This window comes from Carassius auratus, unplaced genomic scaffold (assembly GCF_003368295.1).
Source record: "Carassius auratus strain Wakin unplaced genomic scaffold, ASM336829v1 scaf_tig00215130, whole genome shotgun sequence".
NCBI classification, from domain to species: domain Eukaryota; kingdom Metazoa; phylum Chordata; class Actinopteri; order Cypriniformes; family Cyprinidae; genus Carassius; species Carassius auratus.
The window spans coordinates 12,607-156,785 of record NW_020527946.1 but is presented as its reverse complement, the minus strand read 5'-3'; the positions used below and the strand labels follow the sequence as shown (position 1 = coordinate 156,785).

Below are 144,179 nucleotides of genomic sequence, written 5' to 3'. Positions count from 1 at the left end.
TCAGTGGAGGTTCCATCTTTGCCTGCTAATGTAAAAGCTGAGAAAAAGTTAAGAGCTTTTGGTGACAAGAGTGATCAGTGTGCTTATTGCTTAAATAAGGGACATTGGAAAAAAGATTGTCCAGCCCTTAAGGCAAAAATGAACCGTACTAAATCTGATCTAAAACCTGCTCTTGCTGCTTCCTCGGTTACTAAGGTAGTTGAGGGGGTTGATGTAAATACTGCTCAAGGTAATTTGGTGTTGTGTAGTGATGAAAAGTTGAGTTATGCTCCTTTTATTACTGATGGTTCTGTGTCTCTGGTTGGGAGTGATGAGAAAATTCCAGTTAAAATCCTTAGGGATACTGGTGCTTCAGAGACCTTTATTTTGGAGTCCGTATTACCATTTTCAGAGAGTTCCAGTACTGGGAGTGAGGTATTGATAAAAGGAATTGGTTTACAAGTGTTGTCTGTACCTTTGCACACTATGGTACTTGAATCTGAATTGATTACTGGTCAAGTTGTAGTAGGTGTGCGACCCTCTTTACCAGTGGAGGGCATTGCTGTAATCTTGGGAAATAATTTGGCTGGAGGTCGAGTATGGAGGGATGTACCACCCCCACCTATTGTAACAGATTCTCCTTCACTTGAACAGGTGGATGTTGATAAACAGTTTCCTGATGTCTTCGTAACGTGTGCTGTTACTCGGGCAATGAGTAAAATTGTTGTTGAAAATCAGGATAAGGAACCTAGACAGATTAGGGATAGAAGGAAAGTGTTTCCTAATCTTTCTCTTCTTTTCCCTACAGTCTCTCGTCAGGAGTTGGTGGTGGCACAAAGGGAGGACCCCAGTCTGAAAGAAATGTTTTCTGAAGTGCTAGCTCCGGAAGAGGTAGAGAGTGCAATGAGTGGTTGTTTTGTTGAGGATGGTCTTCTGTTAAGAAAATGGCTATCTGGTAGGGAAGTACCCATAGGTGAGCCTTATGAACAGGTTGTTGTGCCAATGTCTCTTCGAGATACTGTGTTGCGTTGGGCACATGGAGATGTTGTGGGGCATCTTGGGGTTAATAAAACGTACAATCATTTGTTGCGTTATTTTTATTGGCCACAGTTAAAGAAAGATGTAAGGAGGTTTATTAAAACCTGTTCAACCTGTCAGCTTACGGGGAAGCCAAATCAGTGCCTTAAACCGGCACCGTTATATCCCATACCTGTAATTGATACACCGTTTCAACATCTGATTATAGACTGTGTGGGTCCATTATCTCCATCTAAGTCAGGAAGTGTATATCTTCTTACTGTAATGTGCCAGAACACTAGATATCCAGCTGCCTATCCGCTTCGTTCAATCACTACCCGTGCTATTGTTAAAGCTATGACACAGTTTATTTCTGTGTTTGGGATTCCAAGAGTTATTCAAAGTGACCAGGGATCCAATTTTACTTCGCATATGTTTAAGGAAGTGTTGCAGCAACTTGGTGTGAAGCAAAATCAGTCTAGTGCTTACCATCCACAAAGTCAAGGGGCTTTGGAACGCTTCCACCAAACTTTGAAGTCGTTGCTGCGGGCTTATTGTGTGGAGTTAAAAGGTGATTGGGAGGAGGGGTTGCCCTGGTTAATGTTGGCAGCTCGTGAGGTGGTTCAGGATAGTTTGGGTTTTAGTCCCAACCAGTTAGTCTTTGGTCATAAAGTGCGTGGACCATTGGCTTTACTTCATGATGGATTAAAGGAAGTATCTGACCCACCTCAGGGTTTGCTACAATATGTAGAGGGTTTCAGGCGTCGGTTATTTTTGGCTGGTCAAATGGCTAAAGAAAATTTGCTGAATAAGCAAAAGAAGATGAAGCGGTTGTTTGATAGGAACACAGAGTCTCGTGTGTTTTGTCCAGGTGACCAGGTGTTAGCTCTGTTGCCTCTTCCTACCTCTCCATTTTGTGCAAAGTTTTTGGGTCCCTATACAGTTGTACGTCAAGTTTCAGAGCAGAATTATTTGATTTCAACTCCTGAGCGGAAGCGACATTCACAGCTGTGCCATGTAAATTTGTTAAAACCTTTTTACTCTCGTTTTAGTGAGTCCGAGAGGGCTCCAGCTGCTGTGGCCATAGCATCTTCTGTGACTGAAATGGCTGAGGATGTTAAGGTACCCGAGGATGGTATTTTACAGCCTCGGCTTAACAATTCTGAAACCTTAAAGAAACTGGATGAGTTTGTTAAACACTTGCCTTTTAAGCAGAGAGATGAATTGTCTTCTTTAATTTCAGATTTTCCTATGTTATTTTCAGATTCTCCTTCGCGTACTAATGTGATAGAACATGATATAGATGTTGGTGACGCCAAGCCAATACGCCAGCATTTTTATCGGGTTTCTTTGGAAAAACAATGCCATCTTGAGTCTGAAATAAAATACATGATTGAGAATAACATCGCTAAACCTTCCTTTTCAAGTTGGGCATCACCTTGTTTATTGGTGGGAAAGCCAGATGGTACGTACCGATTCTGTACTGACTATCGGAAGCTTAACAATATTACAAAACCAGATTCGTTCCCTTTGCCCAGGATGGAAGATTGTGTAGATGCGGTTGGCTCTGCTCTGTATGTTAGTAAATTTGATTTACTCAAAGGATATTGGCAAGTGCCTTTAACCACTCGTGCACAGGAGATTGCTTCATTTATTACTCCTTCTGGACTATATTCTTATTCAGTAATGAGTTTTGGCCTTCGAAATGCACCAGCTACTTTCCAACGCTTAATGAACCGTGTAACTTCTGGTTTGGATGGATGTGCTGTTTACTTAGATGATGTGGTTGTGTATAGTGATTCATGGGAACAACACATTGTACGTATTCGAGCACTTTTTGAGCGATTAGCTGAAGCTAAGCTCACAGTCAACTTGGCCAAGTGTGAGTTGGCCAAGGCGACTGTGACTTATTTGGGGAAAGTAGTTGGGCAGGGAAATGTACGTCCTGTGCGAGCTAAGGTACTGGCAATAGATAATTTTCCACCACCAAATACAAAACGAGAGCTTATGCGGTTTTTGGGAATGGTGGGCTATTACAGGAGTTTTTGTTCAAATTTTTCTTCAGTGGTAGCCCCCCTGACCGATTTATTGAAGAAGAGTGTGAAATTTGAGTGGTCCTTGCAATGTAAACAAGCATTTGACAATGTCAAACTGTTGCTTAGTACGGCACCTGTTTTGGCTGCGCCTCGGATTGGATACCCATTCCAGATTCAGGTTGATGCCAGTCAAGTTGGGGCCGGAGCGGTCTTATTACAAACTGATGATCATGGAATAGAAAGACCAGTTTGTTATTTCTCCAGGAAGTTTAAGGCTCACTAGTTGCATTATTCTACTATTGAAAAGGAGGCATTGGCATTGATCTGGGCTTTGCAGTTTTTTGAAGTTTATTTGACAAGTGGTACTTTTCCGATTGTGGTGTTTTCAGACCACAATCCACTTACCTTTTTACATTCTTTGCAGAGCCCAAATCAGCGCCTTATACGCTGGTCTCTTTTTCTGCAGCCTTATCCATTAGAGATTCGACACATAAGGGGTGTCGAGAATTTGTTGGCTGATGCCTTGTCTCGGGCTCCATGTGAGAATCTGGATACCCTGATTTAAAAACTTGTATGACTGTGACTGACTTGTTTTTGTAGGTGTCGAGAGTTGCCGTGGTTCCAGTTACAAGTGAGGCCATTTTGAGAACATCTGGTGCATTGTAACCCTTATTTTTTCTGATTTAATATAGGTCCTTTACAAGGATCCTCTATCTTAAAGGGGGAGGTGTTATGGTGTAAGGGTGTGTGGGTTTTTTGTTTTCTCTTGTGATTTCTCCTAGGTGATGGCGTAATGAACAACACCTGTTATAGATCGGGACGTATGAATAAAAGTGCCTCTGAGACGTGGGTCGAGGCACGTGGGAAGTGACATCATCCCATGCTGCCGCTTGATCGCGCGTTGTTTGTGGATCTGTCGTCAGAAATTAAATTGTGTTAGTTTTAAATGTAAACCCCTAGAATTATGTAATAAAAAATATTCTTCATTATACGTTTTTGGTTTGGTTTTCGTCATTTTTGTTGCAGTTTTGAGCTGACCGTAACAATATAAAGCAGTTATTTGAAATTGTACTAATATTTCACAACATTACCATTTTTATTTATGATCAAATAAATGCAGTTTTCTTAGTGTACATGAGACTTATTTCAGAAACATAAAAAAATCTCTATCTCCAAGCTACACACTCTCACACCAAAGTGACTGTTAAAAATCATTCAAACTTTGTGTCAGTACATCATAAATAGGAAAAGGCATCAGATCACCGTCTGTGATTTGTTGTTTCGTGCCGCATCCAGTGTAGAGAGCATCACTGATTATAAAAGGCTCTGTTGTATTTTGTTGTGCTGTCCAGTGACGACACAGTGTTAGAACTCTTGTTAAATATCATTACATAATGTATGTATGATCCCATTCAGCACTGATAGATCTTTTTCTATTTCATAGACTGAAAATCATTGATAAAGCACAAGGTTACTGTAACATATTTAAACAATATTAATAAGAATTAATAAAAATGCATCTGTGACTTAATATTGCTGCTTATTCTTCAGTGGAAAGTTCTCATTAAACACATAGCTTTCTTCTCATCTTTGTGCATTTTCAAACGTTGTGCATATTTCTGAATCATGTTTTTTTTTTTTTACTTCATAATATTGGTTGTCTTCTCTTGTTTCAGAGTTTAGCTCCAACCCCAGTTAAGCAGACCTGAGCAGCTGATCAAGGATCAGCAGAAACTCTGTAGAACGGTGGTCCTCCAGCCCAGGACTGGACACCAGTGTTGTAAGTCATTCTGTCTCTTTATAGTGCATGCTCAGAACATATAGCAGGAGATCTCAACATTGTCTCTCAAGGTCCACTTACATGCAGAGTTTTGCTCCAACCTGCAGTGCACCTGAACACATTAATCGAGGTCTAACTATTAGTGTTGTCACAGTACCAATTTCAGTACCAAAGCAAAACACAAAAACATGCTAATAATTTTTTTTTTTTTATTATTAGCCGCACTTATGCTAACAATTAACTACTCTAATAACAGTGTTCATTTCAATCCGACATTCAAATTACAGTTATATATATATATCCTAATAAATACAGGTGCTGGTCATATAATTAAAATATCTGAAACTTGTATGTTATATTCATTCATTACACACAGACTGATATATTCCAAATCTTTATTTCTTTTAATTTTGATGTTTATAACTGACAACTAAGGAAAATCCCAAATTCAGTATCCCAGAAAATTTGAATATTGTGAAAAGGTTCAATATTGAAGAGACCTGGTGCCACACTCTAATCAGCTAATTAACTCAAAACAACTGCAAATCCTTTAAATGGTCTCTCAGTCTCGTTCTGTAGGCTACACAATCATGGGGAAGACTGCTGACTTGACCGTTGTCCAAAAGACGACCATTGACACTTTGCACAAGGAGGGGAAGACACAAAAGGTCATTGCTAAAGAGGCTGGCTGTTCACAGAGCTCTGCGTCCAAGCACATTAATAGAGAGGAGAAGGGAAGGAAAAGATGTAGTAGAAAATAAGGTAACACTTTAGAATAAGGTTCCATTAGTTAATGTTAGTTAATGTATTAATTAACATGAACAAACAATGAATAATACATTTATTACTGTATTTATTCATCTTCGTTAATGTTAGTTAATGAAAATACAGTTATTCATTGTTAGTTCATGGTAATTCACAGTGCATTAACTAATGTTAACAAGCACAACTTTTGATTTAAATAATGCATTAGTAAATGTTGAAATTAACATGAACTAAGACTTATAAATGCTGTAGAAGGATTGTTCTTGCTTAGTTCATGTTAACGAAAGTAGTTAACTAACATTAACTAATGGAACCTTATTCTAAAGTGTTACCGAAAATAAGTGTAGAAGCAATAGGGATAACTGCACCCTGGAGAGGATTGTGAAACAAAACCCATTCAAAAATGTGGGGGAGATTCACAAAGAGTGGACTGCAGCTGGAGTCAGTGCTTCAAGAAACACTACACACAGACGTATGCAAGACATGGGTTTCAGCTTCACATTCCTTGTGTCAAGCCACTCTTTAACAACAGACAGAACCAGAAGTGTCTCGCCTCAAAAAGGACTGTACTGCTGCTGAGTAGTGATATATCAGACCCAAGAATGCAGAAGAGCTGAAGGCCACTATCAGAGACACCTGGGCTCTCATAACACCTGAGCAGTGCCACAGACTGATCGACTCCATGCCATGCCGCACTGCTGCAGTCATTCAGGGGAAAGGAGCCTCAACTAAGTATTGAGTGCTGTACATGCTCATACTTTACATGCTCATACTTTTCAGTTGGCCAAGATTTCTAAAAATCCTTTCTTTGTATCGGTTTTAAGTTATACCCTAATTTTCTAAGATAATGAATTTGGGATTTTCCTTAGTTGTCAGATATAAATAAATATATCAGTCTGTGTGTAATGAATGAATATAATATACAAGTTTCACTTTTTGAATTGAAATTATGATATTCTAATTATATGACGAGCACCTGTATACACAGAATGACTAATTTAACTGCTTTTATAGTTTTAATAATTCATTTATTTGTAATGAATAAAGGGATTTTACATTTGATTATTAGTTTTTCTTACTTGAATGCTTTTGTTCGGATGTAAAATAAAAAAAGTGAATTATTATTAAGAAAAGAACTGCAGGAAAAGATGCAATGTTGCTCAGTGATTTTGCTTTGGAACCTTTAGAAAATAGAAAAGAGTTGACTTTGCCAACTCTTTCAACTTCAAACGGGTGTAGCTAAGTATTTTTTATATATATATATAATATATATATATATATATATATATATATATATATATATATATATATATACTTTTTAATGAGAAAAAAAAAACCTCAACTGATTTTTGCTCATTGTGACTAACTTTGCCAGCACAGGTCACATATGCTACTTAATTTCCACTTGAGAGTGGTCAGATTTAAAGTCTGAGATTAGTCCATCAGTTCTTGAATTTCAATTTTTGTTTATGTGTGTGCGTGTGTGTGTGTGTGTGTGTGTGCGTGTGTATGTGTGTGTGTGTGTTCAAAACAAGAGTGTCAGTCTCAGAAGCTGAAGAAAAAAGGCCACACCTTATAGGAAATAAACGCCTCCTAAGTGTATGGAAATACCTGGCTGAGGAGATCAGAGACATAAACCAGATAAAACTGTCAGTGGTAAGTGTTTACATATCCATATCCGAATGGAATTGCTACAGCCTCTTATCTAATATGACTCGAAGTGAATAGAGACTATGTACCATAAAAAGTAGATAATGTAATTATTCAAGCCTATTTGTGAAACTGGACCACAAAACCAGTTACAAGGGTAATTGTTTTTATTTTATTTTTTAGATTTTTATTTCAATAATAATACTAAATAAGTTTTCAATTGATGTATGGTTTGTTAGGAGGACAATATTTGTCTGAGATACAACTATTTGAAAATCTGGAATCTGATGGTGCTAAAAAATCTAAATATTGTGAAAAATATTTCAAATCCAGAGCAAAGCATTTTATTAATAAAAAATTAAGTTGATACATTTATGGTAGGGAATTTACAAAATATATTCATGGAACATTTTCTTTTTTTAAATCCTAATGATTTTAGGCATGAAAGAAAAATCAATAACTTTTTTGAGACTGCCATATAAATATATGTATGGATAATCTCACATACTGGTAATGTGGTACATTGTCCTAATGAATTGTCCCTTTTTTTTCTTTTTTTTTTGCAGGTCTGAGACAGCTACAAGCCACAAAAACAGTTCATAGTTCCTGCATTTCTATAATGCATTAATGAATAACAATAATTAAAATAAAATGTAATGTCAAGGTGTGTTTGTGTTAATTCCAGCTATGTTGAGTATTCTGTGAATAATTTTGATTTTAGGTGCATATTCTTAATTCTTTGCAAAACAACCTGAACTGTTTGCTATTGAAAGGTTGGTATGACGTTTAAATAAATAAAAACATTATATTCTTGACAAAACCTGTGTACAGTTTGTATTAATAATTTAAATTATTTACTTATATTAATTAATGGCCTAATTACCAGCTATCAATTAAACATTCAAATCAGAACCAATATAAAACTGCAACGAAAACTATTAAATATATGCAAATAAAGACCAGTACAAACTTGCAATGGAACCATCAGAACCATTACAAAACCAACGGAAACCATTAAATTTGTTTTAATAAAGACCAATACAAACTTGTAATGGAACCATTACAAAACCAACAGATACCATTAAATTTGTTTTAATAAAGACCAATACAAACTTGTAATGGAACCATTACAAAACCAACAGAAACCATTAAATTTGTTTTAATAAAGACCAATACAAACTTGTAATGGAACCATCAGAACCATTACAAAACCAACAGAAACCATTAAATTTGTTTTAATAAAGACCAATACGAACTTGTAATGGAACCATCAGAACCATTACAAAACCAACAGAAACCATTAAATTTGTTTGAATAAAGACCAATACAAACTTGTAATGGAACCATCAGAACCATTACAAAACCAACAGAAACCATTAAATTTGTTTTAATAAAGACCAATACAAACTTGTAATGGAACCATTACAAAACCAACAGAAACCATTAAATTTGTTTTAATAAAGACCAATACAAACTTGTAATGGAACCATTACAAAACCAACAGAAACCATTAAATTTGTTTTAATAAAGACCAATACAAACTTGTAATGGAACCATTACAAAACCAACAGAAACCATTAAATTTGTTTTAATAAAGACCAATACAAACTTGTAATGGAACCATTACAAAACCAACAGAAACCATTAAATTTGTTTTAATAAAGACCAATACAAACTTGTAATGGAACCATTACAAAACCAACAGAAACCATTAAATTTGTTTTAATAAAGACCAATACAAACTTGTAATGGAACCATTACAAAACCAACAGAAACCATTAAATTTGTTTTAATAAAGACCAATACAAACTTGTAATGGAACCATTACAAAACCAACAGAAACCATTAAATTTGTTTTAATAAAGACCAATACAAACTTGTAATGGAACCATTACAAAACCAACAGAAACCATTAAATTTGTTTTAATAAAGACCAATACAAACTTGTAATGGAACCATTACAAAACCAACAGAAACCATTAAATTTGTTTTAATAAAGACCAATACAAACTTGTAATGGAACCATTACAAAACCAACAGAAACCATTAAATTTTTTTAATAAAGACCAATACAAACGTGTAATGGAACCATCAGAACCAATACAAAACTGTGATGGAAACCATTATGTGCAAATCGTGACCAATACAAACTTGTAATGGAAACCAATACTAACCAATAAATCCTAATGGAATATGCCCAAAACACACTACGTAATGGAAACCATTTGGTAATGGTTTTAATGGTTAATTGCTGATGGTTTGTAATGGTTTTGTAATGGAAACCATTAGAATTTCTGTAATGGTTTCTATTGTTTTTTTCAGCAGGGTGGGTATACCTTTGGCGTTATTTTTCAACGAGCAGGTTAGTCCGATAGACTTCTATAGAACTCAGCAGCGTTTAAATTTGACGTCTTGGTTCAGCACACCGCAACGACACTAAATAAATAAAAATAAGTAATAGGCTACAAAAAAATTATATATGACAGAGATAGTTTTTATCTGGCCCTCCAACTTGTTTTTGAGGTTTAAATATTCTCGCAATCTGATATCAAAGTGATCTCTGTGCCAAAGCTTAGCGTGTTCATCAGTGGTGAGTTTAACAACACTCAACTGCAGGTAAAACAGCATTCAGCGGTGAGTTTGACCAAAGCAACACTCAACTGCAGGGAAAACGGCATAAAAAGGTGAGTTTAACAACGCTCCAAGGCGCGTGCAAGTAAGCAGTTTAACCGTTTTCTTACAACCCATTCTCGCTTATCGCTTATTCATAGTTCATCATCTCTATGAAATCACGTTCAAGAAGTCTCATTCAGCACACATCGCGATACTTGCCATCAGTTTCCATGTGCCACGGTGAGTAGATATAATTACGCTCTTTTAATGCCTGTTATAAAATGTATTCTGTCTTTATTAATCAGATTAGCGCCATATTGTTTACTCGCTGTATTATATCAGTCACCCTAGGCTTTCTTTGAGTTTCATTGCGTTTAACTAAATGAACACACCTGCTAACTAGTGTGATTAAACCCTGTCGGTCACGTGACATGCCATAGACTTTCAATATATTCATTTCATGTCAAAGATGTACATTTGTAGTAAAATCATGGTAACCACGACACGTACAATAGTAACAAATTAAATTTGAAGTTAAAACCCAGGAACGGGACATTTACCATGTTTTTACCACAGTAACTGTAGTTCTACTATGGTATATTAATAACCAATACAACAATACAATAATCATCAAACTAACTTTGGTTGTACAACTGTAATTGTCGTTTTTGATGTGCTTTTATATTACAGATATCACACATTTACTGTACCATGCTTTTGATACATTTTTATGTAAATCCAAAAAAAGTAAATAAATAAAAGGACACATTTTTCCCTTCCTGCAGTTCATATCAGTTTATATTTTAAATATTTTGCTCACAAAACATTATTAAAATTCTGTTTATAATTCTATTTTATTCTACCCCCTCCCCCTTTCTTATTTTTATTATTATGTATTTTTTTTAGCTGAAAAGATGTAAAGGAAGCAGTCATCCCTGTGGTGTTTGTGGAGAGGCATTCCTTCAGAAATGGAGAAGACTGAAAGCTGTGGAGGCAGACATTTGCAGCAGTAAGTCTGTGTTAGTTTTACCTTTTTATCAAACTGCTGTTATAAATTGCACAGCATTTGTTGTTTCTTAAACTTTTGCATTGTCCAAATACCCACACTTGCCATCTTTGCACTTGACCAATCGATTATTTATTTGACGTATTTCCTAAGTTTAGGCCAAGTGTTCGAGTGAGCATGGTGACCACAAGTGTGTGTCGAACTTTTCATGACCTGATGACAGTGTTTCCCAATCCTGATCCTGGAGAACCCCAGTACTGCATGGTTTTGGTGTCTCTCTTATCTGACACACACACTTTTGAGGTCTTGGAGTCTTCACTGATGAGCTGATGAGTTGAATCAGGTGTGTTTGATCAGGGAGACATCTTAAATGTGCAGTGTTGGGCTTCTCCAGGACCAGGATTGGGAAACACTGCCTTACGGGACACACTTAAGTGTTTACAGAGATTTTTAGTTTGATTATTCAACTTTGCATTTTAAAATAAATTAATTGAAAAATTATTTTCAATATCTAATTATTATTATTATTATTATTATTATTATTATTATTATTATTATTATTATAAACAGCTCAAAAACACCTGAATTCCGCTCTTGTTGTGTTCTAATGGGTGGATTAGTGCATTCGCTGTGATATTATTTTTGGAAGCTCTTAAAAAATGCTGATGAAGCGCTCATTTCTCTCTCATCTTTCTCTCTGTTCTTTGGCCAGAGACATAATTTATTAATGAGATCTGACCCGGTAATAATAACATATGTTGGTTTAGCTTGTCAGTGTGAATGAAATGTGTAGCCTATTTATTTGTCCGATCTCGCCCCGAAACGCGGCTGTCATTTTGCACACATATACGACTCAAAAACCCCTGGATTTTGCTCTTGTTGTGTTATATTTGGTGGATTGTGTGCATTCAGAGTAATATTGTATTTTAAGAAGCTCTTAAAAAAATATATAAATGACTTATATAAACATATAGGCTATATTTCACACTCTAAAAATTACTGTTTAGATGAAACAAAAGAAAAAACAGTGGCATCTTGCTCAAATTTTTTCTTAACCTGTTAACTGTCACTCACGTTTTTGAAGATAGACTTAAATGTGCATGATTTTTATAATTCATGACTGAAAACATTTTGTAACATGATTTTGATGTACCATTTACATGGTAATGCAATGTCTGATTTTAAAATGGGTTTTGAAGGATGAATTTTGAGATTTTATGTTTTCAAGTGATATATAACTTCTGATGATTTCTAAGATGTGATAAAGAAAAAGGCAACGAGGAAGTCTTTTTTTTAAACAAAGGTCAAAGCTCCTTTTGTAATGTAGATTTCTGAGGGTGCACTCTTGTCATGAATTGATCTATTACTTTTCCTACATAATTTTTTAACAAAAAATATTGGTATAATATATATTTGGGAGTCTTAGACCTTTCCAACGATATATAGTTTGTCAAGATTAGATTAAATTTGATTGTAATATAGTATAGTCAACGTAGGCGTCCCGTATATGGGACGGGGTGACATTAAGCAGATTACAGTAACCAAAAAAAAAGGGAAACAATTTGGTTTCAGCATGATACAATGCTATATTATAATGTCATTGTTGTTTCACTTCATCATTTCATCTCCATTTACAAACCAACATTTTAAAATTACATTCCGTTCCCATTGCATTCCTTTTTGCGCCACCTGGCGGTAGTTTTGCTAATGATTTTAATGCGACTGATTTGCAGTTAACGCCGCGGCCCTGTGGCGGCGGAACTTGTGGTGGTATTAATCATTTTGGTTGTCTACCTACTTTACTTTTTTCTCCATTAAATTGATGAAATCCCACCAAAGAGCGCTGCATTCATTAATCTCTAAAAGACATCTCAGTTAATCGCAATCTCTCATATATCAGTTATCATCAACAAAAATATGTTTAATTAATCTTCATTTTCCCCTTACTTCAAACGAATGCTTAGTTTGTGGTTCATTATTATCCTATTATTATTAACAACAAAACAGGCTAAAACAGTGGGATGACATTCTCTTATATTAAACTTTGAACTTTTATTAACAGTATGAATAAGGAACATGTTTTATCTGTATTGTAATAGAAAACTTAAAAGACTTTGGATTTCCCCTTTCTTTAAAATTATAGTAATTTGTGGTTCATTATTAGACTATTAATTAAAACATAATTTGATCACAAGTGCAGTATGGAGTACCTCAAGGCTCAGTTCTAGGGCCGCAACTCTTCACGCTTTTTATGTTACCCTTGGGAGATATCATCAGGAAACATGGTGTTAGCTTTCACTGTTATGCTGATGATACTCAGCTCTATATTTCTTCACGGCCCGGTGAAACACACCAAATTGAAAAACTAATGGAATGCATAGTCGATATAAAAAACTGGATGATGAGTAATTTCTTAGTGCTAAATTCAGAAAAAAAACAGGTGTTAATTATAGGACCTAAAAACTCTTGCATGTATTAACATAGAACACTGTCTAAGACTTGATGGCTGCTCTATCAATTCTTCGTCATTAGTTAGGAACCTAGGTGTGCTATTTGACAGAAATCTTTCCTTAGAAAGCCACGTTTCTAGCATTTGTAAAACTGCATTTTTCCATCACAAAAATATATCTAAATTATGGCTTATGCTCTCAATGTTAATCCATGCATTTATCACCTCATTATTGTAATTCTTTATTGCATCTTCACGCTTTGTAAACAAAAAGTCCAAAATGTAGCAGTAAGAGTTTTTACTAGAATCAGGAAGTATGACCATATTAGCCCGGTCCTGTCAATACTGCACTGGTTCCCTATCAAACATCGTATAGATTTTAAAATATTGCTTATTACTTATAAAGCCCTGAATGGTTTAGCACCTCAGTATTCAGAGTTTTTGCAGGGTTTTTCAGTCGAATTTAAGACTTTTTAAGACCTTTTTATGACCATTAGCATTTTAATTTATGACCTACACGAATTACGATTAATAACTTCAGTCATTAAAATTCCTTTCAAAATTCTTTTTTTTATTATTGACTTTCATTCTAAGTAACAAGTTTTATTATTTAAAGAGTTATTCTATTATTTCTTAAGATTAAGAAACTGAAGCCTTCGCCTTCTTTTTCTTGAGGATCAAGAACACAGAAACACTTAACAATTGTAACATTGTAAAGTAACATAGTAAATTAACAATTATTTTATGGCATTACTTTCTGTTTGGTCACAGTATTCAACACCCACAGGCAGGGCCGTAGCTGGGGTTTGCGGGGCCCCGCTGAAGGTTGTACAGTGGGCCCTGTTTGAAATTGTTTAATTTGTTTGTTCGTTCATTTTTTTATTTTTGCTATTTACACAATGTTTAAGTTTTTTTTAAGTTTGTAGGTGTCAAGGTACAGAAACTGAATAATTAAATGTAAAATAGCACTGGATAGTCTTCAATGTAAAAATTAAATATACAATCAAACCAAAATGTATTCCGACACCTTCACATTATTACAGTTTATTTGCTATTGCTTCTAAAATGGTTATAAAATATGACAAGAATTTAGAGTTAAACTCTGTAAGAACAAATTCATCTGGATAATGTCATAACTTTGATAGAAATGTACGTAATGGATTACAATCAACCAAAACTACAGACAACTGTTATTATGACGATATTTACACAACTATCAATACTTTGTTGACCAATTACCAAGCAATGCTTCATTTTGTTCAGACTGTGGTGTGAAAAGGTTGCATTAGCAATTCAGAAAAAAAAAACACACATAAGCAATACATGGTGCTTTTTAAGGTGCTAAATAATTTTTGTTCCCAATTTTATATATAGTTAGATTTTATCTATCTATTTCACTAGTAGTTCACTGTATGAAGATTCTTTGGGTATAATATGTCACAGTTTCCTTATACTCACTTACATACATGTATTAGTGTCCAGTACCTACTAGTAAAATATGTATTTAAAAAATTATATCTGGAGTCTGGATAATTTTTGGTGTCTGAATATAGTAGAGATGTGGGGTGATGACATCATTGTTTCACAAAATATATGGATTGGCAGAACACAAAACCCCAAAGGTGTAATTTTCAGATTTATCCACTCTGGGACCTGGTTTAAAAAAAAAATTGCCTTTTCACTGCCCCGAATGCCGGATCCGTCTGGACAAAACGCATATACCATACAAAATATTTACATATACAACTAAATGTGTCTCCGCATGTACAGGGCCTTACTTTGATTGTTTTTTTTGTATAACAGATGACTTAATGAAACGCTTCCCAGGTACGTTGCGGTGATGTATTTTCTCTCCATTGTGAATCCTCTCATGTTTTTTCAGACCTCTTGTCTGACTGAATCTCTTGTCACAGTGTGAACACTTGTAAGGTTTCTCTCCAGTGTGGATCCTCTCATGTGTTTTCAGATTTGATGAACTACTGAATCTCTTGACACAGTGTGAACACTTGTGAGGTTTCTCTCCAGTGTGAATCCGCTCATGTATTTTCAGAGTTGATGAATCACTGCATTTCTTGTCACAGTGTGAACACTTGTAAGGTTTCTCTCCAGTGTGAATCCTCTCATGTGTTTTCAGATGTGATAAATTATTGAATCTCTTGTCACAGTGTGAACACTTACAAGGTTTCTCTCCAGTGTGAATCCTCTCATGTTTTTTCAGATCTCTTGTCTGACAGAATCTCTTGTCACAGTGTGAACACTTGTAAGGTTTATCTCCAGTGTGGATCCTCTCATGTGTTTTCAGATATGATAACTTATTGAATCTCTTGTCACATTGTGAACACTTATACATTTTCTCTTCAGTGTGGAACCTCTCATGTGTTTTCAGACTTGATAAATGATTTAATCTCATGTCACAATGTGAACACTTGTAAGGTTTATCTCCAGTGTGAATCCTCTCATGTGTTTTCAGATGTGATAAATCACTGAATCTCTTGTCACAGTGTGAACACTTGTAAGGTTTATCTCCAGTGTGACTCCTCTCATGTGTTTTAAGACTTGATAAATGATTGAATCTCTTGTCACAATGTGAACACTTGTAAGGTTTCTCTCCAGTGTGGATCCTCTTGTGTGTTTTCAGATGTGATAATTGATTGAATCTCTTGTCACAGTGTGAACACTTGTAAGGTTTCTCTCCAGTGTGAATCCTCTCATGTGTTTTCAGATTTGATAAATTATTCAATCTCTTGTCACAGTGTGAACACTTGTAAGGTTTCTCTCCAGTGTGAATTCTCTCATGTGTTTTCAGATATGCTGATTGACTGAATCTCTTGTCACAGTGTGAACACTTGTAAGGTTTCTCTCCAGTGTGAATCCTCTCGTGCAGTTTTAATTTGCTTAATGAAATAAAAGTCTTTTCACACCCAAAGCACATGTACTCTCTCACACCAGTATGTATTTTCTGATGTTCTTTCAAACTTTGTAGATGCAAAAAACTCTTACCACACAAATTACATGAATGTGGCTTCTTCTTTGCATGAACTTTCAAGTGTTTCTTCAGAAGTGAAGCCCATAAAAACATTTTACCGCATTGATCACATGCGTGCTGCTTCTCTCCAGTGTGGATATTCATGTGATCCTTGAGGTTTGATGATTGTGTGAAACTCTTACCGCACTGGGAAAGTTTTCCACCAATTTTGACATGATTTTTCTCCTCAACTTCACTTGATTCTTCTTTTTCCTCTTTTTCTTCAATGAATTCTGAAATAAAAGTAAAAATTATTTATTTTTGGTATATTGTTAAAAGCTGAGAGAACATCTGTAAATACACAATTTACTTTTCTTGCATTAGATTTATTGTCTTGTCTGCTGTAATGTTACTGTAATGTGTTTTACTAATTTAATAGGGAGACCCGTAAAACATTTTTAAGCATCATTTTTCTTTTCGGTCAGTTTGACCCCAGGGTCTTTAAGCTGTATAAAACAAGAAATATATACATTTTACTAGGGTTGTGATGGTGGCAGATTTTTACCACTTTACCACCATATACATATACATAGAACAAAATTATAAATGCAACACTTTAGTTTTTGCCCCCATTTTTCTTGAGCTGATCTCAATGATATAAGACTTTACCTGTGTACACAAAAGGCCTATTTCTCTTAAACATTGTCTAAATCTGTGTTAGTGAGCACTTCTCTGCCGAGATAATCCATCCACCCCACCGCCACCAACACTTACATCAGCAAACCGCTCAACCACACAATGTCATACACACTGTCTGCCATCTGCCCTGTACAGTGAAAACCTGGATTTATGTGTAAAGAAAACAACTCTCCAAAGTTCCAGATGCCATCGAATGTGAGCATTTTTCCACTTAAGACTGTTACGATGGTGAACTGCAGTCAGGTTGAGACCCCGACAAGGACGACGAGCATGCAGATGAGCTTCCCTGAGACGGTTTCTGACAGTTTGTGCAGAAGTTCTTTGGTTGTGCAACGCGTCTGTTGCAAGCAGCTGTATGGGTGGCTGGCCTCAGACGATCTTGGAGGTGAAGATACTGGATGTGGAGGTCCTGGGCTGGTGTGGTTACATGTAATCTGCGTTTGTGAGGCCAGCTGGATGTACTGCCAAATTCTCTGAAACACCTTTGGAGACGGCTTATGGTAGAGAAATGAACATTCAATTCATGGGCAACAGCTCTGGTGGACATTCCTGTAGTCAGCATGCCAATTGCCTGCTCCCTTAAAACTTGCAACATCTGTGGCATTGTGCTGTGTGATAAAACTGCACATTTTAGAGTGGCCTTTTATTGTGGCCAGCCTAAGGTCTGTGCAGTAATCATGCTGTCTAATCAGTATCTTGATATGCCACACCTGTGAGGTGGATGGATTATCTCGGCAGAGGAGATGGGCTTTGGGAACAATATTTGAGAGAAATAGGCCTTTTGTGTACATGGAAAAAGTATTAGATCTTTGAGATCAGCTCAAAAAAACTGGGGGAGTGTATACAGTAGGTGGACAACCTAAATGGGACAACAGGGCTGTAGCGTTAACCCCAAGTCAGTCGCGTGTTAAAATAATTCGCAAAACTACCGCCAGGTGGTGCAATGGGATGGATTTCTAAATGGATGTAATTGTAAAATGAGATAAGAGGAGGAAGTAAAACAACAATAACATTATGATATAACATTGTAACATCTTTAAAAAAAACATTAAAAAATTTACAGTGAGTTAATTTCAAAACGTAGGATAGTCTTAGGCTACAGTTTACTCATCAAAAATTAAAAGAAGACCTTTACACAAAGGATCATATGCATGATATTGTTATTAAACAGTATATATATATATATATATATATATATATATATATATATTAGGAGTGTAACGATACGCGTATTCGTATTGAACCGTTCGGTACGACGCTTTCGGTTCGGTACGCGGTACGCATTATGTATACCGAACGGTTCGTTGGAGTAATTAATTATATTTGAAAAAAAAAAAGAGAGAGAGAGAAATATAATGATATGCGTTCAACAAGGTAGCCCAATAACCCAAACAACGTAACAGGCAACGCCCCTGACACTCCCGAAGAAGAAAAAAACACCATCTTATATGTTTATGTTAGGCTACTCAGCAGGCGCTCGCTCACTCAGTACGCGCTGAAGGCTCGTTGCAAAATAGCCAATGCGTTTAACAGACTAGAAATGAGAAGATCCTCCAATAACCAACAGGTCTGGTGTTTGGGTGCACTTTGGATTCCCTTTAAGCTATAATGGTGATGGCAAGAGAGTGGTGGATAAAAAAACAACGGTATGTCGCATCTGCAACATGACAGGGTACACCAGCGGGAATAAAAAAAAAAAAAAAGAAACACCAGCGGGAATATCTGGGATATATGCGTCAGTACTATCTGGGAAAAGACGAAAAAAAGGAGAAACATGCACGCAGCAAACTATCCCTGCAGCATTTAGAAACTATAGCTTACAGGGAATCCAACCCAAACACCAGACCTGTTGGTTATTTTAGGATCTTATATTTCTGGTCTGTTAAAGGCATTCGACATTTTGCAACGAGCCTTCAGCGCGTGCTGAGTGAGCGAGCGCCTTAGGGGCCGTTCACATATCGTGCCTAAAAACGCATGGAAAACGCTAAGCGCGTCTTTCTCCTCCTTTCCAAAGCGCTTGGGCAGAAGCGCTCATGAGGCATCTGTCTTTGCTAAGCAACAATGACGTGCTCTCTCCATGAGACGCGGAAATTTCAGCGAAGGATAAATGGATTTGCAGCTCTAAAAATCGCTTGCAGCTCTGCTACTAAATTTATTTCAAAATTGCAATCCATATACAACTATGATCAGCTGATCCTTCATCTTGGCTGAGCTCTCAACGTTGTTACGGGAAAGGATGAAGCTGATTGGTTAGTTCTTGTCACATGACCCGCGGTGCGCTTGCGGCATTCTGAAAAGTTGAGATGTTTTTACATTTTGCTGTATCTAAAACGTATCGAACCGAACCGAACCGAACCGTGACATCAGTGTATCGTATCGAACCGAACCGTGAATTTTGTGAACCGTTACACCCCTAATATATATATATATATATATATATATATATACAGTATTGTTCAAAATAATAGCAGTACAATGTGACTAAACAGAATAATCAAGGTTTTTAGTATATTTTTTATTGCTACGTGGCAAACAAGTTACCAGTAGGTTCAGTAGATTCTCAGAAAACAAATGAGACGCAGCATTCATGATATGCACGCTCTTAAGGCTGTGCAATTGGGCAATTAGTTGAAAGGGGTGTGTTCAAAAAAATAGCAGTGTCTACCTTTGACTGTACAAACTCAAAACTATTTTGTACAAACATTTTTTTTTCTGGGATTTAGCAATCCTGTGAATCACTAAACTAATATTTAGTTGTATGACCACAGTTTTTTAAAACTGCTTGACATCTGGGTGGCATGGAGTCAACCAACTTGTGGCACCTCTCAGCTGTTATTCCACTCCATGATTCTTTAACAACATTCCACAATTAATTCACGTTTCTTGGTTTTGCTTCAGAAACAGCATTTTTGATATCACCCCACAAGTTCTCAATTGGATTAAGGTCTGGAGATTGGGCTGGCCACTCCATAACATTAATTTTGTTGGTTTGGAACCAAGACTTTGCCCGTTTACTAGTGTGTTTTGGGTCATTGTCTTGTTGAAACAACCATTTCAAGGGCATGTCCTCTTCAGCATAGGGCAACATGACCTCTTCAAGTATTTTAACATATGCAAACTGATCCATGATCCCTGGTATGCGATAAATAGGCCCAACACCATAGTAGGAGAAACATGCCCATATCATGCTTGCACCTCCATGCTTCACTGTCTTCACTGTGTACTGTGGCTTGAATTCAGAGTTTGGGGGTCGTCTCACAAACTGCCTGTGGCCCTTGGACCCAAAAAGAACAATTTTACTCTCATCAGTCCACAAAATGTTCCTCCATTTCTCTTTAGGCCAGTTGATGTGTTCTTTGGCAAATTGTAACCTCTTCTGCACATGCCTTTTCTTTAACAGAGGGACTTTGCGGGGGATTCTTGAAAATAGATTAGCTTCACACAGACGTCTTCTAACTGTCACATTACTTACAGGTAACTCCAGACTGTCTTTGATCATCCTGGAGGTGATCATTGGCTGAGCCTTTGCCATTCTGGTTATTCTTCTATCCATTTTGATGGTTGTCTTCCGTTTTCTTCCACGTCTCTCTGGTTTTGCTCTCCAATTTAAGGCATTGGAGATCATTTTAGCTGAACAGCCTATCATTTTTTGCACCTCTTTATAGGTTTTCCCCTATCTAATCAACTTTTTAATCAAAGTACGCTGTTCTTCTGAACAATGTCTTGAACGACCCATTTTCCTCAGCTTTCAAATGCATGTTCAACAAGTGTTGGCTTCATCCTTAAATAGGGGCCACCTGATTCACACCTGTTTCTTCACAAAATTGATGACCTCAGTGATTGAATGCCACACTGCTATTTTTTTGAACACACCCCTTTCAACTAATTCAACTAATTGCCCAATTGCACAGCCTTAAGAGCGTGCATATCATGAATGCTGGGTCTCATTTGTTTTCTGAGAATCTACTGAACCTACTGGTAACTTGTTTGCCACGTAGCAATAAAAAAATATACGAAAAACCTTGATTATTCTGGTTAGTCACATTGTACTGCTATTATTTTGAACAATACTGTATGTATATATATATATATATATATATATATATATATATATATGTAGATAGATAGATAGATAGATAGATAAATAGAACAGACCAAAAGTTTGGACACGCCTTCTCATTCAAAGAGTTTTCTTGATTTTCATGACTATGAAAACTGTAGAGTCACACTGAAGGCATCAATGCCTATTTGACCAAGAAGGAGAGTGATTGGGTGCTGCGCCAGATGACCTGGCCTCCACAGTCACCAGACTTGAACCCAATCGAGATGGTTTAGTGGTGAGCTGGACCAGGACAGAAGGCAAAAGGGGCAACGAGTGCTAAGCATCTCTCGGGAACTCCTTCAAGACTGTTGGAAGACCATTTCAGGTCACTACCTCTTGAAGCTCATCAAGAGAATGCCAAGAGTGTGCAAAGCAGTAATCAAAGCAAAAGGTGGCTACTTTGAAGAACTTAGAATATGACATATTTTCAGTTGTTTCACACTTTTTTGTTATGTATATAATTCCATATTTAATTCCACATGTGTTAATTGATAGTTTTGATGCCTTCAGTGTGAATCTATAATTTTCATAGTCATGCCGATAACGGCCCACAACTTATTTATATACATATATGTCGTGAAAATATAGAAAACTCTTTGAATGAGAAGGTGTGTCCAAACTTTTGGTCTGTACTGTGTATATATTACATAATTATATATTTCATGACTATGAAAATTAAATTGTAGATTCACACTGTCTTTGGTACTTTTAATTGTGATGATTTTGGCTCACATTGAACAAAAACCCACCAATTCAACATTCATTCATCAACAAATTTAAAAAACAATTTTAGTGACTTGTTTGCCTTCTGGAAAGTACGTTCATTCATGTACATGTACTCAATACTTGGTAGGGGCTCCTTTTGCTTTAATTACTGCCTCAATTCGGCGTGGCATGAAAGTAATAAGTTTGTGGCACTGCCGAGGTGGTATGGAAGCCCAGGTTTCTTTGACAGTGGCCTTCAGCTCGTCTGCATTAGTGTTGTCACAATACCAAAATTGTTTCGATATCGATACCTAGTCAAGAATTGCGATTTCGATACTTTTTTGACACTTTTCCTGAAAAGGGAAAATACACTTAAATATCATTGCTGTGATTTATTTTAAAACAGGGACAACATTCTAATCATATAACACACTTATAAATGAACATATGAACAGCAGATCTCACAACACAAACTTTTAGCACTTTACGCTAAACTTCCCTGCCAGACACAGAGGGTAGCAAAATATTAGCATGTGATGGTAATCTTCCCTGCCTATCAGAGGATTATTTTAATCTCTAAAATATCCTTTTTAGAGGGTAACTTAGTTAACCAAACCCTACAGCTGTCTGTTAACTCTCCTCTGATGGCGGAGAGGCTAACAAATTTGTTCTGGTCTTAAATGTTCTTTTGGATAGAGGTACACTCACCAACCATTGGTTGTAAAGAAAGATTCAGTCTGGAATTAAGTCAGATCTTTGTTGAGATTGCAGTTTCAATCTGGATTCATATGAGAAGCTATATCCGGGTCACGGTACCAAAACTGTTGGGAACTCAGAAACGAAGACCAGGAGACTCTTGGGTAATCTTCAGCAGGATTCTTTATTGAGAATGCTCTGCGTGGCGCTGCAATCATCAACAGTCTAACTTGTCCTTAAGACATCGTAGTTTTTATATACATTCAAATGGGAGGGATCCATACAGTAGAGGTGGAGACCATTTTAACAAAGCATGCAAATGCAAACCAGACACTGGCATCTTCCCAGCCTTGATCTTATCAGCATAACAGTGTCATTTAAGTACAGAGGTGCCTGACAGTATCACTGATACCTTCACATTATCATAGAGACAAAAGGCACAGCTGTGCCTTGAGCTTCAAGTAAAAACACAAAGACAAAAGGTTAATGTCTCAGACACTTGATTTTCCTGATTTGAGCTTCTTAGATGTCAGCTTTATTACCCCAAAACGTCTACTATTATATTGGAACCTAAATTTAACATTTTATAAATTTGTAATCCCACAGTACGAAAAACATACTTTTTCAAACACGTCCTAGACGGTAAGTTGATTTTCACGAAAATTGTCTCAGATCAACTTCAGACCATTCTGGCAAAAAGTTATGGAATTCAAGTTGATTCATCCAACCGTTCTCAAATGACACATGAACAAATTTGATGAAAAGCACACAAAAATGCATGTGAGGCTATATCTCGTATTGAGACCAAACTTGATGCGTGTTAGAACAACCTGAGACTACCTGCAGTGCTTCGATGCAGCGCCACCTAGAGGTCCGGAAATATTAAAAATGTATATCTTTGCATTTAACTTCTGAATGGTTTGGCCAATAATCACAAAACTGGTATCTTTAGATTCAGTGCGTCATGTCAAGTCGAACGATATCCAAGCCATCGGCCATTTTAAATTATGTTTTAAAGTGCTGTATTTTTTTCTCTTTTTTTTTTACGCATTATCGTATTGTTACAAACATAATTACAAAAACATTTGGCTCCCTGCCCTGATATAGTACTTAAAAAGTTTGGTGGCAGCGCCACCTTGTTGTCAAAAGTTATAATCAAATATCTAAAAAATGCGAATAATTTTTGGATAATTTAGACAAAATTGGCCATACTTCCTGTCCTCTATAATAGTGTCAATATAATAAAGAGTTTTTGTTTAGCGCAACAATAAATTTGATGGAAAGATGCTAAAATTGCATCTGAGGCTGTATCTCTGGATCCATTTGAAAATATTTGCCAATATGTGCCATTATCACCTTACACTGACCATGCCACATTAATTCGGTAACAGTGCCGCCTATTGGTCAAAAGTAATAAACCATTAATCATTAACCATTAATAATTAATTATATTTATAAAAATGTTAGTAACTTTTTATTGCATAAGCCTATTACTCCTCATCAACTATTGGTCCGATTTTCACCAAATTTAAATAGGATGATCTTCAGGCTGTCCTGACAAAATGTTATGGATTTTGTGTCGATAGGCAAAAACGTTTTCGCATACCACAGCGAGGAATTTGAGGCATGATGCCAAAAATGAGACTTCAGGTTGTATATCTGCAATGCTGTAGCATATTGTCATCTCAAACAGAACACACCAAAATGATTTGATTACAGCACCACCTGTTCAAAAGTGATAAGCCATTTAATCATTATTAGTGGTAGCATTTAAGATTTTCCAGCCATTTCAATTACAATCATCCTAAAATTGCTTTAATTGATCATTCTTGCATTTGGTGTAGGGTTGCCACCTTCAATACAGAAAAATAAGGGACACCTTGGGGGGGGGGTGAGTGAGCGGGGGGACACCCCTGAGGGCCACGATGCCCACAGGTCCGATGACGTGCGAGTGGTGGTAAATCACAACCTAAATTATGTTTTCATAAAAATATTAAAGCTAATGAACTTTAGTAATTAAGGCAGCGTGAACACAGTTTTTGGATAAAATATTTGTCATTGTTTGCAGACAGTTACACCATCCAAACAGTGAAACCACATAATAAATAACCGATCTACAAACATTTTCTAAATTTTCACATTTCACTTTTTTTTTGTTTATTATTGGCAAGTTAAGGCCAACCAGTGTTGCCAAGTCTGCGGTTGTTTATCATGCCCTCGGGTCGAAGCAACCCCAATCACAATAATTTGTGATGTTAAGCCCCTAAAACTGGAATTTTACCAAGGTAACCCCACCAAAAAGTGTGTTGCCCTGAACCAAATGCGATTGGGCTAGTTTTGAGAAGCAATTGACCATTTTTTGCACAGCCCTATTGAGTTCTGTTTCGCGGCAGATTCTGTTTCAGTTCGGTCCCTTTTTTTTTTTTTTACATTTACACTTTTTTTTCTGCTGTTCAAACAACAATTTTTTTCGCTATTACTACAAACTAACAAACTACATTGCAGCTTGAGTTTATCAGCTCTATGTTACCATAGACAAGTCAGTAGTTTGCTGTCGTGACTCTCGCCAACAGCACTGAATGCATACTGAAAATGCACACTGGCGTTAGGGGTGTGCAATATAACGATTTTTGATCATGGACGATAAAAATGTCTCCACGATCTGCTTTTGAAGAAATATCGTATGGTGCTACAGCCCACATTTCATCAGCTGCTGTTCTGATGCATCTGTCATATCCTGTACAACACCACATGCCTTCACAGCAGTGTTAACTCAGTGCTAGAGTTACTCTCTCGTTATCTGTGTGTGAATTTAAATGTTTAATTCGCATGCTGGTCTGACCTGTGCTTTTTCTGAGCATATACACCCGAAGCGTGTGCGCTAAAGCCTGTCAAACAGCGCCTGATTATTGAACCAAGTTATCTTTTCCACTAATACTGTCAAAACACACAAGGTTTACATGTAGACCCAGTTGGTCATATCTAATATGAAAATAAACAGTTTAGAGAAAATACGTGCCTTTATATTAGATGGTTGCAGGTCTTAAAGGGACAGTAGGCCTATTAAACGTGACTGTCATTAAAGGGACAGATCACCCCACAATTTCATTTGTCATTATTTACTCACTGTCACATTGTCCCAAACCTGTATTAATTTATTTCTTGGCTGAACACAAAAAAATATATTTTGAAGAATGTGGGTGACCAGTTGCTGGTCCACACTGAATTTGATAGTAGCAAAAAAAACTATGGAAGTCATTCTGGACCAGCAACTGTTTGGTTTTCTATGTTCCTCAAAATAGCATTTATGTTCAGAAGAAGAAACTCATTCAGGTTTAAAACCACCAAGTTTAAAGTTGATAAAATAACAAAATACAAAGATAAAAAATCATTCACTGCTCTTGACTGAAGAAATGTAATAAAGTTGCTTTAGGAATCAGTTCATATAGTGTTTTATTTTTATATTTGTTCATTAAATTTCTTGAATCCTCCTGCTAAATACACCTATTGTACCAGAAAATAAAGCACTGTTTGTATTTGTATATTTAAAAAAAAAAAAAACTCACTACTCTTTGTATATTATGTGTAGTTGTAATGTGTATCTTTGTCATTCCTTTATCTTTGTCCTTAAAAAACAAATATTTTATCTTCACTCTATTTGAACTAAATGTTTACAAAAAAAATGACTTTTTGATACCTTGAAAGGCTTTGTCTTTTGTTATGGAAATGTTTTGTTTTGTTAATTTGGCATTGATTGCATTAATCTCATTTAGGTAGTATATATAGTCCATAGGGACACGGAGTTCTTTGTATAACCTGTGCACGTAAATGCTTTAGGCTGAAAAACAACTTCTAAAGAGGAACCATGTACCAGGAACAATTAGTTACCCCATACTACCCAATACTAGGGTTGTCACTTTTAGTTCGAAAATCGATTGCACAAAAAAAAGTTTGGAGAAGTAAAATAGGGAATCGGTTTTAACCAAATATGTTCAGTATTCATTTTAAAATAATTAAACAATTAAAAAATATACATGTAACAAATTTCACAAACAAGCAGAAAAAGAAAATAAAGAATTACAAAAGTGCAGTATGCGTTGCGAAAGCTAGACAGAAAATACCAGCTATTTTACGCGCCTATAAGACCCAGTGACGTCGAAAGCGACCTCTTATGCTGCGTTCACACCAAATGTGAATAAAGCGTCTGGCACAAATGATTTCAATGGAAAGTCAATATAAAGACGCATTTACGCGCGTCTGGAGGTCTCGCGGTGAGTTAGACGCGAATTCGCCTCATTCGCACATCTAGTTACTGGAGATTCTGAGTCATGAAAAGGACCATTGCAAGCTGACACTGACCGGCTTTTGTGATGGAAAATTGGCAGTAATACCCCCACCTTGCGCAGCTGTACCTGAGTGTCCCTGGGACATCAGTGCGGTCGGAACGCGTCTTCTCAACAGCTGGACATATAGGGAATAAAAAAACCCTCTGCTCTGGACCCCGAAAATGTTGAGCGACTTGTTTTCCTGTCCAATAAATTTGTAATGGCCCTAGCCTTTTTGCGCATTTCATTATGCCTGCCTAGTGCCGCCTAGCCTAAGTGCCGGTTACGTTCAATAAAAAAAAACACACAAGGCCTGTTCTCATATTGTTTAAAATGGATTGAATCATTATTTAAAACAATCTTGCAGATTTTTGAATTGCCTAAATCATAAATGCAGCCAAGTTGAAGCCTCCAGCCTTCCCCTCTGCACATATATTTTTTCGAGAATGTTTCACTCCTGTTGCTGTTTGTACTTCATTCCAATATATAAAAAATATTGCTGACTTGTGCATTTCCAGCACTCTCTTTACGTTTGTCCGTTATTTGACGTTGAAAAAGGAAACGTCTTTTTTTTAGACATGGGAAAATCTTTTTTTTCAATCGATTCAATGAACACTTATGTTTTAAAAATCGAAAATCGAAATTTTAAAAATCGAAAAGTGACAGCCCTAGTCCATACCAGGGAGAGGTGTATGAGATGTACATGAATTATGAAGTGATGTGCACTGAGCAACATAATTGGCTCAGAGGTCCTACCTGTCCTTCAATGTATCTTTTTACATACTTAAAAAAGTGGACTGTGAGTCTGTGTGTTATCTCTTGCACACAGACTCAAGCTGTGTGTAAACCAGATCATTCTCTGCAGAGAATTAAAGCAATACAAAAACAAAATTGTTACTGAATTAGAATTTCCACTAAAAACTTGGCGACGAGTGACGGGATTCCACAGCTGATCATCCGGGACCTGAGGATGTTAGTTGGCTGATCACCCTAAACCCACAAAGGGTTTAGCCCTAAACCCCAAAAAGGTTTAAGGGAAGGGGGGACTGACGTCTGAGGGCTTGTGGACCTTCACTGCTGGTTTCTCAACGGATTAGAAAACGCGTGCTACAAACGGTGAGACTGATTTTGAAATTCCATTCATATTGAAAAAACTACTAAATTGGGTTTCTAATTTGGTAAACTGTGGTCTGGACACGATATTTTCTTTTTTAAATTTTTACTTATATGTCTCATGTCATGATGATGGGTTAGTCTGGAGTGCAGCCTGTGGACAGCCCTCGGTAGAAAACATCTCCGATGGCACAGATGTCCCGGGAATAAAGAGATAACGTCTCGCTAGAGTGACCAGCTTTGGGAAGCTCCTTTCATTTGCTTGTGGATGTTTGCGTCACAAGTGATATTGCATTGTACTCACACAAAAAAATTTAGGCACTTAAAATAGTGCCCTGCCATTGGCAAGCCTCGGCCTCCTCTTTGTTTTTTGTTGTGAATGATAACCTGGTCCCACAGTCTTTTGTTTTTTAAATGTTGTGCTTTTAAGATTGTTGCTCAAATACCGAAATGAAGCTTTTTTGTATGATTTGTATCCACGTCTCCAGCTCTCCTTCGAAAACCACGCTCCTGTGTTGCTAAAATCCTTAGCATTTCCTTGGTTAACAGGGTGGCGTAGTCTTGCATATGTACAGGTAGCTTTCTCCTCTCAGCGTCCCCGCTACGCTAAGCATCCATCAGCTGCGATCTCCACTACAACAAGGGAATTTCAGTAATGGATTTCCACCACCGAAAAACACTTGCTGTAACGGGGCGTTCACATATCGCGTGTTTCGCGCTTGGAAAGAAGCGACAAGTTGGAAGTGACACGCACGCAGTGCGACGGGCTCGTTTTTTCCCCGTCATGGTTGCTTCGCAACGGCAGACACCTCAGGTGCGCAAGTGCTCAAAGGATTTTGGAAAAAATTAGAAAGCGGCGCGCCTTAGGTGCGATATGTGAACGGCCCCTCTGCTACAAGATTTATTTGCGAAGCAAAGTAAAAAACTCTGCAAAGTTTGGGTGCACACCATTTTACAAAAACAACAGGGAATTTCTGGAATTTCACCCCGAGGGAAGCTGATTGAGTTGTTTCATGTCACATGACCTGGTGTTCTTAATTCATTCTGAAAAGCTGAGATGTTTTTAACTGGATGCGGTGCGGACACGCCTGGAAAAAAACGAGCGCATCACTTCCATTATGAGCGTGCATACTGCGCGTCAACTTTGAAATATACAAACTTGAGCACCCAAAAAATGGGATATGTGAACGGCCCACTGATCAATAATGTATAGATCAGTGGAACGGCCCCTTAACGGCATAACTGGCATATAAACATAATATAAAATACAAAATTATTTAATTTTAAGCCACACAAAGTCAACATGTTGGTATTTCTTGCTCCGAATCTGTCATAAAACAAAATAAAAGTTTATTGCTCAATGAAAAGATGTACCTGCATTATTATGCCATTATCATTATATTAGTTGAAACTGGTCTTAGAACGATAATATTATTGTTTATCGCAATAATTTCTAGGTCAATTTATCGTCCTGAAAAAATTGTTATCGTGACAGGCCCAGGTACGCGTACATTTTGCCTGTACGTGAAACTGCTTTTCGCCAGTACATGAAAGAGGATAGTTTCGCAGGTACGCAAGACTGATTTTTCACGGGTACGGGAAACGGGCCTGCAGGTAAGCAGGACGGGGATGATAAGACTGTGCGAGTAAGTGCGAAGCCACACGGTGGTGACGACCAAGTGTGAGGTAAAGAGGACGATTGCAATCTCAATCTCAAATCTAAGATCCATCTAGATCATACTGTTCAGAATTCTTCTCTTTATCCCATTAGAGAACTGCGGTGTGCCAAAGTGGACTTTGATCTGGACTCCTGGCTTCACCTAGGGCTGGATGATTAATCGAAAAGTAATCGAAACAGAAATTCAGAACCTCTAACTGACTTAATTTGACCATGTCGATTATTTTGTTTTTTTAATCCTAATACTTCTCCCTTAAAAGCATACTACCGCGTGTGTAGCCACATTAATCTGCTCTCCAGTCAGTGGCATAAGATCGCACACACAGAGGAATGCAGAAACTACTTGTCAGAGCTGTCCTGTGATTTATTACTAAAGTAGCTTATAGCTTATAGCTATTATAGCATATTTTTCTACTTTTGAAGTAACTAGGCTATTTCCAACCCACATCTTCACAATAATATAGAGACAGTATGACTAATTCACACACGCAATCACTTGTACTGGTACTGTGCTAATTTATCTTTATCTGATCTTTATCTATCTCTTACACCGAGGAATAATCTATAAGAAATGTTATGAACATAGATAAAATAACTGCTGATAGTGAGCTATGATCGCTCTTTCAATAGGAAAAAATATCCCACCTTTACTAGTCGATCTCAACCGTCTGGCTGAGGCCTGTCTAAAAAGACACTCAGGACAGTTGACAGAATGCTGCTGCGTGTCGTCATGAAAGCGTAACATTTTCACGTGTTATTAAGCCTTAACACTTGCCAATTTGACCATTCAAAAAACTTTAAAGCATTCAAACACAAGACAAGGAAAAGCTGAACTGAGCAGCTGGTTACTCGCACACGGTGTTCGATGCGCAGGTGAAGAGAGAGCCGCGTCTGACAGAAAACAACACTGAACTGAGCTCTCCTTTGCGGAATTGCTAATGCAACCTTTTCACACCAGACTGAACACAATTAATCATTGATTGGTAATTGGCCAACAAAGTATTGACTGTTGTCTGAAGTTTTGTTTGATTGTAATCCATTACATATCTTTCTATCACAGTTATCTGATATTATCAAGATGAATTTGTCCACACAGTCAGCACCAGATCTAAAACAAAACATCTGCTCTGCCACCAGCAATGTCATCGAAATGATGAAATACTCCATGGCTGGAGTCAGCACTAGATCTAAAGATTACGCCATCGTTAAAAATATTCTTGTTTGCCGTAACCCGACCAACTTGCTGATTGTAAATTTGCATTAAGACCGACCAATTTTTTTTTACTCTTCAAACAACTAATACAAAAGCAATAAAATAATATTAATTATATTTAAATAAGTACTGTAAATATATAAATTTCCTAGGCCTACATACAAACGAAGGCTATCTTCCTTAATTAAAAAAAACCTTGTGACTTCATCTATTCTTACACTATTGGTTAACGGATGTCACACTATGGGCTGTGCGTTCTAGAGCCCGACCGATATATCGGCCGGCCGATATTATCGGCCGATATGAGCTTATTGCATTTAAATCGGCATCTGTGTTTATAACGGCCGATGAATGATGAGAAACAGTCTCATGCTTTACTCATGTTATGAGTGTTGCATAGTTTACCCACCAGAGGGAGCTCTGCAGCTCCAGAGTTGACAACGGCGCCAGAAATCCACTAGCGAAGAAAGCGATCAGCCAAGCCAGCCACAGAGATTTTTTTTTCTGTTTTGACGGTGAGTCTGTCGTTCTTCATGTGAAATGATTTAGTTCATACACTGTATATACAATGATGTGGTAGTTCTAGCTAACGGTCCTATCATTATCACTTATAAATATTCTGTAACATCACTTACAGCCGCTAATGCATTGCTATATTAGATTAGCCACAGAGCTAATACCATGTTTATCAGTGGAAGAGTGCGAACGTTAATAAGAGGTCAAACTATAACGTTATCGTTTAACTTATTCTAAATATATCTGCAGTGTTTCCCACATAATGACCGGGTAACTGTGGCAGGGGGGCAATGACTAGAAGTTATGTTCAGCGTGCCTCGAAAAAACAACAGCTGTTATGTTATTGAATGAATTCATTAAAAATAGGTCATTGCACTTACATCAAATCACGATATGGACGAATATCTGTAAGTATTAAGCCGGAATAGTCTTTTTAAATATGAATCCTGCATGTTCTGCGTGTCTCTGTTAATGAATGGCGCAGAAGCGCCTCTTCATTCATTAAACACACGTAAGCGCATTAAGCTCGCGGTGAATTCAGCGTCTGCTGTCTCACTAAATAATCACGTGAACACATGAACAACATCTCCAGAACTGCTCTGACAGTCACTTCATGAGCATTTGACCGTTTGATTTAAGTAAAAGCAGCATCACATCACATACACAGAACTGTAAATGTACGCCAACCCGTCAAAATAAAAGTCCAGTTAAAGGCTGTTGTTCAGCAGAATGTACAAAAGCCTATCATAGACTCGATTACTAAAATATTCGATAGCTACAGCCTTATGTTATTCTAACGCTAATATAGCTTCCTTTTTAGCAGGCCCCTTAAATGCTTGCTATTAACTTGATTGAAGGTGGTTCTTCTCAAAATTGACAGCGGTGTGTTCATGACACTAACGTTAACCATTCAACTTCGACTAGATGCGTCAGAAATGATTAACCAGATAGGACATGTAAATAAATGTGAGCTGAACAAGCGCTTTTTTTATTTTATTTATTTTTATTTTTTACAGATTGTTTCAAAGCAGCTTTAAAGACATAACAGGAAAATGTTGTAATATTGTTAAATAGAAGTAGGTAATAGGTAATACCTATTGGTTGACAAATAAAATATATATATATTTCTCATTTTTGCCTATGTAGGAGATCCCTGTTTATTATAATTCTAATTCTAATGATGACACGAGTAATGATACATGGTGATATTATTAATACACATGCTTATTCTTTCTCTGTCTCTTTCTGCCCTACAGATGGCTGAAAAAGGGCATGCTGTAGCAGCAAAGTGTGGGACTACTTCTGCAAATACTTTAACTTTAGTATTATAATTTATTTACAGAACACACACAGACTGTTAAAACCAGCTTCAACTGGAAGAAAGTAAAAGTGTTAAATGTTTAAAATCAGGCTGTTTTTTTATCATTAAAAAATATATAATTTTGATGTGCAATTGTTTAGTCATTGATACTATAATCTAAGGCTTTTTTTTTTTTTTACATAATCTCTTCTGGAAAATGGTTTATACAGCCCACATACATAGAACAGGCAGATATTTTGCTATTGAATGTTGTGTAAGTGCAGTATATAGGAAATGGGTCTAATATCCAGTTTATTTTCAAAATCAAAATATCGGCTTATAAATCGGCTCTTTTCGAGTTAATATCGGCATCGGCCCCCAAAAAACCATATCGGTCGGGCTCTAGTGCGTTCGCTTCGTCTCATTCACTGTCTGAGTCAACGGTTCGTGCTTGATAATGATGGCTGCGGCTGCAGTAAACAAAATGTTCGGGCACCATAATACATATAAAAAATGCATTAAAACAGTTCGACACCGCTTTAACTTGGCACAAAGTTCTGGAAAAACAGGCCAGATCTTTTCCCATCCCTTCTCCCGTCTAGTCTAAAACCGTGTCCGTGTCGACTGTCACTTTATGTTCGCAAAATCTATTGCACAAATCGATTTGACCAACCAACACAAATTTTAAATATCAAGTTGCTTAAAGAACTATAAAGCAAAACAGCGTCATGTATGCAAGCATTGTTAAATAAATAAAAAGGGCGGAAAACCAGTCACACAGAATTTTTTTTTTCATTTAAAAAAATGAGATGCAGAGGGATGGGGAACAAAAACCCAACATAAAGTCTCGAGATATTTTTAGAAAATTAAATACATACATTTTACATGTCTTTCTAAACATCCGGCTCTCTTGGGCGAGACGCGAGTCCAAACGGTGTCCCTCTAGAAAATGTGCGAAATATGCTTTCTGTGTGAACGGTTTGGTTTCGGTTTTGATGTAAACAAGATCTTCTCCACTTTGATGTTCTCGCTTTTTTTTTTTTTTTACATAACCTTATAATGCAATGCCACATACTTTTTCATCGCATCTCGTCCGCCACTGATAAAGATCAAGTATACTTCAGCCGTCCGCACACTGTCTGCATTATGTCCTTTTCATCATCCGCGTGTGAGCATTTTTTGAGACCGCGCGGACAGTGTGCGTACACGAGGTGAAAGATAAGACGGCTGCTACTGCGTGTCGAGCTCGTCCGCCTTTGAAAGTTGTGTAAACACGGCTGTGCGCGCAGCGAGATGGCATGGAACACGGACTGTGAAGTACCGGGGCTCATAAGGCAGCTTCCTTAATGCACACATAAAATTTTAATGCAACGTTTTTGCATTCGAATATGGATTTTTATTTTAAATTCAACAATTATTTTTTTTAACAGCCCTAGAATTGCCTATGCGATTTTTTATTGTCGTTGACATTTCTAATCGTAAACACAGCCATGTTGAAGCCTGCAGTAAATGTTTTGCATTATGGCGGTCCACTTTGCTTATTGTTTTTCGAAAAAGTTGCATTCCTGTTTGTCATTGTGCACGTAACTACACGCCAGTTAATAATCAGAAATATTGGTCTTTACATTTGTCCTGCCTGTTGTCCGTGGATTTACCTATATTTGGTCTTATTTGCCGTATAAAACTTATTTAGACATGCAAAATCGATTTTACAATCGGTTCAATGAACACTTGTCACTCAAATCAAACAGGATTTTTTCACAAAAGTGACAACCCAAGAAAGCAAAGTAAACGGTCTCTCATTTGTAGGTTGCATTGATACCTAGTGGTGGATGCAAGTAAAACAGTATAACAGTACCTATTTTTTTTTCTCACCTGAAATTCATGCAATAAACATGTTTTTGACAAAGATTTTATTTTGTTTGTGGTCTTTATAGCCTGCATCAAAATGAGGTTTGCAATGATGGGCCCGAAGGCCAGGTTGAAGACCCAGTCAGTGACGTCACGATATGCTAATTTGTTTAAATTCATACCTACGTCATCACCATCACCAACATTCTTCTTTCTTTTTTTTACATTGAAAACTTGAAAAGAAAAAAATAGACTGACCTACCGACCCGTCTTTTTTTTTTTTTAAATACTGTTAATGAAAACCAAAATATTTTTAAGGATGGCCTCATGAGAGAGTGAATCTGCAGCCGGACAGCCTGAACAAGAAGAAACTGGAGGAAAAAGGAGAGCATGTCAGAGATTTCCCCATGATTCAAGTGGCTGGGCTGAATAGAACGGTGATGATCTCTCAACCATGGAGCGAGAAAGACTTGATAGAGACACAACGAAGCATATCATCAAGCAGTGGAAAAACTGTCAACGGATCAGTCAGAGTGAACACAACCAGAATCACGCAGAAGAGCAGAAGACAAAGACTGTCTCAGACTGATCCAGATGTTTGCTTTTACACTGGTGGAGAGGGGACATTCACTGTGCACATTTGATACACCAAACGGCGGCTGGACCAGAGAAAGCTGAGGCAGACTGACAACAGAGACTTTCACAGCAGAAGTTGGAGAAGAAAGGGGGAGTCGGGAGCAAACAGATAAGTCTGAAACGCACATAAAGTGCATTTCTCTAAAGCTCACTGCAATGAAGAAAGTATGCTTGTTCATATTTCCGCTCTTAGCAATGAAGAAAAGTGGAGTGGCATTTAATAGACAGAGCCGTAGATCGCTGACAAGCTACGCCATATCGCGTTCATTATCGAAGGCGATTCATCTGCGATAATGAACGCGATATTGCGTAGCTTATCAACGATCTACGGCTCTGTCTATTAAATGCCACTCCAATTATAAGCAGGTGATGGCGATTTTAGCGGTGGTCACGGAAGCAGCTTTACTGATTAGATGCGCATGATCATATCGTTAGATATATCGCCCAGCCCTATTTGAAACTTTAATATTAATTTATGCAATTGCAATGGCGTAGTTTCTTAAGCTCTATTGAACAAAAACTACTCCAATTCTAATGCTTGGAAGAGCCAGGATAATTATTTATATAAATCAGATTGGATTAATCTGGAATAAATCAGTAATATACACCTAAAGAGTTCTTGAGAGTGAGTAAAACATGTCCTCATTTTCATTTTTGGGTGAACTAAACCATTAATATATTTCTTGCGGTGAACACAAAAGAAAAAAGATATTTTGAAGAATGTGGGTAACCAAACAGTAGCTGGTGCACATTTGATAGTAGAAAAAATACTGTTCAACTGTCTGGTAATACTCATTATTCAAAATAACATTTATAATGTTTTGTGAACAAAAGTTCTGTTTGTGTATCATGGCCTTATTTCAGTGACTTAAAAAAAAAATTCAGTAACCATAAATAAACGTTTTTTTTTTCTTCAAAAACACAAACATGTAACAGTCAACATCCATGCAGCACAGCATATTATAATTGCACAGACTGTGCTGATTATAGTGTTATCAGACTTAATTTGCTTAAACACACACGGGCGCGTCTACACAGAAATTATCCAGGGCTAAGAAAAAAAGAAAAAGAAGCTTTTTTTAAGCCTAATGTACCACAAACAGTCATTAAAGGTGAATGAAGAATTAACACCAACCTCCTTGTTCCTCTTGTTTTATTTTAAAAGTTTCTGGTTCCTCGTGTTTTATTTCTGGTTCCTCTTGTTTTATTCTCCAGGTTTCTGGTTCCTCTTGTTTTATTCTCCAGGTTTCTGGTTCCTCGTGTTTCATTTCTGTTTCCTCGTGTTTTATTCTCGAGGTTTCTGGTTCCTCGTGTTTTATTCTCCAGGTTTCTGGTTCCTCGTGTTTTATTTCTGTTTCCTCGTGTTTTATTGTGCTGGTTTCTGGTTCACTCGTGTTCTCTTCTCTCTCTTCTTTTACAAACTCCATCTTCACAGCAGCAGATCTCAGTTCAGATGATAAACTCCTCCAGATATTCCTGCTCGCTTCAAAACTCAGTCACGACTGTGAGGACGAGATTATTACAGGTATTTACTGAACTGATTCAAAAACTGTATTTTGTTTTTAGAAAAATAAGTTTGTATTAAAGCAGCACACCGACAATAACAACAACAGAGAGCGCGGTGAAACTGAACTTCTTCCTCTGAGGTTTAATTGTGTTTGTCAAACAAACTTGTGTGTCTAGCGCCTCCCGCTGGACTGGAGCGAAGCGACGAGAGGAAGAAAGACCTGCACTGCGTCCGAAATCGTATACTGCGTACTGGGTACATTTGAATTTGAATGTTCTACTCGACCTTAGAATGTGGGTAGTATGAATGGAACTCGGGCGTACTCGTCACGTGACGTGCGTCTTCACAACAGCGCGAAAATGTAAAGAGCCCACTCGACTGCGCACTCGATCAGCAATTGTTTAATTAATTAATATTAATTATTGTAGTTGTTACTGCTTTCATCTGCGTTTTAACGTTGATAGGATCAACAGCTCAGAGGAGGAATAGGTCAGCTGCTTGTAGATCACGCCTTCGTCGACAGCTTATACAATGTTTATAAAATAGCATATAGTATAATCACCTATTTAGCTTGCAAATTTTACCTCAGAATAAGAAGAGATGTCTATGAACACCGTGACAGAGGTTGATTTAGATCAACGAAATTAAGTAGTTTGTTATGAATAATTAAAAATACACAGGACAAACAAGACACATGGAAAAATGAATAAACCTGAATTAATGCATGCATATATATATATATATATATATATATATATATATTAGTGCTGTCAAAATTAGCGCGTTAACGCATTCGATTAATTTGAAATATTTAACGCGTTAAAAAAAAATAACGCAATTAACGCGGTTACAGTTTTTTTTTATTTCCAGTTGTGGCCTATGTGTGTTCAACGTGCAAAGAAATATGGATAAGACCAAGGAAGGACTTTTAGACGGAAAGTTTCAGTATAAAACTCTGCCGGATTACTCTTCAATCTGCCACAAGAAACAGCAACATTAAAATCATGAACTCAAATGTCATTGTTTAAAAAAAAAAAAAAAAAAAACAATGACTGTAACAGTGCGTAAATCAGACCTTTCTGTAACGCTAACGTTAATAAGCTTAAACGAAAATAAGGAAATAATTGTGTAGCGGAGTATTTTTTGTACACAGTGCCGCGAACTGTCAATCACTCCTGTGCGCGTGCATCACTGTCCTCCTCAGCTGCAGCAACTTGCGCTCTCTCTCTCTTCATCAAGCTTTAAAACAAAAAGGGGACAAAAAGATCATATTGTCTTTGTGCATGGGCTATAGATTAATTAGATAAATTAATATCTAAATTTGTGCCTTGCCGTCTACGGTATTTTTTTAGAACTTAGAAAAAAGATGCTGCAGCCAATGAACAGCCAGCGGGGGCTGCAGGACGACTCAGCCTCCGCAGACAGTTTTTAATGTTTATCAGACAATAAACACTCAAGATTTTGCTTTAGTATAACTCACAACGAGTTTCACACACCTTCTCCGGCCACGTTGAGTTGTTGACACTTAACAGTGGGAAAAGCGACACATGCGCTATTCACTTGTATAATTTAAGGGTGAATGGGTAATGTAGTTTCTGCTCTGGGTGGGATGAATTAGGAAGCTTGCATTGTGAAGGGCGCTCTGAAAATCGGCAGTGCAGGTAAAAGATTAAAACCTCTATTAAAACAGATGTCCAGATGAACGTACCGGTACGCTACAAGCACGTTCTGGGCGCACGGAGAGGTGGCGGTACGCTATATTTGGAAGTGGCGGTACTGAGTGCATACCGGCCCACTTAAAGCACTGGCAATGACTATACTTTGGAATTTTTTTGCAGTCCACTTAGAATTCAACATAACAGAAATCATTTTTGTTTTTTATTGGCATTGATTGTTTTGAAATTCAAATGGTACTTACATGCCTGTGTTTTTATTTCTGTAATAAATATGGCTTTCAAGCCAACAGTTAATTTGGAGGATATTGATGGTTTATTGCAGGTATGTTGTTTACATGAGAAAATCTGTGTTACAAGTTAAACAAAAATTCCAATAAACAATCATATTTTGAATTTAAATAGTTTCTTTGTCTTGAGTTTACATTAATTATTTACATTTTACATTTACATATCCAAAAAGTTTCAGTCTTTTAATTGCGATTAATCGCGATTAATCGCGATTAATTTTAAAAAATTGTGCGATTAATTAGTTAATTTTTTTTAATCGATTGACAGCACTAATATATATATATATATATATATATATATATATATATATATATATATATATATATATATATATATTGAGAGAGAGAGAGAGCGCGCGAAAGAGAAGAGAATGAATACAATATATACATAGGTCTGTGCTAAATAAATATTACATATAGATGAAATATATACATAATATATACAAAATAAATAATATATACATAATATTCTAAAAAATAAATGTATACACATTTACAGACTGTGAGCCCTACAACCTACTGCCACCTGAATGCTACTGTGCCAATGCTTCGACTATACTTTGAAGATGGATCTGACCATCGCCTCAGCCTCCGGCTTTCACGACAGTCCATCATGTCCATCATCGCTGCTTTGAAGTCAGACTCTGACCATGGCTGGGAAAAGGATATTGAGGTGCTGGTGTTCCTGTACTGGCTGGCTCATGCAGCATCATATCGGGTTGTATCTCTGGCCTTCGACATCCCAAAGGCCACAGTGCATGACATTGTGCACAGAATCAGCATGGAAGTCGTCAGTATTTTGTATTCCCGACCCTGGACGACCTGGAGGAAGTGGGGGCAGGTTTTTGCTCAACTGGCTGGGTCTTCAGCTTTTTGCATGGTGGCTGGTGCAATAGACGGATTCCACATCCGGATCAAGCCACCAGCAAGTGAAGCCCCATGCTACTTCAACTGAAAGCTGTTCCACTCAGTCCAGCTGCAGTTCTTCACTGACCACAAGGGGAAGTTCATCGACATCTTTGTCAGGTATCCTGGGTCTGTGCACGATGCCAGGGTGCTGAAGAACAGCCCCATTTACACTGGCTGCCTTTATCCACCTGCAGAAAAATGCCTCCTTGGAGATGGTGGTTATCCCTGTTTGAGCACAGAATCCTGTACAGGCTCGCTTCAACTCAAAGCATGCTCGTGCACGTAACATTGTGGAGAGAGCCTTTGGGATGATGTAGACACACTATAAATAGTAATGTGTGTGTGGATGGGCATAGCCCAAAGGGTGTTGTGATGCGAAAAAAGTGCAGTAGCAGTATCTAGAGAGAGGTGGAGGTGCATAGCTACTGCTCACTGCCACTGGCAGCAGTTTTTCAGGGTTTCTGCAGGTTATATTTCTTCACGGCCCGGTGAAACACACCAATTTGAAAAACTAAATGGAATGCATAGTCGATATAAAAAACTGGTTGACGAGTAATTTCTTACTGCTAAATTCTGAAAAAAAAAACAGGTGTTAATTATGGGACCTAAAAACTCTGCATGTATTAACATAGAACACTGTCTAAGACTTGATGGCTGCTCTATCAATTCTTCGTCATTAGTTAGGAACCTCTGTGTGCTATTTGACAGAAATCTTTCCTTAGAAAGCCACGTTTCTAGCATTTGTAAAACTGTATTTTTCCATCACAAAAATATATCTAAATTATGGCCTATGCTCTCAATGTCAAATGCAGACATGTTAATCCATGCATTCATCACCTCAAGGTTCGATTATTGTAATTCTTTATTGAGTGGTTGTTCTTCACGCTTCGTAAACAAAAAGTCCAAAATGTAGCAGTAAGAGTTCTGACTAGAACCAGGAAGTATGACCATATTAGCCCGGTCCTGTCAACACTGCACTGGCTCCCTATCAAACATCATATAGATTTTAAAATATTGCTTATTACTTATAAATAAGCAATTGGTGAGATTATACGTCACTTCCTGTTTGTTGTTGGCGTCTGTACTGCGTTTGAGCTCCGTCACTATATTATTTTCATCGACATTTTTTAACTTAAAAATACATTTTATACACCATAGTTTACGTTTATATAACGTGTGAATATATCCTCTATTGTATTCTACAACAAAAACAATCAGAGTGCCTCGCTATCACTATTTTCATTTTGATCTCCCAGGTCCGCTATTGGCTTATAGCCCGTTAGCATCAGCAAGCATGGCGGATGAATGTCTCCACTCTGTGCAGCTCGAGCTCGAGGCCGTGGGGAAGCAGATTCGCGACCTGGAGGTAAGGCAGGCCCAGCTGAGAGAGTGGAGAGCCTCGCTGGAATCATCCCAGGCTGACGCTCACAAGTCCAGGGTAAGTATACAGCATGCTGTTAACAGTCAAACCACGTCTACTCCATGTGTTTCTCTGCACAGGCCCGGTGCACCCAGGACGCGATCTTCCCAGATGTCCTTCACTGCGACGCCGGGACACCACGGACCCTGGGTGCATCCACAGCGGAGGACGTGAGTCGGGCCCCGGGCGACGACTTCTCCGCCTCCTGCCTTTGAGATCTCCATCCGGAACCGCTTCGCTCCCCTCCACGAGACAGGACGCGACGCTGTGATCATCGGAGACTCCATCGTCCGACACGTACGTGCTAGGTTAGCCGAAAGTAAAGTGCACACTCCTTTTTTGCCTGGTGCTCGTGTTCTCAATGTTTCTGCGCAGATACCCGTGATCCTGAAGGCCGGCGAGAGCCCCAGAGCGGTCGTGCTTCACGCCGGGGTTAACGACACCACGCTGCGGCAGACGGAGATGCTGAAGAGGGACTTCAGCAGCCTGATCGAGACGGTTCGCAGCACGACGCCCGCGGCGACGAACAACGTCAGGACCACTGCCCACGTATCGACGAGGACACGAAAGGTTCAGTAGACTTTTTGCTTTAAATGAATGGTTGTTGTCATGGTGTAAAGAACAGAAACTGCTATTTGTTAATAACTGGAATCTTTTCTGGGAGCGTCCTAGACTGTTTCGCGCTGATGGTCTGCACCCCAGCAGAGGCGGAGCGGAGCTGCTCTCGGACAACATCTCCAGGACATTTCACTCCATGTGACTAGTAAGTCAATTCTCAAATAACTATTATGATGAGTTTTGTTCCACCCACTTAAATGATAAAAGTACTTGCACTGTAAAACCTATTAAGACTGTGTCTGTTCCCCGAATAGTGAGGTCAAAATATAAATATAAAAAAAAAAATCTTATCGCAATTAAACCAGAAAAATGTTAAGTAAATGAACAAAAAACAATGTTTTAAGTTTGGGCTCATAAATATTAACTACACACCCAAAGCAGTTAATGTAAATGAAATGATCACAGATTATAGTTTTGATGTACTCTGCTTGACTGAAACCTGGCAAAAACCAAATGATTATTTTGGTCTAAATGAGTCTACTCCACCAAACTAACTGTTATAAACATGAGCCCCGTCAGACTGGTCGTGGCGGAGGTGTTGCAACAATATATAGTGATATTCTCAATGTTACCCAGAAAACAGGATACAGGTTTAACTCTTTTGAAATATTTCTGCTAAATGTTACTCTGTCTGATATGCAAAAGAAATCTAATGTATCTCTTGCTCTGGCTACTGTGTATAGACCACCAGGGCCGTATACAGAATCCTAAAAGAATTTGCAGATTTCCTCTCAGACCTTCTAGTTACAGTCGATAAGGCGCTAATCATGGGAGATTTTAATATTCACGTTGATAATACAAATGATACATTAGGACTTGCGAGATTTAATTATATCTCATGGAATCGATCTTACTGCTATAGATATTGTACCTCAAAGTGATGATATTACAGACCATTTCCTTTTATCGTGCATGCTGCGTATAACTGATAGTAACTATGTCTCAGCGTTACCGTCTGTGCAGAACTATTGTTCCAGCCACCAAAGAAAGATTCGCAAATAACCTGCCTGATCTATCTCAACTGCTGTTTGTACCCAAAAATACGCATGAATTAGACGAAATGACTGACAACATGGGCACAATTTTCTCTAAACATTCGAAACTGTTGCCCCCATCAAATTGAAAAAGGTTACAGAAAAACATACTGTGCCATGGTATAACAGTAATACTCACTCTCTCAAGAAAGAAACTCGTAGTCTTGAACGCAAATGGAGAAAAACTAACTTGGAAGTTTTTAGAATTGCATGGAAAAACAGTATGTCCAGCTATAGACAGGCTCTAAAAACTGCTAGGGCAGAGCATATACACAAACTCATTGAAAATAACCAAAACAATCCAAGGTTTTTATTTAGCACAGTGGCTAAATTAACAAATTACCAGACGCCACCAGATTCAAATATTCCACCAACGTTAAATAGTAATGACTTTATGAATTTCTTCACTGATAAAATATTTAACATTAGAAATACAATAGTGATTCTACAGCGTCTAACACTTCAGTTTCATCCATCGCACCCAAAAATAAACTGCAATGGTTTACAACCATAGGACAACCATAGGACAGGAAGAGCTAAATAATCTTTATAATAAAAAAACTTATCACTGTATCTAAACCAACAACATGTTTATTAGATCCTGTACCCACTAAATTACTGAAAGAGTTGTTACCTGTAGCTTAAGAACCGCTTCTCAATATCATTAACTCGTCGTTATCTTTAGTTCACATCTTAAAACCATTCAAGCTGGCGGTTATCAAGCCTTTTATTAAGAAACCAAAACTAGATCCTAGTGTACTGGCAAATTATAGGCCTATTTCAAATCTTCCATTTATGTCAAAAATGAAAAAGTTGTGTCTGCTCAATTGAGCACCTTCCTGCATAAAAATGATCTGTATGAAGAATTTCAGTCAGGTTTCAGGCCCCACCATAGCACAGAAACTGCACTTGTTAAAATTACAAATGACCTGCTCCTTGCGTCAGATCAAGGCTGCATCTCATTTCTAGTCTTACTTGATCTTAGTGCTGCGTTCGACACCATTGATCATGACATACTCATAGATCGATTACAAAACTATACAGGTATTCAAGGGCAGGCTCTGAGATGGTTTAGATCCTACCTGTCTGATCGCTAGCATTTTGTTTACTCAAATGGGGAGTCATCTCATTTATCATCAGTAAAATATGGAGTGCCACAAGGATCCGTCCTAGGTCCCCTTCTATTTTCAATATACATGTTGCCCCTTGGTAATATTATTAGAAAATACGGAATTAGCTTCCACTGTTATTCTGATGATACTCAGCTATATATCTCAACGAGACCAGATGAAACTTCTCAATTATCTAAGCTAACAGAGTGTGTTAAAATTGTAAAAGATTTGATGACAAATAATTTTCTCCAATTAAATTCGGATATGACATTAATTAAGATATTAATTATTGGACCAAAAAACACTACACAGAATCTTGTAGATTACAATTTGCAACTAGACGGATGTACTGTTACTTACTCTACAGTCAGAAATCTGGGTGTCATATTAGACAGCAATTTGTCTTTTGAAAATCATATTTCCAATGTTACAAAAACTGCATTCTTCCATCTTCCAACATTGCCAAGCTACGAAAAATGTTATCTGTTTCTGATGCAGAAAAGCTAGTTCATGCATTCATGACCTCTAGACTGGACTATTGTAATGCACTTTTAGGTGGTTGTCCTGCTTCTTCAATCCTTACCAGGTCAAGAAAATATGATCATATTACCTCAATTTTACAGTCTCTGCACTGGCTACCTATTAAAGGGGGGGTGAAATGCTTGTTTTCACTCAATATCCTGTTAATCTTGAGTACCTATAGAGTAGTACTGCATCCTTCATAACTCCAAAAAGTCTTTAGTTTTATTATATTCATAAGAGAAAAATAGTCTGTACCGATTTTTCCCGGATAAACACGACCGGCTGGAGTTGTGACGTGTGGGCGGAGCTAAAGAATCACGAGCGCGAGTAGGCTTTTGCGTTGAGAGCATGTGGAAGCTGTGACATTACCGTGAGTAGGGATGCACCGAATATTCGGCCACCGAAAATTTTCGGCCGAAAATGGCCTTTTCGGTTTTCGGCCGATATACTTTTATCACCATCAAGCGCAGGAGACAGATCAGAGCGCAGAAAAAAAGACTCGTCTCTGCACCAGATGAGTGGCATGAACCCTTGTTGTCTGATATGTTCAGCTCAGCAAGAAAGTGCCTCAAATAATAATAATTCGTTGGCTATTTTGTTCTTAGGCTACATTATGTGACATATATATATATATATATATATATATATATATATATATATATATATACATAATATCAGATTGTAGCCATATTTCTGCTAGATTTCTGCTTTAATTTGATAAAAATGTTTATTTATGCCCTGGCCCTGTATTTAAATACACTCTCTCAAATATTTCTCAAATGTCAGGCAGATGACAAGCTCAACTGCTCAACAGCTAGATGGTTATCTGTCTGAAGTCCCCATCCCCAGAAGTGATAACAGTCTTGCCAACTGGAGAAGTAATGCACTTTCTAGTCCTACAGAGAAAAATTTCAAACGCACTTCACCTAAATGCACTTTGTTTTTATGAGAGAACAGTTCATTTTAAAACCTTTCTGCAGGCCAGTAGGCCTGTATATAATTATTTAATATACACATGAGTGGGATACATTTTTAGTTAGAATTTTATTTTATACTGTGCATTGTTGCAATGTGCTTAATAAATATTTGCATAATTTGTAATTATGTATTTTTTTTTTTTTTCATAAGTTATGTAATTGTAATTATCTTTGAAACTTTAATATTAATTTATGCAATTGCAATGTCTTAATTTTAGTAAAGTTAGTACACGGTCATAGCAAAAAATGCAATGGTACTAATAATTGGCATAATTTCTTTCGGTGTTTCGGTTTCGGTTTTCGGCCTTGGTTTTCTCTTTTTCGGTTTTCGGTTTCGGCCAAGAATTTTCATTTCGGTGCATCCCTAACCGTGAGGGAAAAAAACCATCATCCAAAACAAACCATGGCTAACAGTCAGATTCAGCCGTTTATTTATGATCCAGAATCAGATCCCGAGGCTGAAACTGAACGAGAGCAGCAGCAGCAACGACTCGCTCCGAGCGGGGCTCGAATCCGATATGCAAATCCGGCGTCAAACTGGGCCTTGTTTGTAAAACAAGCATCTTCGAAATGCAGGGAACAAACAAAAACACTTGCACTCCGTTGATGCTATGTAAAAACAAACTCCATCCACTGGTCCCTTGATGCTGTTTTTTTTTTTTTGGTAATCTGTGCAGGGTTGTCTTGCCCTGGCAACCAAAAACACACTTCTTTTGTGACAATTCGCGACGCTCTCGTTCTGATCAGTGAATGTCTGTTGTGCTCTCAGTGCTCTGCTCTACGGGAGTGCGCGCTCTTCCGGCAGAAGTGCCCTTAGGACCCATATAAGGAAATTCCGCTCCATCTAACGTCACACAGAGCCATACTCGAAAAAAGCTTTCTGAAACTTGTGACAAACCAGGAGGAGTATTTTTGGAACAAAAATACTCCTTCAAACGTACAACTTAATTTTTTAAACTTTGTCCATGTTTAGCATGGGAATACAACTCTTTAACATTGTAAAAAAACTCAGTATGCATGAAATAGCATTTCACCCCCCCTTTAAGTTCCGTATCAGTTACAAATGATCATTACTTACCTATAAGGCCCTAAATGGTTTAGCTCCTGCGTGCCTAACTAGCCTTCTACCACGTTACAACCCATCACGCACCCTAAGGTCACAAAACGCTGGACTTTTGGTAGTTCCTAGGATAGCAAAGTCCACTAAAGGAGGTAGAGCTTTTTCACATTTGGCTCCCAAACTCTGGAATAGCCTTCCTGATAATGTTCAGGGTTCAGACACACTCTCTCTGTTTAAATCTAGATTAAAAACACATATCTTTCGCCAAGCATTCGAATAATGTATCTCTTAAATTGTGAGTGTAGTTGCATCTGATCAAATGTGCATTTTTTATTCATTAGCTTGGGTTAAACTAATTTTACTTTGATGGATCAGCAGCTATGCTAATGATGTCTCTATTTTGTTTCTATGTTTTGCCACGGGATTTACATCCCGTGTTAACTAGGATTTACACAAGCTCCAGATATATTATATATTTATATATATATATAAAACATAAATGCTGTTCTTATGAACTTTGTATTCATTTAAGAAACTGAAAAGATTGTACTCGGCTGTTTTCAACATAACATAACAACAACAATAGTAATAATAATAATAATAACAAATTTTTCTTGAGCAGTAAATCATCATATTATTCTGATTTCTGAAGATCAAGTGACACTGAAGACTGGAGGAATGATGCTGACCATTCAGCTGCACATCACAGCAATAAAATACAGTATATATTCAAATCTATAGCCTTCCTGATAATGTTCGGGGTTCAGACACACTCTCTCTGTTTAAATCTAGATTAAAAACACATCTCTTTCGCCAAGCATACGAATAATGTATCTCTTAAATTGCGAGTGCATTATTATTCTTTATCTTTGGTTAAACTAATTAATTTTGCTTTGTTGGATCAGCAGCTATGCTAATGATGTCTCTATTTGTTTCTATGTTTTGCCACGGGATTTACAGAAGCTCCAGTCTGGATCCAGAACACCTGAGAAGAGATGATGCTGACCCTCAGAGGACCCCAGATGATGCTAACCCTGAATCAACAAACAGAACTAACAAATATTGCTACAAGTGTGACTGCATCATATAACAATTATTATTTAATAATATTAATAATGTTCATCGTCTAGCTGACTACGTCTTGTATTAATTTTTTCTAAAAATCCTGTCAAACGTGCACAAACTGACAGTCACCATCATAAGCTACTACTAAATATTGTAGAAACATAATTTTCTGTAAAGTTGCTTTATAACGATTCGTATTGTAAAAAGCGCTATACAAATAAACTTGAATTGAATTGAATTGAATTATAAAGCCCTGAATGGTTTAGCACCTCAGTATTCAGGGTTTCTGCAGGGTTTAATCAGTCAAATGTAAGACTTTTTAAGACCTTTTTATGACCATTAGCATTTTAATTAATGACCTACACGAATTACGATAAATAACTTCAGTCATTAAAATTCCTTTCAAAAGTATTTTTTTTTTATTTTTGACTTTCATTGAAAGTAACAAGTTTTATTATTTAAAGAGTTATTCTATTATTTCTTAAGATTAAGAAACTGAAGCCTTCGCCTTCTTTTTCTTGAGGATCAAGAACACAGAAACACTTAACAATTGTAACATTGTAAAGTAACATTGTAAATTAACAATTATTTTATGGCATTACTTTCTGTTTGGTCACAGTATTCAACACCCACAGGCAGGGGCGTGACTCTAAGCAGTATGATACAGTATGTTCGGAGTTCGCGTGGGTTTCTGTGAAAGTCCTTCTGACAAGTCTGTATGCTGCCGCATGGACCTTGTAGTTCTGGAACGATGTGATACCAGTGTGATACCACCCAGATTCCTCATTCAGAACTACAACAGGTGAAACAAATTAATGCCATTGCCGCTGCGAGCGCATTTTGATGGAAGAACAAATTAATGGACTAACATATCAATTTAAGACATGGCCAAATGTCTTTTATGACCTTGTATGGAAAATCTGACGTTTTTATGACTTTATATAGCCTTAAATTCTTATTGTTAAATTTATGATTTTTGTATGGCCCCGCGGAAACCCTGAGTATTTGAATGAGCTCCTGTTACATTATAATCCTCCATGTCCACGGTGTTCTCAAAACTCAGGCAATTTGATAATACCTAGAATATCAAAATCAACTGCGGGTGGCAGAACCTTTTCCTATTTGGCGACTAAACTCTGGAATAATCTACCTAACACTGTTCGGGTGGCAGACCCATCTCTTTAACCTGGCTTACACATAACATACTAATATGCTTTTAATATCCAAATCCGTAAAAGGATTTTTAGGCTGCATTAATTAGGTAAACCGGAACCGGGAACACTTCCCATAAAACCCGATGTACTTGCTACATTATTAGAAGAATGGCATCTACGCTAATATTAGTCTGTTTCTCTCTTGTTCCGAGGTCACCCTGGCCACCAGATCCAGTCTGTATCCAGATCAGAGGGTCACTGCAGTCACCCGGATACAGTACGTATTCAGACCAGATGGTGGATCAGCACCTAGAAAAGACCTCTACAGCCCTGAAAGACAGCGGAGACCAGGACAACTAGAGCCCCAGATACAGATCCCCTGTAAAGACCTTGTCTCAGAGGATCACCAGGACAAGACCACAGGAAACAGATGATTCTTCTGCACAATCTGACTTTGCTGCAGCCTGGAATTGAACTACTGGTTTCATCTGGTCAGAGGAGAACTGGCCCCCCAACTGAGCCTGGTTTCTCCCAAGGTTTTTCTCTCCAATCTGACATCGATGGAGTTTTGGTTCCTTGCCGCTGTCGCCTCTGGCTTGCATAGTTGGGGTCACTTCATCTACAGCGATATTGTTGACTTGATTGCAAATAAATGCACAGTCACTAAAAGTAAGTAAGAAAGTAGCCCTTTATTGTCTCTAGTCACAAGTACCAGCGAAATTAGCCATCAACCTGTCCATACATACAGAACATACATACAATGGGCTAGACAGAACAGGAAGACAGGGAATTGAGGAAGAAATACAGCATAACATTAGGAAAGTGAGGAGAACCAACACCCATACTATGCTCCTTTTGGAGTACAGTATGGGAACATGAAAAAACACCTCAGCAACAAAAGCACATAATCACCATAAACACACGACTTTGCAACTGGGGACAGAAATTGGGGGGGGGTCGAGGTAATCCAGTGCAGGCAGCAGCCATCCTAACCTGCAGCTAAAAAGCGCTGGTCACAGACCCGCTTGACAGACTGGCGGTATGAAGCAGCGAAGGCGAGGGATGGGGGTGGGGAGGTGAGTGCATATCTGTATATGTGTAAGAGTTTGTGTATTAGTAGGCCTGGAGAGTTGCGATTGTCTTGTTGGGGATAACAGTTCAAAACCCAAGGACCAGGTGTTGTCGTAATGAAGACCAGGAGTCAGAGATGAGTTCAATTAATAATAATAATTTTACTTAAAGGAAATAGTTTGCAGTTTAATCGGCAGAAGTCAGCGTCAATACTCTCGCAGGAGTCCGCAAGCTGCTCTGCCGTACAATACAAAATCAGTCATAGTTATACTCCAGACAAAGACTTTAGTTGCATCAAACCGCTGGTCAGCAGCAATCTGATTGGTTCCAAAACCTAGATAAACTTAGACAATCTTCACATATGGGCATACACATCTTCAGCATATCTCCAGTGATTATAGCAGGCGTCAGCACGGTTGAAGAAGACACCTCATCCTAGGTCTGGAATCCAGCAATGTCAGCCGCATCACTTTATGGGCGCACACACACACAAACCTTATCTGCTATTTCCAAGGTTCTCTAGCACTGGCAAGTCTTTTTATCACTACGGTTGGTTACACACACAAAGCAGGCTGACATTAATCTTGAAGAATAGAAATACAGGATAAAACAGAGTTCTTAATATCTAATGTACATTTGGACATGTTAGAATACTGCATGTCTCCCTCGTAGTACATAGAAGAGGCCCCCTGGTCCTTTTTAGCTGACCTTGTGACCCTAGGAGAAAGAATACTCACACACGTTCATGACATGTAAAACCTGACACTTCTAGGAAGAAATAATATGTTTCTGAGTATGCATGCATCAATCTATAGTGTATAGATGGCTTTCTTCATTTCATCACATCATACAACAATCTTGGAGGTTAAATACTGATCAAACACTTGATTAATAATTACACAATATTAATGAGATAATATATTTTGAAAAAAGGATATAATCAGCGGCAGAATCTCCATCCTCTCCCTCAGTCTCTAGATGCCTCAGTCCGCAGATTATACAGCGTAACAGCAAGTTGCCATGGAGACAGCCTTGGTCAGGTCCTAGACAGAGTCAACAACAATCAGCAGGTGTCTTTGGGAAATAGGTTGAGGAACGCGGAGCGTCTCGTTGCCATGCTTTCCAAGGGGAAAATTTGTTATCCAGCCAAGGCCAAGCTGGGAGTGGAGCCGAAAGAAGATAAGATACCAGTTGTTTTGGTCTAGTAGCCGCATTCCAATTTAACGGTCACTTTGATTGTCTTTTTTGGTCTCCAAATCCTCCATCTCCCTTTCCAAAGCCGAGAGCTTCACTGTGATGTTACCCATATTGCGGTTAATATTCTCAGTCTCAATGCTGACCGCTCTGCCCACTGCTTCAATCATGACGGGCAGCCTTGTGAGGCTTTGGACAGCTGTTCCCACCTTCTTAATTTTTTTTCCATAACCTAGGGCAAGGCCCAATGATCCAATACCTGATATCATGGTTCCGAATAGCTAGATTAGAGTCCTGCAAATTTGTCTGAAACGGGTGAAAAATATCCAACTGTGTCGGATACGGGTGCGGGTCGGGTCGGACACAGGGAAACACGGGTCTAAACACGGGTACAAAACAGTCACGTGCAAACGTTAAAATTGGCCTACGTTCCAGTTTAAAAAAAAAAAAATCACCATGGCGCGAACCCCAAAAATAACCATGGTTTTATTATAGTAAAACTGTAGTAACCCATGGTTTTTTTGGCGTACTGACTGCCATTTGTAAAACCACAGATTTACTACAAATACCATGGTTAAACTATGGTTAATATAGCAAAACCATGGTTAATTTGTGGTTACCATGGTTTAACTACAGTAACCATGGTTTTTTGGTTTTATTTGTAGTAAAACCATGGTTAATTTTCGTAAGGGACTGCTGCATGAGTCATAGTTAACAGACGTTAAGATCAGTTATGATCAGCCAGCTGTTTTTTTTCCGTTGTTTTTGTTTTCCGTTCATATATATATATACAGAATCTGAATTAAAATGTGTTTGATTTAAGCCTATTTTAAAATTTGTGTCATAAAATTATATTGCGCATAACGCGATCGTTATAAAGGTGTTTAAACAACAATACACTTCCACTTGCATGTATTTGACAATCGGAATATCAGATATTTCATTCCATAGCTAACACATTTGTGAATATGGGCCTAATCTAGGCTATCCAGGGTTGTTTTTTTTTACTTTGTGCAGCTCATTTACGCGTGCTCTGGCGCAGATCCGCCTCTCGCGATGCCCAGCTTTGAACGATTAATAAATGACTTCCCAGCAAACATTGGTCCGACAGCGACGTCGTGTGGCCGGCCAAAAATAGTCGCGGTAGGACGGCATAAATCGGTAGAAATATGTAACACAGAACATTTCCTAAAAATGCATTCAGATATGTTTGTACACGTTTATAGTTCTATGGGGTTTCATGTATAATTGTTTCTTTGACTTTTAGATACGTGTAGTTCAATATTTACCCGCGTTGTGAATCGGTTGTGAGAGGACGTCACCTAGTGACGTCATTTACACGTACGTTACACGTCCATCATGACCCTCTGTGAAATCCTTGTGGAATATGCAAAAGCTGTGCTTACACCTTGATTAATACTGCAATAATTAATTAAAGTGCACCAAGTAGTTTTTAAGAGGTTTTAAAGAGGTTGTGAATTGACGTCCACTGACGTCTTTTACACGTCTCGTCATGGTTTGTGAAAAGATGTCCAAGCAAGACATCTAAAGTAAATATAATCACTTTATCTTGTTTATAAAAATATATAATCACAAAGAGACCAGTGTGGTTAAGTGATTGCAAAGCAATGCTGCAATTTAGTCATTATTTCAACCTGTTTTATGTATTTGTTGTTATTATTTTTATTGAATCTATGCATATACATGTAAAACAGATAAATACCCGGTCACAATTTCGGTCTGAGTTGAATGTAATTGCCAAAACGGTGCTGCCAAGATGTAGACACAAAATATACTAATATATTTCGTGTAATTACAAAATCCCGCGATATGATAGATTATCTCGCGAGATCTCGCTTTCTCCCGGAAGTTCCGGTATATTGAGCAGGCAACCACGAGGAGGAGAGGACTCGAAGAGGACTGAGATGTATCGATATAAATTATATAAAATCTACTGTTGTGTAAGTACATTTTGTATTATTTGATTAACGTGCTTGGGTTTTACTTGTTTGACAAAAAGGAACCGAGAGAAATGATGCCTACATTGTCAACTGAAATTCACTGAGTATGGCTAAAATTAGCTAATGTTAGAAGGCTAAAAGTTACTTATATTGATGTAATTTTTATTGGCACGCTTTAATTAATTATTCAGAAATGTCCTGTTCACCTTTTATCACAGTTACACCTCTAAACGTTAGTTAAGGGTGTTTCTCAAGGGCATCACATTAAAGCATAACACCTTTTGCACAATAAAAATAAAATCTAATGCTTGTTGATTACATTTTTTTCTAATGTTTCATTCATGATTCATTCATCTTGTTCAAAGGTTTTTTTTTAGCTGTAGACCATAAAGATATTTTGAAAATAAGTGCATGTCATTTATCTCAAATTTTTTATTTTATTTATAAAAAAAAAAACATGTATTCTCTTCCCTCAGATGCTGTGAAGAGGTGGAGACTCTGAATGGGATGCAGCAATGACAGAACAACTGAAGCTTGCTCCGGGAAGAGATGGGGGTGGAGGTTACAAGAAATGAGCCAAACAACTGTAGTGTGTTTTAAGGGATAGTTCACCCAAAAATGAAAATAGTCATAATTTTCTCACCCTCATGTTACGATCATAATAATTTTTCCTACAGTGGCAGTTAATGGATTGTGAGATCTGCTTGGTTACATTCTTCCAAATATCTTTGTGTTTATAAGACAACTGTGTAAGTCAATGACAAGATTAAAAAAGAATTGATAAAAAGAAACCATCTTTTAACATTCTAGTAGAAAACATTCTCAGAAATGTAATATTTGAATTCATGTCGGTTCTATGCAGTTTAAAATCATTTACACCACTTTGATTTTATAAATAGCAATGATTTCAAACATATTTTATGATGAGGGTCTTATGTTTTATGATTTTCTTGTCACATGACAACAATGGCTCCTGCAAGGTGTTTATGCCACATGTTCAAATATTAATAATATTCTTAATATTATATGATTAAAGTATTTTAAAATAAATGCAATTAATATTGAGTTATAATATTATATATTAAAAACATTAATAAACAAACACTGTGCAAATATACATTTTTAACAATAATAATGGACTTTGAGTATTTCAGCACTTTTTATTCAGTGATGCCCCTCATTAAATCATATTTCTGATGAAAAAAATGGTAGGCCTGTAAACTTATTTCAGAAATCCAAAATGGATACAAAGATAACATTGAAAAACACATTTTTAAATAGATTATCATCTTGAAGATTCTTATTTGTCATTGTCCCAGTAAAGCAAACATGAAAACAATATTGTCAGAACACAGAAAAGTATACAGGTTTGAAACGTGGGTGAGTAAATGAAAGAATTTTCCCTTTATATAATAATTCAGTATTTTGTAATTAGTATTTTAGTTTGGTTAACAGATGCTAAACTTTTCAAAAACAATAAAATGTGCTAAATCAGAACATGCTTCTTTTTTTGCACATGTCCACAAATAATGTGTTATTGTTAGTGATGTACACGTGATTAAGATGTTTTATGGACGTTCATGTCTGACTGGACCGATCTTGAACTTTTGTCAAAATGTGTTAAACCTCAAGACATAATTGATTGCCTTGCACGATGTTACACAGTGGGTGTGTGATTATTTTATATGCAGGCTTATATATATATATACACTTAAAATATGCAGCAACGCATTTAAAAATCCAGAAGACAACGACGTCCAGAAATCGGCGCATTTAGACGTCCAGAAGACGACACATTTAGACGTCCAGGGACGTGCAGAAAAGACGTGCAGTTCACGTCTAAAAGACGTCAAAGACGTCGGTTCAACTTTCATTTTGGAACTATTTTTCAACCATGACGGGACGTCTCGGATGGACGTCTTTTCAACGGTCAAAAGACGTCCGAATGTTTGCTGGGTTGAAGCACAACCTCAGACAGTGGTATGATTCGCTCTTTTGTTGTTCTGTTTTCTTTCAGGATCAAAAATACAACAAATGAAAGCGTTTATCTGTATTTCCGACTGATGAGAACTATGCATTAATAAATCAGTCAATTTTGTATTTTATTATGAGATATTTTATTGTAGCCCTCCTGCCGGGTCGTCTCTAAACGTGGCTCACAAGATAGCTATCTGGCTAAGGGATCTTTACTTTATCCGCTACCCCAGTAAAGGCACACTTCTCTTACAGTTACAGTACCAATATAACCCAGATCTCAGATCTTAACCTATGTTTTCTATTTGGAACTAAAAAAAAATGTGTTTACACTTAACTATGGAAATACAAATATTTCACAGGAAAAATTAAATAGCAAGTGTTTTTTTTTTCACCAGAAATCAAACAAAATTATACCAGATCAATAAACATATATTTATTTATTTTCCTCTGAACTATTTTTGTCTTTGTGTGATTTTTCTCTTCTTGAATGATCAAATTCACAAAGTCACAAAATCAACAGCAATAAATTCAAATAATCACTGTTCCCCCAAAACAAAACAAAAATACAATGAATAAGGTAACACTTTGAATTTTACCCAGCTGGGATTTTCAGTACACCGATGGCGCGCTAGTTGGAGCTCTTTTGATGCAAAACCAATGTACTCACGAATCCAGGAAACACAAAATTCCAATTTCAGAATAGAAACCTCTAATTTTCACGTCCTGACGAGATGATAAACAGCAACCCCGTCGTGTCCCGTGAAGACGTTGAGTGGATGTCGATTAACTCTTGAGATGGATCCGCTAAAGTCCATGCAGTGCTCCAAATCTTGACTCGACGGTCTCTGTTTCTTAACGAAAATATGCACGCACTTGCCTCCTAACTACGCACACAACGGTGATACTTTTTTTTTCTCCACTGAACTAATAAAATAAAACACGAGTATATTCTTCCGGATTTCAACCAAATTACCCAATTTATTATAACTGCATCACTGAACTTGAGAAATGAAACACGGGATTATTCTTCCGGATGAATTCTCACTCTAATAAAACAAATAAACGGAATAAAAAAACTTTGATTCTCTCACGTGCTATGCTCGTGCATAAATTTGACTCACACGGAGTTGAAGTGTGCAGCCTCTTTCCAAACTCCCTCAAAATGTTCTTGCGTGCTGCCAGCTGCAAACCTGATATGCGTGACACAGTCACACAAGCAACTCACGCAACTTTAGTCACTGGCCTGCCACTCAAAATGTCCGTGAGCGTTGACTCACTGCCAGTTTTTTTTTTCCGCTGCGAACACTCCTTTCCCTCCCACGAGCTTCCTCTCGTTCTCCTCTGCGACCCCTCCCCTCTTGAACTTGAGAGGTCAAAGTCCACAGTTCTCAACGCAAATATGACGTTCTCAAGAAAACAGTCCTTGTATGACTTTTTTTTTTTCACATATGCACATTTTAAACCTTTCAGAAACATTATATATAAAAATACATTATATATAAAAAAAACAAAATCCATCAAACATTTGTTTGCATATGAATGCACACCAATAAAAATGTGACATACAAATTATGACATTCTCTTGTCTCTTCTTTTTTTTTCTACTACAGTTTTACTTTTGAAACTCAAACATTTTCAGGGCTCTACATTCTCCCCCCACCAAGAATCGTTATGTCCTCATAACGAGAGAAACAAAGGAATCACATACAGTCCCTTCAGTAACTTTTTTTTTTTTACATTTCAATATCTCAACTCTTTTCCCAGACAGTTTGAGACACTTATACACTTTTCAATTGAATGAGCAAGATAATGTCACAATAGATCCATGTCTATACTGAAGGAAATCACTCACATTAGCGTCTAGTAGGAAAATCAACTGAACAGGTACTCAACCTTCTCGCAGGTACTTTCAACCATAAAAAGACAGTAGAACAGTATCTAACAGGATTTACGACTTTAGTTTGAGAAACGGCAGGCTCAAATTTTGGCTCCCCAAGAGTATCATATGTAAACCTCTTAGGCACAATTCTCTCTCTATGAGACCTTCTGTAATCTTCAGTTACATCAGCAGAGATACCTTGCGTTACATTCTCATCTGAGTGGTCTTGACCCTCACTTGAAACCTTATCACAGAGGTCTGATACTCGGCTCAAATTTTGTAAGTTGCCCGAATCACTTTCTGGTAGCAGTCTTGAAACAGACTCTACAGATTCATTTGGCTCAATTCCTTCATCAGAGTGCTCAGAAACATCCTCAGAAACAACATTCTCATGAACAGTGTTATCAGAAACCACAGCATCACTCTGAGAAGTGTCCCTTCTCTTAGGGGTCAAAGGATGATTTTCAGGTACATAATACCACACCCCATACATTCCATCCTCACTCTCTGAACTTTCATCAGCATATTGAGCATCTCTGGTTTCTGCTTCTTGCCTTACAGGAGCATCTTCCACAACATGCTCTGGACTCTGATTCTTTTCAGCATTCTTCCTTTTCCTCAGAACTCTCTTTCTGGGTTTCGGGACACTGTCAGAAACTTGTTGCTGCCTCAACCCTTGACCAATAGGAAGAATGTGATTCCTATGCAGGATCTTGACAGGTCCAGTTCCACTCTCTGGCTTAAGCCGAAACACAGGTAAGTTTGGCATTTGACTCTGGACAATGTAAGGCTCAGCACTCCATCTGTCTGCCAACTTGTGCTTCCCTTGCAATTCAAGATTCCTGATCAGGACTCTATCTCCCGAAACAAGGTGAGAGTAATGCAGTCTCTGATCGTACCTTCTCTTATTTCCTGCATTTTTCTTTCCAGCTTTTTCCTCCGCCAGCTCGTACGCAGACTTCAACTCTCTTTGCATGGTCTGCACAAAGCGCTGGTAAGACTTAGTGGAAGTTCCATCACTAGACACACCAAAACTCAGGTCTATGGGCAATCTGGCTTCCCTTCCGAACATAAGGAAGTAAGGTGAGTATCCTGTGGCTTCGTTCACACTGCTATTGTACACATGTACAAGATGTCCAATGTGACGGCTCCACTGCTGTTTCTGCCTCGAATCCAGGGTCCCCAACATATCCAAGAGTGTCCGGTTAAACCGCTCCGGTTGCGGATCACCCTGGGGATGGTACGGTGTTGTCCGGGATTTCTCCACTCCTAACAAGTCAAACAACTCATGGATGAGCCTGCTCTCGAAATCCCGTCCCTGGTCCAAATGCATCCGTCTAGGCAGTCCATAGTGAACAAAGTATTTCTCCCACAGGACCTTTGCAACTGTGAACGCCTTCTGATCCTTAGTCGGAAACGCCTGTGCATACCTGGTGTAGTGGTCTGTGATGACAAGGACATTACAGATGTTCTTGGAGTCAGGCTCTATGGATAGAAAATCCATACACACAAGATCCATTGGTCCATTACTAGATAAGTGTGACAATGGTGCTACTCTCTTTGGCAGAGTCTTCCTCTGGACACATCTGGCACATGTTTGGCAGTACTTCTCCACCTCAATCTTCATTCGTGGCCAGTAAAATCTCTCTCTCACCAAGCCATAAGTCTTATCAAATCCCAGGTGTCCAGAATCATCATGCAGCGACCTGAGAACTACGTCATGAAACTTCCTGGGCAGGCACAACTGCTCACGACGAGGTTTGTCTGGGCTTTTTGTGCACCGAAACATCACTCCATTCTCCAGCACTAATCTGTCCCCCTCTCTCATTATTAATGGAAGGTCCTTGTGAGCTTCTTTGTTGACCTTGGACAGATCTCCTCCTTTCAGTGCTCTCCATATCTCTCCCAGACAAAGATCCTCCTGCTGAGCATGTGACAGATCCACGGAACTCAGTTTTGGAATCGTGGAAGTATCCAGAGTGGCTAAGTTACAGTAAGCTCTGGGGACTGCTTCAGGAGTTCCTCCCAATGATATGATAATCCCGCTAGCAGTTGCGAAGCAGCTGGACCTGTCTTGCCCTCTCAGGTTACACAGGGATCTCACTCCAGAGGATGATATATTAGTCCACTCCTGGTCCTTTATGCTCCTATGAGGACGACGAGACAAAGCATCGGCATCAACATTTTGTCTCCCAGGCCTGTACTTGAGACTGAAGTCATAAGCAGAGAGAGCCGCCAGCCACCTATGTCCTGCAGCATCCAATTTGGCTGTGGTTAAAACATAAGTTAGTGGGTTGTTGTCTGTCTGCACTTCAAACTTTACTCCGTACAGGTAATCATGTAGCTTGTCCACAACAGCCCACTTTAAAGCCAAGAACTCAAGTTTGTGGACTGGGTAGTTCCTTTCAGAAGGCGTCAAGCTCCTGCCGACAAAAGCTACAGGTTTCAATCCCTGTCCTTGGTCCTGATATAGAACCCCGCCCAAACCTTCACAGCAGGCATCAACATGTAGGACGTATGGGAGCTGAGAGTTGGCAAAGGCCAACACAGGAGCCTTGGTAAGTCTCACCTTCAACTCATTGAAAGCAGCTTCACAAGCATCCATCCATCTACTTCCAAATGGATCCAAATATTTGTACACAATCCGGTCGGGATTGTCTCCAGCTTTCATTTTCTTCAAGGTCTTGGCCGGAAAACACCCTTTCAGCAACTGATTAAGTGGGTAAGACACTTTAGAATATTCTTTCACGAATCTTCTATAGTACCCACAGAAACCTAAGAAAGAACGTAGCTCTGTCACGTTCTGGGGTCTGGGCCAAGATTTGACAGCTTCAATTTTGGAGGGATCAGTCGAAACACCATCTTGAGACACAATGTGACCAACATAACTGACAGAAGTCTGACAAAAGGTGCACTTGTCCAGGGACAACTTCAACCCTTCGCTCTGTAAGCGGTCCAGCACCTTAAGCAGCCTCTCCTCATGCTCCTCCAAAGTCCGTCCGAAGATAATGAGGTCATCCAAGTAGACCAACACTTCCAACAGGTTCATGTCTCCCACCGTCTTTTCCATCACTCGCTGGAAGGTCGAGGGAGCTCCACAAATCCCCTGTGGCATCCGCTGGAATTGGTAAAATCCCACTGGGCAAATGAAAGCTGTCTTTTCTTGGTCCTCTTCACTCATGGGAATCTGATAATATCCACTTCTAAGGTCCAATACACTGAACCACTGGCTTCCATTTAAGCAGGCCAGAGCATCTTCAATGCGGGGAACGGTGTATTGGTCAGGTATTGTGCGACGATTCAGCGTCCTGTAGTCCACACACATCCTTATCTGTCCGTTCTTTTTCCGGACTACGACAATTGGTGAAGCGTAAGGACTTCTGGACTCAGCAATAATATCAGCCTCCTTCAGCTTCTCCAAGTGTTGCCTAACATCCTTAATGTCGCCTGGTGCAAGCCGTCGTGACCTCTCACTAAAAGGTTTATCCTCTATCAGTCTGATGTGGTGTTGGGTACTCTTTGAACATCCAACATCGAATTCATCGCAAGAGAAAACATCCTTTCTCTCTAACATCTTTTTAGCCAGCCGCTGTTTCCATTCGGTAGACACAGGGGAATCGCCAAAGTTAAATGAATCCTTAGTCAGTTTGGTTTTCCCACTACTCTCTCTGGGCTTAGAGACTGTAGGCACAACATCAACAGGAAACACATGTGCGATAGGCATTCCTCTCTTGATCATCACTGGCCGAGCAGAGACATTCCTGATAGTGACTCCAACTCTTTTTGACTGGACAGCAGTAGCAGACTGCACCTCAGCTCGCACTAGCAGTTCCTCTGGAAGGCAGGACTCTTCTGGCTGATCCACTAACAAAGTTTTAGTAGATAAGGTAACAGGGTATTTCAGGATTCCAGAAACCCTCACACTCTCTCCTGGAGTCAGCTTCAACGGCTTGCGGCGAGGAAACCAGACAGTACCTCTACTTTCGTCAACATCACACTTGCTGACAGTAATGACCCGTTCATAGGCAGATCTGATCTCAGGATGAACAGTCATGGTATGAAGAAAATCATTTCCCATCCTTTCCTGGCAAACTGCTACCAGCTTCTTTACCACAGTCGTGTTTGTTCCCACCAGAATGTTGACATCTCCTTTCATGACAGGGTCAGGACAGACCAACACAAGTGCATCTATGGATTCTGCCACTCCTGCTACAGATCCTGGAAACTCTAGCCTTAAAGCCAAGCAGCCATCATAAGGGTATCTCTGTGAGCTCAATCCCCATATTTCCAAATTTTCTATTGGTGTCAATGGCAGATGCTTCAAGTGTTTCTCATAGAATGATCTGTACAGCAGTGTGACCTGCGATCCACTATCCAGTAAGGCCTTAGTGTAGATACCTTCAACCTGGATGGGAAGGACAGAGCTAGGTCCCACTAACCCGCTCGGAAGGTCTACCAATTCAACTCTGGCTCTTTTGCACTTTGTGGAACGCGTCTTCCTCGGAGCTTCAGGCCGTTCCTCTACTGAGCCCCGGAGGCATTTCCCGACGGCTGTCTCATTTTAATGAGCCGCTGGTTTACTCTCCTGAGGTTTTCTTCCTTTGTACAGTCACGTTTCAGATGACCATCTTCTCCGCATCTGTAACAGAAGATGTTAGCCTTGTTCACTGGTCTGGTGGGTGTTTTACTCTCTGCAGTTGCAGCTAAACTGTGCGTAACTGGACGATCATGAGTGACGGGTTCTTTTGCCACAGCTGATAAGCGAGACACCTCATTCTTCAACCCCCTAATCTCCCTCTTCAGCATTTCAACTTCTGAATTGGCCAGACTGTTGCCAGACGACTCATTCCGTGCAGCCACAGCTACATTTGCCTGGACTGACCTCCTTTGGTGTAACATACTTTCCTCTTCTCTTACCTCCTTCATTAGCTCATTGAAGGGAGGTGGGGCACACAACTTATGGGTCATCCTCAAACGCATAGCCACCAGGTCACTTGAGAGGGCACCTCTAACTATTTGCTGCATCCGGAGACGATTCATTGCAGGGAACTCAATGCCTCTCTTCCTCAACATACTGTGCAGCATCCTGTCCAACCTCATTATGTAGGCTGAGAGCTTCTCTCCCTCGCTCTGGTAAGTGCTCCGAAATTTTAACATCAAGTCTGCAGCATCCTCGGTAGTGCCAAACGCTGACTCTAGTGCACTAAGGTAATCATTGAAGGTAGCGGATGGGTTACCAGTCTTCTCAAACCTTACAATGTCTGCTGCAGGACCTCTGAGACACTCTACTAGTCTCTGCTTCTTAACATTATCAGAATACTGCCACTCTTCCAGAATGTGGGTGGTCTGCTCCACCCAGACCTCATACTCATCCTCTCCATGGGGAGTGGGAATGAACCCTGAGAAGGGACGCAACTTCCTATATCCAGCTCTCTCTTCAGACGATGCCACATGACACGTTTGAACAAGGGAATTTATGGCATCAACAAGCTTAGTGTTAAGCACAGGTGCAGGGGAAGCTAAACTTGGAATGTCAGATAGCGACTTTCCTTCCGCTTGAAGAAAAGACATCAGCTTAGTCTGAAATTCATCTTCACTGTTCTGTTTAGGTGCCTCAGCTGCGACATGAATAACCTGTGTGTACCAGGTACCTACTTCAGGTCCTCCGAGCTCTGCAGGGATAGCCATCTCAGAAACCTTGCTAGCGGTCTCAATCAGAAGAAACTGTTGTCGCTGAGTCTTATCAGAATGGCGATCAAGCACTTTGCATTTCCTCATTCCCAGGACAGCATCCAGCACATCATAGACTATTTTGTCTTCACATTCTGCAGGTACGTTGCTCAGAATGATAACCCTGTCCAGCTCAACACCCTTCTCTCTGCACCAAGCAATAATCTCACTAACCTCCATTTTGTTCACTTGCATCATCAACAGTATGTACTCAGAAAAACAGGAACTGACTGTTTAGCATTAAAGCTCTCTTCATATAATTCTCAAAGAAACAATGTATACACATAAATTACTTCCAAATTTTCACTGAACATACACGTTCACAGCTTCTGAAAACACAAACTGAAATGATCTGAAATATCCCGGACGAGCCCCCACAAAAATGTAGCCCTCCTGCCGGGTCGTCTCTAAACGTGGCTCACAAGATAGCTATCTGGCTAAGGGATCTTTACTTTATCCGCTACCCCAGTAAAGGCACACTTCTCTTACAGTTACAGTACCAATATAACCCAGATCTCAGATCTTAACCTATGTTTTCTATTTGGAACTAAAAAAAAATGTGTTTACACTTAACTATGGAAATACAAATATTTCACAGGAAAAATTAAATAGCAAGTGTTTTTTTTCCACCAGAAATCACACAAAATTATACCAGATCAATAAACATATATTTATTTATTTTCCTCTGAACTATTTTTGTCTTTGTGTGATTTTTCTCTTCTCGAATGATCAAATTCACAAAGTCACAAAATCAACAGCAATAAATTCAAATAATCACTGTTCCCCCAAAACAAAACAAAAATACAATGAATAAGGTAACACTTTGAATTTTACCCAGCTGGGATTTTCAGTACACCGATGGCGCGCTAGTTGGAGCTCTTTTGATGCAAAACCAATGTACTCACGAATCCAGGAAACACAAAATTCCAATTTCAGAATAGAAACCTCTAATCTTCACGTCCTGACGAGATGATAAACAGCAACCCCGTCGTGTCCCGTGACGACGTTGAGTGGATGTCGATTAACTCTTGAGATGGATCCGCTAAAGTCCATGCAGTGCTCCAAATCTTGACTCGACGGTCTCTGTTTCTTAACGAAAATATGCACGCACTTGCCTCCTAACTACGCACACAACGGTGATACTTTTTTTTTCTCCACTGAACTAATAAAATAAAACACGAGTATATTCTTCCGGATTTCAACCAAATTACCCAATTTATTATAACTGCATCACTGAACTTGAGAAATGAAACACGGGATTATTCTTCCGGATGAATTCTCACTCTAATAAAACAAATAAACGGAATAAAAAAACTTTGATTCTCTCACGTGCTATGCTCGTGCATAAATTTGACTCACACGGAGTTGAAGTGTGCAGCCTCTTTCCAAACTCCCTCAAAATGTTCTTGCGTGCTGCCAGCTGCAAACCTGATGCGTGACACAGTCACACAAGCAACTCACGCAACTTTAGTCACTGGCCTGCCACTCAAAATGTCCGTGAGCGTTGACTCACTGCCAGTTTTTTTTTTCCGCTGCGAACACTCCTTTCCCTCCCACGAGCTTCCTCTCGTTCTCCTCTGCGACCCCTCCCCTCTTGAACTTGAGAGGTCAAAGTCCACAGTTCTCAACGCAAATATGACGTTCTCAAGAAAACAGTCCTTGTATGACTTTTTTTTTTCACATATGCACATTTTAAACCTTTCAGAAACATTATATATAAAAATACATTATATATAAAAAAAAACAAAATCCATCAAATATTTGTTTGCATATGAATGCACACCAATAAAAATGTGACATACAAATTATGACATTCTCTTGTCTCTTCTTTTTTTTTCTACTACAGTTTTACTTTTGAAACTCAAACATTTTCAGGGCTCTACATTATTCTAATGTGATCAGTGATTGATGGACCATGGTTCTTTGCAAAGAGCACGTATTTCGACAGAAAATGCATTTAATACCAGTATATTGAAACGTCTCTTTATATAGCCTACTCCATTAATAAAGGAGTCCAGACATTGGAAAATATCAGTCCACATGCGTTTTATATTTAATATGAGGGAAATAGACATGCATGCATTTATATTATGCATAAAATATTTAAATTTAAGGTAGCGAAATATTTTTTAGTAATTCTGTCAATTACACTAAGGTTATTTCATTGTCTGCTATATATTTGCTTCTTATTTATTAAAATATGGGCAATTGATAGATAAAACATTGATCAAAATTAAGATACAATGTATAAAAAACTCTTTTAAAAAGAGTTTTCCATAAATAACTTCTGTATGACCTGGCAATAAAATTCGAAAAAAGTGTGTCTAATGTGATTTGCTTAACTGATTTGATTTCGGGTGCAGATTTTAATTAGTGCTGCTGTCGGAAAACGGATCGGATGCGGTTTTAAACACTGCGGGTACGGGCGGGTGCGGATTTACAAAATCGGACCCGTGCAGCTCTCTAAGATGTCTTCAATGTCCTCCACGGAAAGAGCCGCCAGACGCACGACCCGCCAATTCGCCCACGCGTCCATCGTGTAGCCAGCTGCGAACGTTCCGGCAGGGCAGTCAGGTTCCCCCGAACCCAAGCTCCTCGTCGAGAAGATGCCCAGCAAACATTTGGACGTCTTTTGACCGTTGAAAAGACGTCCATCCGAGACGTCCCGTTATGGTTGAAAAATAGTTCCAAAATGAAAGTTGAACCGACGTCTTTGACGTCTTCTAGACGTGAACTGCACGTCTTTTCTGCACGTCCCTGGACGTCTAAATGCGCCGATTTCTGGACGTCGTTGTCTTCTGGATTTTTAAATGCGTTGCTGCATAGTTTAAGTGTATGTATATAAAAGCCTGCATATAAAATAATCACACACCCACTGTGTAACATCTTGCAAGGCAATCAATTATGTCTTGAGGTTTAAAACATCTTGACAAAAGTTCAAGATCGGTCCAGTCAGACATGAACGTCTATAAAACATCTTAATCACGTGTACATCACAAACAATAACACATTATTTGTGGACATATGCAAAAAAAGAAGCATGTTCTGATTTAGCACATTTTATTGTTTTTGAACAGTTTAGCATCTGTTAACCAAAATAAAATACTAATTACAAAATACTGAATTATTATATAAAGGGGAAATTCTTTCATTTACTCACCCTCATGTTTCAAACCTGTATACCTTTCTGTGTTCTGACGATATGGTTTTCATGTTTGCTTTACTGGGACAATGACAAATAAGAATCTTAAAGATGATAATATATTTAAAAATTTGTTTTTCAATGTTATCTTTGTATCCATTTTGGATTTCTGAAATAAGTTTACAGGCCTACCATTTTTTTCATCACAAATATGATTTAATGAGGGGCATCACTGAATAAAAAGTGCTGAAATACTCAATCTTAAAGTCCATTATTATTGTTTTGTTATATTTGAAGTGTTTATTAATGTTTTTAATATATAATATAAATCAATATTAAATGCATTTATTTTAAAATACATTAATCATATAATATTAAGATTATTATTCATATTAATATTTGAACATGTGGCATAAACACCTTGCAGGAGCCATTGTTGTCATGTGACAAGAAAATCATAAAACATAAGACCCTCATCATAAAATATGTTTGAAATCATTGCTATTTATGAAATCAAAGTGGGGTAAATGTTTTTAAACTGTATAGAACCGACATTAATTAAAATATTACATTTCTGAGAATGTTTTCTACTAGAATGTTAAAAGATGGTTTCTTTTTATTAATTGTTTATTAATCTTGTCATTGACTTACACAGTTGTCTCATAAACACACAGATATTTGGAAGAATGTTTGTAACCAAGCAGATCTCACAATCCATTCACTGCCACTGTAGGAAAAATTATTATGATCGTAACATGAGGGTGAGAAAATGACTATTTTCATTTTTGGATGAACTATCCCTTAAAAACAAACTACAGTTGTTTGGCTCATTTCTTGTAACCTCCACCCCCATCTCTTCCCGGAGCAAGCTTCAGTTGTTCTGTCATTGCTGCATCCCATTCAGAGTCTCCACCTCTTCACAGCATCTGAGGGAAGAGAATACATGTATTTTTAAAATAAATAAAATAAAACATTTGAGATAAATGACATGCACTTATTTTCAAAATATCTTTATGGTCTACAGCTAAAAAAAAAACCTTGGACCAAGATGAATGAATCATGAATGAAACATTAGAAAAAGGTAATCAACAAGCATTAGATTTTAATTTTATTGTACAAAAGGTGTTATGAGTTAATGTGATGCCCTTGAGAAACACTCACAGTGTAACTGTGAGAAAGTGAACAGGAAATTTCTGATAAGACAGGAGAGCTGTGATGTCCCCTGAATAATTAATTAAAGCGTACCAATAAAAATCACATCAATATAAGTAACTTTTAGCTTTCTAACGTTAGCTAATTTTAGCCATACTCAGTGAATTTCAGTTGACAACGTGGGCATCATTTCTCTCGGTTCCTTCGTGTCAAACAAGTAAAACTCAAGCACGTTAATCAAATAATACAAAACTTCCGGAAGAAAGCGAGATCTCGCGAGATAATCTATCCTATCGCGGGATTTTGTAATTACACGAAATATATTAGTATATTTTGTGTCTACATCTTGGCAGCACCGTTTTAGTAATTACATTCAACTCAGAACGAAATTGTGACCGGGTATATATCTGTTTCACATGTATATGCATAGATTCAATAAAAATAATAACAACAAATACATAAAACAGGTTGAAATAATGACTAAATTGCAGCATTGCTTTGCAATCCCTCAACCACACTGGGCTCTTTGTGATTATAATTTTTTTAAACAAGATAAAGTGAATATATTTACTTTGTATATAATTTTTTTTTCTGCTAGTCTTGCTTGGACATCTTTTCACAAACCATAACGAGACGTGTAAAAGACGTCAGTGGACGTCTATTCACAACCTCTTTAAAACCTCTTAAAAACTACTTGGTGCACTTTAATTAAATATTGCAGTATTAATCAAGGTGTAAGCACAGCTTTTGCATATTCCACAAGGATTTCACAGAGGGTCATGATGGACGTGTAACGCACGTGTAAATGACGTCACTAGGTGACGTCCTCTCACAACCGATTCACAACGCGGGTAAATATTGAACTACACGTATCTAAAAGTCAAAGAAACAATTATACATGAAACCCCATATAACTATAAACGTGTACAAACATATCTGAATGCATTTTTAGGAAATCTTCTGCGTTACATATTTCTACCGATTTATGCCGTCCTACCGCGACTATTTTTGGCCGGCCACACGACGTCGCCGTCGGACCAATGTTTGCTGGGTGGTGTCAATTGCGTTGAGAGACCAATTTATCAAATCCATGTTTCAGTTTAGGAAAGGAGTGCAGAGAGAGTCTCTCAAAGTAGACAAGACAAGAGACAGGCAAAGCAGGCAAGGCAGGGGAGGAAAAACTGAAGTAAAACTGAACAGAGATGACATCACTAAATTCAATGATGAACTGCCTTTAACTGTCATTTGACATTTGTCATGACGCATTGTTTTCCTAATGAATGTTGCTCAGTTGCTTTGAGCCAATGTATTTTGTTTAAAGCGCTATATAAATAAAGATAACTTGACTTTATTGTGACATAAGCAATAAAATAGTACAATGGTACAAAGTCCCATAGGCATTTAAAGATCTTACTTTTATTAAAAATAACGAATAAGATGGATATTGTAACCAAAATAAATGAAGTATTTTCTCTCTTTTCAAAACAAATACTTCATTTGTGGTTCAATGTTTTATTTATTTTAAATGAAAACAGCAACAATGACAAATTGCTTAGCCTATATTAAAGGAAGAAATTAAACAAACAAGAAAGTCACAAAAGGTGTGCTTTTGGATCATTATCTCGCATCAATCCCTGTTATACACAAATCCGCTGCGAACTCTATGGGCGCCACCATCTTGCCTGCGAAGAATGATGGTGTGACACTTGCCGGTGCCCTCTAATAACATTTGAATGAAAGCAGATCCTGCTCATTAAAGAAAAGACTTAAGACCCACTGATTTTTTTTTACTCTTCAAACAACTAATACAAATGCAATAAAATGTAAATAAAATAAATGAAATGTGAGACACACGCAATTGATGCTTTTCACACGCTCTCATGCCACACATCCATTCTCATGCACAGAAAAATCGAGGACAGGGAGACTGACAGAATAGACAGAACAGGCTACAGCCGGCTACGGGACACGCTACTTCTGCTACTTCCTTAGCAGCAAGGCTCACAGTAATGGCGGCGCTGCTTTACTTCTGTGTTTCGCCGGATTTGTGTATAGCCTAAATAGAAGCTCTGCATACACTTGCACATGTTAATCGTTTATATTTTATATGAGTTCATTTTTATTTTGTGCAATAGATGTCCTGCACACACACTTGTCCCGCGCTGCTCTCTGTTGCGTTAGATCTCGTGGGAGCAAGTCTGTAATCCACTGGCACTTGACTTGACAGTGCGTGTGCTACATCCTCTTTACAATCTATAGATTATAAACACTGCATTCTGTCAGCAATGATTTGCAGCAGTAACGTATTAGACTTAACTGTAACAGTTAACAGTTTGACTTACCTGAAGAATATAAAACACTTTTTTTATTTAATTTGTATCATTTATCTATTATAAATATCTCTGTTATCTATGATTTATTCACCTACAAAATCACCCCAATATTTTTTCCCCCAAATAGAGCTGTTCAAGTCATAGTGATTTTATTTTTCTTTATCGCAATATACATCGCCGATGCATTATCACGATGTGAGTTTTTTTCCCAATATCGTGCTGCTCTACTACTAAGTTTAGTCAAGATTACAGGCTCAGTAGCTTCTGCAGCATGAGCACATACAGTATTGTTCAAAATAATAGCAGTACAATGTGACTAACCAGAATAATCAAGGTTTTTAGTATATTTTTTATTGCTACGTGGCAAACAAGTTACCAGTAGGTTCAGTAGATTGTCAGAAAACAAACAAGACCCAGCATTCATGATATGCACGCTCTTTAGGCTGTGCAATTGGGCAATTAGTTGAAAGGGGTGTGTTCAAAAAAATAGCAGTGTCTACCTTTGACTGTACAAACTCAAAACTATTTTGTACAAACATTTTTTTTTTCTGGGATTTAGCAATCCTGTGAATCACTAAACTAATATTTAGTTGTATGACCACAGTTTTTTAAAACTGCTTGACATCTGTGTGGCATGGAGTCAACCAACTTGTGGCACCTCTCAGCTGTTATTCCACTCCATGATTCTTTAACAACATTCCACAATTCATTCACATTTCTTGGTTTTGCTTCAGAAACAGCATTTTTGATATCACCCCACAAGTTCTCAATTGGATTAAGGTCTGGAGATTGGGCTGGCCACTCCATAACATTAATTTTGTTGGTTTGGAACCAAGACTTTGCCCGTTTACTAGTGTGTTTTGGGTCATTGTCTTGTTGAAACAACCATTTCAAGGGCATGTCCTCTTCAGCATAGGGCAACATGACCTCTTCAAGTATTTTAACATATGCAAACTGATCCATGATCCCTGGTATGCGATAAATAGGCCCAACTCCATAGTAGGAGAAACATGCCCATATCATGATGCTTGCACCTCCATGCTTCACTGTCTTCACTGTGTACTGTGGCTTGAATTCAGAGTTTGGGGGTCGTCTCACAAACTGCCTGTGGCCCTTGGACCCAAAAAGAACAATTTTACTCTCATCAGTCCACAAAATGTTCCTCCATTTCTCTTTAGGCCAGTTGATGTGTTCTTTGGCAAATTGTAACCTCTTCTGCACATGCCTTTTTTTTAACAGAGGGACTTTGCGGGGGATTCTTGAAAATAGATTAGCTTCACACAGACGTCTTCTAACTGTCACAGTACTTACAGGTAACTCCAGACTGTCTTTGATCATCCTGGAGGTGATCATTGGCTGAGCCTTTGCCATTCTGGTTATTCTTCTATCCATTTTGATGGTTGTCTTCCGTTTTCTTCCACGTCTCTCTGGTTTTGCTCTCCATTTTAAGGCATTGGAGATCATTTTAGCTGAACAGCCTATCATTTTTTGCACCTCTTTATAGGTTTTCCCCTCTCTAATCAACTTTTTAATCAAAGTACGCTGTTCTTCTGAACAATGTCTTGAACGACCCATTTTCCTCAGCTTTCAAATGCATGTTCAACAAGTGTTGGCTTCATCCTTAAATAGGGGCCACCTGATTCACACCTGATTCTTCTCAAAATTGATGACCTCAGTGATTGAATGCCACACTGCTATTTTTTTGAACACACCCCTTTCAACTAATTCAACTAATTGCCCAATTGCACAGCCTTAAGAGCGTGCATATCATGAATGCTGGGTCTCATTTGTTTTCTGAGAATCTACTGAACCTACTGGTAACTTGTTTGCCACGTAGCAATAAAAAAATATACGAAAAACCTTGATTATTCTGGTTAGTCACATTGTACTGCTATTATTTTGAACAATACTGTACATGTAGTCCTCCATTGTTGTTGGTGTTACATGACGTAACGGTGTCTGACTATGGTTGAGACGTGGGGTGATGACATCATTGTTTCACAAAACATACAGATTGGCAGAACACAAAACCCCAAAGGTGTCATTTTCAGATTTATCCACTCTGGGACCCGGTTAAAAAAAAAAAAGCGTTTTCACTGCCCTGGATGCTGGATCCGTTTGGACAAAACGCATATACCAATCAACATATTTACATATACAACTAAATGTGTCTCCGCATGTATGGGGCCTTACTGTGGTTGGTTTTTGTGTATAACAGATGACTCAATGAAACGATTCCCAGGTATGTTGCGGTTATGTACTTTCTCTCCAGTGTGAATCCTCTCGTGTGTTTTCAGATTTATTGGCTGACTGAATCTCTTGTCACAGTGTGAACACTTGTAAGGTTTCTCTCCAGTGTGAATCCTCTCATGTGTTTTCAGACGTGATAAATTATTGAATCTCTTGTCACAGTGTGAACACTTGTAAGGTTTCTCTCCAGTGTGGAACCTCTCATGTGTTTTCAGACTTGATGACACACCGAATCTCATGTCACAGTGTGAACACTTGTAAGGTTTTTCTCCAGTGTGAACCCTCTCGTGCAGTTTTAAACTGCTCTCTGAACTAAAAGTTTTTTCACACCCACAGCACATGTACTCTTTTTCACCAGTATGTATTCTCTGATGTACTTTCAAACTTTGTAGATGCAAAAAACTCTTACCACACAAATGACATGAATGTGGCTTCTTCTTTGCATGAACTTTCAAGTGTTTCTTCAGAAGTGAAGCCCATAAAAACATTTTACCGCATTGATCACATGCGTGCTGCTTCTCTCCAGTTTGGATGTTCACGTGATACTTAAGGTTTGATGATTGTGTGAAACTCTTACCGCACTGGGAAAGTTTTCCGCCAGTTTTCACATGATTCTTCTCCTCAACTTCACTTGATTCTTCATTTTCCTCTTTTTCTTCAATGAATTCTGAAATAAAAGTAAAATGTATTTATTTTTGGTATAATGTTAAAATCTGAGAGAACATCTGCAAATACACAATTTACTTTTCTTGCTTTAGATTAACTGTCTTGTCTACTGTAATGTTACTGTAATGTGTTTTACTAATTTAATAGGGAGACCCATAAAACATTTTTAAGCATCATTTTTCTATTCGGTCAGTTTGACCCCAGGGTCTGTAAAGGTGCCATATGCAAAAATTGAGGTAAAAATATCCAAAAAATTACCAACACGCATGAATGAGAAGAAATAAGGGCGATGATGTCATTAAAAAAATGTCAAGTTATAGTGCTGCAGAGATATCAACCTTAATTAGCATTACTAGCCCTGGCCCAACAAGTGTCGTAATACCAGTTTCGGCCATGGGCGGCGCTATGCGGGCAACATAACCACCAGCCAACCTGTAATACACTAATAACTCGCACGGCTTGTGGGCGTACCTGAACCTGATGTCAATCATGTGGAAAGTACAGCCCAGTACTTCATTTCAGTTCAGGGAAGAGAGAGGAAGGATGGCTCAAGCCCTTGGCAAGAGACCACCACCCGCTACAGGGTATAACATAGAAATGTATCGAAGGCTGTTCGATAAACGTGCTAATGTTAGTGATGGCTAATCGTAGCTGCGTTTGATAATTAGCTAGCTATAAGTTACCCATTTTTTTTATATAATAACTAAGCTGCTCTGTCTAGTCTGTTGGTCTCCGTGTCCTCTTTGCTTCGTGGTTTTTCTGGGCGTGAGAAAATTGATGTGTGGCGTGAAAGCGTGTGAAAAGAGTCAATTGCGTGTGTCTCACGGTGAATGCTTGAGAGTTGGCAGCTCTGGTTACGTTGGTTGGCGCTAGCTTGGTCAACCTCAGCTGTCTGATGTTTACCAATGATGTTGACAGAATGCTGTCTGTCAAATTAATTTAATTCAAATAATGTGTATAAACAACTTAAAATGTAATATGAACAAAACGAATAGGAGCATATTCACTGGTAAAGGTGAAGGGGAGTATCTTGAAGATGTCATGTTTCAAAATCACTTGACATCACCCAACGTTCCTCTGGAGGCAAAACGTCCTCTTAGGCTTCGGCTATGGCTGTAGGGTTGTTGTGAAGGTAGGGGCAGAGCATAGAGGCTATGCCGTTTCTCGTTTGTTACTCTAGAGTAGACCAATTCACTTTATTGAGGCATAATGCTCCCATGTGGTATGGAATGTGGAGTATGACTTGATATGTTTTTTGCCAGACATGACAGATGGCACCTTTAAGCTGTATAAAACAAGAAATATATAAATTTTACTAGGGCTGTGATGGTGGCAGATTTTTACCACTTTACCACCATATATATATACATAGAACAAAATTATAAACGCAACACTTTAGTTTTTGCCCCCATTTTTTTTGAGCTGAACTCAACGATCTAAGACTTTTCCTGTGTACACAAAAGGCCTATTTCTCTTAAACATTGTCTAAATCTGTGTTAGTGAGCACTTCTCCTCCATCCATCATCCTAATCCATCCACCTCACAGGTGTGGAATATCAAGATGCTGATAAGACAGCATGATTTTTGCACTGGTGTGCCTTAGGCTGGCCACACCAGTGCACCAGTGGGGGGTCTGAAAACCAGATCTCCTTCACATAGTGCTGACCAGGTTGTTGATTGTGGTCTGTGTAATGTTGGTGCACTCCTCTTCAATGTCTGTGAGAAGTTACTTGATATTGTCAGGAACTTGAACAAGTTCCATCCAAAAGATCCATCCAATCCAGAGCATCCCAAAAATGCTCAATAGGGGACATCTCCAGTCAGTATGCTGGCCAGTATGTTTTCAGCTTCCAGGAATTGAGTTCAGATCCTTGCAACATGGGCCATGCATTATCATGCTGCAACATGAGGTGATGGTCGTGGATGAATGGCACAAAAATGGGCCCCAGAATATCGTCAAGGTATCTCTTTGCATTCAATATTCTATCAATAAAATGCACCTGTGTTCGTTGTCCTTAACATAGGCCTGCCCATACCATAACCCCACCACCACCGACATCAACAAACCGCTCAACCACACAATGTCATACACACTGTCTGCCATCTGCCCTGTAAAGTGAAAACCTGGATTTATGTGTAAAGAAAACAACTCTCCAAAGTTCCAGATGCCATCGAATGTGAGCATTTGTCCACTTAAGTCAGTTTCGACGATGAACTGCAGTCAGGTTGAGACCCCGAGGACGAAGAGCATGCAGATGAGCTTCCCTGAGATGGTTTCTGACAGTTTGTGCAGAATTTATTTGGTTGTGCAACGCCATTTGTTGCAAGCAGCTGTCTGGGTGGCAGGCCTCAGACGATCTTGGAGGTGAAGATTCTGGATATGGAGGTCCTGGGCTGGTGTGGTTACATGTGGTCTGCAGTTGTGAGGCCGGCTGGATGTACTGCCAAATTCTCTGAAACACCTTTGGAGACGGCTTATGGTAGAGAAATGAACATTCAATTCATGGGCAACAGCTCTGGTGGACATTCCTGCAGTCAGCATGCCAATTGCATGCTCCCTTAAAACTTGCAACATCTGAGGCATTGTGCTGTGTGATAAAACTGCACATTTTAGAGTGGCCTTTTATTGTGGCCAGCCTAAGGTCTGTGCAGTAATCATGCTGTCTAATCAGCATCTTGATATTCCACACCTGTGAGGTGGATGGATTATCTCGGCAGAGGAGATGGGCTCACTAACACAGATTTTGAGAGATATTTGAGAGAAATAGGCCTTTTGTGTACATGGAAAAAGTATTAGATCTTTGAGATCAGCTCAAGAAAAACTGGGGGAGTGTATACAGTAGGTGGACAACCTAAATGGGACAACAGGGCCGCGGCGTTAACCCCAAGTCAGTCGCGTGTTAAAATAATTCGTGAAACTACCGCCAGGTGGTGCAAAGGGATGGATTTCTAAATGGATGTAATTGTAAAATGAGATAAGAGGAGGAAGTAAAACAACAATAACATTATGATATAACATTGTAACATCTTTAAAAAAAAACATTAAAAAATGTACAGTGAGTTAATTTCAAAACGTAGGATAGACTTAGGCTACAGTCTACTCATCAAAAATTAAAAGACCTTTACACAAAGGATCATATGCATGATATTGTTATTAAACAGTAATTAAATATAAGGCACATACATACATATACATATATATATATATATATATTGTGACGAGTCAGCTGCCTCCTCCCTGATTATCACCGGCACCCCATCCTAAATCGCCGCCCTTCACCAGGCTCCCGACTGGAGTGGGTGTGTGAGAGGAGGGGCGCTGGACGAGTCAGGGCTGGCGGCGTGTGATGGGGCACACCTGAAGGAAGTGGAGCCTCATTACCGCCGCTGTTTAAAAGCCCAACGCACCTCTCCTCAGGAGACCGGTCTCTTCCCCGTGCATGCACACTGGTGTCCTCGTGGGTCCAGGAAGGGTGCGTTGAGGGACTCCCGCGCCACCAAGACGTGAGCTGCCGGACCCGCGATCCGGATGGGAACCGCACCCGTATACACGGCCGACGGGCCAGGATGCCGGGCCGTCCATCCCCTACCAGCGCCGCGGCCGACGAGAGAGACGCGGCCGCTACGAGAAGCCGCCGCCCCTCGCGCCCCGGACCAAGGAGGGGAGCGCGTGCGGCCGCCGGACTCCGCCCCTTGCCTGGACCCTTCCTTGATGAACACTGCCCGACCCACACAAACCCCGCAGCACAACGAGGACACCAGATCCCCTGTTATTTTGGACACTTTCCCCCTTTGGCCACTTTTATTCCCTTTGTTTTATGATTTCTGTTAATAAAAGCCTCTCCGAGGCCTGACGCCACGCCCACTGTGTCTGTCTTGTGCTCCTCGCGTGACTATATATATATAGTACAGACCAAAAGTTTGGACACACCTTCTCATTCAAAGAGTTTTCTTTATTTTCATGACTATGAAAATTGTAGTCACACTGAAAGCATCAAGGGCTATTTGACCAAGAAGGAGAGTGATTGGGTCCTGCGCCAGATGACCTGGCCTCCACAGTCACCAGACTTGAACCCAATCGAGATGGTTTAGTGGTGAGCTGGACCAGGACAGGAGGCAAAAGGGCCAACAAGTGCTAAGCATCTCTCGGGGAACTCCTTCAAGACTGTTGGAAGACCATTCCAGGTCACTACCTCTTGAAGCTCATCAAGAGAATGCCAATAGTGTGCAAAGCAGTAATCAAAGCAAAAGGTGGCTACTTTTGAAGAACCTAGAATATGACATTTTCAGTTGTTTCACACTTTTTTGTTATGTATATAATTCCACATGTGTTAATTCATAGTTTTGATGCCTTCAGTGTGAATCTACAATTTTCATAGTCATGCCGATAACGGCCCACAACTAATTTATATATATATATATATATATATATATATATATATATATATATATATATATATATATATATACATACACAGTACAGTACAGACCAAAAGTTTGGACACACCTTCTCATTCAAGGAGTTTTCTTTATTTTCATGACTACGAAAATTGTACATTCACAGTCTTTGGTACTTTTAATTGTGATGATTTTGGCTCACATTGAACAAAACCCCACCAATTCAACATTCATTTATAAACAAATTTGAATACTTCATAAAAAACATTTTTAGTGACTTGTTTGCCTTCTGGAAAGTACGTTAATTTATGTACATGTACTACCAATACTTGGTAGGGGCTCCTTTTGCTTTAATTACTGGCTCAATTCAGCATGGCATGAAAGTTATCAGTTTGTTGCACTGCTGAGGTGGTATGGAAGCCCAGGTTTTTTTGACAGTGGCCTTCAGCTCGTCTGCATTATTTTTTCTCGTTTCTTATTTTCCTCTTGACTATACCTCACAGATTCTCTCTGGGGTTCAGTTCTGGTGAGTTTGCTGGCCAGTCAAGCTCACCAAAACCATGGTCATTTAACCAACTTTTGGTGCTTTTGGCAGTGTGGGCAGGTGCCAATCTTGCTGGAAAATGAAATCAGCATCTTCAAAAAGTTGGTCAGCAGAAGGAAGCATGAAGTGCTCCACAATTTATTGGTAAACGGGTGCAGTGACTTTGGTTTTCAAAAAAAACACAATGGACCAACACCAGCAGATGACATTGCACCCCAAATCATCACAGACTGTGGAAACTTAACACTGGACTTCAAGCAACTTGGGCTATGAGCTTCTTCAACCTTCCTCCAGACTCTAGGACCTTGGTTTCCAAATTAAATACAAAACTTGCTATTATCTGAAAAGTGGACTTTGGACCACTGGGCAACAATCCATTTCTTCTTCATCTCAGCCCAGGTAAGACACCTCTGATGTTTTCTGTGGTTCAGGAGTGGCTTAATAAGAGGAATATGACAACTGTAGCCAAATTCCTTGACACATCAGTTGTGCGGTGGCTCTTGATGCCTTGACGGGTTTGCACATCCTGAAAAAACTTTCGTTCTATATTAACATATAAAAATTTAATTTTTTCTCTCTCTCTCTCTCTCTCTCTATATATATATATATATATGTATATAAATTACTTTTATGGTGAACGCAGATTGCAGTAAGCACAACTTGACACGCCATTCCCGCATCTGCGCAAGCACCCACTCTCGCTCTCACCTCCAGTTTGCGGATGAATACAAATTGTCAACATAATATACAACTAGGCTATATACCTGCAAAATACATCAGCGCAGTCCCGCGCAGAGAAAATAAAAATAAAAAAGCCCATGATGAAGCACGTGCATCACTTTCAGGTAGCTACGTTCAAAATCCTGTGAAAATATTTTGATTGCTGATGATATTAAATGTGTTTTAATGCTGGTAATAATTTCACCACCAACGACAACACATTTGAATGAATATTCTAGATTTCAGGACTTAAAATGGTAATTGCTGTTGTTACACTTACAAGACGATCAAATCCTTGCTTAATTAGGGGCCAAGCACCGAAGGTACGAGGCACCTATTGTTTTCGTTCCCGTTCTTATTATTAGGGGCCAAGCACCGAAGGTACGAGGCACCTATTGTTTTCATTCCTGTTCTTCTCATAATTATTAGGGCCAAGCACCGAAGGTGCGAGGCACCTATTTTTTTTCGTTCCCGTTCTTATTATTAGGGCCAAGCACTGAAGGTGCATAGGCACCTATTGTAATCGTTGGCGTTATTCTTATTGTTCTGCCACAAGTCTATGGCAGCCCATAGAACCGATTGGGGGAAAGTTATAAAACTTGCCACACTGATGGAGGACACTTTCAACATTAACCATAGCAAATTTGAAGTCTCTAACTCAAACTCACTAGCGCCACCACTTGTCCAAAGTTGCAGTAATGTTTATGCTAATAACTTTTGAACCGTAAACCAGAAAACGGAAATTATTTTTTTCCTCTGAATCCTTGGCCCATACCAAGTTAAATGATATAATGGCAAGGTTTAATTTTTTACTATTTTCAAATGTACAAAAAACATACTTTTTCAAACACGTCCTAGACGGTAAGCTGATTTTCACGAAAATTGTCTCAGATCATCTTCAGACCATTCTGGCAAAAAGTTATGGAATTCAAGTTGGTTCGTCCAACCGTTCTCAAATGACACATGAACAAATTTGACGAAAAGCACACAAAAATGCATGTGAGGCTATATCTCGACAACGGTTTGGCCTATTGAGACCAAACTTGATGTGTGTTAGAACAACCTGAGACTACCTTTAGTGTTTCGACGCAGCGCCACCTAGTGGTCCAGAAATATAAAAAATGCATATCTTTGCATTTAACTTCTGAATGGTTTGGCCAATAACTGAAAACTGGTCTCTTTAAATTCAGTGCATCATGTCGAGTCGAACAATATCCAATTTTCCCATTTCAACCATTTTAGCCATAAGCCATTTTAAATTATGTTTTAAAGTGCTTTATTTTTTTCTCTTTTTTTTACACATTATTGTATTGTTACGAACATAATTACAAAAATATTTGGCTCCATGCCCTGATATAGTACTTTAAAAGTTTGGTGGCCGCGCCACCTTGTTGTCAAAAGTTATAATGAAATATCTAAAAAAAAATGCTAATAATTTTTGGATAATTTAGACTATTGAAATGAAAGTAGTCTCCCTATACTCAATGGGTCATGCCAAGAGCATCGATACCAATAATACCAAAATTGGCCATACTTCCTTGTCCTCTATAATAGTGTCAATATAATAAAGAGTTTTTGTTTAGCGCAACAACGAATTTGATGGAAAGATGCCAAAAATGCATCTGAGGCTGTATCTCTGCATCCATTTGAAAATATTTGCCAATATGTGCCATTATCACCTTAATTTGGTAACAGTGCCACCTATTGGTCAAGAGTAATAAACCATTAATCATTAACCATTAATAATTACATTTATAAAAATGCTAATAACTTTTTATTGCATAAGCCTATTACTCCTCATCAACCATTGGTCCGATTTTCACCAAATTTAAATCAGATGATCTTCAGGCTGTCCTGACAAAATGTTATGGATTTTGTGTCGATAGACAAAAACTTTTTTGCATACCACAGCGAGTAATTTGAGGCATGATGCCAAAATGACACTTCAGGCTGTATCTCTGCAATGCTGTAGCATATTGACACCAAACTTTGTGTTATTGTCATCTCACACAGAATACACCAAAATGATTTAATTACAGTGCCACCTGTTGGTCAAAGGTGATAAGCCATTTAATCATATTATTAGTGGTTGTATTTATGATTTTTCAGCCATTTCAATTACAATCATCCTAAAATTACTTTAATTGATCATTCTTGCACTTCGTGTGATGCTCTATGCCATGCTTAATAAAATCATAGCCATAGGTAATTGTCTAGAGCTACAACTGCAATTTATAATTAATGCAATTTAATGACAATTTATTTATTTACTTTGTTAAAGTTTTATTTTGAGTTTTATTTTGACTACCTTATAGTAGTTTTTTTTTTTTTTTGAAGGAGGGGGCACAAGAATACTATTCTGCTAAGGGCATCCATTTGGCCCGTAGCGACCCTGCTATATATACAGTCTTGTTCAAAATAATAGCAGTACAATGTGACTAACCAGAATAATCAAGGTTTTTAGTATATTTTTTATTGCTACGTGGCAAACAAGTTACCAGTAGGTTCAGTAGATTGTCAGAAAACAAACAAGACCCAGCATTCATGATATGCACGCTCTTAAGGCTGTGCAATTGGGCAATTAGTTGAAAGGGGTGTGTTCAAAAAAATAGCAGTGTCTACCTTTGACTGTACAAACTCAAAACCATTTTGTACAAACATTTTTTTTTTCTGGGATTTAGCAATCCTGTGAATCACTAAACTAATATTTAGTTGTATGACCACAGTTTTTTAAAACTGCTTGACATCTGTGTGGCATGGAGTCAACCAACTTGTGGCACCTCTCAGCTGTTATTCCACTCCATGATTCTTTAACAACATTCCACAATTCATTCACATTTCTTGGTTTTGCTTCAGAAACAGCATTTTTGATATCACCCCACAAGTTCTCAATTGGATTAAGGTCTGATTGGGCTGGCCACTCCATAACATTAATTTTGTTGGTTTGGAACCAAGACTTTGCCCGTTTACTAGTGTGTTTTGGGTCATTGTCTTGTTGAAACAACCATTTCAAGGGCATGTCCTCTTCAGCATAGGGCAACATGACCTCTTCAAGTATTTTAACAAATGCAAACTGATCCATGATCCCTGGTATGCGATAAATAGGCCCAACACCATAGTAGGAGAAACATGCCCATATCATGATGCTTGCACCTCCATGCTTCACTGTCTTCACTGTGTACTGTGGCTTGAATTCAGAGTTTGGGGGTCGTCTCACAAACTGCCTGTGGCCCTTGGACCCAAAAAGAACAATTTTACTCTCATCAGTCCACAAAATGTTCCTCCATTTCTCTTTAGGCCAGTTGATGTGTTCTTTGGCAAATTGTAACCTCTTCTGCACATGCCTTTTTTTTAACAGAGGGACTTTGCGGGGGATTCTTGAAAATAGATTAGCTTCACACAGACGTCTTCTAACTGTCACAGTACTTACAGGTAACTCCAGACTGTCTTTGATCATCCTGGAGGTGATCATTGGCTGAGCCTTTGCCATTCTGGTTATTCTTCTATCCATTTTGATGGTTGTCTTCCGTTTTCTTCCACATCTCTCTGGTTTTGCTCTCCATTTTAAGGCATTGGAGATCATTTTAGCTGAACAGCCTATCATTTTTTGCACCTCTTTATAGGTTTTCCCCTCTCTAATCAACTTTTTAATCAAAGTACGCTGTTCTTCTGAACAATGTCTTGAACGACCCATTTTCCTCAGCTTTCAAATGCATGTTCAACAAGTGTTGGCTTCATCCTTAAATAGGGGCCACCTGATTCACACCTGTTTCTTCACAAAATTGATGACCTCAGTGATTGAATGCCACACTGCTATTTTTTTGAACACACCCCTTTCAACTAATTGCCCAATTGCACAGCCTTAAGAGCGTGCATATCATGAATGCTGGGTCTCATTTGTTTTCTGAGAATCTACTGAACCTACTGGTAACTTGTTTGCCACGTAGCAATAAAAAAATATACGAAAAACCTTGATTATTCTGGTTAGTCACATTGTACTGCTATTATTTTGAACAAGACTGTATAACAAATATATTACAACACCTGTTGCACCGCTACAATGAATGAGCGCTATGAACAATGCATGGCAAACAAGAAAAAAAAAAGTCCCTGGACACGGGATTTAAGTCTATACATTTTGTTACATCTTTACTATAGTGATTATTTTGACTTATGTCTGTTCTAGAGCTGTTACAACTTTTGATAAAGTTTTTTTTTTTGTCCATATCACACAGACCTAGTTCATCCAATAAAGGCAGTTAACAATCTAGCTTCTGAGTACTAAGTTATTAACCTAACAATGGCGGGGTCAGTTAATTTTTTTTGCAGTGGGCCTTGCAAACATATGTGTTTGGTTGTGTGGGCCACGAGTTAAAAAAGGTTGGGGACCACTGGATTAGATCATGGTGGTCTCCATACAAAGACTTGTTGCCAAAGAGTGGATGATGAGGGGACCACAGCCAAACATCAGGACAGAAGTCTGTATGAATCAGGTAAGCAGAATAATTGCATTGTAAATAAACATTAATAAAACAAATGTTAAAGTCACTAGTCAAAGTAGTTTATTGGTTTAATCCCTATATAGCAAAACAATTTCTAACTATATGACATCACACACAAAAGCAATTTTAAGAGCTATATATCTTGCAGGAGTCTTTATTTATTAATTAGCATACTATGATGAAACTGGAAAATCAGAGATGCAGGATGCTAGTGTTTATTTATTATTACATGGGTTATGAATTTTATGGATTTATAGTATTCCATACATTTAAATTTCTAACATAATTATAAAATTATATTCTTTTTTTTCTTCTATGCATCTACGTGTATCCGAGTTTGGGATCAAATGTTTTGCCTTTTGCGATTAACATGTTAAGTTACAACGCAGCTGGTTGCAAAACGCGTTGCTTCAACATATGGTCGGGTAAAACCTTTTAAGAATGTTACAACAATCCTAACAATGACAAACATGCTATCATAAAACCATAAATTTCCACCCTATCATGCCATATTTACCTCTCAACCATCAACCTATCATACACAGGGAGAAGACTCGTATTCAGCGTGATCATAAAAAGACCGTGACTGACTACTTCTTCATCCATTGGCTTATTGGTGGCTTGCGTGCATACATCGCCACCTATGGGATTGCTCAATTATATTTAACAAAGCGGAACTCAAACTGGGGAGGAAAAGGAGTAAAAAAAAAAAAAAAAAAAAAGAAGAAGGGAAAATTTATATAATGGTTATATTTTTGGTAACAACAATTGCTTTGAATATAGTAGGAAAACACTATTTTGAAAACCCTATGTTTTTTTACGTTTAACCCTCTATGGTACGCAATATGATATAAGTGAGGAAAAAAATATTTGTTATGTTTTTCCTGCTTAAAATTGGAAACTATAACAATATCAATAAACATCATAATTATTTTTAAATGTATTTATTAATTAAAAGTTTGTTGCCTCAAGGCAACAGTGTACCACAATGGAAAAATTTTAACATTTGTCATTTTCATTAAGAAAAAATGTATACATTTATTGAAATCATCAATTTCTTTAACTAAACACTTGAACAAACAGATTTATCAAGTTTTTACTGAATTAAACATTTCATATTTAATAAAAAGTAACATTTATAATCCAGCCGTTGCCCTCAGGCAACATTGTACCACCATGGAACACAAACCATCATATCATCAAATTATGATATCAAAACATTACAATCTGTGTTATTTCAAGGTAAAACATTAACAATCACCATAACATTATCCTAATATGAACCTTATCCTAACAAGCATGTATATACACATACACAAGGACCTGCATGTACACAAGCACATACACAAAAAATCTCCTTCCTGACTAATGGCACCTCATTGCTTGTGAAAGTTGAGGAAGCAATTCCTCTCAACAGAAAAACACAGGTAGGTAACACATTTTGAGCACTGCACTTTTACAATGCCTGAACAACCTGGGTATTTGCATCTCCCCTTTCTTTCAACCCAAACAGGCCAATGACCGGTCTGATCAATGCGAACCAGCGTTGATGGTCGTGGTTCTACAGGGGTTTTTGGACGCTTCTCAGGCTGTTCTTCCTCAGTGTGCTGTGATGGTCTCCCTCTTCTCTTCAAGGTCTTCTTCTCCATACAGAGACATCCTGCAACTTCAGCTTTGAATTTTGCAAGGCTGCTCACATCTTTTGGGGGGATGCCACAGTCTCTGCTGTCTCTCCGGTAGAGGAGCCAGGCCTCAACAACAGCAAAATCAAACATGTGGAAGACCACTCGGTGATACCACTTTTTGGATCGAATCTTTGTTCTGTAGAGGGCAATGAGGGAGTCTAGTAGATCAACTCCTCCCATACTTTTGTTGTACTTGGTGACAATGCTTGGGCATTTCACCTGGACTGTTGTCTTCTTTTTTTTGTCCCATCTTGTCACAGTGGTTGCTGGATTTGCTGAGGCAAAGGTGGAGAGGAGAGTGACTGCTCGATTATCATGCCACTTCACAGCCCTAAGGGTAACCCCATTATAAATGGTCTCCTTTTCCTCAAAAGCCCCCCTTCCTTTCCTTTTCATGTCTTGATCTGTTGGGAGACAGCATCCAGCCAGACGATTGGTTCTGACTGTGCCAGTGCAGTGGATCTTCCTCTTTTCCAACAGCATCTGCAGGTCAACACTGGAGAACCAGTTGTCGAAGTACAACTTGTGAGAGATGTTGTCTGGAATGATGCTTGAAAGGGTAAGCACTATGTTACCACTAGCGCCTATGTCAGGCTGCCCGTTGCAAGGACAGATACACCCAGTGTACACCTCAAAGTTGTAGACCATGCCACTGCTATCAGCAAGAACAAAGACTTTATATCCCCAGCGTTTTGGCTTCTTGGGATTGTACTGTTTCATGGGGTGTTTCCCCTTGAATGGCACAATTTGTTCGTCCACACAAAGATTTTCATCAATTGGGATTGCTTGGAACTGCTCCAAGAGGGATGTCAGCAGTGGGCGCACCTTATACAGCTTGTCATAAGCTGGTTCTCCAATAGGAGCTTGCTTTAAGTTGTCAGAAAAGTGTAGATTGCGTTTGATAGCCTCCCAGCGATGCAAGGCCATGGTGTTTGCAACACAGTCGATCCTTGTTGCTGACTGCCAGTACATTCGGCATCCTGGAAGTCCGAAGATTGACATGAAACAAATGCCAATGAATTGCTCAATCTCCTCAAATGTGACTTTGAGTGGTTTGCTAGGATCACACTGTATGGCATAGAGGTTGGTTTGTTCTACTATATTTTCAATACAGCTACTAGTGAGGAGGCCTCTAAAGTATTCAGCAGGATGTTTTACATCTGTTGCCTTTGGGAGTCTGCCTCTCCATTGTGGTACTGGAAGGATTGTCCTGCATTTTTTCCACACTAAATTCTTAGCTCGTGTGTATTGCTGCTGGCAAGCCTCTGTAAAAAAAATAATAATTTAAAAAAATAAAATAAATAAAAACCCTTGTCAGTTGCAAATGTTTTTTTTTTTTTTTTTTTTTTTTAATTGACCAATCATCCTACTCTAATCAAGCCTGCTACTGTACCTCCATTTTCACCATCACCTGGTTCCTCATTCTCAGTCTGAACTTCTTCCTGTTGATTTTCTACCATTATGGTAGCTCCATCTTCATCCTCATCTCCATCCTCACTCTCACTCTCACTCTCTCCCTGCCGAACTGTCACTATGACCTCATCTTCCTCATCACTACATGCCATCTCATCCTCACTCTCATCAACTGGCAGTGCTACCTGTGCTTTATACCTTTTGGAAGTGCCATAGAAAATGTGCGGATTCATCTCTTCTGCATTAAATCATAATATGTGCACATATATTATGTTAATTAACTTTCTTATAAATTAATTTCAAAATCATGCAAAAATGCAAATACATTTAGATAATTCAAACTCTTTTCCTTACAAATAAAATATACATATATTCAAACCTAGTATGCCTGGTATGGCCTTATGTGATTCCATTATGGTACAATGTTGCCTCGAGGCAACATGCAGTTTTATGTAATTTCCTATGAAATATTTGATGATATATAATGTAAAGTTTTTTTTAAATACTTCTTTACTTACCAATGAAGGTGATTCAGATTTTTTGTAGCTGATTATCTGGACAAAAATGAGTGAAAAATGACTTTTTCAGTGGAGAAAATATGGAGACATGTGACATCTGCACGTGTGCTGAAAGAGGGAACAAAATGGCCCCTTGTGGGTCATGTGACCACTCTTTTGCATTTTCATTGGTTAAATACGAGTTCCCCTCCCCTTAGAGAGCATTGACCAATTAGATTTTATTACGTTTTTATAAAAAAAAAAGCTAAAATAGACTATGTTGCCTGGAGGCAACACCGTACCATAGAGGGTTAATGCCAAGCTAATGCAGTCTCATTATATAATTGTACATGCTATAAAAAAAATAATAATTTAATAAAATTCCTTCTCAATTCTTAAATTCTTACTCGCGTGCCAAGCCCGCGAAACCGGACAGCTGGCTTATATAAACCGGGGTCTGTGCCACCCGCGCGCACAGCCCGACTCCCCTTTGAGTGACATCCCCAGCAGTGCGTTTTCCTGAGGTAAATGAATTTACTTAATTAGTTTGGTTAAATTACTTTTAAAAAGTATGGGCCGACAACAAAAGTAAATGACATTTAAAGCTATGAAGAACACAAGTAATATTAAATTATAATAAGCAATGTTAATTATAATAAACAGTCTGAGGGAACAGTTCGTTTTTCTGAGGATTATAGGTGTTTCACTAATGAAACTCATTGAATTTTAATAAAAATTGGGCTGTCTTTTCCGGTAAATGTATCACATCTCACACAGACAATGATTTTCCGTCTTTTTATATCTACAGTCCGCTTATCGGAGGCGTTAAGACCGTTAAATGTCGTTACATCTGTGTGACGTCATTGCTAATGGAGCCAATCCGCTCCGTTTGATAAACGCTCTTTAGTTATCGGCAGTGTTTCCCATTCATTAACTAGGGTGGGGGACCGCCACAGTTTAAAAATAATCCGAAAATATATCTATACTCATCATTATTACATAAAAGGTCTTTAACGTTGTGTTTCGCACCATTGCTTTAGCAAAGTGTCAGTCAAATGAACTAAGAGTAATATGGCTTTCTCCTTTCATCAAGCCTGTTTGCGCTGCGGATTTCAAAGCTGCGCGCACTTGACACACGCGATCGGCTCATGATCCGGCGTTTACCGCGTCTCAGAGCTGCTGCTTTCACAGTGAATGCAGCTTAATATAATGTCAACGTTGCCTAAATAAACTAATTATAAACAATTCTTAATATCTTTATTATTCATATTTGAAGGAAAGTATTGCATATCACATGTTTGACTGCGAGCGCGTGAGCTAACTTACCCACCTCTCAAGAGCACACAGTCGGCGCTGCAGAAAGATTCGTGAGCGCTCAGACGCAGATCGAATGCTTATTTTGTATTTAAAGCGGCCGCAAAGCAAACAAACTTGTTGATCTCGTGCAGACTAAACACAAGGAGGGTAACCTCATTAAATATTGTTGTACTTTTCAATTCAATAGTATTTTCCCCTTTTATTTGTTTTGCTGTCTGGTCAATAAATAAACTCCAGCATATATGATTCTGTATCAACATTTGTAACATGTTTGTAAGATTTTTGGTTTAGATTTAATGGCCCTTTAACGTTCTTCTGCACATCTATGTGCACGATAACGCAGCGTTTGTGAGCGTATCTCTGCTTTGTTTCTGCGGCAGCGGATTTCGCCACCATTTCTGATATGGCGAACCATGGCTATGCAGCAATAAGAGACTCTCGCCAAACACCTCGCGCCTAGTTCGGCCGCGGCGTGGAAGTCTCGCCCCCTTCTTCCCTCTAAGGTGTGTCGAGTCACGTCCAGTTTAGTCGGGAAATCCTACATGGCTGCTGGCCAGGCGGCTGCTTCTCTCCATTCGATGGTGGTCCTTCAGGCCTACCAAGCGGAGCTACTAAAGGATTTAGATGAAGGTGAGGGCATCACACCTGAGGCGGTAAAGGAATTGGGGCCCTAAGGTCTTTCCACCGGCTCAACAGCGTCAACCTAAGAGGTTGAACCTGAGTTCGACGGCTAATGCCTCTCGTTCTCGGGCGCCGAATAGCAGCTCCTGATCTTTTTGCTGCTTGCCAGGGACTGCGCCCTCCGCCAGAGAGCGCTGTTGGACCGCTTTCGCAAATCCAACACTCTCACGGCAGTCCCTATGCTCAAAATCTGACTGTTTCGCCACTAACAGCGCCTCGAAGAGCATTGGATCGAGCCGTAACGCCAAACGCTCCTTCGGACACTCTGCGTTATCCAGCCTTCAGATTTCGAGGGGCGATGGCAAGGGTCCTGCACAAACGGCCCGTTTATGACAGCTCACGCAGCCGCCGCCTTTTCACTAGGTGCAGAGCCCGATGCTCAATCTGTTGGCCTAATTCCTGCCGTGGACACGTTTCAGGATTATGCACAACAAGATGCAACGACTGTTACGCACACACTTCCTTTGTGCACGGACGCCACAAGCTTTTCGTGCCCGGATGTTTTAACGCGTGTGACAGTGTTGCAGGAAACTGACATTTTGAGACCGCTATTATTGTTTCGGGCAGCGTGGGAACGCTTGCCCGGCATTTCTCGATGGGTGTTACGCACAATTTGTCACGGATACACCATTCAGTTTCGAAAGGGACCGCCCCCTTTCCGCGGAATTCTTTCCACGGTGGTGAAACCGATGGATATAGCGGTGCTGCGACAGGAGATGTTGGCTCTGCTGAACAAAGGGGCTATAGAAGAAGTACACCCCTCTCAGATGGAGTCAGGGTTTTACAGCCGATATTTTTTGGTACCAAAAAAAGATGGCGGATTACGACCCATTCTGGATTTACGCTGTCTGAATCTTGCACTCAGGCCGAGCAAATTCAAGATGTTGACGGTAAAATCTATTTTGTCCCAGGTTCAACCAAACGACTGGTTTGTCACGATCGATCTGAAGGATGCGTACTTTCATATTCAGATCATAAAGAGACACAGGAAGTTCCTCAGATTCGCTTTAGAGGGCAAAGCGTATCAGTACCGCGTTCTTCCCTTTGGCTTAACTCTAGCTCCCCGTACGTTCTCAAAATGCATGGATGCAGCCCTGGCCCCGCTGCGGCTCCAGGGTGTCCGGGTTTTGAACTATTTGGACGATTGGCTGGTGTTAGTCACAATAACAGACTCAAGCACACTCTCATCAGGATCTTGTGCTGAGTCATTTAAACAACCTGGGTTTACGCACGAATTTCCAGAAAAGCGTTTTAATCCCTTCTCAGCCGATAACCTTTCTGGGAATAAACTTGGACTCTCGCGCGATGACAGGGAAGCTTTCTCTACCGCGCGCTCAGTCGATTGCGTCATTCGTGCGGGGCTTCAAAGCGGGTCAAACAGTGACAGTGAGACTGTGCCTCAGACTTTTGGGTCTAATGGCAGCAGCTATTCCCGTAATTCACTTGGGATTACTTCACATGTGCCCTTTTCAGTGGTGGACGAAAAGACGAAACATTTCACCCCGTTGTCATCCACATCGAACGATCTCGGTGACACGGCGATGTGTGATGTCGTTAAAACTATGGATGTCAAGCGAGTTTCTCCTAACCGGAGTTTGGCTGGGGATTTGTGCTTCCCGAGAGACTGTCACGACGGATGCGTCTATGACCGGGTGGGGAGCTGTTTGTCGAGGACGCCCAGCTCAAGGAGTGTGGACAGCGGCACAACGCAGCTGGCACATAAACAGATTGGAATTACTGGCGGTTTTTCTAGCTCTCCAGTATTTCGCGAGTCTGCTGATCGGCCGTCATGTACTGATCAGATCGGACAACATAGCGGTTGTGTCTTATCTGAATCATCAGGGAGGATTACGCTCTCGCCCCCTGTGCAGGCTGGCGAGGCTTCTTCTTCTTTGGTCTCACAACAAATTTCTGTCGGACCGGGCCGTTCATGTCCCCGGACGATTGAACTTCGGAGCAGATTTACTATCCAGACAGACTCTGGAGCAAGGGGAATGGAGATTTCACCCACAAACGGTGAGTCTCCTATGGCAGATTTTCGGAGAAGCAAAAGTGGATTTATTCGCGTTGAACACGACTACGCATTGCCCGCTATGGTTCTCCCTATGCCCTCCATCACCCCTGGGCTTGGATGCGTTAGCACACAACTGGCCCAGGACCAGTTTGTATGCGTTTCCCCCAATTCGTCTGATCCCAGCAGTATTATGCAGAATACGGCAGGACAGAGTGGAACGGCTGCTGCTAGTGGCTCCGCGGTGGCACACACAGCCGTGGTCTCTCCATGGGAGATTTCCCTCAGACACGATTTGTTATCACAAGCGCTGGGGCTGATTTGGCATCCCAGGCCGGATTTATGGAATCTGTGGGCATGGCCCTTGAGCGGAGTGAATTAATAGGTCCAGGTCTTTCTGCTGAAACTACCGAGACTATACTGAATTCTAGAGCAACTTCTACGAGACGCTTATATGCTTTCAAGTGGAGACTATTTACAGCCTGGTGTGAGCTTCGTAATGTGGATCCAGTTTACTGCCCAGTGGCTTCAGTACTGGAGTTCCTTCAGGACCGTTTTTCGGATGGAGTGACACCAGCCACCTTAAAGGTTTACGTGGCAGCCATTTCAGCTTACCACGAATATATAGACGGTGCCTCAGTGGGCCGTCATCCATTGGTTTCTCGTTTCATACAGGGTGCGCGACGGCTGAGGCCTTTCTGCCCTGTGCGAGTTCCTTCGTGGGATTTATCCATTGTGTTGCACGGTTTATCAGGGCATCCGTTTGAGCCCTTGGAAACTGTACCGGATAAAATACTGACTTTGAAGACACTTCTTCTCATGGCTTTATGCTCCCTCAAGAGAGTTGGGGCCAGGACCGCAGCATCTCATGGTTACCATGGTTACATACGTAACCAAGATGTGTTTCTATATGCATTGTACTATTTGATCTTGTATGCCCCAGTCGTAACCTTGTGTTTATGTTCTCCTCCGCTCTGCTCCTACCTGATTCTCTTCATTTCCCCACTATTGGTTGCATTTGATGCAAATGTCTGCCCTTGGAATCAATTATACAGTTTTCTTACCTGTCTCAGGTTTGTTCCTCCGTTAGTCACGTTGGCGGTATTCTTCTTCAGTAATGCTGGACGAAACATCGTTGGTACTGCCACCTAATGGCATAATTTTGATAAGCATCACTAATCTTCACAGTCCAATACAAAAACTACAACCACACAAATAACACTAGTCAATGCCAATACTTCAGAACGTGTACGCGTTTATTATTTTAAAGAATAAAGGAGAATCAATTAATTATGAATAAATTATTGTTATTGTGTAAATAATATTTAATAATGTAGGCTAATCCATAATAAATAGCTAGTCTGATTCCTAGTAGTTTAAAATGTAATTTAATCAAATTACAAGTACTTTTTATTCCATAGTATAGTATTTCTGGAATCTGATTACATAACCCAGATTACATGTAACCAATTACCACCCAGCTCTGATTAGTATTTAGTGAATAAAGTAGTATTTGAATTTGAAAGTATTCTTTATATGGACATACAGTATTGTTCAAAATAATAGCAGTACAATGTGACTAACCAGAATAATCAAGGTTTTTAGTATATTTTTTATTGCTACGTGGCAAACAAGTTACCAGTAGGTTCAGTAGATTCTCAGAAAACAAATGAGACCCAGCATTCATGATATGCACGCTCTTAAGGCTGTGCAATTGGGCAATTAGTTGAATTAGTTGAAAGGGATGTGTTCAAAAAAATAGCAGTGTGGCATTCAATCACTGAGGTCATCAATTTTGTGAAGAAACAGGTGTGAATCAGGTGGCCCCTATTTAAGGATGAAGCCAACACTTGTTGAACATGCATTTGAAAGCTGAGGAAAATGGGTCGTTCAAGACATTGTTCAGAAGAACAGCGTACTTTGATTAAAAAGTTGATTAGAGAGGGGAAAACCTATAAAGAGGTGCAGGAAAATGATAGGCTGTTCAGCTAAAATGATCTCCAATGCCTTAAAATGGAGAGCAAAACCAGAGAGACGTGGAAGAAAACGGAAGACAACCATCAAAATGGATAGAAGAATAACCAGAATGGCAAAGGCTCAGCCAATGATCACCTCCAGGATGATCAAAGACAGTCTGGAGTTACCTGTAAGTACTGTGACAGTTAGAAGACGTCTGTGTGAAGCTAATCTATTTTCAAGAGTCCCCCGCAAAGTCCCTCTGTTAAAAAAAAAGGCATGTGCAGAAGAGGTTACAATTTGCCAAAGAACACATCAACTGGCCTAAAGAGAAATGGAGGAACATTTTGTGGACTGATGAGAGTAACATTGTTCTTTTTGGGTCCAAGGGCCACAGGCAGTTTGTGAGACGACCCCCAAACTCTGAATTCAAGCCACAGTACACAGTGAAGACAGTGAAGCATGGAGGTGCAAGCATCATGATATGGGCATGTTTCTCCTACTATGGTGTTGGGCCTATTTATCGCATACCAGGGATCATGGATCAGTTTGCATATGTTAAAATACTTGAAGAGGTCATGTTGCCCTATGCTGAAGAGGACATGCCCTTGAAATGGTTGTTTCAACAAGACAATGACCCAAAACACACTAGTAAACGGGCAAAGTCTTGGTTCCAAACCAACAAAATTAATGTTATGGAGTGGCCAGCCCAATCTCCAGACCTTAATCCAATTGAGAACTTGTGGGGTGATATCAAAAATGCTGTTTCTGAAGCAAAACCAAGAAATGTGAATGAATTGTGGAATGTTGTTAAAGAATCATGGAGTGGAATAACAGCTGAGGGGTGCCACAAGTTGGTTGACTCCATGCCACACAGATGTCAAGCAGTTTTAAAAAACTGTGGTCATACAACTAAATATTAGTTTAGTGATTCACAGGATTGCTAAATCCCAGAAAAAAAAAAGTTTGTACAAAATAGTTTTGAGTTTGTACAGTCAAAGGTAGACACTGCTATTTTTTTGAACACACCCCTTTCAACTAATTGCCCAATTGCACAGCCTTAAGAGCGTGCATATCATGAATGCTGGGTCTTGTTTGTTTTCTGACAATCTACTGAACCTACTGGTAACTTGTTTGCCACGTAGCAATAAAAAATATACTAAAAACCTTGATTATTCTGGTTAGTCACATTGTACTGCTATTATTTTGAACAATACTGTATCTGTATATGCACCTGATTTATCCATACATTAAAACAATGTCAGTAATTTACTTGCCTAAACCAGGCCAATCCCAAACTAAATGACAGTAAAAATGATTTGCAGATCAGATACACGGATGTCTGGAAACAGATCATTGACATCCTTTCCTGTTTTAAATGTTAAACAAATTCTTATAGCATAATTTCACAGATATCTTCAATATTAATATGATTTAAACATGCAAAATTGGCTAAAGTCTGTATTGTTGTGTTTAGTAATTGTGAGTAATATATCATCTTTTCTATTATTAGATTTTGCAACATCTACTGCTGCCTCTGATTTTTGTTCTTACAATCTTTATTGTCAAGGCAAGTAATGATCCTTAGCTTCATTTAAAGGTGTTTAAGTTTGATATTTGCAATTTAATTTCCTTTGAACTGTAAATTACATAGCCAAGTAATATTTTATCAATGAATATGCAGTGTAAGAGCCTACTTCCCTAAGATTAACAAGGCATTAATGTTGATTCTTTTTTTTCTTTTTTTTACTGTTTTTGTCCACTACAGTTCTCTCATTTCTTCTTCGACACTTAAAGGTAAGATATTTGCAAAGTTTACATTTAAGTTCTATTTAATTAGTTTAAACAAAACTAATCAAGTAATATATTACATACATTATACTTTGGGAAGTACATGTACCTTGCAGGGGATTTGTCTTTAGTGTTGAAAGATCACAAAAAAAAGTTTTAAAACTTTACTGTCAATCAGTACACTTACTATTTGAGGAAAATAAGCTTGATATTAATTTTACTGACATTAAAGTTGATAAAGTTAAAGCAAAAAGAATGTTAAAATGAAATCTTACTTAAATCTTACCAATAAAATGTCTTTGGTCCTTTAAATATAGCAGTAGTGTATATCTATATCTATCTATCTATCTATCTATCTATCTATCTATATATATATATATATATATATATATATATATATATTTAATTGTCTTCTGGACAACTGTCAGATCAGCACTCTTCCCCATGATTGTGTAGCCTAGTAAACCAAACTGAGAGACCATTTTGAAGGCTCAGGAAACCTTTGCAGGTGTTTTGAGTTGATTAGCTGATTGGAGTGTTATTATTTGTACATGTATCCCACTATTCTTGACACTTATTTACTATTCGCTTGTTAAGTCTGACGTCACGTCTCACCGCTTCCGTGTCCAAACGCTCTATTAGATACCACGAGAAAACAACAAAAGGTGCTAATATAAACTCACAATATAGTATAATACTAGCGAAAATGTTATAATCCTAACCTTTAACTCCATACTGAAGTCCCAGATAGCCAGACAATGAAAAAAACATTTTTTATAATATAAAAATTATTTGTGTTTGGAACGCTTGTGAGCACAGATACTGTAGTGTCCACCGTAAGTGTAAAAGGGTTTAGCTTGATAAATATAAATAAACAGTGCTCATAAACGGCTGCTGAGGTCGTATTCTCAAGTGAAGCGAGTCAAGGCTTGGATCCAGAAACAGCACTTCTTACGTCATCACTTAACAACCGAATAGATAAAAATTAATAGTTCTGATCTGAGGGAGAAATTTGACATTTTTACTTCCTGATTAAAATCCTTTAAATATAAACACTACAACTGTCTCTTAGAATGAGCTCTGAAAAGAGAGAGATGCACAGGAAATATGTTCATGCTTGGAGAACAACAAGGCAGGCTCTGACCAGATCTCCATCTCACCTGGAGAGTAATCCACCAGCTGAAGTACAATCACTTGATCTTCCACTTGAAGAACAATCACAAAAGGATGTTGACATGGTGATGATTTGTGGAGAGTGTTCATCTGACAATGAACCCTATTTGCATTCTGCAAATGTGGAAGAACAGTCAAGAGCAGCGACATGGGAGGGTATTAACAGTTTGAATGTATCCTCTGCTTCTGACCTTGAAGAACAAGCAGAAGACAGTAGGGACGTGTCGCTGGCAAAAGAACTGTCCACGTGGGCCAGTGAATACCAGATAAAACATAATGCACTTGACAACCTGCTCAAATTGCTACAAAGGCATGGACACAATGAATTACCCTCGACTGCCCGGACTCTCTTGCACACTCCCCGGCATCTGACATAAAGCAATTATCTGGAATGGAATATGTTTACTTTCCACTAACACAGAAATTACAAGCAGCACTAAAAAATTACCCTCCTGATCTAGCAGAACTCCAATGTCTTGATTTATCATTCAACATTGATGGCTTACCACTGTAGAAGAGTTCCAAAACATGTATGTGGCCAGTTCTTTGTGCAGTCATGTTAGACCCAGTCACCATTTTCCCCACGGCTCTGACAAGCGGTTAAGTCGACCAACAGATCTTGGCTTTTTGGAAGACACAGTAAGGGAACTGGCTCATCTGATGAATCTTGGGATTCACTACATGGGAAGAAAAATAAAAGTAATTTTGAGGTGCTTTGTGTGTGATGCTCCAGCTCGTGCATTAGTGAAGAATATTAAACTGTTCTCTGGGTACTTTGGCTGCGACCGATGTGAGCAAAAAGGTACATGGGTAAACAGAGTCGCATACCAAGAAACAGCTGACCTCAAACTCAGGACAGATGAAACATTCAGAAATCAATCACAAATTCAGCATCATCATGGGAACACACCTCCCCATAGACATGGTGCAGAGTTTTCCCATTGATTACATGCACCAGGCTTGTCTAGGTGTAATGAAAGGACTCCTGCACATCTGGACCAGAGGAGACAGAGTTGTGAGGGTTTCAGCCAGCCAAATCACAGAGATTAGTGCAAGACTGCGGTCTCTTCGGAAATGCATCCCATCTACTTTTGTGCGAAAGCCTAGAGGTCTTGAGGAACTGGACAGGTGGAAAGCAACTGAGTTTCGTCAGTTCCTTCTTTACACTGGGAAGATTGTGTTGAAGGGTATACTGCCTGATTAAATGTATTTGCACTTCCTTTCCTTTAGCATAGCCATGATAATTTTGGTATGTCCAAGTCTTGTGCAGGAACACTCGAAATATGCAGATGAACTGCTGCATTATTTTGTGGAAAAAGGTCGGAATCTTTATGGACAAGAATTCCTTGTTTACAACACACATGCAATGTTGCACATAGCAACAGATGCTGAAAACTTCGATGGTCTGGAAAATTGTAGTGCCTTCATGTTTGAAAACTATCTGCAGACACTCAAGAGGATGGTGCGTTCTGGTAGAAACCCACTGATTCAGGTTGCTAGGAGGCTGGAAGAGAAAATCGAACAGAAAAAAACAACAACTGTAGGCAAAATCTCTACCAAGACCCAAGACAGTGCATATGTCCTCAGCGGTGGTCAATGCTGTGAAGTCCTGCAAGTGGCTGACAAAGAACAAAGAGTGCTTTGCCGTGTTTACAGTAAACCTGAGCCACTGTTCGACAGCCCATGCATGTCATTTTTGATTGGTGCCTACAAATACAAAAGAAAACACAATACCATTTCATGGATTTCAAAAACAGAACTCACAAAACATGCAATTAAGATTAGCACAGAAGAGAGAAGTGAGATTTTTCTGTCAGTGCTCCATGAATTTTAATCAAAGGTAACAGGATGTCATATGTAGTATAAGATAAATGTACACATCATCCTTCGCATTTACAATGATTTTTTCTTTTTTGTAGAATGTATGCAATTGTAGAATTTTCAGAGGAGGGAACATGTGAAATGGTGCCAGATATCTGGTTGTTTATGAAGGATGAGGTATTCAATTCTGTCTCACTTTTATCAACAACAAACGTTTAAAAATAATGTGTGATGATGGCATTGTATTGTAATTTTGCAAAACTTTCAAGAGGGTCTGGCTGCAGACTTGCACTTGCACTCTCAGACTTGCACTTTCAGACACTTGCACTTCCGCTAGTGACATCACTTGCAGTCTTTATTTTTTATTTTGTTGAATTTTTTTATTACTTTTTGTTTGAAATTCCCAACATTTTGTAAAAGTAGCAAGGTAGTGAAGACAAGAAAAAATAAACTAAATTACAGTTAGGGATGTCCCGATCAGGTTTTTTTTTGCCCTCGATTCCAAGTCCGAGTCATTTGATTTTCGGTATCTACCGATACTGAGTTCCGATCCGATACTTCTATAATACATAAAAATAATAAAGAAGAGCGAAAAAACAGATCCAGGATGTTCAATAAATTACATTTTGAAATATATTCAAATAGAAAACAGCTATTTTAAATAGGCTGGTAAAAATATGTAAAAAAATTTAGTGTTTTGCTGTACTTTGGATCAAATAAATGCAGACTTGGTGAATAGAAGAGACTTAAACTTCTGACTGACTGATTTTTTCTCTAATGTAAAGCTTTTAATTTGCTTACAGGTCCTTCTAAATAAATTTGCATATTGTGATAAAGTTCATTATTTTCCAAAAATGTAATGATAAAAATTTAACTTTCATATATTTTAGATTCATTGCACACCAAATGAATTATTTCAGGTCTTTTATTGTTTTAATACTGATGATTTTGGCATAAAGCTCATGAAAACCCAAAATTCCTATCTCAAAAAATAAGCATATTTCATCCGACCAATAAAAGAAAAGTGTTTTTAATACAAAAAAAGTCTACTTTCAAATAATTATGTTCAGTTATGCTCTCAATACTTGGTCTGGAATCCTTTTGCAGAAATGACTGGTTCAATGCGGCGTGGCATGGAGGCAATCAGCCTGTGGCACTGCTGAGGTGTTATGGAGGCCCAGGATGCTTCGATAGCGGCCTTAAGCTCATCCAGAGTGTTGGGTCTTGCGTCTCTCAACTTTCTCTTCACAATATCCCACAGATTCTCTATGGGGTTCAGGTCAGGAGAGTTGGCAGGCCAATTGAGCACAGTAATACCACGGTCAGTAAACCATTTACCAGTGGTTTTGGCACTGTGAGCACGTGCCAGGTCGTGCTGAAAAATGAAATCTTCATATCCATAAAGCTTTTCAGCAGATGGAAGCATATGCTTCGTCCTTGTTTCATTATAGATTAAGATAATAATTCATAAATGCACGCATAATTATCAGTGAACCTGATAAGCTTTATTCATTTTAGGCTTATTCTCAAATTCAGACTGTGTTAGGGGGCGGGTTTATTAGGCAATTTTAATCAGACGATTTGACCGGAGAGATTTAATTTTGTCGGACATTTCATTTTTTTTTCGGCCAATGTCCGGCAATTACAGGACAACGGAAACCCTGGCATTGATACAGCACTCTGGGAACAGCCTATTCGTTCAGAAATTTCTTTCTGTGTCTTACCCTTTCGCTTGAGGGTGTCAATGATGGCGTTCTGGACAGCAGTCAGGTCGGCAGTCTTACCCATGATTGCAGTTTTGAGTAATGAACCAGGCTGGGAGTTTTTAAAAGCCTCGGGAATCTTTTGCAGGTGTTTAAAGTTAATAAGTTGATTCAGATGATTAGGTTAATAGCTCGTTTAGAGAACCTTATCATGATATGCACATTTTTTGAGATAGGAATTTTGGGTTTTCATGAGCTGTATGCCAAAATCATCAGTATTAAAACAATAAAAGACCTGAAATATTTCAGTTGGTGTGCAATGAATCTAAAATATATGAAAGTTAAATTTTTATAATTACATAAATAATGAAAATAATAAACTTTATCACAATATGCTAATTTCTTGAGAAGAACCTGTAGAAATCTATAACTGCTGGACGATAACAAATAACAATGATTTGTTTATATACTACAAACACGGTTTATGTCAATCATTACTACATTGTTCATATACTTTATTCATTACCTGCTGGAGATGACTTGAAATACCATATATGGTCATAATCATATAGGAATATCTTCGCGTTTGCAAACGTTTCTGCTTTTCTGTGAAAACAACAGTTTTCATACAGCGAAAGCTGGATGCTTTTGTCCATATTAGGAATTTCCTGATATGACTTTCTGCGCGAGAGCGCCCTCTGGCATCGAGTATGAATGAAACGTACACTGCAGGAGTGTTTAGCGCCACATGATGTTCATCTCGCCTTATTCTGGGTCCAAATAAAACAACAGATCATGCGCAGACTATCCTGCATCTCTGAGTTTAAATCTATATTTATTCACATCTTTATTATAAATATCCAAGGCGAGTCCTGATTGGGAGGTAACGTCCGATTCTGATCGAGTCTGAAACCACGTGATCGGGCTAGATTTCTGATCACGTGATCAGATCTGGACATCCCTAATTATAATGTCACTTGCAATTGCTACTTGCACTCTCTGCTATCTGCGACATTTACAATCGACATAAATCGTGCATGTTGCCAATGGAGACAAGACGCTGTGGTGGTGATTAAAAGATTAAAACTTATTTAGTGATATAACGTACAGGGTCCTGCAGGAAAAAGACAAGACCGGCAAATCCGTGGCCAAAACACCAGAATATGAACGCTTGTGCAAAGTCTCTCGCTAAGCGTTTTCCTCCTGTAGAAAAACAAATACTTAACATGGCTTAAATAATAATACAATTTATGTAATTAATAACTCACCCTCATGTCGTTCCAAACCAGTGAGACCTCCATTTATCTCCGGAACACAGTTTAAGATATTTTAGATTTAGTCCAAGAGCTTTCTGTCCCTCCATTGAAACTGTGTGTACGGTATTCTGTCCATCTCCAGAAAGGTAATAATCATAATTTTGATTATTGGGTGAACTAACCCTTTAATGTATTAAGATGCTATTTAATTTGATATTTTAATATGCAGTTCATTATTTTAATGAATATTTATATAGTATTTTCCTCATATACCGCAAAATGTGGCATAATGGACTAAGATGATAAAGGCCAAACTCAGTATGCTTCTCTACATTATTAAAATACATAATTAATATGTACAGGCAAGCAGGTGAGCCCAGAATAAACGAAACACGCAAAGTTTTGCGTTAAGCATTTTTCTATATAGAATAAACTGTCTACAACTCGTTTATATCACTGTCTTTGTCCATTAATCTACATTATGTGTTTTATTTATAATGATTTTCTATAGGAGGAAAACGTTTAATGTACAATTTAACGCACTGCGTTCTGTACTCGTCTGCTTGCCTGTACAGAGATGATCATTTTAAAATCACTTAATGCATTTCATAGTGCATGTTCATATGTGCTGGTCTGTATAAATATTGAGTCAACAACAAGACATATAGGCTACACCTACTGAATTGTCTTTATCATCTTAGTCTGTTAGTAGGTCACATTAAGCGTTTTGCTGTATGGGAGGACAAAGTTTGCGCATTGTGTTCATAGCCATCTGCTTGCCTTGTTTTTTCTACAGGAGGAAAACGCTTAACGAAAGACTTTGTGCATTGCGTTCATATTCTGCTGTTCTGTGGCCATGGATTTGCCGGTCATGTCTTTATCTTGCAGGACCCTGAACGTTATAGTAGTAGGCCAACTAATTTAGTTTCACCAGCACAGCGTCTTGTCTCCATTGGCAACAAGCACGATTTGTGTTGATTGCAAGTGACATCACAGGTAGCGTAGAGTGCAAGTGATTGCAAGTGACATTGTAATTTAGTTTATTTTTTCTTGTCTTCACCACCTGGCTACTGTTGTAAAATGTTGAGAGATTCAAACAAAAAGTTATCAATAAATAGAACAAAATAAAAAAATTAAGACTGCAAGTGACGTCGCTAGCAGAAGCACAAGTGTCTGAGAGTGCAAGCCAGACCCTTCTCAAAACTTTTAGATGTCAACAAATTGTTAGAGATCTGTTCTTTTAAGTAATTAACTTTTTTTTTGTGCTTTTCCTTGATTTCCATTTTCAACTGCTCTTGTTTTCTTATTCTAACTTTGAAGTTTTAATACTTCATTATTCATATCATAATTCAATAATTGTACTATTTTAATGCAGGTACAATACTGTTACTGGCCACCAATGAATGCAACAAAAAAAGTACAAAAGATTGAATTGCCCGATAAAGAAAATTGCACAAGCACAGGGTCAGGGTGTTTGCTAAAACAGGTATTCCTTTTTACTTATGTAGCACTCTCTTCACTTTACGGAGGAAGAGGGCTCTGGGTTCGTAGAATATCTCTATAAACTGATCTAATTTCAACCAGCTCTATGGATAGATTACTTCACCTGTCTCTGTGATCTGTAATTAAACAAACAAAAAGACTGAGAATTAACAAAATGGATCCTTTAATTTTCTTTAAGCCTAATGAAATGTGATCAATTTAAATAAATGTGAGAAAAACTTGCATCAGTATGAATTAAATGAAAATAAAATTACATTCTTCAAAATGTGAATTTACTTGTCTTATTTCAACTAACAATGTAACCCTGGAGATGTATTAGCTTTTAAACATAAAAGTAAAACAATTAAGCCTTCCAGAAATGTACACAAGACAGATTTCGTGGGAAAAATCTCACAACTCTAATGATTTTTCCTACAGCATTCAAATATGAAAAAAAGGGAAAAAAAATAAAAATAAAATTATAATCACTTAAACTTGTTCACACAAATATTCGACTGTGGTATTCACTCAATATTCATAGTTCTAAACACTCATTGGTACAATGTTTACCCTATAGTTCAAACACAAACATTAAGCGAGTGTTTTCTCTTAATTAAATACCATTCTCGTTCAATGTTCAGCAACGGTATTCACTGGGCCCAGACTCAATGTCAACCGAAACTGGCAAAAAAAAACACTGGTTGCAGGCCTGGACGGTGCTTGGGAGCGTTGTGGCATTAAACAAAATGCCCCTTCACTCGGATGAGCAAGTATAAACAATGTACTTACGAACCTGTAGCGATCCTTCAGTGTAACTCAGTCCGATTGATCCGCGAGGAGCAGAAGAGAACGGAGCAGATGAGTAGATAGATGAGAATGCTTCTCCAACGTTGTCAGCAAAACAACGAGCGTCTTAGGAACTTGACTAGATGAGGAAATCTAGCATTGTCCAAGGGCCTCAGTCTCTGGTTAATGATCCATCCTCCCGCGATGAACAAACGCAGCACACAAACTGAGAGTAACTTGACTCATTAAACGCACATAATGGTGTGCGATCTCGACAGTCCCTCGATACTTCAGTTCGTAACGGTGACGAGAGAAAAACTACACTTTAAACAAAAGCATAACTTAAAGAAACAGCGAGCAACACTCAGCGTGCACATCTCAGCAGATCTTTTTTTTCTCTCCCGAACGTTCCAAAAAAAAAAAACTCCTACGCCCCACGTTCAACCCTTCCACCAATCACATTTTTCTCTTAGATGATAGGCATGTTACAACACAAATCAGGCTTCGAGCTGAACACAGGTGAACACATCAAGTTAGATAAACTTGCATTGAAGCCACGTTTTTGCTGTGTCCAATTCACACAAACTATATCGATTTCAGAACTTTATTTAAAGAAAAAAACTAACAAACAAAAGTTATTAATATTGTGAGCAACAATTAATATTGTTCATTTTACCAGGGCTACATCCTCCCCCTCCTAAAAGGTCTGGATGTCCCCATCAGACTCCAACTCTGCATGTGTTACATAGACATTACTATGATTTAAAAAACTTGCATCAAGTCATCTGAATGCAATGCACAGTAAGAACCTCTTATTACTCAATTCTAAGAGATCTGAATGATCATACCTCTATGTATTATTGTTACTGGTTGATCTGTCGGCTTTCCAGGTTCATCATAGCTAAGGCGGATGACAGGTTTTACTTTCCTCTTTGCTCTACGTTCACAAACAGATTCCTCATCCCCATCCATGATACTAGATGAAGGGACGTCTCCCCCCTCTAGTCCTGAGTCCACCCCAGGCTCATGGACAGGTGAAAAAGGAATTTCTGCTTCTCTCTGAACTAACTCATCTTGTCTGTCTTCTTCCCCAGGTACATCAGGAACCGAGGCATCAGCCGGAGCAGTTTCATTTTGCACAGATAAGTTATTACTAGGTTTAGACAATCTGTCTCTCAACCCTGAATGCTCAAAAGTAAACTGAGGCGAAGTACAACGACCCTCGTCGTCCGATTCAGAGGCCCAGCCCTCACAAATGTTTTGTACCTTCGAAGACTGATCATTTGTCTCTTCAATCTTTTCACCCTGAGATGCTCGTGTCACTGGTCTTTGTCTCTTAGTTGGTCCCTGGCTTATCATCGGCAATCTCACCATGTAACCAATGGGCAAAAGGTGGTCACGGTGCAGTGTCTTTACAACACCTGGACCCTGTTCTGGCTTTACACGATACACAGGCAAGTTGGGAAGTTTCCCAATCACCTGGTAAGGTAAAGGATTCCACCTGTCTTTTAATTTGTGTTTGCCCGGGATCCCTAAGTTACGTATTAACACTCTATCATTCACTTCAAGAGTTTGATTTCTGACCCTAGCATCATAAAGTCTCTTATTCCTCTGATGGTTCTTAATAGCTGCCGAGGTTGCCAGTTGATATGCACTCTTCAACTCGTGCTTCATCTGGTCTACATACTGGTGGTATTTTACCTCATCTTCGCCATGTGGGGATATACCAAAGCACAGATCAATGGGTAACCTCGCCTCTCTTCCAAACATTAAAAAATAGGGGGAAAACCCAGTGGCATCATTTTGGGTGCAATTATATGCATGTACAAGCTGGCTTATGTGTTGACTCCATTTAGACTTTTTGTCTGAATCAAGGGTTCCCAACATAGACAACAATGTGCGGTTGAACCTTTCGGGTTGTGCATCCCCTTGCGGATGGTATGGAGACGTTCTTGACTTACGGACACCAAGCATTCCCAGCAGATCTTTGATCACTCTGCTTTCAAAATCACGCCCTTGGTCAGAATGAATTCGAGCTGGCAGTCCGTAATGTACAAAAAATTTCTCGAACAACACTTTTGCAACTGTTAAAGCCTTTTGATCTTTTGTAGTAAAGGCTTGTGCATATCGCGTGAAGTGGTCAGTGACAACCAACACATTTGAGGTACCTTTCGCATCAGGATCTATCGACAAAAAGTCTATACACACCAGGTCCAAAGGACCTTTACTTGTGATATGTTGCAAAGGTGCAGATCTTTGGGGCAAGGTTTTTCTAGCCACACACCTGCCACAAGTTTTAATGTACTGTGTGATTTCAAAACCCATTCGGGGCCAGTAAAACCGGTCTTTAATGAGCTCCAGGGTACGTTCAGTTCCAAAGTGACCTATATCATCATGCATGGCTCTTAGAACCATAGATCGATATTTGCCAGGCATTACCAACTGACACACCCTTTTGTCTAATCTCTGCACAACTCTATATAAAAGTCCATCCTTTACTTGAATCTTAGGGCTCTCCCTCTGTAGTAGAGAAACCTCAGGGTTTTTAGTTTTTAAATCTGAAATGGGTGTGCCGGTCTCCATCCCTTTCAACACCGGACCAATAGCTGGATCAGCCCTCTGAGCTTCAATCAAGTCTTTCCGACTTAACTGCTCCAACGGACCCATTTCAAGTTGGGAGGCAAAAGAAAAAACATCAGGGATTGCATCAGGAGGAGCACCCAACTGATCAATAAACCTGGTGGAAACATCAGTCTCAGTAACACCAATCTGACGACAAAGAGCCTTTACACCGGATGGTGGTATGTCCTCCCAATCCTCCTGAAATTCTAGAGCATGCCTGGATAACAGGTCAGCATCAACATTACTTTTGCCAGGCTTGTACTGAATGTTGAAGTCGTAAGCGGTTAATGCGGCTAACCACCGATGGCTGGTAGCATTGAGCTTTGCCGTTGTCAGCACATACGTGAGGGGATTATTATCCGTACGTATTATCACCGTAAACTTGGCACCATAGAGATAATCATGAAACTTATCTACTATGGCCCATTTCAAGGCAAGAAACTCAAGCTGATGTATGGGATAATTGCGCTCAGAACGACTCAATTTCCGACTGGCAAACGCTACGGGACGGAGTCCTTCTGGATATTCTTGATTAAGCACAGCACCCAACCCATCTAGACTCGCGTCCACATGCAAAATATAGGGTTTGCTTGGGTCAGAGAAAGCTAGCACTGGAGCGCTTGTGAGGCATTGTATGATATTGGTAAAAGACTCATCACAAGCTTGATCCCAACGGCTACCAAAAGAATCGGACTCCCTGAAATAGTGATGCTTTTCGAGAGGACCAGCTTTGCCTTTCTTATTTGCTGGAGGGTAACCTTTGGTCAACTCAGTTAACGGTCTGACGATGGAGGAATAATTAGCGATAAAACGCCGATAATAACCGCAGAAACCAAGGAAGGATCGTAATAACTTGAGGTTGGTAGGTTTCTTCCAATTCAATACCGCCCTGACCTTCTCAGGGTCAGTTGAGACCCCTTCAGCTGACACAATGTGGCCTACGTATTTTACCTGTGCTTGACAAAACTGGCACTTCTCAAGTGATAATTTAAGACCACTTTCCTCCAGTCTATCTAACACCTTTAAAAGGCGCTCCTCATGCTCCTCCAGTGTCTTTCCAAACACAATGAGGTCATCCAAGTACACCAGACATTGCAACAAATTCATATCTCCAACTGTGGCCTCCATAAGCCGCTGGAATGTCGCGGGGGCTCCAGTAACCCCCTGCGGCATTCGTTCAAACTGATAAAAACCAAGTGGACAAATGAATGCTGTCTTTTCTTTATCTTTTTCTGACATCGCAATTTGGTAATATCCGCTCCTCAAGTCAAGAACAGAAAACCATTTGCTTCCTGTCAGACAATCAAGGGCATCATCAATACGTGGCATAGTGTATTGATCTGGAATGGTTCTGGAGTTTAATGTGCGATAATCAATGCACATACGCACACGTCCATTTTTCTTTCTAACGATGACGATAGGGGAAGCATAAGGGCTACGGGATTCTTTGATTATTCCAGCCGCTAAAAGCTCTTGTAGATGACGGCGAACATCATCAATGTCAGCAGGCACAATACGCCTCGACCGCTCTCGGAATGGCTTAGAATCACTCAGTCTTATGTGGTGTTCGACATTCCTGGCTAGCCCCACATCCCATTCATCCAGAGAGAAAACCCTGGCTCTTTCTGACAGCTTTTTAACCAGACGTGCTTTCCAGGCTTCAGGGATAGGTGAACTTCCAAAGTTGAACAGTTGAGGGTCTACAAATGTTTGTGAGGATTTTGATGTCTGTGGTACAGTGGCTATGTCCACAGTATACATCTGGGCAAGAAGAGTACCCACTGGAATGGCAGTTTCCTTTTGAGTCTCGTTGCGCAATGGTAACACAAAGTTATTTACATCCAGACTGGAGGGAGTCATAACCAGGGAAGGCACTAGCACACCCCCAGGAAGCTTGCTATCTTCAGAAATCTCCACTATCAAAATGTTATTACCTAACGGCTGGACTTGTTTCACCTGACAAACAGCATAGCCAGTGCTATGAGGAGGAATGGCCAATGGTCCTGGACCCTGCCACTTCACAAATCCTACAGTATCCCCCTGCGCTAGGGGGCAGGATGGCAGGGGCTGTTCTCTAGTTACCAAGTCATAAGGTGAGATTCTTAAAGATCGAATAATACCCCCATTGTCTAACTCTTTACACTGAGCCAGCAACTCTCGAAGTTTGGGAGTATTGGTACCAAGAATAACTGGCACAGAATCAGGGCTCTTGGGATCCGGACACACTAATGCCAACAGCGAAATTCTCTCTTTCTCCACCCCCTCAGAAGTACAGAATCCCACATCAACTGATACAAATCCCCTATAAGGGTAAGTAGAATCACTAAGACCCCATATAGCAAGGTCAGTAAGTGGTAGAATTGGAATGTGAGGAATGTGCTGCTTATACCAACTCTCAAACACGATTGTGACACGAGAGCCACTATCAAGAAGTGCTTTGCATGGCTGACTTTCAATAGTCACATTAGCAAAAGGACACGGGCCAACTAAACCTTCTGGTACAGAGTTGGGCTTACAAAAGTCTACTGCTCCTCGTCTAACAGAGCAATTATCCACAGAGGAAGAGGGTTTTCCTTCTGGTTCTCTGTCCCCTTTACTTTTACGAAGTGCACGGATCAGTTTCTGAATGACCCTGGATGAATTTTCAGGAGAGGTACACTTGGTGGCAAAGTGACCATCCTCACCACATCGGTAACAAAAGAACTCAGAGGAACTATTTGAAGGCTGAGACTTACGATTTTGACTCAAATGTCTCTTATCATCCTTCTTTCGTCCTTCTTTCAACACTGAAGTACCATGTGAAATGGTTAATACGCTGACTTGTTCTTGAAGCTGAAGCACCTGTTTCTGCAAAGCTTCAACATTACTTTCCATAACCGAACTAAAACTGTTTTTGAGAGTTCCAGTCTTTTGCTCATTTTCTGCTTCTCGCTTTTTGGTTAGTTCCCCAAACCGGTTATGCAAAACTTTTATGTCAGCTTTTAACTCTTGTATCTCAGAGGGTTTTGACTTTATTTCCCTAGCCTGAACCTGTCTAACAGCAGGATTCAACTTACGTCGAGAGGCCTCATATTCTTCTTCCTCCCTAATCTCATTTAACAACTGCAAAAAGGTAGGAGGTTTTTCTCTTCTCTCCCTTAGACGGAGGTGTACCAAAGTCAAGTCAGACTCAGAAGAACCTCGCACAAGCTGTTCAAGTCTAGCTTGGTCAGTACGTTGAGAAGATATACCTCCTCTTTGCAAAACCTTTCTGAGAGCTCTTTCTAACCTCTGTAAAAAGTCTGAAAGTTTTTCACTGGGCTGTTGATGCATAGACCTGAAGGCAAAATACAGATCCTCCCCAGACTCAGGGGTGCCAAACGCATTCTCCAGTGCTGTTAAATACTCTAGGGCATCTGCATCCCTGTTATTTAACCTAACCGCCTGAATGATATCCAAAGCAGGACCTTTCAGGCTTTCAACAATTCTGGTGCGCTTCTCCCTGTTGGAACAGTTACACTCCTCAACCATCAAGTAGGCCTGTGCTAGCCAGTGCTCTAGACTCTCTTCCCCAGGGGGAGTAGGGACAATCCCAGAAAAGGTCCGCAAGCGCCGAAACGCATTATTGTCGCTACTAGGCCTCATTGTTTTCTCTAGTAGGTCTCCAACTGCTCTGATGATACTATCAGGGGAGCTGCCTTGCATAGGCTCACTAGAGAAAAGAGTCTTTACATCAGCCATAGTTTTGCCTTCTTCCCTCATCAACTTTTGAAGTTTGGAAGAAAATGTCTGAGGGGTACTCACTGAGTGGGTAAGTAAAATTGTTCTCCAGGGGGCTCCCCCTCCTAGCGGCATAATCTCAGAGGGAGTGTGATCCGGATCTAAAGTCTCACGGCACTCACATAGCACTAAATTACAATCCAGCTTTGAATTATATTTTTCAGCCCTGGCCCGCACCCTCCCAAAGGCTTTCACTGTCTGAACAGCATTTTCAATGTCTGCTACCTCAGTGCCACTCAGTACACCACTAAGGACTAAAGCGTGAGAGGGGTCTACACGTGACTCATCACACCATTCAATCAACTCAGCGATCAACAATTCTGATTGAGAATCCATACTACAAAAATTGTTCCTTTCAAGGGAAAAAAAATATATATATAAAATAAAAAAGGGGAAAAAATAGACAAATCTGGCTAAAGAAAAGAAAAGGATCCCAGCGGTGCCTCCAATTTATATGTAGCACTCTCTTCACTTTACGGAGGAAGAGGGCTCTGGGTTCGTAGAATATCTCTATAAACTGATCTAATTTCAACCAGCTCTATGGATAGATTACTTCACCTGTCTCTGTGATCTGTAATTAAACAAACAAAAAGACTGAGAATTAACAAAATGGATCCTTTAATTTTCTTTAAGCCTAATGAAATGTGATCAATTTAAATAAATGTGAGAAAAACTTGCATCAGTATGAATTAAATGAAAATAAAATTACATTCTTCAAAATGTGAATTTACTTGTCTTATTTCAACTAACAATGTAACCCTGGAGATGTATTAGCTTTTAAACATAAAAGTAAAACAATTAAGCCTTCCAGAAATGTACACAAGACAGATTTCGTGGGAAAAATCTCACAACTCTAATGATTTTTCCTACAGCATTCAAATATGAAAAAAAAGGGAAAAAAAATAAAAATAAAATTATAATCACTTAAACTTGTTCACACAAATATTCGACTGTGGTATTCACTCAATATTCATAGTTCTAAACACTCATTGGTACAATGTTTACCCTATAGTTCAAACACAAACATTAAGCGAGTGTTTTCTCTTAATTAAATACCATTCTCGTTCAATGTTCAGCAACGGTATTCACTGGGCCCAGACTCAATGTCAACCGAAACTGGCAAAAAAAAACACTGGTTGCAGGCCTGGACGGTGCTTGGGAGCGTTGTGGCATTAAACAAAATGCCCCTTCACTCGGATGAGCAAGTATAAACAATGTACTTACGAACCTGTAGCGATCCTTCAGTGTAACTCAGTCCGATTGATCCGCGAGGAGCAGAAGAGAACGGAGCAGATGAGTAGATAGATGAGAATGCTTCTCCAACGTTGTCAGCAAAACAACGAGCGTCTTAGGAACTTGACTAGATGAGGAAATCTAGCATTGTCCAAGGGCCTCAGTCTCTGGTTAATGATCCATCCTCCCGCGATGAACAAACGCAGCACACAAACTGAGAGTAACTTGACTCATTAAACGCACATAATGGTGTGCGATCTCGACAGTCCCTCGATACTTCAGTTCGTAACGGTGACGAGAGAAAAACTACACTTTAAACAAAAGCATAACTTAAAGAAACAGCGAGCAACACTCAGCGTGCACATCTCAGCAGATCTTTTTTTTCTCTCCCGAACGTTCCAAAAAAAAAAAACTCCTACGCCCCACGTTCAACCCTTCCACCAATCACATTTTTCTCTTAGATGATAGGCATGTTACAACACAAATCAGGCTTCGAGCTGAACACAGGTGAACACATCAAGTTAGATAAACTTGCATTGAAGCCACGTTTTTGCTGTGTCCAATTCACACAAACTATATCGATTTCAGAACTTTATTTAAAGAAAAAAACTAACAAACAAAAGTTATTAATATTGTGAGCAACAATTAATATTGTTCATTTTACCAGGGCTACACTTAAAGGACCATTCAAAAAAAGAACATTACTGCAACAACAGTACAGAAATGCTAAATTGTACTCACCATATTTTTGCTTCAGATGACTATGAAAGAGCTAAACAGTGGTCGAAAAAAGCAGCTGTGCAATCTTCACTTGAGAGCTGTGATGACTCCCCAAAAGGAAAAGATGACCAGTGTTTCCAGCAGCTCTGATGAAGGTATGAACCTGAGTATGTGAAAAGTTCACAATTAAATGACTAAAGTAAAATGACTAGAAATAATAAAAAAATATATATTTTTAAAGATATTTCTGTACTACCTCGCCCCCAAAAGAAAAGCCGGTTGGATTGCAAAACCACTGGTAGGCCTTCTTAAAGGAACACTTTTAATTATGATTCTTTTAAAGGGTTAGTTCGCCCAATTTGCTAAATTATGTCATTAATAACTTGCCCTCATGTTGTTCCAAACCCGTAAGACCTCTGTTTATTTTTGGAACACAGTTTAAGATATTTTAGATTTAGTCCCAGAGCTCTCAGTCCCTCCATTGAAGCTGTGTGTACGGTATACTGTCCAGAAAGGTAAGTAAAACATCAAAGTAGTCCACGTAGTCGTAGTTTTTGCTATTTTTGGACCAAAATGTATTCTCGATGCTTCAAAATATTCTAACGGACCCTCTGATGTCACATGGACTACTTTGATTAATGTTTTTCTTACCTTTCTGGACATGGACAATATATCGTACACACAGCTTCAAATGGAGGGACTGAGAGCTCTCGGACTAAATCTAAAATATCTTAAACTGTGTTCTGAAGATAAACGGAGGTCTCACGGGTTTGGAACGACATGAGGGTGAGTTATTAATGACATATTTTAGATTTTTGGGTGAACTATACCTTTACTATACCTTTACAACTTGTGTACATTTTCATACAAAAAGTGTCAGAATAACTAAATTTCAGTAGTCAATCCCAATACCAGTATACTTTTTTTATTATTTAACTTTTATTATTACAACAGTGGAACCTCAGCTGCCAGTTTCACCGGAAAATAAAAAATTTAAATTACCCAACAGGCAAACCACCTTCAATCAATCAATAAAGATGCCATCAAGATGTGAAGAGCTTCCCATGCCAGATGTGCCAATAAGGCCAACTCCACCCAGAGACACCCTGAAAATTGGTAGTGTTTTTTGTTTTAATTATAGTGCATAGCCCCATTCTATTCATCAGCATTACTTTAGCACTATGTTGCATTAACTAAGGATGTGTTTGCAGTTGGCATTAACATGCAACCTGTATTCAGATGTTCGAACATAGTTTCAACTGTATATATTTAGGAACTATGGTCCATGAAACAACTCCAGAAACTTCAGTAGAGTATTTATAAGCATATTTTAAATCTATTTCCTAAATTATGTCTCTAATTTGCAATATGCACTGTAACTGTTACACTTACCTTCGTTATCGGTGTTATTTGGTGATTCTCCTTCATGACTCTCTCCACTGCTGGTTAAACCAGGTCCTGTAAACATTCACTGTGATTAGCCCTCTGTCAAGATAACAGTTACATTCAACTTACCTGTCTGTCCACTGTTATAAAAATAAAATAATACTGCATTTTGAGATTCAACTGTCTTCCAAGTCTAGATTATCTTAAAAGGATAGTTCATCCAAAAATTTAAATTCTGTCATAATTTACCTTTTTTTAGCACCTTCATGATGCTCCAAAACTGTATTAGTATCCTTCTTTTGTTAATCACAAAAGATGATATCTTGAAGAATGCTGTTAAGCAAAAAATGTGCTGGTCCCAACTGGCTTCCATTATATGGGAGTAGTTATTATAATACACTACCTGTCATGATGATTTATGACTTTGACCTTTGACCTTTTGACAGGTTGAACTTCCGGTAACCTTATGATGGATGGGCGGAACAAATGAGATCAAGGGTTAACCTATGACCTTCCCACGCATCGATCATGCGGTTTTGACAGAAAGTTTTACCCTATTGACCTAATTAGTTCTAAATCATGGTTTTGACGGCTAGTTTAAACGGAAGATGAAAGACTCCTCACGCATCGATCATGCGGTTTTGACAGAAAGTTTTACCCTATTGACCTAGTTAGTTCTAAATTATATTTTTTGACGGCTAGTTTAAACGGGACATGAAAGACTCCTCACGCATCGATCATGTGCTTTTGACAGAAAGTTTTACCCTATTGACCGTTAGTTTGTTTGAAGTCTGTGCCAGATAGCTTGTTTGTAGTCTGTGTCAGTTAGCTTGTTTGAAGTTTATCACAGTTATACGGTTATGTGTGTGTGTGTGTGTGTGTGTGTGTGTGTGTGTGTAGTTATACGGCTTCTCCCGCCTCCCACTACATTCATGAGCGGTGTATAAATGGGGCCGGTGTGTTCTACATTTTATATATATATATATATATATATATATATATATATATATATATATATAAACATTCTATAATTTATATAATCTAAAAAACAATTAAAGGTTGAAAAACATTTCACTTATATAATTTATATAATCTAAAACACATTTTAATTATTTCACATTCATATATAAAACATGACATCATTTATATAATCCAAAAAACAATTAAAGGGTGAAAACACATTTTAATTATTTCAATTCATATATAAAACATTATATAATTTATATAATCTAAAACACATTTTAATTATTTCACATTTATATATATAAAACATTATATAATTTATATAATCTAATACACATTTTAATTATTTCACATTCATATATAAAACATTATATAATTTATATAATCTAAAACACATTTTAATAATTTCACATTTATATATATATAAAACATTATATAATTTATATAATCTAATACACATTTTAATTATTTCACATTCATATATAAAACATTATATAATTTATATAATCTAAAACACATTTTAGTTATTTCACTTTCATATATAAAACATTATATAATCTAAAGCGATTTAACTAAGGTTGAAAAACATTCTGTTCTTTTAAAAAAGGTTATAAATGAAACTGTATAAAAAATATACTGAAACCGACTGTTTCAGATAAAACAAGATCCATTTTTCTTTTAGAGAGCAGAAATGAGGTGTTTTCAGAGAGCTGAAGGTCCCTGTGCTTGCACGCCACAGTGCACACTCGTCCGAGTTTACTAACCAATCATAATATCTTCAAAGCCATTTTTTAATTAAAACTAACGTATCTCACGCGGGAGTACCATGTTTTTGACAGTTTTCTGACGGGTGCATCTATGAATTACGGTGGGCGAGCGGCTAGCATCTCTTTGTACCCCTCTCTCTCCCTCTCAGTCCTTCATTCACATTATACAGTCACAAACAGTATAAAACAAAACATTTACATTAGTTTTGTTCATCACTAAAAATATACATTTTACCAGGATCGGGAAAAAAAATATATAATTGATCAAAGCCTGTTATGCTATTTTTACAGTCTAGTATGGCATCTTTAAACCATATTTCATGTCATTCCTGTAATAAAACATGCATCTGTATTTTATCTACTGCTTTATCTCATCTGCTGATAGAGATATTTTAACACTATAAAGTATGTGTTATTGGACTTAATATCTCCGCGTCTAATGTCCCAATAACCGCCAGACTGTTTTGTATGAAAAAATACTTTTATTTTGAAAATATGACGACATCCTGTGAAAATACTTTTTTATTTTGAAAAGACGACGACGTCCGGTTGACGCGCGCTTAGTTTTGCCTGCTTCAATGCTATGTATAGGATTTCAGAAAATACTATTCTGCTCCGTTAAATCGACGTTTTGCCTCCGCGTTATCCGTTTGTCGCCTATGAACACGACATCGCGGGGGGTGTAAGCGCTCCCGGTTAGGAATGCACGGGTCTACCGGTCTTAGTGAAACGGCTTCCTCCGGTGGAATTCATACGCACGCCATATGAATAATTATTGTATCAGCCCTAAACCTACCAAGGTAGTAAACGGTAGTATTATATAATTATTAGTATAATTATTTATTTTAACCGTACACCCTACCACCACCACACAATAAAATGCTGTATGCACGTACATTTTTAATAAAATTTAGGTTTTAAACCACCGGTACCTCGATGTATCACTATAATATCCACTATACAAATTTTGTATTCTGATAAACCGGACATGCGCATGGACATATCAAGTTAAAAAGAGACTTATCTCTATTTAAAAAAAAAAAAAAAAATGAATAAATAAAATTATATATGACGGCATGTTACTAAACCGGAACATACATTTTAAACGTGTTTATCAAACTTATAAAACACATCGCAGTAACAGACATGTTACTAAACCAAAGCAAATCATTTATCATTCATTTTTTAATCATGTATTCAACCAATACTTATACAACATATACAAACAAGTTTTAAACCTATTTTAAACAAAAACTAATCATAAACGCAGCCTTCTCAAAATTACAGACATGTACAATCATGCTGATCACATATTACGGATATTCATACTTTTAGCAATTAATACGTTTTAGGATAATGAAAAACACCGACGTCTGAGGGCTGCCAAAATATAGACTCCAGGGTTAAATAATATGGAAATAAATAATTATATAACGACATCAGGCTACTAAAGCAATTCATTAAACAAAAAAAGTATTCAACATTTAAGCTAATCAAACTTATAAAACACACCATACTCTTCTTCTTTTTTTTAAAAGAAGATAACTTATTTTAAATGTGATAGCATAGTATATACAATAAACATTTCTGATGATACATATACAAAATTACCCCTTACATTTTTAGACCGGTGAGAGTTGTCCAAACATGAATGAAATATCCCCAAAATAAAATTTACGACTTAAAAAATAAAATAAAAATGATTAAATCATAAACAGAATCTCACAGGTCCTCGTAGTGAAATGTATGTGAGACCTGAGGGGCTGCTTCACACACACACCCCGCGCAGGCGAGGGTGGAGTTCCAGACCGCATGATCTAAGTCAATGGTGTACATTATTTCAAAGCTAACATTAATGTAATGTTTTTTAATAATCAGTACCCCCACTACATCTGATGTCTGTTGATTCTTAATTCAACAAAATGATATATATAACCTAAAATATTTTATATTTTTATATAATATTATATAATAAAAAATTATTTATATCATTATATCATATCATATATATGATCATATTATATTAGATGCGTCATGCATTAATCACTTTAGATTCTTTAAAGTTCTTATTTTTAGCACCATCTTCGAAGTTTTCGTACCATCTCTCTCCCTCACACCCACACATACACACACACTCTCTCTCTCCCTCTCTCTCTCACACACAATATGAAACATGATGCCAAAGTCTTTCTGTATGTTTTAAAAATAAATAAAAAATATTGATTTAGCTTTAAATCTATACTGAGGAGCTCGTTTGTTTGTCACAGTATAGACTGTGAAGTTTAGATGAAGTTGTTTTATCTTTTAGAAGAAAGACCCTCGATCGTATTCAACCATTAAAGATGGTTCAGGGAAGACCCACGCATCCTAGAGATGTAATTTATGTGCGTTGCTACTGTCGTAAACCTTTCACATATCCACGGTACTTTCAGACACAGAGCAGGAAAGACATTTGCAGGCCCTCTGCTTAGCCGTCCCAAAATACCTCCATTTAAAAGCAAAAATATTAAAATGACCGCCTGTACATCTAACAGGCTGTAGTTCTATTTTATATATTTAGTATTAAAAGTACTATCCATATTATATTCCTTATTTAAAACAATATATTTAACCGACAGTATCCCCCCAACGTGTGTTTTCCATCAGTTGTTTGCCCTTCAGCCTTATTACGTAGTGCTTTTCATTTAGCCTACTGTAAGATCCCTTTACAATAGTGTAATGAAAGTTAACTTTTCTTAAAGTTTATAGTTGTATTTTACTGTATCCCCATCCTTTTATCCTGTAGATTGTATGCGTACTGTAAAATAACAAATATACATCTTGCTTAAAGTCACTAAAATAATTACACCTACAATTTGAAACGTGTTTAAACACATTGTGTGTCACTAAAGCAAGGCACACCGTCTATCGTCTTATTTTTTTTTAAATAACCGATGACTGTCATCGTCTCTTCATATAATTTATGCACCCGAGTGCTTTTCTCACACGAGTAGAAAACTCTTTCTCTTTGGATGTGTTTGGCAGAAACATAATTTCAGAAATTTTTTTAAATGTACGCTAAACTTTTCTCATTCGACAGAAATACTATTTTCAAATTATTTACCCGGCCTATAACACTCGGTGTAAATGTTCTTACCTAGAACAGAAAACATACACTTTGACTGTTTTTGTAGATGCCAACAGATCATGTCAAGGGTGTTTCACATCTAAGAATCACAATGTTTTGTAAATCACATTTTTCTTACACCTCGAGATTTAGCGGTATCAAGATTTCGGAGGTCCGTTCACAATTTGTTTGCCGGATCCTACGTTTTTATGCGATCTTTGTGCGGCGTCATCGTAATAGGAATAAATGAAAATTAAGAAATTAAGTAACAGTTTTTTCTCTTTGAGATATTTCTTTTAGCTCAACTTTGTGTCTGTCCAAAAGTGTGATCGCATGAAGCATCGAAGCAAAAATGAAGTCTAGCTGTTTTACACTTAAAACTATTACAACTTAAACAAATCAAACGGTACACTCGTTAAAGTTTCCACACTCTTGTGAGATACATTTTATCCATAACCTTTTGTGTATTCGAGCGACCAAACCACTAAGAAAGAAAACTAACGTTTACAACGCATATACAATTCAGAATACAATTGTTAAAGTATTTATTTTTTGTTAACTGTTGATTTGTAAATAATATTTTTATTACTCCGTTAGATTTAGTCATCGTGTTCGGATAGCCGATGACGCAAATCACATTTTGTTTTAAGAATCCTGTAAGTCCATGCCAACTCTCGCACGGGGTGAGCGCATTCTATTCATTTAAGAAAAATGATTAAACATTTGACCTAACTTTTTAATTTTTTTGACAAAACACAACACAATCAGTTCCTACGGCCATCTTCTTCAAATAAAAGTAAAAAAAAAAAGTTATTCAAATAAAGCAACATCTCCGGTGTACGTGTGTATGTGCTAAACATCTTTGCTTCTCCACTTCTCCAGATTTGTTAGATGGGCTACCGTTGTAATACAAACACATTTGAGAACTACGACGTTCTCACTTTTGTAACGGTTATAGAAAAATGCCGTACACACTTTTGCATTTCATAATTCAGTGATTTTAGCTGTAATGGTCACATAAGACAAAAAAATTGTCAATGTGTGACTCGTAAACATGTATAATTTTATTTATTTATTTATTTTTACCAGAGATAGTCGACCAATCTGTTGACACGTTGTTTTGCAGTTTTCTCTTACTGCGGTCAAACATACACTGCCTGTTCATAGGAATTTTACAGCATAACAATATCGCCCCTACATCTAGAGCTCTTGTTTATATAGCCGATGACCACGTTCACATTGTTTCAACATTTCCGCATTACATTAAAGAGTAGGTCTATGCGTACCCCCCTTCGGTCGTAAGCATTATCATCTACCGCGCGCTGAGATTTTTCTGCTTTGTCCACTGTTGACGGATTTGCTAGAGAGACTATGTCGCCCCGTTGTAACGTGATTACGTTTAAGATCCATAAGATTGCGCTACATTCACCTGAAAAGGCTATAGATATAGTCTTTTATACAGGAAATGTGTATCAGAATAACAATGACCTAATAGTGAAATCCACTCTTCTAAACTATTGTGAAAGTTTTAATGCAACTCTGTAAATAGCTTTTTTTTTTCTACTACCGTATACTGCACATTATTGTTTGGTTGTCTTTGTACAGTATTTCAATAAATAAACCGGTGTTGATAAGTCGTTCATTTTGAGTGAGAGGCGGGATGATTTTGACCGTTTTAGTCATTCGTCGTGCTTAAGGTCTGATCCGGGAAACCGCACTACGACTGGAACTGCGCTGTCACGTCTAAAAAAAACGCTCTTCTTTAAGAAAACCGCGAGGCGAGCAGTTTCTGACAGCTATCAATTCACTTCATTTTTTTTTCACCACCACAAATATTTTGTTTAGCATACATATTAGTTTTAGTCAGTTACATAGGTGTCACGCATGAAGTTTATAGTTATTTTAAATAATTATGATAGAGTTACAGGTTTAGGTTAGTGGGGTGCCTGTAAGTGGTGACAACTTCGAGTATCGGAGACGACGGTGTTACTCAAACAGCCCATATCTTTATCTTTTAACAAAAACTGTCGTATTACGCGTTACTAAGGCAAAATCTGTAACAGCGTTCATTAATATGTTGAAATGAAAATAAACATACAAAACTTTATAATGACCGTGAGTCCAATATAGCCTAACACCGCATTGACAAATGTTTGTTCTAACGCTTTCGCCCAAAATTTGCGAGATTTCTTAACGGACGCTAGAGCGAACTGTAAACCACACACTTCCTCATCGCATTACGCTAAGAAACTGCACATGGTTAAAGCTATTACACCATAAACTGTCTAAAGTTGTTAATGTACAAGCACAGTAAACTATTTCTACAAAAAATATCACTGCACTACTGTTTTGCATATAATACATCGTTCAACAATACTTTTGCACACTCATTCGACTGTATTTATTACCGCCGTTCTCACGTTCCTGCTGTTCATAGTGTATATATAATCCTTCATTGCTCTGTTCATCATGTACATACGATCCCTACATTGCATTCATATTTATATTCTGTATATACTCTGATCAATATCGTATATAGCAACTACACTGTATATTCTGTATAGCTTTACTTACTCTGCACTTTTATGTATATAAAACAATATATTCTTGCACTTCTGGTTAGATGCTAACTGCATTTCATTAGCTCTGTACTTGTACTCTGCATAATGACAATAAAGTTGAATCTAATCTAAACAAGTACAATCGTACGCTTCCAGGACTTTGCTCATTCTTTCTGTTTAAATTTGTTTAAACTGACTTTCGCATTCTTATCTTATTTTGACCAACTAAGTGTTATTCCTAGGCCTCGCGGATTGTTTTCTAGTTTTGGCCCTCAACCTCTTTGTTCATACGCAGTGATATCTCTGTGAATCTGTTCGATTTCATAAAATATATTTTACGTCATATCATTATACTATCCTAGTTTATATCAGATACAAGTTTGTTTCTTCATATTTCTCTTACATCTACCCCCGTTAGAGTATCCGCGACAGTATACTCATTGTAATGTGCTAAATCATTAAAATCCAAAAAATGAACTCTGAGAAAGAATATCCGGTGAAAGGATTCAAATTTTAATTTCAACAAAACAGCGTTGAATTTACAATGAAGTAATGAAGAAAGTGATCAAATTGTTATTACAAACAATAGGGATGACATGACATCACAAGTTATCTAGCCAGAAAAGAAAATCTCGGCAGGCCCTCAAGTTTTGTTCTACTATGAAATTGACGACGGTTTCAATAATATCATGTATGGCGAAACCATAATGTTTAGCGACTAACATCACACACAAATCCGTTATGCACGTACACAGACTGAGAGTCTCGTTAATGTACATCTCGCCGCTACATTCGGCCGTCACATACAGAATTTTTCTGGTCGTTACACAAATCGGCGCCTTGCTGGTCGTATACAAGCTCGTCAAATCGGGCCACGGATTAATTTTCAGTCTTGCACTTCTGGTTAGATGCTAACTGCATTTCATTAGCTCTGTACTTGTACTCTGCATAATGACAATAAAGTTGAATCTAATCTAAACAAGTACAATCGTACGCTTCCAGGACTTTGCTCATTCTTTCTGTTTAAATTTGTTTAAACTGACTTTCGCATTCTTATCTTATTTTCACCAACTAAGTGTTATTCCTAGGCCTCGCGGATTGTTTTCTAGTTTTGGCCCTCAACCTCTTTGTTCATACGCAGTGATATCTCTGTGAATCTGTTCGATTTCATAAAATATCTTTTACGTCATATCATTATACTATCCTAGTTTATATCAGATACAAGTTTGTTTCTTCATATTTCTCGCAGGTCAAACCCTAACCAGGGTCCTTCACCCTCCTCCGCTTTTTGAGCGCAGCACCCACAACCTATTTATTTTTGGGGTCGAATGTACAGAAGATCCACCGCTACTTCATCGTGACTACGGCTAGTTTTTATCCTCTGTGAGCGGCTGACCTCATAAACTCTACAGTTATCGCAGGTTTTCTTATGATCCGCGAACAAGGGTTTTACAGCGCGGTCGACGGAGTATCTGTCAGTATCTACGTGGACGGACAGAATCGGCTCTGTATGAAACTGACGCACTCTCTAATTTTTCAAGTAATAAGACTTCGACGGATCTGAACCATTTGAAAAAACACTGGATCGTCGTGGATTAAAAAAAAAAAAACACTAGATCATCGTGGATTTTAAAAACGCTCGGTTTACGTCTTGGAACAAATTCTGAAAAGGATGTCTGCTACTACCAGCGCTGCGGATGATCGAGTGGAGTGCGGCTGTGACAAAGGAAAGATGTGTCCTGTAAAAGCCAACATAGACTCTATGTTTAAACAATGTTACAGAGAGCAAATGATTGATCTGATGCGTAAAATCATAGACGATGCGTCTGATCCGAATCTTGATTGTACGACGGATTCCAAGCGAGTAACAAATCTCAAGAAAGAAATTGACGTTGTAAGAAGACTGAAAATTAATCCGTGGCCCGATTTGACGAGCTTGTATACGACCAGCAAGGCGCCGATTTGTGTAACGACCAGAAAAATTCTGTATGTGACGGCCGAATGTAGCGGCGAGATGTACATTAACGAGACTCTCAGTCTGTGTACGTGCATAACGGATTTGTGTGTGATGTTAGTCGCTAAACATTATGGTTTCGCCATACATGATATTATTGAAACCGTCGTCAATTTCATAGTAGAACAAAACTTGAGGGCCTGCCGAGATTTTCTTTTCTGGCTAGATAACTTGTGATGTCATGTCATCCCTATTGTTTGTAATAACAATTTGATCACTTTCTTCATTACTTCATTGTAAATTCAACGCTGTTTTGTTGAAATTAAAATTTGAATCCTTTCACCGGATATTCTTTCTCAGAGTTCATTTTTTGGATTTTAATGATTTAGCACATTACAATGAGTATACTGTCGCGGATACTCTAACGGGGGTAGATGTAAGAGAAATATGAAGAAACAAACTTGTATCTGATATAAACTAGGATAGTATAATGATATGACGTAAAAGATATTTTATGAAATCGAACAGATTCACAGAGATATCACTGCGTATGAACAAAGAGGTTGAGGGCCAAAACTAGAAAACAATCCGCGAGGCCTAGGAATAACACTTAGTTGGTGAAAATAAGATAAGAATGCGAAAGTCAGTTTAAACAAATTTAAACAGAAAGAATGAGCAAAGTCCTGGAAGCGTACGATTGTACTTGTTTAGATTAGATTCAACTTTATTGTCATTATGCAGAGTACAAGTACAGAGCTAATGAAATGCAGTTAACATCTAACCAGAAGTGCAAGAATATAATGTTTTATATACATAAAAGTGCAGAGTAAGTAAAGCTATACAGAATATACAGTGTAGTTGCTATATACGATATTGATCAGAGTATATACAGAATATAAATATGAATGCAATGTAGGGATCGTATGTACATGATGAACAGAGCAATGAAGGATTATATATACACTATGAACAGCAGGAACGTGAGAACGGCGGTAATAAATACAGTCGAATGAGTGTGCAAAAGTATTGTTGAACGATGTATTATATGCAAAACAGTAGTGCAGTGATATTTTTTGTAGAAATAGTTTACTGTGCTTGTACATTAACAACTTTAGACAGTTTATGGTGTAATAGCTTTAACCATGTGCAGTTTCTTAGCGTAATGCGATGAGGAAGTGTGTGGTTTACAGTTCGCTCTAGCGTCCGTTAAGAAATCTCGCAAATTTTGGGCGAAAGCGTTAGAACAAACATTTGTCAATGCGGTGTTAGGCTATATTGGACTCACGGTCATTATAAAGTTTTGTATGTTTATTTTCATTTCAACATATTAATGAACGCTGTTACAGATTTTGCCTTAGTAACGCGTAATACGACAGTTTTTGTTAAAAGATAAAGATATGGGCTGTTTGAGTAACACCGTCGTCTCCGATACTCGAAGTTGTCACCACTTACAGGCACCCCACTAACCTAAACCTGTAACTCTATCATAATTATTTAAAATAACTATAAACTTCATGCGTGACACCTATGTAACTGACTAAAACTAATATGTATGCTAAACAAAATATTTGTGGTGGTGAAAAAAAAATGAAGTGAATTGATAGCTGTCAGAAACTGCTCGCCTCGCGGTTTTCTTAAAGAAGAGCGTTTTTTTTAGACGTGACAGCGCAGTTCCAGTCGTAGTGCGGTTTCCCGGATCAGACCTTAAGCACGACGAATGACTAAAACGGTCAAAATCATCCCGCCTCTCACTCAAAATGAACGACTTATCAACACCGGTTTATTTATTGAAATACTGTACAAAGACAACCAAACAATAATGTGCAGTATACGGTAGTAGAAAAAAAAAGCTATTTACAGAGTTGCATTAAAACTTTCACAATAGTTTAGAAGAGTGGATTTCACTATTAGGTCATTGTTATTCTGATACACATTTCCTGTATAAAAGACTATATCTATAGCCTTTTCAGGTGAATGTAGCGCAATCTTATGGATCTTAAACGTAATCACGTTACAACGGGGCGACATAGTCTCTCTAGCAAATCCGTCAACAGTGGACAAAGCAGAAAAATCTCAGCGCGCGGTAGATGATAATGCTTACGACCGAAGGGGGGTACGCATAGACCTACTCTTTAATGTAATGCGGAAATGTTGAAACAATGTGAACGTGGTCATCGGCTATATAAACAAGAGCTCTAGATGTAGGGGCGATATTGTTATGCTGTAAAATTCCTATGAACAGGCAGTGTATGTTTGACCGCAGTAAGAGAAAACTGCAAAACAACGTGTCAACAGATTGGTCGACTATCTCTGGTAAAAATAAATAAATAAATAAAATTATACATGTTTACGAGTCACACATTGACAATTTTTTTGTCTTATGTGACCATTACAGCTAAAATCACTGAATTATGAAATGCAAAAGTGTGTACGGCATTTTTCTATAACCGTTACAAAAGTGAGAACGTCGTAGTTCTCAAATGTGTTTGTATTACAACGGTAGCCCATCTAACAAATCTGGAGAAGTGGAGAAGCAAAGATGTTTAGCACATACACACGTACACCGGAGATGTTGCTTTATTTGAATAACTTTTTTTTTTTACTTTTATTTGAAGAAGATGGCCGTAGGAACTGATTGTGTTGTGTTTTGTCAAAAAAATTAAAAAGTTAGGTCAAATGTTTAATCATTTTTCTTAAATGAATAGAATGCGCTCACCCCGTGCGAGAGTTGGCATGGACTTACAGGATTCTTAAAACAAAATGTGATTTGCGTCATCGGCTATCCGAACACGATGACTAAATCTAACGGAGTAATAAAAATATTATTTACAAATCAACAGTTAACAAAAAATAAATACTTTAACAATTGTATTCTGAATTGTATATGCGTTGTAAACGTTAGTTTTCTTTCTTAGTGGTTTGGTCGCTCGAATACACAAAAGGTTATGGATAAAATGTATCTCACAAGAGTGTGGAAACTTTAACGAGTGTACCGTTTGATTTGTTTAAGTTGTAATAGTTTTAAGTGTAAAACAGCTAGACTTCATTTTTGCTTCGATGCTTCATGCGATCACACTTTTGGACAGACACAAAGTTGAGCTAAAAGAAATATCTCAAAGAGAAAAAACTGTTACTTAATTTCTTAATTTTCATTTATTCCTATTACGATGACGCCGCACAAAGATCGCATAAAAACGTAGGATCCGGCAAACAAATTGTGAACGGACCTCCGAAATCTTGATACCGCTAAATCTCGAGGTGTAAGAAAAATGTGATTTACAAAACATTGTGATTCTTAGATGTGAAACACCCTTGACATGATCTGTTGGCATCTACAAAAACAGTCAAAGTGTATGTTTTCTGTTCTAGGTAAGAACATTTACACCGAGTGTTATAGGCCGGGTAAATAATTTGAAAATAGTATTTCTGTCGAATGAGAAAAGTTTAGCGTACATTTAAAAAAATTTCTGAAATTATGTTTCTGCCAAACACATCCAAAGAGAAAGAGTTTTCTACTCGTGTGAGAAAAGCACTCGGGTGCATAAATTATATGAAGAGACGATGACAGTCATCGGTTATTTAAAAAAAAATAAGACGATAGACGGTGTGCCTTGCTTTAGTGACACACAATGTGTTTAAACACGTTTCAAATTGTAGGTGTAATTATTTTAGTGACTTTAAGCAAGATGTATATTTGTTATTTTACAGTACGCATACAATCTACAGGATAAAAGGATGGGGATACAGTAAAATACAACTATAAACTTTAAGAAAAGTTAACTTTCATTACACTATTGTAAAGGGATCTTACAGTAGGCTAAATGAAAAGCACTACGTAATAAGGCTGAAGGGCAAACAACTGATGGAAAACACACGTTGGGGGGATACTGTCGGTTAAATATATTGTTTTAAATAAGGAATATAATATGGATAGTACTTTTAATACGAAATATATAAAATAGAACTACAGCCTGTTAGATGTACAGGCGGTCATTTTAATATTTTTGCTTTTAAATGGAGGTATTTTGGGACGGCTAAGCAGAGGGCCTGCAAATGTCTTTCCTGCTCTGTGTCTGAAAGTACCGTGGATATGTGAAAGGTTTACGACAGTAGCAACGCACATAAATTACATCTCTAGGATGCGTGGGTCTTCCCTGAACCATCTTTAATGGTTGAATACGATCGAGGGTCTTTCTTCTAAAAGATAAAACAACTTCATCTAAACTTCACAGTCTATACTGTGACAAACAAACGAGCTCCTCAGTATAGATTTAAAGCTAAATCAATATTTTTTATTTATTTTTAAAACATACAGAAAGACTTTGGCATCATGTTTCATATTGTGTGTGAGAGAGAGAGGGAGAGAGAGAGAGGGAGAGAGAGAGTGTGTGTGTATGTGTGGGTGTGAGGGAGAGAGATGGTACGAAAACTTCGAAGATGGTGCTAAAAATAAGAACTTTAAAGAATCTAAAGTGATTAATGCATGACGCATCTAATATAATATGATCATATATATGATATGATATAATGATATAAATAATTTTTATTATATAATATTATATAAAAATATAAAATATTTTAGGTTATATATATCATTTTGTTGAATTAAGAATCAACAGACATCAGATGTAGTGGGGGTACTGATTATTAAAAAACATTACATTAATGTTAGCTTTGAAATAATGTACACCATTGACTTAGATCATGCGGTCTGGAACTCCACCCTCGCCTGCGCGGGGTGTGTGTGTGAAGCAGCCCCTCAGGTCTCACATACATTTCACTACGAGGACCTGTGAGATTCTGTTTATGATTTAATCATTTTTATTTTATTTTTTAAGTCGTAAATTTTATTTTGGGGATATTTCATTCATGTTTGGACAACTCTCACCGGTCTAAAAATGTAAGGGGTAATTTTGTATATGTATCATCAGAAATGTTTATTGTATATACTATGCTATCACATTTAAAATAAGTTATCTTCTTTTAAAAAAAAGAAGAAGAGTATGGTGTGTTTTATAAGTTTGATTAGCTTAAATGTTGAATACTTTTTTTGTTTAATGAATTGCTTTAGTAGCCTGATGTCGTTATATAATTATTTATTTCCATATTATTTAACCCTGGAGTCTGAGTGGGTTTTGGGGGACTGGAGATATTTTGGCAGCCCTCAGACGTCGGTGTTTTTCATTATCCTAAAACGTATTAATTGCTAAAAGTATGAATATCCGTAATATGTGATCAGCATGATTGTACATGTCTGTAATTTTGAGAAGGCTGCGTTTATGATTAGTTTTTGTTTAAAATAGGTTTAAAACTTGTTTGTATATGTTGTATAAGTATTGGTTGAATACATGATTAAAAAATGAATGATAAATGATTTGCTTTGGTTTAGTAACATGTCTGTTACTGCGATGTGTTTTATAAGTTTGATAAACACGTTTAAAATGTATGTTCCGGTTTAGTAACATGCCGTCATATATAATTTTATTTATTCATTTTTTTTTTTTTTTTTAAATAGAGATAAGTCTCTTTTTAACTTGATATGTCCATGCGCATGTCCGGTTTATCAGAATACAAAATTTGTATAGTGGATATTATAGTGATACATCGAGGTACCGGTGGTTTAAAACCTAAATTTTATTAAAAATGTACGTGCATACAGCATTTTATTGTGTGGTGGTGGTAGGGTGTACGGTTAAAATAAATAATTATACTAATAATTATATAATACTACCGTTTACTACCTTGGTAGGTTTAGGGCTGATACAATAATCATTCATATGGCGTGCGTATGAATTCCACCGGAGGAAGCCGTTTCACTAAGACCGGTAGACCCGTGCATTCCTAACCGGGAGCGCTTACACCCCCCGCGATGTCGTGTTCATAGGCGACAAACGGATAACGCGGAGGCAAAACGTCGATTTAACGGAGCAGAATAGTATTTTCTGAAATCCTATACATAGCATTGAAGCAGGCAAAACTAAGCGCGCGTCAACCGGACGTCGTCGTCTTTTCAAAATAAAAAAGTATTTTCACAGGATGTCGTCATATTTTCAAAATAAAAGTATTTTTTCATACAAAACAGTCTGGCGGTTATTGGGACATTAGACGCGGAGATATTAAGTCCAATAACACATACTTTATAGTGTTAAAATATCTCTATCAGCAGATGAGATAAAGCAGTAGATAAAATACAGATGCATGTTTTATTACAGGAATGACATGAAATATGGTTTAAAGATGCCATACTAGACTGTAAAAATAGCATAACAGGCTTTGATCAATTATATATTTTTTTTCCCGATCCTGGTAAAATGTATATTTTTAGTGATGAACAAAACTAATGTAAATGTTTTGTTTTATACTGTTTGTGACTGTATAATGTGAATGAAGGACTGAGAGGGAGAGAGAGGGGTACAAAGAGATGCTAGCCGCTGGCCCACCGTAATTCATAGATGCACCCGTCAGAAAACTGTCAAAAACATGGTACTCCCGCGTGAGATACGTTAGTTTTAATTAAAAAATGGCTTTGAAGATATTATGATTGGTTAGTAAACTCGGACGAGTGTGCACTGTGGCGTGCAAGCACAGGGACCTTCAGCTCTCTGAAAACACCTCATTTCTGCTCTCTAAAAGAAAAATGGATCTTGTTTTATCTGAAACAGTCGGTTTCAGTATATTTTTTATACAGTTTCATTTATAACCTTTTTTAAAAGAACAGAATGTTTTTCAACCTTAGTTAAATCGCTTTAGATTATATAATGTTTTATATATGAAAGTGAAATAACTAAAATGTGTTTTAGATTATATAAATTATATAATGTTTTATATATGAATGTGAAATAATTAAAATGTGTATTAGATTATATAAATTATATAATGTTTTATATATATATAAATGTGAAATTATTAAAATGTGTTTTAGATTATATAAATTATATAATGTTTTATATATGAATGTGAAATAATTAAAATGTGTATTAGATTATATAAATTATATAATGTTTTATATATATAAATGTGAAATAATTAAAATGTGTTTTAGATTATATAAATTATATAATGTTTTATATATGAATTGAAATAATTAAAATGTGTTTTCACCCTTTAATTGTTTTTTGGATTATATAAATGATGTCATGTTTTATATATGAATGTGAAATAATTAAAATGTGTTTTAGATTATATAAATTATATAAGTGAAATGTTTTTCAACCTTTAATTGTTTTTTAGATTATATAAATTATAGAATGTTTATATATATATATATATATATATATATATAAAATGTAGAACACACCGGCCCCATTTATACACCGCTCATGAATGTAGTGGGAGGCGGGAGAAGCCGTATAACCACACACACACACACACACACACACACACATAACCGTATAACTGTGATAAACTTCAAACAAGCTAACTGACACAGACTACAAACAAGCTATCTGGCACAGACTTCAAACAAACTAACGGTCAATAGGGTAAAACTTTCTGTCAAAAGCACATGATCGATGCGTGAGGAGTCTTTCATATCCCGTTTAAACTAGCCGTCAAAAAATATAATTTAGAACTAACTAGGTCAATAGGGTAAAACTTTCTGTCAAAACCGCATGATCGATGCGTGAGGAGTCTTTCATCTTCCGTTTAAACTAGCCGTCAAAACCATGATTTAGAACTAATTAGGTCAATAGGGTAAAACTTTCTGTCAAAACCGCATGATCGATGCGTGGGAAGGTCATAGGTTAACCCTTGATCTCATTTGTTCCGCCCATCCATCATAAGGTTACGGGAAGTTCAACCTGTCAAAAGGTCAAAGGTCAAAGTCATAAATCATCATGACAGGTAGTGTATTATAATAACTACTTATGGGGGTGAAAATACTATGCAAGTCAGTGAGGACCAGCAATCGGTTACACATATTCATCAAAAAAAATGCTATCCTTTTTTTTCAGCAGAAAAAATAAAATGCATTTGTTTGGAACAACCTAAGTGTGAGTAAATGACATAATTTTCCTTTTTGGGTGAACTATTTCTATCTTATTTTTTTTTACAGTGCATTACCTTTCATTTTAACTTTAAATTTTAATCTTTACATTTCTACTTTTTTACCCTCAGATTCCAGATTTTAAAATAGTTGTATCTCACCCAAATTATTGTCCTCATAACAAACCATACATCAAAGGAGAGATTATTTATTTAGTTTTCAGATTATGTATAAATAACTATTTTGAAAAATTTACACTTAAGACAAGTGCTCCAGTTTCACATATGCTTTTTCTGCACTCTCCTTTCAATCGTAAAATGCGTCTGAACAATATGACATTTTTTCTTTCTGATCATACCAGATTCATTTTGGGAAATTTGATTTTGGTATGTTTAGATTAATTAGCCAGTCTGTGATCAATCAATAAATCACAATAATCCCACGCTATATAGGTACTGCTAAAAACTGTAAAAGCTACCATAAAAGTGTCTGCTAAATTACTAAATGTAAATGCACTGCTAATGTGATACAGGCACAGTGATTGCATGTTAATGCCAAGTCCAAATGCAGCCTAAGAAGAAAAATAGTATTGCATTTCTACTTTGTTGGACTCATGGTTACTTTTAAGGTTCACTGAAATATAAAAATGACATTTTTTTTATGCACCCTCATGTAAAACAGATTTTAAGGAACCAATGAGATTTGCATGCAATAATGTTTAACCTTACCATACTTAACCATTTGCCATATTTGATGTGTTCTATGTATGCGAATAAAATACGAAAATAAAATCTGCTGCTGACGTAGAAGACACAAACGCTGTTCCTTGTTTACAAGCATAAGACTGCACACACATGCTTCATGGTACTCTTGATAACGGAGGAGGACAGTGACACAAATGAGAGTAAATCATTGAATTAAGTTGTTATTTTTGTTTTCTTTGCACACAAAAAATATTCTTGTAGCTTCATAAAAATAAAAATTGAACCACTGATGTCACATAGACTATGTTATTACTTTATTTCTGGGTCTGAGAACATTTCAGCTAAATTGCTGTCTGTGGAAGGTCAGAAAGTTCTCAGATTTCATCAAAAATATCTTAAGTTGTGTTCTGCAGATGTACAAAGGTCTTACAGGTTTGCGACGACATGAGGGTTGGCAATTAATGACATAACTTTCATTTTTCAATGAACTATCCCTTTAGCTGACGGTTATGGTGAATATTAAAAGAAAATCCTAGTTTTACATACCTTAATTTTAACGAATCAATATTGATTCTCCTCAGATCACCTCCTTACCCTCCTCATTCAAAAAATAGTAACCATAGAAAGTGAGATGAAGGCAATGAGGAGCTCAATAGCAGCCATGCATGAACTTTATGCTCGTGCCCTGGGTGATGGGACTTGCCAGCAAGCAGAGGAGATGAGCCTTGAAGTGTGTGGCACCATCAATAAACTCCTCTCCCTTGAAGAAAAGATGAAAGACGACACCTTTAGGAAGAAAGTGGTGTGTTACTGGTGAACAGTCTGTGAAATGCTTAATTAACACATTTATGTTAATAAAAATAATAATAAACTGAACTATTTAGAAAATGTATTCCATCTTGCAGACACATCATTTATGCCTCGTTGGAGGTCCAAACCCTGGGGAGAACACCCGGCGGGTAATGCGGGCAGTGGCCTCCTACGGCGTTTGGAAGGAATTCAGCCTAAAGGGGAAAAAAGTAAAGAGACCACTCCAAAACCTGATTATCATGAAAATCTTAATAAGTACGTACAATATGTCAGTGAATCCAAAACAATCAGTACTACCAGTACTTTTTGAAGTATTGCTTCTTAAAGATTATTGGTTTTTAATTAGCTTTAGTCAAATGTATTTGCAATCAACTGGAACCAGCTGTTTACAAAAGTGTGAACCAAATGGCCCATATAATTAGCCTCTTAGGTTAAACTACTGCTCAGCCAAATACACCAAAATCTAACACTTCATAATTATGGGATTTCATATTACAGAGGCAGTGATGAGGTCCAATCCTGGGATCCAGCAAGCCAAAGTGGAAGACATTGTAGCAGACACATTAAAACATACTCCAGCAAGGTGTCAGAATGTAAGCTTCTTTTTAAGTTCTATCTTAAAGGATCCTAAAATTTCACGGTTTGAAATGTGTTTAAATTTTGATTCTGTTGTTTGTAAGGATGTTAGTGATATATATTTCATGAATAGCAGAACTTTTAATAACTAATTTTCTTTTTGTTTTGTTTTGTTTTTTAAAGAGTGTCTTCTAAATCAGCAAGTTAGGAGTTACCTGTAGCCTAAAGATGTTTTTTGAATAAGAGTGTACATTATGAATGTACTATAGGTATGAATTATTAGGGCTGGGTGATATGGGCAAAAATTTATCTCTCTATTTTTTGGGCCGATTTACAATAAACGGTATATATCTCGGTATTCTCGTTTTTGTATATATATAAACAAATCTGTATGTAATATATAAATACACACACAATACAGACCAAAAGTTGGACACACCTTCTCATTCAAAGAGTTTTCTTTATTTTCATGACTATGAAAATTGTAGATTCACACTGAAGGCATCAAAACTATGAATTAACACATGTGGAATTATATACATAACAAAAAAGTGTGAAACAACTGAAAATATGTCATATTGTAGGTTCTTCAAAGTAGCCACCTTTTGCTTTGATTACTGCTTTGCACACTCTTGGCCTTCTCTTGATGAGCTTCAAGAGGTAGTCACCTGAAATGGTCTTCCAACAGTCTTGAAGGAGTTCCCGAGAGATGCTTAGCACTTGTTGACCCTTTTGCCTTCTGTCTGCGGTCCAGCTCACCACTAAACCATCTCGATTGGGTTCAGGTCCGGTGACTGTGGAGACCAGGTCATCTGGCGCAGCACCCCTTCACTCTCCTTCTTGGTCAAATAACCCTTACACAGCCTGGAGGTGTGTTTGGGGTCATTGTCATGTTGAAAAATAAATGATGGTCCAACTAAACGCAAACTGGATGGAATAGCATGCCGCTGCAAGATGCTGTGGTATCCATGCTGGTTCAGTATGCCTTCAATTTTGAATAAATCCCCAACAGTGTCACCAGCAAAGCACCCCCACACCATCACACCTCCTCCTCCATTCTTCACGGTGGGAACCAGGCATGTAGAGTCCATCCGTTCACCTTTTCTGTGTCGCACAAAGACACGGTGGTTGGAACCAAAGATCTCAAATTTGGACTCATCAGACCAAAGCACAGATTTCCACTGGTCTAATGTCCTTCCTTGTGTTCTTTAGCCCAAACAAGTCTCTTCTGCTTGTTGCATTCTTTAGCAGTGGTTTCCTAGCAGATATTCTACCATGAAGGCCTGATTCACACAGTCTCCTCTTAACAGTTGTTCTAGAGATGTGTCTGCTGCTAGAACTCTGTGTGCCATTGACCTGGTCTCTAATCTGAGCTGCTGTTAACCTGCGATTTCTGAGGCTGGTGACTCGTATGAACTTATCCTCCGCAGCAGAGGTGACTCTTGGTCTACCTTTCATGGGGTGGTCCGCATGTGAGCCAGTTTCTTTGTAGCGCTTGATGGTTTTTGTGACTGCACTTGGGGACACTTACAAAGTTTTCCCAATTTTTCGGACTCACTGACCTTCATTTCTTAAAGTAATGATGGCCACTCGTTTTCCTGTACTTAGCTGCTTTTTTTTTCTTGCCATAATACAAATTTTAACAGTCTAACAGGACTGTCAGCTGTGTATCCACCTGACTTCTGCACAACACAACTGATGGTCCCAAGCCCATTTATAAGGCAAGAAATCACACTTATTAAACCTGACATGGCACACCTGTGAAGTGAAGACCATTTCAGGTGACTACCTCTTGAAGCTCATCAAGAGAATGCCAAGAGTGTGCAAAGCAGTAATCAAAGCAAAAGGTTGCTACTTTGAAGAACCTACAAATATGACATATTTTCAGTTGTTTCACAATTTTTGTTATGTTTAATAAAGTGAATGTAACCATGTAAGCCTTTATATTATGTGCAAAAATGGGTAAAATCACATTTCATTCTAACATTGTAACATTGAAATCTAAAAACTCAAATAAAGCTTTTAAAGTGGAAGTTAAATTCACTAAACTAAAATGAAAATGAATGAGAACAGAAGCACAAAGTTGTGTTAGGGTATTTAGATTACCCCCTTAGAGTCAGTGCTATCACAAAAATAGACTTACTTGTTGGTTTCAAATTCTACATGTCACATTTATTGTCCAACTACAAATATTTCAGCGAAATAAGTTACTAAAACAGAGATGAAAAATGTAATTGACTTTACTCTGGAAAAATAAATGTTCTGCAATATCTTCAAAAGATTTTAGAAATTTAGTGAATTTTATACATACTATTATGCTAGCACGTGTGGAAATATTTCAACCACGTGTTTCAAATACCCACGCTTTACAACATCTAAAATATTATCAACTGGGCTTGAAAACAAATAATTTCAAAAGCGCAATACTGCAGTACATGTAAACTATAATGAAGATTAAGGGTACATAGTGATTAATGTCTTACGTTAGCTGCACGTGCAATTCAACTTGCAACTGCTAGATGATACGATTAGCGTTATCTTCGCTATCACAGAGAAGACATCATTATTATACCTTCAACATCCGACACTCATAACAAAAGACATAAGTTATTAAGTGAAAGATATGATTACTCACAGAACTGGGTAGTAACGGATTATATGTAATCTGGATTACGTAATCAGATTCCAAAACTCAAGTACTTGTAATTAGAGTAAACTACTTTTTAAAGTACTCGTAATCAGACTACAGTTACTTTTTTATGGATTACATGATTACATATTATTTACACAATGGAAATAAGTCATTCACAAATCATTGATTCCCCTAAGTTTCTTTTTTTTTACGTTTATATTTTTTCCTAATAAACCTGCTGCTTATATACGTTCGTGATTCTTCGAGTTTTTCCGGCGGAGAGGGGGATGGGTGTCAGAATCACGCTCAGAAGAAATCAGCAAGATATTGGGATATGGAGGGGAACCATACAGTCTATGAGGGGAACGCAGCCTTTAATCACTGGATGTTCAGACATCATTTAATTTTTTTTTTAAGACATGGCAAAATGTCATTATTCCGTGTAAACTCTGCCTACCACTGATTAATTTGCTGTCAATGGAAATCTTTGACCTACCAAAGTTATTGCTGGGAATTTCATGTCCTTTAATATATATTTGTAATGTTGAGATTTCTTCATTGCTACTACCCTATGCACTTCAAGTGTTTTGAGATGAAATATTTGACCTGGAAATGGTCTTTATATATTAGCCAGGGCTCGACATTAACGCTTGTCCAGGACAAGTGGATTTTGTGAAGGGGCAAGTGAAAGAGAATTTTATTTGCCCGACCGGACAAGTAACCTGATCAAAATTTTTATAACAAAAAATAACTAGGCCATCACCGAAACTTTGAAGAGAATGATTCTGATTTTATTACTTTCGGTGTAAACGGTGACTAATAACAGATAATGTATTGACAGTATCAAGGTCGCGTCAGTTGAGGCTCGTCCAGCCTGTCAGACTCGCGGAGAAATCAACACTATAAGAACAGCACACACAAAGAAACAAACATTGCGATACAAAAAATATAAATATTCTGTATAATATGTGCAACATCACACGACCAGGATTGATGTTTTTCCGACTTTCAGCTCGATTGCAAATGTGATATTGATTTTATACATCAGTTAAATAAACAGACTTACATTTAAGAGACATTGTGGATTTTTACTTCATTTCAAACAAAAATAATTCTAAGCAAAGCCAAAGCAGATCAGTCGCGCATCTCAGAGCAACAGTCTTTTGTTACTAAATGATTCATTTTTAAATGAGTCAATGATTCAGTGAGCCATTTATAAAATGGTTACCTCCTACATTTACTGAATGAATCAGCCATTTGAATGAATCGGTTTAATCAATGATTCACTCATTAAGAAAGTGACTTGTCACCCCCTACTGGTGGTTTAATATCATATTTAAAAGTATCATTGCATTTTTTTCAACATTTCATATTTTGTATTTCAAAAAAGTAAAAAATTAATCTAATAACACAATTTATTCATGTGAACAAATGGAGTTTGTTGATACTGATTTCATTTTAATAATAATAACAACCTTAATGTCTTATTATTCTAACGTAATGTATTGATCACATGTGAGAATTCAACATAAATGTAGACATCTACATTTAATCAGTTTAGGAAAATATTTTCCTTTATAAAGTTAAAGTGTAACAGTCAATTCAATTCAATTCATTCAATTTGAGGCAAATATCAAAAAAATATACTGATTAAAGTAATACCTGATAGAGCACTGATGAGACCGTTTCAGAATAAATTACATTTGTGCCAAAAAACGAACAAAACATTTTTTCCCCGGCAAGTATACTTTTTTACTCGGACAAGTGAATGATTGATGTACTTGTACGAAGGACAAGCTCATGTAAAAGTTTAATGTGGAGCCCTGTATTAGCAATGTTATTGCTGTGAGTTTCATCCTCTTTAATATTCATTTTTGTAATGTTTTTATTGTTTGTCTTTTCCTCGTTGTTACTTTGCACTTAAAATGAAATGTCCTCGCTGAGTGAGTTTAGTCTTTTTCAAAATTCACGTTCGCAGTGTAGCTATATTGTTTGATGTTTTTTCATTTATACAGTCTTATTCCCTTTTAGTGTTTTTCTTTTTTTTTTTAGATTAAATATTTTACCTATTAGTGATATTGCTGTGAATTTCATGTTTTTCAATATTGGTTTTCAAAAAGTACTTAATTATAAGTAAATATGCTTTAAAATCATAAGATGTTATTTTTTTTTTTCAGTGTTACTAGCAAACTCTAACAGCAAGGTAAATTAGTGTAAGTATTTTCTAAGTATTAACTGTCCATACATTGCACTTGACAAATAAGCTATTGTGTTTTTTTTTTTTTCTGAATATTTTATATATTTAAATACATTTTTTGAAAAGTACAAGATTAGGCTAACTGAATATATGTGATATCAAATAAGGGTTAGCACACATGTAATCTAAATGTAATCCAAAAGTAATCAGATTACGTTACCAAAAATGTGTAATGAAAGAGATTATATTACTGATTAAATTTTTTTTTTATGTAATCTGTAATCAGTAACTGATTACAATTCATAAGTAATCTACCAAGCTCTGATTACTCACTGTTACGAACTTGAAAGTGTCTAGGGCATGTACCGCAACATTTATATATTAACGTACTGCTGAAGGTGGGGGTATGGTGGAAGAACACATGACAGACTTTTTTAAAGGGAAAAATAAACTGGGCTTTATTCACAACAAGACAAAAGGCCACTGGACCCAGTCAAAAACAACAATAATGTGCGCTTGGTACAATGTGATATAAACAAAGACAAACAACAAACAATAAATGGGAAAAGAACAAAAAGTGGCGCCAAAGGAAAGAACAAAATATAACAAAACAATCCTTAATCTAAACCTAATCTAACCAAAACAAAAATGTAGAACACAAACCGAAATCTTCAGTGCATCCGGCACCCTAACTAAATTACCTATAAAACAGAAATACAAAGGATGGCGCTCACTTCTTACCTAGTGTGTCTAACAAATCATCTGCTACAGGTGCAGTGTATATCACGATATACTAACCTGCGTTCTCTTCCCAGAATGGCAGTTTTTAACAGATATCTCCGAGCGAATGAAAAGCTAGACACAAACTAATCTCGCCCATGTTAAGGCGTAACAAATACTTAGAAACACAAGGCACATAGCACACAACTTAATTCGCGGGCAGAAACAGTCAAAACCTCAGTTTACAGCAGATAAACTCATTCCGCTGCAAAGCGCTCGATTTACTACAGAGGAGTTCTCAATGTGCTCCGGAGAGAAAGCATGAATGAACACTTAACTATCACATTTTCGACGCCTTTCTTATGTTTGATTACCAGATTATAACCCTGCACAATCAGAGACCAGCGCATCAACCGTTAATTCAGATTATACATACGTGACAGAAAAACTAGTGGGTTATGATCTGTAAACACCATGACTGGAATACTACTCGATCCGACATACACATCAAAATATTGGAGGGCCATTAAGAGTGCTAGTGCCTCCTTCTCGATCGTCGAATAATTCAACTGATGTCTGTTGAACTTTCGGGAAAAATAACAGATAGGATGATCAATACCATCTTTACCTTCCTGAATTAACACAGCTCCAGCACTAACGGCATTCGTGTCTACATCGAGTTTAAAAGCAGAATCACAGTCTGGTGCGGCTAAAACAGGTGCATTACACAGAAGACCTTTGATCAAGTTGAAAACATGCTGACATTCATCAGACCATAAAAACTTCCAGGATGGACTAAGAAGTGAAGTCAGCGGGTACGCAATCATTGAAAAGTTTTTGCAGAAACCACGATAATAGCCAGCCATCCCTAAAAATCGACGGAGTTCACGTCGGGTGGTGGGAGCAGGGAACTCTACTATAGCAGTTACTTTTGCTTCTCCTGGGCGCATTTGACCTCGACCGACTTCCTTCCCAAGATATGTGATAGTGGCCTGCCCAAATTCACATTTAGCTAGATTTAAGGTCAGCGACGCTTTCTCAAGACGCTCAAAAACAGTTCGCAGTGAAGACACATGTTCTGACCAGTCAGTAGAATAAACCACTAGGTAATCTAGATATGCATTACACTTAGGCACCCCAGCCAACACAATATTGATGAGTCGTTGAAAAGTGGCTGGTGCGTTGCGCATGCCGAAAGCCATCACGGAGTACTGAAGGAAACTATCCGGTGTTACAAATGCCGAGATGTCAGAAGCACGAGACGTAAGAGGAACTTGCCAGTAACCTTTTAACAGTTCTAATTTACTGACATAACAAGCTGAACCAAGGTTATCAACACAATCTTCCATGCGCGGCAGTGGAAAACAATCCGGTACAGTTACGGCATTTACTTTTCGATAGTCGGTGCAAAATCGCACAGTACCATCGCTCTTTGGCACTAATAAGCACGGAGAACTCCAGGGACTAAAACTGGATTGAGCAAATCCATGCTCTAACAGATACTCAACCTCATTCCGCATCAGAGCTCTTTTTGCTGTTTTCACGCGATACACATGTTGTTTGATCGGAGCAGCACCACCCACGTCAATATCATGCTCTAACACTGTAGTACGAGAAGGTACATCGTTAAACAAAGTAGGAAAATCATTAACCAATTGCATAATATCACATCCTTGTTGTTCAGTTAAATGAGACACACGAAATGCAAAATTAGTTAATACCTCAGAATTTGAAAGTCGAGCACATTGCTGGTAAGTGTGACGTAAGATTACTCCATCGTCCTCAGGATCAGTGATTTCTACAGCAGCGCAAGCTACTAAAACAGGAGATGACACAGGGACAGTAATTTCATCTGAAAGTAACTCATCCTGGACAGCTTCTCTGTTGTGAAAAGTCTTTAACATTTTCACATGACACACACGAGTCTTCCTCTTCCTGTCAGGAGTTCCGATAACGTAATCTGTATTACTGATTTTTCTCACCACCTCATACGGTCCAGAAAATCGTGCGGATAAAGCAGACCCTACCATAGGCAGCAACACCAACACCTGATCGCCCTTGTTAAAGGTACGCTGTACAGATTTACGATCATAGCAACACTTCATCTTTTTCTGAGCAACTTCAAGTGACTCCCTTGCCACTGAACAAGCTTTGTGCAAACCTTCACGGAACTTGATCACATAATCTATCACATTCACTTTAGGATTAGACTCTAAAGACAACAGATTCTCCTTGAGCATTTTCAAGGGTCCTCTGACAGTGTCCGAATACTAATTCAGCAGGACTGAATCCAAGGCTTTCCTGAACTGCTTCTCTGATCGCAAACAAAAGTAACGGTACACCCTCATCCCATTCCTTACCCGTATCCATGCAGTACTTTCTGAGCATTGCCTTCAGCGTTTGGTGGAAACGCTCAAGCGCCCCCTGGCCTTCAGCATGATAGGCACTTGCAACCCTGTGGGAAATATTTAAACTGGACAACACTTGAGAAAAGATCTTCGAAAGAAAATTAGTGCCTTGATCTGTCTGCACAATTTTCGGTAAACCAAACGTAGAAAAAAAACTTCACCAGTGCTCTTGTTACAACAGGTGCTGTAATCTTCCTCAATGGAACTGCCTCTGGGAATCTAGTCGCAGTAGACATTACAGTTAAAAACTGGTTACCGGTCTTAGACTTAGGCAAAGGGCCGACACAATCGACGATAACATGCTCAAATGGTTCCCCTATCACTGGAATAGGAACAAGTGGAGCACACGGAATGACTTGAATTTTTTTAAATCCCTGAAACTGTACAAATCTGATTCCATAAAACTGTCAGAAAAGGATAAGGCCTAAGATATTTCTTAAGCTGTAATGAAAACAGCACAATTAGCAACAACGACAAAAAAATAACAATTTATAATACAGTTTTTTTTCTGGTGATTAAAGAGATGTTTAAGTCTCTCTCTCTCTGTCTGTCTGCCACTCAGCTCATACCCCTCCCCCACTCACACACACACACACACACACACAGTCAGCACACATACATTCCTCACACAGAGTGACAGAGTGAGATCAGATGTCTGACAGTTTTTTAATTTTATTTTAACCATACAGTGCTGTAAAGTCATGAAACGATGCATATTTCCTCAGAATCACTGGTTTTCTAAATGAAAAATATTTGTTAAAGGTTTGGAAGCTGCAATTTAAAAATACAAGACGATTAATGTTTCACTTTTTACTGTTATTTCAAAAAATCACCACGACAAAACCGTTCAAGCTATCCAAAATCCCTTCGCAATTTAAGTTCCTCAATGTTTTTTCTTCATGTAGACAAAGTTTGGTGTGTATAGTGTACTTCCCCTGTGAGGAGTATGCATTAATTCACAAAAGAATATTCCCAAAAATCCATATTCAAGTCAAAATAGCCAACTTCCTGTTGCTCGTAGCTTATGACTGTGAATTAGAAAGTTGTCCATCTTGATAAGAACAATTTATGTACCAAGTTTGGTGTCTGTAGCTAAAACTAACCCCCCCACTTTTGACAAAAGGTGGCGCTATAGAGTGCTTCTTCCACGCCTTTTTAAAAGCTTTTGCCATGGTCTAGCTATCTTTAATACTGATATCTGTTTCGAGTTTCATGTAAATCTGAGCTTGTTATCTGCCTAAAAATCACCAGAACAGAACATTCAAGTTTGACACGTTGCCATGGGAACACTGTATTAGATATAAATATCCCCACAACAGATTTTCTTCAGCCGTGTTTTGTCATTATTCTGATGAAGTTTGAAGCAAATCAAGTAAAAATAAGATGCTGAATTCAAAGAGTTTTGAAAATGATTCACTTCCTGCTGCCAGTTGGTGGCGCTATAACTTTGACTCCTAATAGTCACATAGATACGATCGGTATCATACAACGAACAAACCAATTAAGTTTGATCAAATTCAGGAAATGTATGTGGATGCTATTAGACATTTCCTGTCTCTCATTTCTCGCCATAATTTCAACGCCTCGCCACGGGCAAACCGTTCGAGATATCAAAAATCTCTTCGCAATTTAGCATCCCCAATGTCTTGAGATCGTGTTCACCGAGTTTTGTGGTGAACGGGTGGAGTTCCTCAGAGGAGTATATCAAATTCCAGAGCATGTGTTTTTCATAAAACCCTTAATAGCCAACTTCCTGTTGGGCGGAGCTTATGACATGCAGTGTGAAAGTTGTTTGGTTTGTTGAGTTATATATATGTACCAAGTTTCATATGTATACGTGCAAGTATGCATGATATATGGCCCTCAGTACTGTAGAGCCCCTGTGCCATGCCCGTGTATGCCAATTTTCAAGAGTTTTTGATCATGTTAAGGACCCCAAAAGCCCCCGAAACCTTGGAAAAAAATTAGAAAAAAAAACAAAAAAAAAACAATTAATAATCCCAAGGAAAACAATAGGGCTCTCGCCCTCCAGGCTTGAGCCCTAATAATCCTAAGGAAAACAAGAGGGCTCTCGCCCTCCAGGCTTGAGCCCTAATAACAAATATAGCTGCAAGCAGCAATTACAGGGCCAACACTCCACCGGCAAATTGAGGAGCTAAGAAGCATCACACCAAATGCATTAATAAGCGATAACAGCAATTTTAGGATTATTGTAATTGATCAATCAGCGTCGCACACCTGTAGGTCATAGATAGGTGCTTAGACAAAAAGACTGATATAGTCCTGATGAAGATCAAACGATCGAAACGTTGCCATTAAAGTATTTTTTATTGTTTTGCAAGTTGATAGTGAGCGGGATTTTCTTGTTTTTCTCAGGATTATTGTAATTTAAATGGCTAAAAAACCATAAATACAATCTCTAAAAGCATGATTACTTGGCTTATCAAGTTTGACCAATAGGTGTCGTTGTTATCAAATCAATTTTGTGTACTCTGTGTGACTTGTCAATGACACACACAAAGTTTGGTATCAATATGCCAAAGCATTGCAGAGATACAGCCTCAAGTGTCATTTTGGCATCATGCCTCAAATTCGTGGCTGTGGTATGCGAAAACCATTTTGTCTATCGACACAAAATCCATACATTTTGTCAGAACTGTCTGAAGATCATGTGACAAAATTTTGGTGAAAATCAGACCAACGGTTGATGAGGAGTTAAAAAAAGTAGATTTTCAATATAAATCAAAATGGCGGACAGGAAGTTCCAGCTTACTCTGGCATATTTGATATCTTTGTTGTTGGCATAAGCCAGGGAATATTTTGAGACCAGTTTTATTGCTATAGGATAATTCAATAAAAGGTTATTAGCATTTTTATAAGTGTAAAAATGAATAGTTAATGATTGGTTTATTACTCTTGACCAATAGGTGGCGCTGTTACAAAATTGATGTGGCATGGTCAGTGTGAGGTGACAATGACACATACAAAGTTTGGTGCAAATATGTAAAGCCTTGCTGAGATACAGCCTCAAATGCATTTTGGTATCCTTCCAGCAAATTCGTTGATGCGCTAAATGAGAACCGTGCTGTGTATCGACACAAAATCCATAACTTTTTACTAGTGGGGTCTGAAGATGATTCGCCTCAAATTTGGTGAAAATCTGACTAACGGTCTAGGAGGAGTTTGAAAAAGTAAGTTTTCAATAAATCAAAATGGCGGACAGGAAGTATGGCCAATTTTGGCATAATTTGTATTGATGTTCTTTGTATGGCCCAAAGAATATAGGGAGACCATTTTAATTTCAATAGTCTAATTTATTCGAAGGTTTCATTATAACTTTTTGAGTACCTTCAGGGCATGGAGCTGAAGATTTTTGTAATTATTTTCGTAACGAAAAAATGCAGCATTTTAAAACATAATTCAAAGTTGCCGACACAGGAAAATTGAATATCATTTGACTCGACATGACTCACTGAATCTAAAAAGACCAGTTGTGTGATTTATGGCCAAACCATTCAGAAATTATATGCAAAAATATGCATCTTTCATATCTCCTGACCACTTGGTGGCGCTCTGTCAAAACATTGCAGGTAGTCTCAGGTCATGGTTATTAGGACACACACCAAGTTTGGTCTCAATATGCCAAACCGTTGCCGAGATATAGCCTCACGTGCATTTTTGAGTGCTTTTCATCAAATGTGTTCACGTGTCATTAAAGAACGGTTGGACGAAACAACTTGAATTCCATAAATTTTTGCTAGCATTGTCTGAAGATGATCTGAGCCAATTTTTGTGAAAATCGGACAAACCGTCTAGGACAATTTTGAAAAAGTCGATTTTTCATACAATTGAAAATAGCAAAAAAAACTAAGCCCATTCCGAGATCATTCGACTTGGCATGAGCCAATTAATTTTTTTAGAAAAATTGAAAATAGCGAAAAAAATAAACCTTGCAATTTTTGAATTGTGGGGTTCATTCGACTTGGCATGAGCCAAGGATTCAGAGGAAAAAAGAAATTTTATTTTCTGACTTACGGTTCAAAAGTTATTAGCATAGAAACATTGAAACTTTGGACAAGTGGTGGCACTAGAGTTGGAGTTAGAGACTTCAAATTTGCTATGGTTAATGTTGGGACTTCCGTCTATCAGTGTGCCAAATCTCACAACATTCCTGCAATCGGTTCTATGGGCTGCCATAGACTTGCGGAGGAAGAAACGGAAGAAGACATTTACATTTATTCATTTAGCTGACGGTTTTATCCAAAGCGACTTACAATTGCTATATATGTCAGAGGTCGCATCCCTCTGAGCAGCTAGGGGTTAAGTGTCTCGCTCAGGGACACATTGGTGTGTGGTCAGTGAATGGCTGCTGTTTCCAATGAATATGTGCACAAGGCACCAGCACGATCAAACAGCTGAACTGCAAAATTTTTGGTCACACAGTAAAGACATAATTAAAAAATGCAAAGTGTTATCAGTTTGAAAAATCAAGAATAAATATAGCTGCAAGCAGCGATGTCGGGCTCAAGCCATCAGTGCAACGCCACCCCGGTGGCATCAGGAAAATTGTGCCCAGCGGGCATAAGCATTTACAGTAACCCTCTGACAATCAAGTTTTAAGGGATGCGGCAGTTAAAGGGTTAATCCGACCAATCTAGACTTTGAAATCACATACACAGAACAATATATATATAACTTTAGTAACACTTTATTTTTATATTTATAAAAAATGTATAAGGCGTGCATTGTAGCTGACACCTATATGAACACATTACAATTGTTTTGTGACTGCAAGTCTTTCTTCTCAAATGCTATTGAGCTTCAAATTTGCATTTGAGCCCATGTGAAAAAGTAGCATAATTTACATATGACTTACAGTTTGTTGTAATAAATATCAAACATTCAAATTAATTGTGCATTATAGCTGTCACCTAGATGAACAATTACAGTTGTTTTTATGACTGTAAGTCATTCTCTTCAAATGCTACTGACGTTAGAAAAGTGTATAACAATATCACATGTAACTTTAGAGACCGGCCCTAAATTTGAGACTCTAGAAAGTCCAATGTCAAGACAACTTTATGCCTGTTTTATTTTCTTTATTTTTCTTTTCTCTGTGCCGGATTGCTGATGTCCTATACCTAGGCATAGATGTCCATCCATCAATTACGAACATTCAGCCGCAAACATGAGGTGTGAGCGGTCGCGAGCGCGGATGGGAGAATGGCGCATGTTTTTTTTTTTTTTTTTTTTTTGAGCAACTGGGATGGTGCCCCCTCTGGGAGTTGGTGCCCTACGAAGACTGCATACTATGTTATACTGCATAATGTTAACAAATTAGACATTATTTTACAGTGTTACCAAATCCTTAAATAATGTATTAGTGTTTTGTAATGATTTTAATGACCTATAAGCATTTGTGAAATAGTTTTGCTTGCATTGCAGCTTTATCTGTCAGTTGAAGAGTTTTACTGTTACATCCATGAGATTAATAAATGTCATGTCACGTCACAGGTTGTCATAGGTCAGTATCAAATGAGTTTGAAATTAT

The 144,179-nt window shown here is 38.1% G+C and overlaps 2 protein-coding genes and 4 long non-coding RNA genes across 11 annotated transcripts; 3 read left to right on the top strand and 3 right to left on the bottom strand.

Annotated features, from left to right (window-relative positions):
- Positions 1-7,120: 7,120 nt before the first annotated feature.
- On the top strand, positions 7,121-7,862 carry LOC113093754 (uncharacterized). The gene is made up of 2 exons (XR_003287888.1): positions 7,121-7,233; positions 7,794-7,862. It is a non-coding gene; the product is annotated as an uncharacterized LOC113093754 (long non-coding RNA).
- A 6,626-nt stretch (positions 7,863-14,488) lies between these two features.
- Positions 14,489-22,794, bottom strand: LOC113093756 (zinc finger protein 678-like). The gene is made up of 3 exons (XM_026259318.1): positions 22,475-22,794; positions 15,840-16,553; positions 14,489-15,671 (listed from the first exon to the last, which is right to left on the bottom strand). The coding sequence occupies exons 1-3, from the start codon at positions 22,479-22,481 to the stop codon at positions 15,070-15,072; spliced, it is 1,323 nt and encodes a 440-aa protein (XP_026115103.1). The 5' UTR covers positions 22,482-22,794; the 3' UTR covers positions 14,489-15,069.
- Positions 22,795-36,451: 13,657 nt separating this feature from the next.
- LOC113093757 (uncharacterized) lies at positions 36,452-41,072 on the top strand. 3 transcript variants are annotated; one of them, XR_003287891.1, is made up of 4 exons: positions 36,452-36,619; positions 36,778-36,856; positions 39,064-39,590; positions 40,798-41,072. It is a non-coding gene; the product is annotated as an uncharacterized LOC113093757 (long non-coding RNA). The 3 variants fall into 3 exon arrangements; XR_003287890.1 differs by lacking the exon at positions 40,798-41,072 and adding an exon at positions 40,730-40,788; XR_003287892.1 differs by lacking the exons at positions 36,778-36,856; positions 40,798-41,072 and adding an exon at positions 40,730-40,788.
- Positions 41,073-66,143: 25,071 nt separating this feature from the next.
- LOC113093755 (piggyBac transposable element-derived protein 2-like) lies at positions 66,144-109,997 on the bottom strand. Of its 4 annotated transcripts, none has more exons than XR_003287889.1 (6): positions 109,882-109,997; positions 95,389-96,185; positions 94,466-95,155; positions 90,623-90,706; positions 71,702-71,791; positions 66,144-66,315 (listed from the first exon to the last, which is right to left on the bottom strand). XR_003287889.1 is itself a non-coding variant. In XM_026259315.1 (6 exons), the coding sequence occupies exon 6, from the start codon at positions 84,639-84,641 to the stop codon at positions 83,331-83,333; it is 1,311 nt and encodes a 436-aa protein (XP_026115100.1). In that variant the 5' UTR covers positions 84,642-84,904; positions 90,623-90,706; positions 94,466-94,669; positions 94,985-95,155; positions 95,389-96,185; positions 109,882-109,997; the 3' UTR covers positions 83,015-83,330. The 4 variants fall into 4 exon arrangements, 3 of the variants coding, with proteins under 3 accessions (XP_026115100.1, XP_026115101.1, XP_026115102.1); XM_026259315.1 differs by lacking the exons at positions 66,144-66,315; positions 71,702-71,791 and adding an exon at positions 83,015-84,904 and having other exon boundaries at positions 94,466-94,669; positions 94,985-95,155; XM_026259316.1 differs by lacking the exons at positions 66,144-66,315; positions 71,702-71,791 and adding an exon at positions 83,015-84,904 and having other exon boundaries at positions 94,466-94,592; positions 94,985-95,155.
- On the top strand, positions 96,180-100,668 carry LOC113093758 (uncharacterized). Its single transcript, XR_003287893.1, has 3 exons — positions 96,180-96,318; positions 96,398-96,476; positions 100,634-100,668. It is a non-coding gene; the product is annotated as an uncharacterized LOC113093758 (long non-coding RNA).
- Positions 109,998-110,835: 838 nt separating the features above from the next.
- Positions 110,836-130,292, bottom strand: LOC113093759 (uncharacterized). Its single transcript, XR_003287894.1, has 4 exons — positions 130,163-130,292; positions 129,832-130,045; positions 111,253-111,318; positions 110,836-110,966 (listed from the first exon to the last, which is right to left on the bottom strand). It is a non-coding gene; the product is annotated as an uncharacterized LOC113093759 (long non-coding RNA).
- Between the last annotated feature and the right edge of the window lie 13,887 nt (positions 130,293-144,179).

Excerpts from the sequence above, each read along its gene's own strand:
- LOC113093756 (XM_026259318.1), bottom strand. Across the intron at positions 15,672-15,839 it reads TTTATCAAGTCTTAAAACAC|ATGAGAGGTTCCACACTGAA; the intron begins ATGAGAGGAGTC and ends GTCTGAAAACAC.
- LOC113093755 (XM_026259315.1), bottom strand. The coding sequence starts at position 84,641 with ATGTCAATCTTCGGACTTCCAGGATGCCGAATGTACTGGCAGTCAGCA.